The sequence below is a fragment of the Gymnoscopelus braueri genome (genome assembly GCF_963280865.1).
Source record: "Gymnoscopelus braueri genome assembly, chromosome: 18".
Lineage (NCBI taxonomy): Eukaryota > Metazoa > Chordata > Actinopteri > Myctophiformes > Myctophidae > Gymnoscopelus > Gymnoscopelus braueri.
Genome location: NC_137618.1, coordinates 32,658,211 through 32,802,389, shown reverse-complemented (window position 1 = coordinate 32,802,389; position 144,179 = coordinate 32,658,211). Strand labels below are relative to the sequence as shown.

Below are 144,179 nucleotides of genomic sequence, written 5' to 3'. Positions count from 1 at the left end.
TGGTGTTACGTCCTGCCTACAGAGGCTGCTGCAACACTGAATGAATAAACCATCTGTCGGCAAGTGCTACTCAAGGCTTTTTGAATAAAGACGTTTGGCTGCTCGCTTAAGCTATCAGTGCATAATCATCATTATTTTTTAAAGCATAAACTGACGGGGTAATACAACACGAGAGCTTCCCACAATAAAAAAACAAATGAGGCTCTCCATCTAAGGCAATGCCAATACAATTAAATACAGCAGAGCACATAAAAATCCTAGGAGCTTTCCCCATTTCTCTCCACCTTTCACTGATCTCTCAGTTCTCATTATGTTCTCCCCGTCAGAGATCAATGTGTGACGTGCATTAGTGCCTCTCTAGATGTTCCCTTGGAGATTTACACCGTGGCCCAGCCGCCCCGACCCCCCCCCCCATGTGGTTGCCAGCCCATCCCCCATCCAGAGAACCAGAGGACGTGTCCACGGGGGGCTCCACAGCGCCCGCTTATCCCCCTTTGCAGTGGCAGCAAGTGGGCCGTTTGCTGATCAATACTCAGCCTTGCTGTCAGCATCAAGGGGGAGGGAAGGAATGCTGATCCTGGAGATGGAGGAGGACGTACCTAGTCCTATAGTTGCATCCCCCCACCTCCTCCCCCTCCTCCTCTTCGTCTGCCCTTACCCGACTCCTGTCATACTCCTTCCTCGAGGCTGCGAAGAGCTGAGCGTTGGAGATTGCGATGCCACAGAAGGGCAGGTACATCTGCAGCACCTGTAAACACATCAAACCCATGTCAAATTCATAGAATTGCAAAAAAAATAATTTAACTACACAGTAAAATCCTCGGTGTTAACTATTAATTTCAGAAATAATTACTGATATTTGGATTAGTTTTCCATTTCTGTCACTGATTCGAAACACGTTTTACGACATGGCTCTGCAGGAGGCTAGCTGAAAGAGGTTTGTCTATCTCTCTGGAGCTAATCTTGCAAAATACTCGACTGATCAGCGCCAAATGCACACTGCCAGTAGGCCAAAAAGGTGCCTCCACTTTTCTTTCCTACATTATGTTTACGTCTTTAAATAATATTTAATATTTTAATATTTCATTTCAAAATGGAAGTCAATAGAGCTCGGATCAGGCTGAAACCTTGCCCAAATTTGGAGTATACGTCATAGATATGACATAGGGGTGACTGATGTCGATGGCTGGCCACACGAAGTTTGAGATCCACATGGAAGCAATGCCGTTCCCATGTGGATCCCTAGATCCATGTGATTAGATTTTTATCATACTAGAGGTTCGGGCCGCCGTGCAAAACTGATTAGTTAGAAGCTATATTTCTTGTGTAGTCCTCGCCTAACTAAATTTGCACTCTCATTAGTTTAAGTGATTTTTATAGTAGGAGTAAAAAAAAGAATAAAGAAAAGAAAAGTGAAGTTCTATTTTCAACCATCAAAAAAGCTACTGCGGTCATGAACTGAAGCAAATAAAGAACGTCCTTTCATTTGTATCATTACTTGGCAGGACAGGACAAATAAATCAACTGAGCTGACATATTACTATTTGACTGAATACATTGAACCTCTGGCCCTCGGTGCTAACATCAATTAAATTATTATAGCTGCCATTTTCTTTCTTTTTAAATTTTTTCTTCGGAAATAATTACTGATATTTACTAATCACTGATGGTTATAGTTAATTAGCATCCTGTGAAAATGTGTAACTATTGTCTTTTGTCTTTCATAATCTTCTACACAGGCATACTCTACAGTACATGAGCTACTGAGATGCAGATGTACTGTAAGTTATGTACTACAAAAACAGCTGGTAGGGTGAATAAAGCTGACGGGGATGGAGGGGATCAAAAACTATATGATTCTAACAACACCAGGCCATGTTGCCTTATCTGAGAAACACTCAGCCCCATAACAAGGAATCAATTTGCTCCCTCACTCAGCCTCTTTGTTTAGTTATCAATCTTTAGCATCTGGCTGCTGTGTAAACAATAAAATCAGTAAAACAAACCTACAAATATTTACCGGCCTTGTTCTGACCTGAGGGTAGGGACACTCAAACAATACATGAATGGGAAGTTACTCAGCTGTGGCCCCTGATACAGGGCTATCTATTTCAGCATTTTGAAAAAGATATCGGTTACTCATCAGCAATCATGTAATGGGCACACAAAGAATAGAACGCTAAAATAGAATAAAGAACACAGACTGCCAACCCATGAGAGCCTATGGTATTGTGTGCTTACTCAACACATTTTTCTTTGGTTGAATCTTTTTAAGCTCTCAACTTTCTCTGCCAGTGCAACCTTCACCGACTCCTCACTTAGCCATAACGTTGCTTTCTTACATAGGAAGCAGTAGCCTACATGGTTTCCTAATTCACAATGAAATGTCTAACAAAGAAGCAAAGAAGCTACTGTAAATGGTAAAAAAGAGACTCAAGAGTCATATTCGTTTAAAAAATAATGGACTTAAATATTTCAATCATAACGTACATGCTCTGAAACCATTGAAATATGCATTAGGTTGTAAACATTTTAATGTGCTGTAAAGATCTCTAATCACGATGTGATGAGAAATATAATGCTGTCACTGCTAATGAGTAAAGGGACTTTGCATGCGCTCAGTCATCGTGCATAATCAAATGCATTATGCAGTCGTCTTTACATGTGGAAAACAGATGACGCAGACCTACAAGCTCATACATTAAGCCATTTCAGCTGCCCTATGGAATTCTCTAATAATGATCTCCCAGAGAGGTTGTGGCCACCAATAGACCCAGCAGGAGCAGATTCATTAGCGAGCAGGACTTTGGGGACCCAGCTATGGATCTGTCCATGGAAGTAATGGGCAAAACCCAAGAAAAGCGCTGCTCTCTCTAATTACATTCTGTCAGGCAGGCCATTATACAAGGCTGCATTACAAACAAGACATTTTTGCCTAGAGACCTGCGGACTGACCAGTAAAGAGAGGTTTAATAACGCAACTAAGTGTCCAAGTCCATGGGGACATTGCAGCAGTCTGCTCCTCTAATCTCCATTGCATTCTGTTCACAGCTGGAATATCAAATGAAATGCGATGATGCAATGCAAAGCGAGTGCAGACTAGCCAACACCAACTCAGGACTCCTGAATTGCTCCCCTCCATACACTTCTGTCTAGCATCAGGGTCTTGAGCTCTGCAGTGTTGTTAGCTCCGCTGTCACACCACAGTGTGTCTACGTAGGTGGTGCGCCTCTTTCCCCTCCTAGCTGTACCTTGGGTTGGCTCCCACAGTGTCAGTTTGCTTGCCACCAGTTCCGGGTGCCAGACACAGTGCCCAGCCAGCCTCCTTCTTCTCTCTCCGACCTTGTCTGTGACCCGGTAGAGGTCCACATTTCTGATGTGGTCCACCCATGTGACACCAAGTGCCATTTGTAGCATTCTTGTGTAGACTAGACACCATCCATTACCTTTTCCTGCTGTGCTGTGAGTGTCCATGTCTCTGCCCCATACAACAGTACTGACTCCACTACGAACAGCTGCCTCTTGAGGTCTTCTCCCATGTCAGATTTACACACTCTCCTCATCCCAGGACATTCCAGGAAAGTGCCCTCAGGTCCTGTTTCGTTGAAGCAGTCCAGCCACCGAGATATTTGAAGTCCTCGACTACCTCGAGCTCCTGTTGGCAGTAGCAATGGTTTTGTCCACTGTGTTAAATGCCAATACTTTTGTTTTCTTGGCATTAAAATTGAGGCAGATCTTCCTGCACTCCATTTCTACTGCCAGTAGTAGTTCTCTTCCTTTCTCTGCTGTGTCCAACCGAGACTGGGGCGATGTCATGTGCATAGTCGAGGTTGGTAATCGTGATGGGATGTACTCTGTGCCTAGTCTTCCTCAGGACCAGTGTGAACCCCAGTGTCTCCTCCCTGCCGCTGATTGCGAGTCTCAGGGTGTGGTCCATCTCTAAAATAAACAGGAAGGGGGCCAGGTTGTCACCCTGTAGGACGCCCGCACAAGGATGCGGGCGTCCTATTTAGTGTCACCATCGTGGGTCTTAACCTTGGCTCGAGTCAAGCTATAGCTTCAAACTATGGATCATATGAAATGGATCATATGAAATAGGCCAACGGTAATTGACATATAATGTAATTTAATTATTTGTGAGAATGCCCGACTTGCGTCTGGAAGCAGTACAGAGGCCTGGAGTAGGGTTTAACCCAAAGGTGTATTTATTCATAACCAATGACATATATGGGTAAACTGTACAGCACCCTTGGCATGGTGGTGTTTGTCTCTCACTCACAGCTCTCCTATGATGTCAACTGGCAGCACTTTATAGCCAGCTGAGAAAATGAGCTTGGACTGCACCATGTCAAGGGGTGTTTTCTATCTTGCATATATAGCCTACATAAATAACCATACAATAAATATATAACCCACATCAATTATCTTAAAACTTCAATTAACAACAAATACATATACATTCTTCACACTACTACAACATTACATAACCACAATATCCTTAGCAACTACAAATGTATATCACAACCCCCCTCTGACATTCTGACTTTGTCCAGCCCAATTACACTGGCCACAGAACCACTTGGTACATGTTAAGCTTTTCAATCATGACTTAGCATTACCCTCTCTATTGCACTCATACATTTCACATTGCACTTGCCCCTCATGATAATCATTCAATAATAAAATCATGTGCAAAATGCAACTGTGCAAACTTCAGCTCAGAAATAACAAGACAGTTAATGAACCATTTACCATGTATTAACCATTACCATATTAACCATTACCCATATATGCAATGATATTGCATTCAAGTTTGACGGTGTGACTCTGCTCATGTGATATTAAACGATTCCTGTGCAAACATGACACAGATCTTCAATCACAACCCCCAGCGCAGAGCAGAGCATTCAATTCAATTCAATTTAATTAAAGTGTAAAATCACAACAAGTTGTCTCAAGACACTTTACATGTAGAGAAGACACCCGACAATCCCACCCTGAGCAAGCAATTTTGCAACAGTGGCAATGCAAAACTCCCTCTTAACTGGGAGAAACGTCAGGCAGACCCTAGGCTCTAGGGTGGTGGCCTTCTGCCTCGACCGTGTTGGGGGAAAGAAGAGAGAGGGAGAGACAGAGGAGAGACAGAAAGCATAAAAGCATAAATACAGTTTAACATAACATTGAACCTTCAATGCATAATTAAACAACCACAATCGTAGTACAATCCATAGAAGTACAATACACAGAATCATAGAACCACAGTACAAACACAGAATCAACCTAACAATAATAACTAGATGCCACGGGGAGGAGGCCGAGGAGGTGGAGGGAATTTGGAAACAAGCAGCTGTACACACCGCTTAGACAGCGAAGCACGTAGACTGAACAGAGAACATAGGCTGCTTAAATGAACCGCCCGAGTTGCACTGTGGGTATGAGGGCGTGAGTAATTAGCTTGAAGCGAATGAGAATGACAAGAGGTTGAACGTACTGACTTAAAGGAGTACGACTGTATAACTGATAGCGAATGGGGGGGTCCGGGGAGTGTGAATGAAGTATATAAACATACCGCCTTCCGTGTCTACATGAACTATCGTTACACTGGATAAAGTGCCAAACATCAGTAACAGAGGTCCTCTCTGTTACACTCTTACTTTCTCCTTTTGCGATGTCTATGAAATCCACCTTAATAGTTGTGTTGACAAGATGTATTTACCGTGCCTAATGCCTATACATGTGGTATGATATGGTGAAATCACTGTTGTACAACCAAGGTGCAATCTGAGTAAGAAACAGAAGCTCTGCATTTTCTCACATCTCACATGGGACACTGTAACTTACGTCAGCAGTGTGCAAAGCACTTTTGCAAACACATTTAGCAAAGATCGCTGTTTATGGGAGTGACATCAAATATTTATGCAACAGGAATCTACACCACGACAAATTTCACAATGGTGCTGACTCTTTGTTATTCAATTACGCCATGAATAATTCCAGGCACTTCACAGATCAGGTGAAGATGAATGATCCTGTTTCCCCCTAATCTTTAGTCATTGTCTGGTGTCACTCTGAATAGCCTACATTCCTGACTAGCCTACTTTCCCAAAACACTTCAGTGGTACTGGATCCTTTCTGTTTATGTCACTGCTCAATGGATGAAAAAAAACAGTTCATATCCGACCATGTGATGTGAAAGCAAAGCAAGTTATATGAAAATAGAAATTCACATGAACTATGTTATTTAAATATGATATTGTTTCATAAACCCAGTGAACATAAGGTAGCACACTTATACTTGTAGACCTCTGTCAACACATCTACAGTCATTTAAACATAAGTAAATAAATATGCATTAGGTTTGTGATGTATGTGGGTGGGCTTTACCTTCTGTACACTGTGACCTGTCTAGCCTACCACATTGCTTTGACGTTAATTTAACTATTAGTTTAATTTATTTCACAAAACAAATCACAGACATCAGCCTACAGCGTGCAACGTATGTTCACTATTCAACCACTGTTAATAAACATGGCATGATACGCTGTAGGCAGTATGTTTACCTATTATGATTACACCTGAATTATTAAAAAGTTCCACAGAAAAAAGGCCAGAGTGCCTTTGACACAAGATCAATAATGTCAGGATAGATTAAGTCTTTACACATGTATGCTTATTGCTCCACTGATGGTTGCACACCTATGGTCCCTCAGCCCTATGTTCCCTCAATACCATCACTACCCCTTATGTGATGACTTATATGGTTCAATATAGGACAAAACATAAACATGATAGGGCAAAACATAAAGTAGGCTGTTATAGTGTTACCATGAAAATGAATATGCAGGAATTGAGTTCCTTGGCTTACACTGGCAACATACACAAGATAATCGGTCACACACAGGGTCGAAAACATGATCTGTGGCCCTGCCTTCGGCCTGGCAGAGATAACGGCGCGGAGATGACAAACAAATAAAACGAAGTTTCACATATATTCCTAGCACTGTACTCTTTCAGTGTCACTGCATTTTGGAAAGTCAAGGTAACTTCTAAAAAGAGCCGAGCACACTCAGTACCAATAGCTATATTTGAAGGCCATAGCAAACTGAATAACTTCCCACTATCTCCTCCTCGTTTTTACGTCTGGAGACTCCCGTCCAGGACAGGCTTCAGACACATCTCATGCAGGAGTCTCAGCTCAGATCTGAACCCATTTGATTTGGCGTTAGGAACCCTTTGCGACCGCATGGCCTTGTTGACGTCGACTCCAGGCAGGATTTGAACACACGACCATCTGCACAAAGGCGTGTGCTCTAACCGCTACACTAGGGCGGCCCAATAACTTCATACTATAGAAAGTGTGGGGGGGGGGGGGGATTTGTTGAAATGTTACACTCTATAATCATCATGAATTTCAGCCTAAATTGGTACACATTCTTTCTACAAATGCTCTACAAAGGGATCTTTCCATGGCAGTGAGCCACAGTATATAATTAATTTCAGCCCCAGTGCAAGCTCCTGCTCTGTGCATATATACATGTGTGATAGGTATTGATAAACCCTGTGGGGCCCAGCCCAGTAGTTCAGCCTATATGTACAGTATGTAGACAGATACCAGAATCATTGCAAGGTGTTGACATGTTAGCAGTTGGTTAACACAGACGCTGTTACCAATTCTTTATTCAAAATGTACATTGATTGAGGGATACTCATGAGGAGACCTTCGAAGCTTCAATATCTCAGAGACGCTGTCTGCCTCATTAACAGCAGCTAACAGCTTGCAAAAGCTAATCTCTCCTCCCTCAAGTGTGTATCTTTTGTGAGTGAACTGAAATGAAGCAACCTGGGAAAATTAAGACAAAGAGACCTATTAAATTGACTCATTGAGAAATGCATGAGAAAACCAATAGTTTCATTCTAAAGAGCTCTGCAAAAGCAGCGTTTGCCTCGAGGTAATTGACACCGATTTTTCTTCTGCTGCCGAGACCCAGTTAATAATCAGTGATCATGTCTGGTCAACAAAGAGAAAGGCTGCTGGTAATGACAAAGCTTTCACCTGCACATCTGACTTCATCACACAGCCGAATGAAGCTGTTATCCAAACAAGAACTGCTGTTTAGTAATACACATGTGATGATAAGTAATACTCTTGCTCCTCTAACAGTTGATGATATATGTGATGGCCTGACTGTTGACAGTGTGAGGAGCCCGATCATCTAAGTCATATCCTTTGAACAAGATGTCTGCTATCACTGATGGTGAATAGATGTTACCAAAGCATATGTTTCTTTGCTTACCACTACTGCAGCAGGCAAAAAAAACTCTTAACTGGTTAGGACTCAATCTCATGACACAAGCTGTGGCTGGAGAAGAAAATGTGTGCCTTCACAATGTGTGGCAAAACCTCAACATGATATGACCAATATCATGTTGGTGGCACAGTGATGATTACAATGCGACTCACAAACATTTGATCGTCTGATATTGGTGCACTCCTGAAAGTGTTGCCTCATACGGAAATGGCCTGAAAAGAAAAAAGACCTCATTGTACTTGGTGGAAAGTTCCATATTTATATGAACCAGGTCAACGTCATCATCAGCTGCATGAACGGTTTGCAAAGGTCATCTTGGCGAGACTAGGCTGTTGTGGCTTTCCTTCAATGAGCATTCCCACCTCCTGTTCAAAAACTATTCCAAGATGTTCCACAAGAGTATAGGCAGCAGGGCAGATTTGTTATTCGGGCATTACTACAGTATCCCAGCGGGTATAGCATTAATACAGAGCAGGGCCGGCCGCTGGCATAAGCAGTCTATGTGGTTGCTTAGGGCCACAACCACTATGGGGGCCTGGGAGCCCGTCATAGTCACAGAAATTGTTCAGACTAATTGGAAAACCTGTGAACGTTGGCACCTCAGAAGATCACGCTTCTTGAGAAAATGTCTTTCTTTCTTCCTGTGATGTCTGCTCCTATTCAGTCATTTCTGGTGATGGCAGACCAGCTTTATTAATTTCCAATGAAGAACACACCGTCCTAGTGCCAGGACGGTGTGTTCTTCATTGGAAATTGAAGAACAAGTCTAGTGACTAGACAGAGGGAACTAGCCCAAGCAGGGTTGAGGAGATGACTTACAGGGAAGTAAATTGGGCCATCACACTCTGTGATGATTGTGATCGAGGTTTCTATGGTTTCTGCAGGAGCAGGAAGAAAGGCCAAACTCGCAGGCAATCAAAAAGTGTGATCCGATGTTGTATACCTGTCACTGTGACTGTGACAGGTACTTCAAATGACAGGTGAGAATTATAAGCCATGGTCAAATTATTCAAACTTGCAGTTTTGGACAGTCACAGTAAGTACACTTTTGGAGTATCAGCTGATAACAGCTGATACTATATATATATACTACAACGTAATGGAGTAAACGTAGAGTTAAAAGTATAATATTTGTCTTAGAAATGCAGAGGAGTAAAAGAAAAAAGTAAAGTGGGCTTTATGGTATATTTACAGCACAATAATAAATTAATTAATACAATTAATCGAATAATCACTTACTGATAATTACTCTACAATTAGGCATAAATTAGGCATTGGGGCGAAGCACCCCTAAAGGTCTGACCCTAAAAATGCTCCTGATATTTACATTAACAAAAACGCAAGCTTTAACTTTTCTTTTTGCCATCCTTTTTAATTGTATTCTACTAGAGGTCCGGGCGCCCTGCCCCCTAGCCGCGCACGGGGCTCTAGTGAGGGCCCCTCACTAGAGCCCCGTGGGATAAAAAAATTAAAAAAACATTGCAGACCCCTTCGGACCCCCGCGAAACATCGCAGACCCCTTGGGGGTCCCTGGAGACCCAGTGTGGTCTAGCTCTGAGATTATTGGAGTACAAAGGGAGAAAAAACGAAAGGGAAAGATGCAAACGAATTGTGTGTGTGTGCGTGTGCGTGTGCGTGTGCGTGTGTGTGTGTGTGTGTGTGTGTGTGTGTGTGTGTGTGTGTGTGTGTGTGTGTGTGTGTGTGTGTATTGCTTGTTGGTCGCGCGACCTGGAAACCTGGCAACCCTGGGCTGAGGCAGACAACACATGGCGAACATGTTGCTCGCGCACCCAGGCAGACACAGACACTGCGAAGGAAAATGGAAAACTGTAAAGCCACAGCCAAGCATGCAAGAGGTTGCACATGAACTCTGCAGCCGCACTGAGGCACTCCAACACAAACACTCTGACATTAAGCTTCACACAACAAACATCAGCACCACACTGCTGTTTGTCCAAAACACACAATATCTCCTCTCCCACCGACGTCATGTGTTCATTTATCGACAGCCGCACAGACTCCATTTGACACATTTTACCTCATTTATGCAGCTCTCACTGACTCTCCCCTAAGATACGGTGTCTGCTGCATAGTGTGTCTGCCCTATAGCTTGTGGATCTCTCGCACATGACTGGCTTAGCCTGCGTTGCCTGCCCCAGAGTGTAGAAGAGAGAGTAACGTCACGCTTTGATCTCGCCGCAAAGCGGGCTGCTATGGGCTATAGTTCCAAACATTGGAACTATGTCATTGAGAAAGACGGAGCACTTCCGCATTCCATTCTTACAATGGGAGTCAACGCTAGTGTCATGACTCTCTTATACAGCTCTGGCCTGCCCCATAGCTTGTAGATCTCTCGCACATGACTGGCTTAGGCTGCGTTGCCAGGTGTGCTTATTTTTTAAAGCGTTTTTGGCCTTATTTGGTCGCTTCTTGAAGTAGCGTGTAATTGGTTGTTTTTATGCATGCTGTTTGCTTGTGGCCAAAGTGACTTTCGTGTGAGACCCTTGGTTGTTGACCCTGGAGACCTAGTGTGGTCTAGCTCTGAGATTAATGGAGTACAAAGGGAGAAAAAACGAAAGGGAAAGATGCAAACGAATTGTGTGTGTGCATTGCTTGTTGGTCGCGCGACCTGTAAACCTGGCATCCCTGGGCTGAGGCAGACAACACACGGCGAAAGGTGAACATTGCTCGCGCACCGAGGCACACACAGACACGAAAACTGTAAAGCCACACGAAAACTGTAAAGCCATGCATGCGTGGCACTCCCAAATGTATAGATAGATGCCAGAGAGAGACAGTGTATGTGTGTGTGTGTGTGTGTGTGTGTGTGTGTGTGTGTGCGTGTGCGTGTGCGTGTGTGTGTGTGTGTGTGTGTGTGTGTGTGTGTGTGTGTGTGTGCGAGCCCGCACGTGCCCGTGCCCGTGTGCGTGTGTCTGCGCGTGCGTGTGATTGGGAGGTTGTGCTGGGAGTGTTTTGAGGCCACAAATATCTTGCTTAGGGTCACCAAAGTCCTAGGGCCGGCCCTGATACAGAGGGTCTGTCGATTTACAGTAATTAAAGGCTGTCTTTATGTAAGCAGTGTGATGTCTTCATCACTGAGTGTGATGTATTTTACCCTGTTGTATTTACAGTACTTTTATTGCCCTGGAACTGTATCTTACCTGCTGTGCTGCCTTTGGCAACTGAATTTCCCTCACAGGATTAATATATTAAAATCTTATCTCACCTGGATTTGAACCCTGGTCTCTCACATGGGAAGCAATCTATCTCTCAGTCAAAGGAGAATCCCCAATCGGCCAAGGAGCTACATTCATGCCACGTTAATGTCATTCACCATTCAAATGGTTTGGAAAAACACTCTACAGGACTTTGCTTACAAGTGCTGCATTTAAAACTAGAAAGGTGTGCTCCTCGGAGCACAGGTCTCCGCCAGGCCGGGTTGCTGACCCAGGGCCTGCAAACTTTGGTCATAGCTATTTGGAATGTACATACATCTTGATCACATGACTCCAGAGATGTCATGATCCAAGGAATCCAGGGGGGAAAAGATGTTGATTGTACGACCTACGGTTCAATAGTTATATGCCAAAACGTGATGTGGGCTGTTGTAGTGCCACCATGAGGATATTTGAAAAGTTTCACGTCGATCGGTCCAGCGGTGCTTGTAGCATGTCGTGCAAAACGGGCCCTCCAGCAAATTGAAAGCCAATCTTAGTCAATCGGAATAGTATCCGAGAAATCTGACAGATACAGATAATGTGTTGGGTGAGATTTGGACAAAATTGGTAGGAGTAGTAGCAAAGAAAACGCAACATGGTGGGAATGGGTGTGGCTTATTTGGGGAGTTCCGTAATGATCCAAGTTATAGGCCAAAATGTGAATCGGCCGTGGTTTTCCTTGGCCTCTAGGGAGTGTGCGTGCAAAGTGCTGTTCTGTCCAATTATAGGCCAAATTGTGAATCGGCCTGTTATAGCGCCACCATGAGGCCGATTTCAAAGATTTGGGATGGAGGTTCCTCTTTGGCTTAGTGGGAATGTGCGTGCAAAGTTTCCCAGCAATCGGGCGCTTCATTCATGATGTGTGGCATTTTGTGCAAAACGGCAACCCCCACAAACTTTGGAAGCCAATCATAGCCAATCGGAATACCGATTTGTGTGAGGTTTGGACAATATCTGTAGGAGAAGTAACAAAAGATGTGTTATAGCGCCACCATGAGGCTGTTTCACGGCAATCTGATGCTGCATTCATGATTTGAGGTATTTTGTTCGAACCGGACCACTCCTACAAACTTTGAAAGCCAATCTTAGCCAATCAGGATGGAATATGAAAAATCTGACAGATCAGTCTTGATCACAAGACTGTAGAGATAATTTGTAGCGATTTGATGTTTGGACAACATCTGTAGGAGTAATATAAAAAAATTTAGATGTGAAAGATCTGGCCAGGGAGTGTGCATGCACAATTTCACGCTGATTGGTCCAACGGTGCCGGAGATTAGCTGCTCACAGACGGACGGACACATGCACACACATAAGGACGGGGGCGAAAACATAGTCTCGGCCACGGCTTCGGACAACAACTTTTTTTAGCTAAAGAAGGCTGTGAGTTTTGTCTAACTTTGACAAAAATGTTCAGGCATATTCTGTAACATTTATTAAATATGGACAAATGTAAAAAGAATATGCAATTTTGGGAGCTTTATGTAAACTATGTGGCCGATGTTTATAATGGAAAATGACATGTAGTAATACTGAGTCTGGTATGGTCCTTTAAAGCTGACACCAATCAGGCCGGTGCACCTGCCCCTCCTGAAGTTGTATGTTTTTTGTGGGCAGAGGATTAAGGGAAATCTAGTATGAAAACGCTAATAAATTAAAGCAAGATTATTTGACCCAGAAGCTTAAGCTAGATAACATGATGGTCCACAATTAAAACAAATTGTAATAATAAGTCAAGCTCAATTCCACATAGGCAAAGGTAAGCTTGGACTTTCATTTAAAATTGCATTATTACAGAATTTCGGTGCTTTGGAGTTTTACTGTGTAGTAGTGTGTACCACATGGCATTCTTGCCTTTCAACTTATGCTGGCGAAGTCACAGCTGAAAAAGAGAAAAAAAAAAACTTCACTGCGCCAATGCGCCATTCCCTAAGTACTACTCCCAAGAAACAGACCAGCTGATCATATTACAATGAATGCCTTTACTCTCTCTTCATTGGCTCCCTGTATATGCACAGATTTACAAAACCCTATAATAGTTTCATGTAATTACTCCCCAAAAACCCACTGAAAGGCACTTCACACACAGAAAGGAACTCAGTTTAATTCCTCTTATTGTATAACGAAACCAACTAGGAGACAGAACATGGTCCAGCAGCGTTCCATCTCTTTGGAAACGTTTTTTTTTCTATTCTTTTTTCATAAAACTGTTTCCAAAGTGTTCCATTTATTTAGCATAGCTTAAATCTGCCATACCTTATGTCCTTACCAGCCCATAATCCCTTTCCATCCTCCCGTCGTTTGAGGAGCCTTGAAGCCAGCTCTGTCTCTCTGGCCTCAATTCTCTTGGTCCCATGTGTGACCCTGGTGCCAACTTGTGTGTGTCCACTGAAATAAAAGCTTTCTCTATTCTCTTTCTGCATATTTACATTGGGAAATCGCGTGAAATCGTTTATAAATTTAACAACAAATGTGTCTGTAATTGAGAGCATGGAATTGAGAGATTGAGGATGCCACTAGTCTTTCTAAATTATGCACTCAGTATTGAATTGTACTGGCAGTCTTATTAGAAGAAGAAATGTACTACTATTACCAGTGAATAATGAAAGGGGGAAAAAAACAATAATGAAAGGCCATGCAAAATGAAAGACAACAATAATGCAAGGTCTACAGTCTGCATCATGAGGTCAGCTTATTTGCATTTAACAAGTTAAATTGCCATATTCCTCCACTGAAGATAATGAGACAATGCAATTATATATGGGTTGAACCATTATCCCAGCTCCCCAGAGGACTCAAATCCTGCAGGGTATCAACACAACACAATTAAAACGGTGTGGCATTTAGAACCTGCCATATAACGTGTTTAAGTACCCCACGAGGTCTCAGTATGTTGGAGAGCAGGATTTACTTTCATAAAAGCAAAGTGAAATCTCCAGCTGATATGTTATTACAGTATCATCTGATGCTTTGGAAAATGGTGATACATTTTTATATTCCTTTGAGATCTTTCAATAAATGCACTGCTGCAACTTCTGTGCATGAAGCCTACTGTGTTCTCGAATGCTAACATTGCTTTTCATTACTAATTCAGCTGTAGCCATCCCAAGCCATAGTGTGATGCTAATTCAATGTGAAACGTGCACTGAAAAAAAGAAAGAAAAAAACACATGAAAGGAAACTGTGTTTGTCATCTCCATTATTAACAGTGGACGGACTACACTGTGCAATAGTGTATAAAGCAATATATGCAATACAAAAATAAATAAAAACAGTAATTTGCTAAAAGTGATACTAAATACTGATTATTGATTATGCATTGTACTGATGATATTTTTCTCTGTCTCACAGCTCAAAAGCTGCATTAATGTAGTGGCATGGCACACAGTAAAATGTTCAGTGTTCATTTAAAATGGACCTAAATCTATAAGGGATAATCACCTTTAAGGGACTGAGGGTTTTACTGTACATTGACCTGAATATTAGCCTTAGCCTCCATCTTTCTGATACAGTCACATTAAGATCTGAAGCAGTGACGGCTCGTCCATTATGTGCTCGTCCCACCCTGAGCTCTATTCTGATAGTAATCATTGCTATAGAGAGTGTTTGTTCAGTAACAGGGGTTTCTCCAGCTCTCTATTAACCCATTAAGCCCGGGAACGCATCTGTGTAATTATTTTCAAAAATAGCAGATCTACAAGCTCATAGCGCGGCATTTATTTATTTTTTGAAAATTTGTGCAAATCTTTGAATATATATATATCTTAAAAGCAAACATTTGTAACTTAAATCTTTGCTTCTGGGGATTCTACAAATACCTTCTAAATCCTACAGTTTTTTGAAAAACGTATGTTTCTATATCAGTGGTTCTCAAGGACCCGCAACATTATATGGATTTGGCCGTGGACCCCCATCTAAACATGTTTTGTTCCAGGGACCTCAGAAGCAAAGATTTGAGTTAAAAAAAAATCGCTTTAAAAGTATATACAGTATATTAAAAGATTTGACACATTTTCACGATTTTCTTTCAAAAATAGCAGATCTACAAGCTCATACAGCACTCGGTGCCGCGCTATGAGCTTGTATATCTGCTATTTTTTTATAGCCCAGGATATCTTAAAATGACACAGATGCGTTCCCGGTCTTAATGGGTTAAACAGAAAATAGCTCAATTTCAGGTTGGGATACCAATTTTATTGATTCAGAGACACATACTGTATTTGTAGTCTGCACGTAGGTAAATTACATTCGAAAATGCAATATGACAATGTTAAGTTAACCAGCTGATAGTATATACTGTATATATATATACATACATACAGTCGCCCACCCTGAAAGATTTGCCAGCAGCCACCACTGACCTAAAGTGTTTCCTCTGTGCGTGAACTACATTGACTGAGCCAAAATAAGCACTCATTAGGAAGCAGAACATTCCATCAGGATCAATGCTACAGTAGATGTCAGGCCCCCGCCTACTACTTTGCCAGGCTATTTTCATTCACACAGACATCTTTGTCTTGGTTGTAAATGTCAGCGGGGCTCATCTGTTTACAACCACACCTGATTTACAGCGCAGTAACATCCTAAACCTGTTGTCACCCAGGCACGTGCTACAAATCTACAGGTCCGGGAGTCCAGACGTTGGCCATTCTCTGGGCCGGACACTGGATATATTTGGATATAACGGCCATCTTATCTCGACAAATAGGCTACCTCCAAGTGAGATCAAAATGTGATTCTGATGACTGCTGCACTGTTAACAGACAGTTCATTACAACCCCAGATGTGGTTGCAACCAAAGCATCACCAGCTGAAACAATGTCCTATGTTGCTGGTGTTTTAAAGACCATGCAGGGTGCCTTGCGCCCTGCAACACTCTTTGGTGAACGTGATACACCCAATTTGTGTAAAACGTGCACTTCCCAACTTTTTTTTATACCTGGTGTAAACGTGTGACAAACTGAAGACTTGCATTCAGGGTTATTTGTTTCTGTATGTTATGCTTTCCTGTACCATTGTAATTAAAAACTCGATGATGCAAAACTAGTCCTACTATTCTAAATATTGAAAGTAAGGAATAAAGGCAGGTTAATTAAAAAGTTTTGCTTCTGGTGTGCACAGATTTGCAAAACCCTGATATAGTTTCATGTAATTACTCCCCAAAAAACAATTGCCAATTTCACAGAGAAAAAAAAGAATAGTCAATTGCCTGAAGTGGTCTTTCAGTAATACAGCACATTGCATCAGTGTTAATTATGTATTGACTATTAAGAAGATATCAGATTAGGGTTTAAATTAGATCAGACCTGAAAAAGAAGGGATCCATGATTTATTGAACACGTGCCATTCTGACCAAAATATCTGCAATACCTATACACTGCAAAATCCTGAGCTCCAATTTAACTCTCAGTCCAAATCTAAACTCTAGTGTTTTGTGACACTATGACACTAAGGATTCTGCAGTGTAGTTTAATTGTCTTTCGGCTCATAACAACATAATAATAATGTTACCTTCTCATCGTCCTCAGTAAAGAGTGCTCCACTTGAACTTTTGTTGATGGCCTGAGCAACTCCAATGATCTCTCCATCACTGTTGTGAATGGGCATGCACAAGAGTGAATTGGTCTTGTACCCTGTCAGCTTGTCAATTTCATCACTGAAACGTCGGTCCTGCAATCCATGGGGATGTCATGACATGAAAACACAATGTGTGTGGTGTTTCAATTAAATATTTTGACAACAGATCAAGTAATGGCAGCTATCTGCTCAAAGCAGGGGCTATCACAGTCATCCTAATCTGTTCAAGTCTGACTGAAAACATTTATTTCAAATAATTACTGCCGAGCTGGGATGTCAAAATGAGTGTTGAAGATGGCCAGACTTTGTAACACCATGGAACATCATTTTGGTTTGTTAGGCCAATCAACAAGTTTGGCAATAGACTCAATTTCTCCAAAACTATAATTTATACAATATCCCAGTAATGCCAATTACAGTAAACACTGCTAAGATGGGATGGGAATTATCTTTTTTTGTTTAAATAATATTTCTGTAGCTTTACATATTATACAGCACAGGATTTTACCAGCAGACCTGTTGGCTTGTAAACGTTTCCAGGCAGCCCTGTGGTATAGCCTACATTTTACAGCAGGTACACCTCTTGAATGATGATAAATCACTTACTTGACAGCAGACTGAATCTCTCTCTCTCTCTCTCTCTCTCTCTCTCTCTCTCTCTCTCTCTCTCTCTCGTTCTCTCTCTCTCTCTCTCACACACACACACACACACACACACACACACACACACACACACACACACACACACACACACAAACACAAAGTGAAAACGCACAAAGTGGAGCACACACACCTGATAGGCATCAGGAATGTTGACAGTCTCGCCATGTTCCGCAACATATCCAATTATTCCCTTTCCCCACGGGACCTGAACTTCATCCGAATTGCTCATGGAAGGTAAAAACGTGATGCCCGCATGCACGTCAAAGAATTTCGACACCAGTGTCCTCTTGTTGGCCGGTCCCTCCACCATGAACAAGGAACAGCGGTCGGCGTCCACCATAATACACACAAAAACCAGGATCTTGTAACTGAGACTCGTTAGATCCAAGTCGTTCGAGATGTCTTTGACGAGCTCCAGGAAGAACTCTCGCTCGTTGTGCTCCTTGAGGTAATACTTGAAATCGATGGCCGTGGACGGGTACTGGGGGATGTTCACCCGGGACTCCAGGAGCGCGCTCAGGATGTGGGCAGTGGTAGGGGGCAGAGAGCTGGCTTTCCTCAGCAGAGCTCTCCTCCGCATGCTGGTCAGCGGCTCCTGAGCCCTGGAGTTGCACTGCTCGTCGTAGGTCCTGTTCGCGTTCATGGCCTTTGACCTGGCGAAAGTTTTGCGCAGTTCCTTCTGCGTGACCCGCCTCTGGAGACCGTCCCCTCTGCTGGCCCAGCTGTCCGGCTTGCAGACGGTCTTCTCCGGCTCTGCTGCTGCTGCAGGCGCGGCTGATGCTGCTGACGCCGCTGCCGGAGCTTTGCTCGCCTGGCGGTTCTTGAGCCATTTGTCCACCATGCTCTGCTTGCCCTTTCGGTTCAGGTAGTCCTCGAACAACTCGGGATGCGTGTCCAGGAAACTTTCCACGTCAGAGAAGACCATGTTTGACACTGCCATCGCTTTTCTTCAGTTGGTCCTCCTCAGTGATGAACCGCATCCATGAAGTTACGCGGAGTAGCAATCTCATCTATGATGTTTTATTTGAGCATCAAAAATGTAATAATCCGACGGCACATCAACAACTTAAGATCCATATCGCGGGAAACTCCCCCGAAAGCTCAGCTTGGTTTGCATTTACCCGGGGAAAGGGTCTCTCTTCTTGCAGCCTATGTCCCCAAACATTTCTATACGTTGATGGTGGTTCATGAAATTAAAGCAAATAAATCATAATAGGCCTACATCTGTCAAATGAAAGGTGAAAGGGGGAAAAAAGCAAATATCACAAGAATCCACTATCTTGCATAGATGATGAACTATCTATCGCACATCATCACCGTCGTGTGGCTCCTCTTGTGTGCAAATGACGTTGAGCTCAGCTGTGGTTGGCGCGGTGCTGTTGACGCGCGCTCCGTCACACACACGCTCATAGGCTCCCTCAGGAGCAGTGATGGAAAAAGTATTTTTTTACTTAAGTAAAAGTATCAATACTGCAACGTAGAAATATCTGAAGTGGTTATGTATGTTTTGTAATAATAATCAAAATCTACAAAGTAATAGCCTAGTAGTTTTCAAATAATTGTAGTGGAGTAAAAAGTACAATATTTACCTCTGCTCTGAGATGGAGTGCCAGTGGAGTGGAAGTAAAAGTACTGAAATTTGGAAATACTCCATCAGAGTAAAAATACCTCAAAATTGTACTTAAGTACAGTACTTGAGTAAATGTACTTAGTTACTTTCTATCACTGGTAGTTGTTTAACGGGTTTGCTCTCCCTCTGCATGAGAAAACATCTGAAGTTAAACGAATAAATGAACGGACCTTTAAAAACTGAATTTGTTATTATTATTATTAATATCCCATCTTGCTTAATGAGGAGGGCCAGGCATGACACTCATACTTTGCAAATCTATAAGGTCCGCTACCGCTAGAGCAGTGGTTCTCAACCAGTGGTCCTCCTAAGGGGGTTCCAGGTGGTCCCCAGCTATGATGGAGAGTTGGTAACCAAATGGACCCTTATAGATGTTTAACTCCTGAGAGTAAATTGAAACATTTTACATTCTCAAGAGTTATTATTGTTAAACATATGCATTACTTAATTAAAGAATAGTTTTTTGACCAACGTTTCCCTGCTGTCTCTCCTACGGTACCAACATCAATACAGCATGGAATTGAGGACAACATCTTGTCCAGCGATAACAAAATATTTTAAAGGGTCTACACCATGAAAATCACTTTTTTCTTGGTTTTTTGTATTTTTTGGGGTCCCCAGTGTCTCTTATACCCCAAAAAATGTTTTTTTTTTTAATTCAGTCATTCCTTCTCATTTCATGGATTTCCAGAATGGGCGTGTCTGAACAGGCGATCTCAGAATGGAAATGTTTATGATGTCATAAACATTAATGATGGCAAACCCAATGTTAAATGAAAAGTGCCCGAATTGCTCCGAAACTTGCTCCCCCCCTAAGTGGGGGTCTACGAACAAATACTTCGGGCTCGGATTTTGGCTCCGCCCCCCGGAAGTGGGTGAAACAGGCACCTCAAACACTTGGTGGAATTGTTCAAAAATGTTCAAAGTGTTTTTTTTTTCGATTTTGTATTTTTCTTAGATGCTTCTTTTTATGCAGAATTTTTCCATATTTTTTATATTTTTTATATATTTTTTAAATATTTCTTTTTATTAACAGACAGAATTGCTCAGTAGCCCCCCCCTGCACAAGAGGACGTTTTGGTATTGCAGCTGAAAGTGCTGTATAAGCCAGAGACAATTGACTTGGGATGAGTATATCTGAGTGATGATTTAGGCTCAAACCTTTTGAAAAAGGTTTGAGGGACATACACCATATGATATTAAATATCAAATATATTTTTTAAATTCATGGTGTAGCTCCTTTAAGTCTTGGGGCTGAGAGGCTAAACCTCATCAAATGGTGGTTCCGTGGCTCAAATGCCAAATAAATAATGGACCTTGATACGAAAAAGGTTGAAAACCACTGCGCTAGAGGTTTAGGATTCTTAATTTAGGAATGAACAGCTGTGCTGAAGGCTTCTGGTCTCTAGGTGAATGTAAGGGTCGCAAAACTTTTGTTTCTGTTTGGCACTAGCCCTGAAACATGACTGTCATACCATGACAGTCATGGTGCCGAGTCCCCCTGGTCTAAAGTTGTGTTCGATTTTTTCACATTGCCATCTCTCACATAAACATAAACGTTCAGATTTCAAATATAAAGTGCTTACCACCGAGCCACGGATGTTACAAGGCGATGCGGACCGCGATGAGTACCCGTATCTCCCGTATTGTTCAATAAAAAGCATTTTAATCCCATCGCCGGCCATTTTCTTTTTTTGTTTTTTTTTGTTTTGTAATGTATCAGAGTGCAATACACCTCCCAACCATTAGTGTCGCATGGTTGAAAGTATCGGAGACAATTTGGAGAAAATGGCCGGCGATGGGATTAAAATGCTTTTTATTGAACAATACGGGAGATACGGGTACTCATCGTGGTCCGCATCGCCTTGTAACATCCGTGGCTCGGTGGTAAGCACTTTATATTTGAAATCTGAACGTTTATGTTTATGTGAGAGATGGCAATGTGAAAAAATCGAACACAACTTTAGACCAGGGGGACTCGGCACCATGACGCTTGTATACAAGCGTCATGTGAACCATGGCTAGTTTGGCACATGCGTTTTACTTTTGCACGTGTTGTTTCATCAGTGTTGTTGTATAGCCTATTATAATAACGCAGACTTATAAATCTATTACTATGCCCAACGTCAAATGGAGGGCATTTACAGGCATTATGGCCTCAATATTGCCACTACTTTGTAAACGTATCAGTCTTCCAAATGGAGCAATTGGAAATTGGGAAAACTGTAGTTACCCCTACCCCTACTGTAAATTCAACTATTTGCCGCCTACCTATATAACATTTATGTAGCATGTGCTATCAGTCTCTATAAATTGGAGACGTAAGTGCAGTTGCGGCCTTTTGACGCTAGAGGGAGTTAGACTCCACCACATCGAATGAAGAAAGTTCCTTAAAGCTTTTTTAGTCCAACCATTTCAGTTTAAACTCTTCTATTCTGTGTATGTATAGGCCAACAAAGCACCAAGAGCTGCACAAAACATGCTTTACAATAAAGCATAAAACCTGCTCTATTATAGGCCAAGCAAAGCTAGATTTCCTGAGAAAACCATAGTTTGATCCCTAAAGCTAGGAAGGAAAAACAACTCTTTTATAATTCCATATTTACACTACACACATGAACAAACACTATTAGATAACACTGCTTGTGTAATGTGTTTCTTTCAAGGAATTATAATAACTCCACTGTTGTAGAGTGGACTTCAGTACTTTATTGCTGGAATCAAGCGTCAGTTTGCCGGTGTCTACCAAGTGTTTGGCAAATACATCTAAATGAGTCCTTCATTCAATTAATGGTAAATCCTGGTGGTAATTTTTCCAGGATTTATTTCCAGTGTAGTCGTCTCACAAATAACAGAAAACATGACAATCCAAGTGGTAGTCAGCCATAATAAAATCAATTTACATAACAAAACAATAACATACAGTACATTATGTTATTGTGTGATGTTTTGTTATGGATTCTTTGTGTTTTAGTATTGTTTTTGTTGAACATTAAATAAAACAATATTACAACACATGATAAAATGCATAATATTTTCCAACAGCCAAGAATGTGTACAATATTTGAATGTTTTCAAATTAGTAGTTCATTTGATTGATGTATCAACGCCGTTCCATTGAGTAATGTAAGTATGTAAGTGTAAGTAAAATATACATTTCTAACAAGACTTGAATTTCTACAGGCACACATCAGCTACACTGACTCTAGTAAAGAAATAAAATAACATATGGTACTGGGACCTCTCCATAAATTATCTTATGGTCAGCCTGGACAGTTTGACCCTAGATTCCACAGAAGCCAGTTGAGCTCTTTGAAATAGCTCCTACCTACTAACAGCAAGAGCCCAAACCTACGACCCTAGTCTATTCTGATAAGATGGCAGCTTGTCTTTGGGCATTTGGTTAAACTTCTCAAACCAAGAAATGCAGGCAAATCAAAGTGGCATAAAATTGAAGTGAACATAGAAGTGAACATAGTATCACTATCCAAGATCTTAGAAGTTCTAGCTTAAATCTTTCTTGACCTAGGCCAAATTACTCTCAAACATTCAAACCAAGCATTTTACTAATTTTACTTTAAACTATAGGTCTTATTCAGTTTGATTCTGGAACCAAAAAGATATCCTGTTTTACCACGGTGCAAAAACAGCATGTTGTCAATGACCATCACCAATTTAACACACCGTTTGTGTAGAATCATCAGCGTACAAAATAAATACATGAATAAATGACATGATGTCAATCATGTCATTTATGTAAACTAAAACGGGACCTAAAATGCTAACCAGTGGAACATCACATGTTTAGGATCAGACAAATCAATAATATCAACCCTTTGTTCATGTTCACACCATACCAAATAAATTCCCTTTGTCGATCCCTTTACTTAAGGGGTTTTCAACAGGGGGTCCGGGACCCCTAGGGGGTCATCAGAGTTACTACAGGGGGGCCACCAAATCTTTGTGTGATTGAAACTTTTTTTTTTTTTTTTTCACATTAACCACTTGAAACCTAGCATCCCTATTCTGAGGGTAACATTAGCCGTAAATAGAGATCTACAAACCCACAATGCCTCGCGCTGCGAGGCGTTGTGGGCTTGTAGATCGACTATTTTTGGCAAAGAGGTTTGGTGAAGAGGGAAGAAAGAGCAGGCTAAGTACAAGTTTTCTAAGTCTTGAGTGGTTAAAAATACACAATAACATGAAACCAACACAATGATAGTGCTGTCAAACAAGTCTAAGCTATCTATGAAAAATATTGATCTGCAACACAATTTTATACAATATGTAGTGGGGATCTCTAGCTGCTTCATTTCTCTCTCAGCCAAGGGGTCCTTGGCCTGAAAAACGTTGAAGACCCCTGCTTTACTTATCTGGTCATTGTAATGTACACTGTGATTCAGTAACATATCAGATTAGATGCCAGTGCAGGGCTTAGTCTAAATCATGATCCAATATGCAGCTGAATTACATGAGGAAATGTTACTCATCTCCAAAGAACTCCAAGGCAAAGCACAAACCAAAATTAAGACAGAGAGTACATTTATTTTACTCTGCTGGAAAATTCAACAGACAGATAAATTAAGACAGTTGAGGTATGCATGCATAAGACATTAGCCAAATCTGGAGCAGAGACAGAACTTCAAAGGCATAGACATTGAATGATTAATTTTCAAATCTTTTCAATTTTAAATGCTGATAATGAAACCAGTAACCACTGAAGAGGGGGGAAAAAAAATCAGATGACAGACACATTTGCAAATATCTTCCAACACCGCTTTCATTCACTACATTCTGGAATACACAATATATGGTTCAATAATTTAAAGGCACCTGTTAAACCAGGGAATATCATTTACTCCATAAGAATGGAGGAACGTATCAAAAAAAAAAGAAATACAGTTGTGACAAATATGGAAACGTGTCGCATGCCTGCAGTTCTGCCTAGTATTGGAATTGAGACAACAGAATCTCAACATCGCACCAGAAGGCATATAGTGAAACAGCTAAGAGGTATCCTAGCTTCTTAGAAGATTATTGTCATCTGTACAGTTTACCAATAAAACACAAAAATGGTTAAGACATATCCGATTCCGAGTGTTCTATGAAGTTGCAGATTTCAGGTATGCTACAAGGTCAAGTCGCTCATTCTTCTTTTTGATGCCAGCAAAGATCATCTTTGTTCCTGGAATGTATTTCTTGGGGTTCTCCAAGTAAATATTCAGTGTGTCAGTGTCCCAGGTAATGCCTAAAAAACAAGGTGAGGAGAGAGGATTGTTCAGGAAAAGGATAATGAGAAAACCATCATGGCTAAATTATTATGACTCGACTGAACGTCTCTATTATCATTACCTTTGCTTTTGTTGGCGTCGGTGTAAGAATACCCAGCGGCCTGCCCGGTCTTGCGTCCAAACAGACCCCACAGGTTTGGCCCGACCTTGTGTTTCCCACCATCCTCCACAGAATGGCACTGGGCACACTTCTGGACGAATGCTTTCTTTCCTTTATTAATGTCGACAGGCATGGTTCCCTCTGTTGAGAGCAAAGAGACAGCAATTACAGTTAATTGTTAGAGACAAGAATTATGTGTTTAATATCTGTGGATGTTAATTTTGTCGACATTAAGCCAGGCAACAACTGGTACAACGGCTTTGTACGATTGACTACACGCTCCAATTTCAACATTTCGTAATACGGCCTGCTGTTACCTCATTCCACCACTAGAGGGCTTTACTAGTAGATTGCGCAACCAATGCATCTTCCCAAGGACGTGCAGTGTTGCCATGACGGTTTATTATAAGCGACATTGGGCTTCTTTTTCAATTAAGTTGCTTGTAAAAATTGGTGGTTGTGGTTTTTCAGACTTGTTTCTAACGTCACGTGTGGTTGCTTATTTAAGCTTGCTTCCAAATGTTTTGATTATTATTTAAACTAGTGGTTCTCAAATATTTTCATGAAAGAGTTTTGGGCCAGGGAGCATTTGTGTAGTTAGAATGTTTCAAAAAAAGATTCCACATTTTATTGCACGAGTTTTTGAAAATAGCAGATCTATAAGCTCACATGTAGATCGGCTATTTTCAAATAGCCTATGTATATAGGTTTTAAATGCTCAAGTGGACTAGCCCTAGTTGCTTCTTTTGGGCTTGTTTTTCCAGACCTGGTTGCATATTTCTCTCACAAAATATGGCAACACTGGGTTAGTCATATAATAGCAGGCAACAGTGTTCTTCATTATATTTAAAAACGTTCTTTAACACGAATAGGGTAATAAAGTAAATAATAAATACATATACATATATAGTAAGAGATTACAAAATGCCTTTAGAGGACGCTATCATCGTGAGTTCCTTCGGCCACAAAGGGCGTCCATAACGTTAAGTTTTGATTTTTTTTAAAGATTGTAATGAATCGTAAAATTAAGTGAGAAAGATACCCAGAGCATTGGGTACACAATGATAACGTCAATTAAGAACATCCGGATGGAATTTAAGATATAAAACTAAAGTAAATCCATTATATTTCGTTGCCTTTCTTTCCCATGATCTGAACAACTAACTCCTCCGTCCCAAGAAAGACCACGTTTCATGGAGGGAACGGTAAAACACCGGCAAACGTACATCAAATGGAGACATTTTGAAGTAGTTGTCATCCATGAAAACGTCGACACTTGAATTTAAACGACATTAAAACACCACTCTTACCTTTAAAGTGGATATTCCGTCAAGTTAAGTGAGAGTTAGTCCTTTAATTTCTCTCCGCGATCAACCGGCAAATGATTCACAGTCGCACCAAGGGCACTTCCTTTACGTGATACCAAAAATCAGTGTTGCCAGATTCTGCGAGACAAATAAGCAACAGGTCTAGGAAAACGAGCCCAAAAGAAGCGACTAGGTCATGGGTTTTCAGCTGGTGGTCCGTGAAGGTATAAGAATAGTGCAAATTACATTACACCAAAACACACCTCTTATACAAAACAGTAGGTTTACCTCCATTTCTTTAACAATGGACTTAGACACGCCTTTACTTTCTCACAGGCCAATAACTTTGAGGTAAATTGCATCTGGTCTACTGCGACTCCACCTCTTCACATCGGCGGATTTTTCAAAGGAATTAATTAGCACAAGACTTTAAAACAATATCATCAGTTATTTTGCAAAGGTATAACTTTAAAAATAGAAACTCATCATTCAATCATTTCTTCACAGTTTATGTACTTCAAGAAATGTCCAGACAGCATAGAAATATGTTATGTTAACCCAGAATAATAAAATAAAACAGAATAAAAATGATTACAATGAAAATAGACTTTATGCATGATATCCAATTAAATTTCCATGGCTATTTATCACCAAAGCTTTATTCACCTAATTCCTATAAATACTTTTGAAGGGTAAACTAAAGGATATTATTTAGTATGAGAAGTCATGTTTCTTCATCCAGCTTATTTGACCCATTTTACAGTTTTTAAGGGATCTTGCAAACAAATGCTATTTACAGTGACCACCTGTGTTCCCTGTCAAAGTCTTTCAGCCTTTGAAGTAAATGTGAGAACTGACTAGCCCTTTGTTAGGCAAACTCACCCCCTCTTGGCTGGCAGTGAGATTTCAGTGGAAAATTAGTCACTTATCCCTAGTTATTTTAATAAGCCAATGGATTTAACAAAACAACCTGGTATTAATATTTTCGTGTTTAATATCTACTTTAAGTCCTGGATATACCACAGTATTGCATGTGGTGCCTGACCATGCATTTAGTAATGTAGGAAAGTGAAGATTTGTATTATATTTTATTTTATCGACCATTAGTTGAGAAACAGTATGTATGTATATCATATAGCCGATGTATACAGTATTTTATACTGAAAATAGCCGATCTACAAGCTCATTTTGAGCTTATAGATCTGCTATTTTAAAAATATATATATATTCAATATTAATAAGCAACTTTACAGAAAAACAAGCCCAAAGTAGCTTATAATAAGCGGACATGGCAACACTGACCAATAGTGACTCTAGTTGATGACGTCATTCCGTGACAGCCCAGGCACATGACCTGTTTCATCATCCTTTTGTCGAATGCGTCATAAATATCAGACCTACAAGATCAACTCGCGTTGCGTCGGCTACGCGTTGTGAGCTTATAGATCTGCACATTTTCCCGACACGCGACACCGTCGTCCGACGAAGTAAGAATCGGGCCGGCATGTGGTTGTGTAAGGTGATTGCTTTCATTTTCATAACGTCTACTCTAGATCAGTGGTCCTTGAGGCGGTACCAGTGCCGGGGGTCCCCAGCAACATTTGTTACAACCACTTTAACCATATTTTATACTTTGGCTGTTTAAAAAATAGCAGATGAACAAGCTCATAGGCTTGAGCTATGAGCTTGTAGATCTGTTATTTTTGGAAAATCATGAAAATATGTGAGTTTTTTTTACTCAAATCTTTGCTTCTGGAGGTCCCTGGCACAACATATTTTTTAGATGGGGGTCCACAGGCAAATACATATCATTTTGGGGGTTCTTGACATGAAAAAGTTTGAGAAACCCTGCTCTAGATCTCAAAACGACCACCATGTAATTACTAAATATAGCCTAATAATAAGCTGAAGACGCCATCACTTAAAAGACAACTAGTAGGCTATAATAGCCTAATAATAATATTATACCATTTTATTTTATCTTTAAATGTATTTTTGTTTGCCTATTCATTAAGATTTTGAGAAGTTTGGGGTAGAGACCCTATCATTCATAATGATTATCTGTTTGTTTGTTTGTTTGTTTGCTTTCTTGCTTGCTTTTAACATTTGCCTATTTTATATCAAATGTATCTTTCAATATTTTTCATTATTAATTCATAATTACAATTTTAATGAATGCTTATAATAAGGAGCAATTGCTATATGGAAGTTATCTGTTCTGTTTCTGAATAAAATTAATGATGGGTTTAAACAGAGCTAGGGAGGATACCAAAATACTTGCTGTATTAAAGACATTCTCAGAGTGCATAATTCAAATTCTTTCTAGTATGTACGTATGTAGGTCTTAACATAGGCGATAACATTAACTATCAATGTTTGACCCAACCAACCTCTTCACTTATGGTAGGGTTAAGAGAGCATGCATGCTTGAAATAGTTTACAGAGTTGTGTTAAAATGGGACAAGGCTTTCATCTCAACATTTGATATCCTGCTTCCTTTTTTAGATTGACACAGACAAATGAAAAGAGTTAGATCATAATAAGCTTGTCATTTCAGGGCATATAATAAGTTAATAATAAAACTAAAATTAATAAAATTAAGCTGCCACCAGAACATTTAAAATTATGCTGGTATTGGTAATATTCACAGAAATGCTGGACCATATGTTATTTGGCCTTTATGCCCTGCCTGATAGCTTGCTGTTGTTTCACCTGTTTCACCAACAAGCATTTTTAGCTTAAAGGCTGCTTCTGATTGATGTGTTTGTTTATTTACATAATAGTCACTGTTTTTAAGGTCACATGGGGGTTCTTTCTGTGATGCTGGTATTGAGGGTGGGGTGGGGGAGTGGGGCCTTGCCTGTTTTGAGGTGGTAGCCTACATTAGACAATTTAAAAATACGTGCATTCACTGCCTCTGACACCTTCAGAAGTTTTCTGATGGAGGCAGATTGCCGATGAAAATTCCCAGTACAAGTTCTTTGTAGAGTGGTGTGAAAAGAATCACCTCCAGCACAATATGTGAACTTTTGTCAGATGTAAGAAGAGTGGGCTCCAATGATCAGAGGTTGAGAACCACTGCTCTATTTGGTCATTTTACAACAGCAGAATGGTAACTGAATACATGCTTGTCTGCAGGCTTTATATAGCAAACCTCTGTCATGTGACTCACACCGTAGGAGTGACCCATTTTTGTGAATGGGATGTTGAACCTAATAAACTGTCTGATATGTATAAAATGTTATGTTCCAAATTAGGGGGAAAGCAATACAAAGGTCCACTGTACATGTCCATGGATGTTTTGTATAATGCACGTTGTATGCAATCGATTGAAAATAGGCTTATGGAAATTAAGATCACTACAGACAAGAATTTGTGGTAATCCTAATGTGTCATCTGCAGCCATCCAAAGGCTGGAATACCAGTTTTTACATCTCTAGTCTGGAACATTGATCGAGAGAAAAAGAGAAAAAAATGAGTTTGGGGGGTAATCCCAGTTCGGATACGGACTCTGGTAGGCCTGACCTCGATTATTTGAATAGTCGACTAATCAGTCGAGGGGAGTCTGAGTCGACTGCCAATCTCTTAGTCGAATTATGAAATTATCATTTTTTAAATTCATTATTTGACTGAGAGATTGTCCTAATTTATTATATTAATTAACTAATAGTTTGCCAAAAATAGGATATACATCATGATTTATTGGGAGAAACCAAGCAAGTATATGTTAAATCAGACATTAAGCACCCCTACAGCCCAAATGGAATGTTCCTCTATTGCATAACATCTTTGTTGCATGATTAGACTGAGAGATTGGCAATCAAATCAGACTGATTCGACTGCCAATCTCAGTGTAATCATGCCCCAAAAAAAAAGTCGACTATTAGTCGACTATAGGCAACATGTGGCCAATCAGATTCGACTATAGAAATCCTTAGTCGGGGACAGGCCTAGACTCTGGCTTGGGTAGGTTTAGGATATATAAAAGGGTTATATTGGACAGCTTAGAGTACATGCTCATTACAACTATCTGCTGCAGAAACTCAAAGCAAGTGCTTTGAGATAATATTTTATGCCGTCATTATAGGTAGTAACAGTGACTTAGAAATCATGTCTTTCATTGAGAAAACTGAAATCCATGCATGACTTGGTGTGTAATTTATTTTGACGCTCTGATGTGGCCGGTAGTCCAGCCTATTTGGTAATTTACTAATGACAGTGGTGGTAATCAGAGGTGGAAATGTACTCTTGTTACTGTCATTGAGTAGCTTTGAGTACATCCTAAAGTCAGTAATTCTACTTTCACTCAAGTAGGACTGTAATATGAAGTATTGGCTGTGGCTGTGTCCACAAATGATCTGTGTCAGCACCATATCTTACACAGTAAACGCAGAGAGGACTACTGACTCATGGATGGTCCTGTGGTTCTCTCACACTCTTGATCGTGGTTCTGTCCTCATTAGTAGGGGGTACTAAGCACAAAAAATGGCCAAATCGTTACGCGGCGGATAAAAGCATGAAATTTGATACAGATGTCCCTTGGGTCATCCTAAAACATCCTAGAAGGGGTGCCCAAAAAAATCTTAAACAGGAAGTGACTTATGGACAAAATTCAAAATGGCCACCTAAACTGTTGACCGTTGACTCAAAAGACACCAAAAGAATCTCCAAAAAGCATAAAATTTGGCACATATGTCCCTTGGGTCATCCTAAGACATCCTAGAAGGGGTGCCCAAAGGAATCTGAAACAGGAAGTGAGTTCTTGACTAAATTGAAAATGGCCGCCTAGTGTTGTCGATTGACTCAAAAGACAACTAAAGAATCTCATAAAAGCATACAATTTGGCACACATGTCTTTTTGGTCATCCTAAGACATCCTAGAAGGGGTGCCCAAAGAAATCTTAAGCAGGAACTGAGTTATTGACAAAATTGAAAATGGCCGCCTACAGTGTTATCTATTGACTCAAAAGACAACTAAAGAATCTCATAAAAGCATACAATTTGGCATACATGTCCCTTGGGTCATCCCAAGACATCCCAGAAGGGGTGCCCAAAAAAATCTTAAACAGGAAGTGAGTCATTGACAAAATTGAAAATGACCGCCTACAGTGTTGTCGATTGACTCAAAAGACAACTAAAGAATCTCATAATGGCATACATGTCCCTTGGGTCATCCTAAGACATCCTAGAAGGGGTGCCTGAAATTATCTGAAACAGGAAGTGAGTTATTGACTAAATTGAAAATGGCTGTGTACAGTCTTGACAGATGATGCAAAAGACACTCATAAAAAATAATCTCATAAAAGCATGAAATTTGGTACAAATGTCCCTTGGGTGATCTGAATGCATCCTAAGGGGTGCCAAAAAAAGTTTGAATAGTCTCTCAATGGAAAACACTCCTCCCACACGGGCTGCACTGCTACAATATTCAAATCGAGCAGCCAATCTAGCATTTGGTCCAGAAGCCTGAAAGCTATGCAATCTCTACCATCTCCTGACAAATAAATTAAAGTCGCTGATTCGTGGACACCTTTATGGACACTCTTGCCAGAGGCTGCTTAAGTTTGTAGAGAACTCAAGTGTGGCTGCAAAGCTGAGCCCTTCTGTTCGAGAAAGTGTAGATGCCGGGATGCTGGGTTACCTTGCAGAGCATTATGCCAATGTGCTGGTAATTGCGAAATGGCACACATGAATACATGTAGTTACTAAACACTAATCACAAAAAAACAGTAATGATCAAGAAGAAAATACATGAGAAGATAGAGTGTAAAACAAGCAAGAAGATGTAAAGTGCAAAATAAATAAGATGCAGAGAGTAAAATAAGAATATGCAGAGTAAAATAAATGAGAATATGCAGAGAGTTAGATATATAAAGAAGATTCAAAGAGTACAATACAAAAATTATGCAGAAAGTAAAATAAATAAGTGATGTAGAAATGAAAACAGAAGGTAGACTACAAAATACGGCAAGTTATGCACTGCATAACCTGTCGTATTGAGTCTGCATAATATGCAGACTGCCATGGTCAACTGTTTAAACAGCCATTTAGAATTTCTTCAACATGGTCCCTTCCTAAAAAGTTTAATAAACAAGCAAACAAATAAATAACCCCTTCTAGGATATATTAAGAAGCACTCAATGTACGTACCAAATTATACACTTTTATGACGTCCCCTTATGTTTTCTGCTTTTAGGCGGTCACTTCCTGTTTAAAACCTTTTTGGGCACCCCTTGTAGGATGCGTTCAGATCACCCAAGGGACATTTGTACCACATTTCATGCTTTTATGAGATTCTGTAGGTATCTTGCATCATCTTTCAACACTGTAGGCGGACATTTTCAATTTAGTCAATAACTCACTTCCTGTTTCAGATTATTTTTGGCACCCCTTCTAGGATGTGTTAGGATGACCCAAGGGACATATGTGCCAAATTGTATACTTTTTGGAGATTCTATAGGCTTTTTGAGTCAATCGCCAACACTGTAGGCGGCCATTTTCAATTTAGTCAATAACTCACTTCCTGTTGAAGACTTTTTTGGGCACCCCTTCTAGGATGTCTTAGGATGACCCAAGGGACATGTGTGACACATTTTATACTTTTTGGAGATTCTTTAGTTGTCTTTTGAGTCAATCGACTACACTAGGCGGCCATTTTCAATTTGGTCAATAACTCACTTCCTGTTTCAGATTTTTTTGGGCACCCCTTCTAGGATGTTTTAGGATGACCCAAGGGACATCTGTATCAAATTTCATGCTTTTATCCGCCGCGTAACGATTTTTCACTTAGTACCCCCTACTACAGCACCATATTCTATGGCTATTGTCCTTGATAAGGGCCCTTGATAAGATAAGATAAGACAACGGAGCCACTATGTCACAAATAAACTCACACGCACGCACACACAACACAGAATAACACATGCCCTCACCTGACTGTTCTAATCAGACCCAGAACATTTGTTCTAGTTACACACAGGAAAACAAACAAACACACACACACACACACACACACACACACACACACACACACACACACACACACACACACACACACACACACACACACACACACACAGTCACACACACACCTAGGTATTAGGCTAGTAGTTAATAAACTTCACTATCCGTCTTTCCTTCAGTAGCACAACCATGGGTGCAGACTTGGTTTTTATATTTGTCTTTAAAGGATGTTGGTTTGGGGAGGAAGACCAAACCTGAAGACAACCAAGCAGTTGACAACTCAACCCTGTGTCAATCATTCACCTGTCTTCAATCAAACTGAAGACAACTCCTCCCAATGCTGATCAGCGTGGTATTTAAAGTAGTGGTGTGTTCTACCGTGTGACCTGCAGAAAAAATGTGTAGCCAAGCGTAGCCCTCTACCAACCATTTCATCCATTGAAAACACGCTAGCGTATCTCCACGACCACGCACATGTTGTGCATGGTATGGTATATCCAGGACTAAAAGTATCTATTAAACTTGGATTAGGAAATCTAAAGTAATATTTATTATTGGTTAATAACATTGTGGGAATTTTCAGGTCCTCGCCTGAAAATTGTGACCTTTTGGAGTCAAGAGGGTGAGAAGGCAGTCACTAACAGTCAGGCAACAAACCCCCTTAATTTGAATTTGCTATTGATGTGTTGATCAGTCAACCCTTTAAGATCCTGGTCTTTCTTCTTCTTCTTCTTTCGTGTATCATCCTCAAATGTCCAACTCAGTAACGAGTAGCCACGCCCTTGTCTCTGGTCCCAGTTGGAAGAGGCCAGCCTCCGAAGGTGGTCGATACAGGGGGCAGGTGTTAATAATGTGTTCGGCAGACTGCTCAGGCTCGCCACACTCGCATGCTGCACTGTCTGTCAAGCCCCACTTCTTCATAGCTGATTTGAAGCAGCCGACTCCAGTGCGTAGGCGGTTCAGTAGGGTCCATTGCCGGCGTGGTAGGTCCGCTCCTTCAACACCACCTCCCGGGTCCCAGATGTAACTGTGGATACGGGAGGGCCCAGCAGACTCCCACTCCTGCCTCCAGGATGCTGCCATCCATGCATTTGTGGACAAGTCCTCCGGGATGGAGCGGAGCATCTCTTGTGCCGCCTTGTTGTAAGGGTGGCGGGACTTGAGTCTGTTTGGAGGCTCTATTTCCACAGTAGCATTGTGCAGGATGTGCCAGTCATGTATTTGGGCTTTCCTTGCTAGCTTAATGGTTGCAGCCTCTCGTCGGAGGCCGGCCGGAGCAATTCCTGCAAGGACTGGCAGATAGGACACAGGAGTGGGCTTCAGGCAGCCTGTTATGATTCGGAGGGAGGTGTTGATTATTGTGTCTACCTTTTTGACATGTGGACTCCTACACCAGGCTGGGGCACAGTATTCAGCTACCGAGAAGACCAGGGCTTGGGTGGAAATTCTTAGCGTATTGACGGAAGCTCCCCAGGTCGTACCAGCGAGACGTCGGATGAGTGAGACCCTTGATGTTACCTTGGCCCTCACGTCTTCCAGATGTTGATTAAAGGACAGTGTTCTATCCAGACGTACCCCGAGGTATTTTGGGGCTTGTTGGCACTCTAGGCGCTTGTTGTCGACAAACACGTTAATTTCCCTTTTGGCTTCCCTGTTGTTGAGGTGGTATGCCGCCGACACCGTCTTGCCTGTGCTGAGCTGTAGGCGCCACCTGCGGAGGTAGGCAACCAAGATGCCCATGTCCTGGTTGAGACCATCTTCCATTGCCTTCCAGGTTGGTCGTCGTAGCATAATGGCCAGGTCATATGCATACCCATACTTCCCCTATGTTGTCTCCGGTAGGTCGTAGATGTATATGTTAAACAGCATCGGGGAAAGTACAGAGCCCTGAGGGACGCCATTTCTCAACCTTCTGAGCCTGCTTCGCTGACCATCGCTGGTCCGTAGGATGAAGCTGCGGTTTGACAGCATCTCCATAATGAAGTTCACCATATGGCGATCTGGAATTATGAAATCCTGGTCTTTGTCCTGGAGCAGAAGCTCCTAGCTTTAAGTGTGAACCAAAACAAGTCTCTGGGCCAAGTCTTTTGTTACCAAGCGGCTGATTATAATACTATTGTCCTTATGCAAGGTGATGGCTAAGGTGAATGCATATGTTATCTCTCTCTCTATCCCCACAGACCTCTGGTAAAGCCAGATTGAATTCATTCTGTATTATTCTTATTTCACAGTAAAAGCTTATTTCGTAGTAAGTACACAAGAATGAACATTGGTGAAATGTGGTTGGTGGAAGAAACCAGTTAGTTTCATGTAAACTTTTCTTCTTGAATCTAAGGAATAATGTCATGCTATTTAAATCATCTCTTTTTGTCTAAATCATTCATACAAGGTTGAATACATATATGTGTGGTCTTATATTGAAGCTAATAAGATGTTAAACAATGATTTCATAATATGAGCTTGTGTAAAAGTGCAGTTTGATAGATAAATGTTATGTGTTAAAACCAAGACAGATTGTGTGATCCATTGTGCTGACTGAGAAGGACCACCCCAAGAAGCCTTTTGTTTCTAAAAAAAACCTGTTTGTGAGTGGTCAAGAAGGAGAACTGGGAGGAGGTCCTATGTCAAATGTCTGTCTGTATAAAGTGCAATGTTGTTGTGATTTAAGTACACTCTGTGGATTGACAATGCAGGTGTCACGTCTGTGGAAATAAAAGCATTTCTGTGGACAAACCCTCTTTCAAACTGGATCCTTGTTCTTCTTGCACTCAGGGAATAGTTATGGAATAGTGTTTTTCTTGTCTGATCAATACGACAATGGAATGATGATCGTATCCTCCGAAAAAACCTAAAACACACCACTGATTTAAACCCAGCTTTACCAGCAACATGTCAGTATGCATTGTTTTTCATAACCCCTCCTCTTTTGTTTCTTGTTCTATCCTAACAGTTCAAAAACAGAGCTCATTGTGGCTCCCAAGGCACTGCTCCAGAAGGTTGGGCATTTTCTACTCCATGTGGACGGCAGCTCCATCTCTGGAAGTCCGCAACCTGGGCATTATTCTGGACTGAACCCTCTCCTACCAGTCACATATCAAATCCATAACCAAATCGGCCTTCTACCACCTCAAGAACATCTCTATGCTCCGTCCTTCACTCTCCGACTCTGTGGCTCATTCACGCATTTGTTACTTCCCATCTGGACTACTGCAAAGTCCTGTTTGGGCTCCCCAAAACAAGTACCTGGATAGGCTCCATATGTCCAAAATTCAGCTGCCAGAGTTCTCACCTGTGTCAAGCCTTGGCAGCACATCACCCCCCCTGTGAACAGCTGCACTGGCTTCCTGTTAAGTTCTGCATCTATTTCAAACTCATACTCCACAGTACCTCTCATGCCTCCTCCATAAACGTACTCTTTCTCTGAACCAGCGGTCCACAGACTTGGACCTCTTCTCTATCCCCCAAACCTTTGGGGACAGAGCCTTCAGTGTGGCAGCCCCCACCCTGTGGAATTCTCTCCCAATGGAGATTCGCCACACTCCATGTTTGTTTGTTAGTTGTTCAATGTTTTTTATTTAAAGCTTCCTTGGGTTCATGAAAGGTGCTATATAAATTAAAGCATTTTTTTTTCGGAGCGGGGGGTATACCTTTATTTTTTAGAGGGATAGGGAAAGTAGGCTGACAGGAATTGGGGAGAGAGATGGGGGGTGACACGCAGCAAAGGTCATCGGCATTGCAGCTATTATTATCCTCCCCTCCAGGTTCCAGGTGGGCTCTCAAAAACATCCACTGCTCAGCGCTCAGGCTCATGCCTTGGACCCCAAAGCTGTGTTGTCAGACTAGTTTTTATTTTCACATCATTTTTATTGAAGATATGTCAGTTTTACAGGCGGATAAACAATGACAAAGAAAGTACTCTTCAGATTTTCTGTGAAACAAACAGACAAACGCACAAGACAAACACAAACCCCCCCACCCAACCCTCTCAAAATAGTAATTGACAATTAATTAAAAAGTACAGGAAAGAGGGCAAAAAGTGGACAAAGGAGAAAGAAAAAGGACAAAAAGGATTAAAAAATCACACCCTGTGTGAAGTGGGCGGTGTCTTGCTAGCTAATCACAATACTGAATGGAGTCAACCAATCATGTACAAAAAATAAATACATTTATTGAAACACTCTTTATGATGGAAGAAACCATAACTTAAAAAAAACAAATTTATGTTTTTTTTTAAAGTTATGGTTTCTTATATAGGGCTATGCACATGTGTCATGTGACACTGGCCAATCACAGTCCTGAATAGACTGTGATTGGCCAATCACGGTGCAGGGTTAGGCGGGGTACATTTTTGGCCAATCACAGCGCAGGATTTGTTGTACAAATATCCAAACCTCACTTATAGGGGCGGTTTCACTGCCCAAAAAACTGAGAAAAATAAATAATAAAACTCAGCCAAAAGTATATCAAAGTAGATGACATGACAGCGTTATACAATCAAGGGCACAGAGAATGCTTAACCCACACTGTTCTCAAACACTTGAGGGGCCACCTCGAGCACGGGCTCCGTCACAGGAGACCGACCACCTATCCAGGGGTTGCCATATTTTCAGAAAGACGTGTCTTTTTTGATGATTGCATACCGAATTCTCTCCATGTGTACATTGCCCAAGTCTCTAAGCCACTGCTGGAACAGAGGACTAGATTCATATTTCCATTGTTGCAAAATTAAACGTTTGGCCAGCAGTGTGCAGGAGATGGCTTATTGACCCTCAAATGATTTAATTGAGGGATTGAATGCCACTGATCCAAACATAGCCAGTAGTGGATCTGGCTCGATGTTTTTATTCAAAGCCTTTGAAATGTAATCAAAAATAAGTTACCAGAATGTGTTTAGTTTTGAGCAGAACCAGAACTGGTGAGCAAGTGTGCCGGTCTCCTGCTTGCACTTATCACATAAGGGAGAGGTATTGGGATATATGTCGTGAAGCCTTGACTTCGAATAGTGTAGTCTGTGCACAACTTTGAACTGGACCAGGGTGTGTCTGGCATTTATAGAACTGGAATGTATTTTATCCAAAATTGACTCCCAAACATCTTCCGAGATTGCAGTATCCAAATTCCTCTCCCAGTCGCACCTAGCTTTATCGCTGGAAACTACATCAGAAGCCTGTAGAATGTCATAGAAAGAGGAAACTGAACCCATAAAACCAGGTGTAAGCTGAAGAATACTGTCTAGTGTGTTGTGTTTTGGTAAATGTATAAAATTAGGTATATGAGTCCTAAGATAGTTCCTGATCTGAAGGAACCTAAAGAAGTGAGCTGCTGGCAGGTTATGAGACCTTTGTAGTTGTTGAAATGACATGAGGTTACCCTCTGCATACAGATCCTTAATAGTTACAATGTTTTTGTTCTTCCAAGTAGAAAAGACGGGGTCTGTTAAGGCAGCAGGAAAGGCATGGTTATGGCAGATTGGACTATCCAAGTGCACCTTGGGCAGATTAAGAAATGACTGAATTTGTTTCCAAATTTTTTAAGAGTTAAGTATAATAGGGTTGGTTATGTAGGGTGGTAGTTTACGCTTGGCTGGATTATTAAGCAAAGCCGGAAGAGAGGTAACACCAACTGAAGCCATCTCAATCTGAAGCCAAGCTGGTCCATTTACATGCTCTGCTGATAGGCAGTTGCGCCAAAAAGACAGCGCATACAAGTTGGCTGCCCAGTAGTACAATTTAAATTGCGGTAGCCCGAAGCCCCCTGCTGCCTTAGACTTACATAAATGATTTTTAGATATCCTCACAGATTTGTTACACCAAATAAAAGATGAAACAACAGAATCCAACTTTTTGAAATAGTAGAGAGGTATAAACACAGGTAAACAATTGAAGATGTATAAAAATCTAGGCAGAGCGACCATCTTTATGGCATTAATACGACCAACCATGGATATGGGCAAAGTGTTCCAGAATTCAATGTTATTTTTCAATTGCTATCTTGTAATCCCAGTTCTTCTTTAAAAGTTCCCCATGTTTACGAGTGGCTATTATTTGTCAGACTAGTTTAGTTTATTGTTCATGTGTACTTAGGAACTTTTTTGTCTGGTTTGATAGTTTGCAAAAAGTACAGAGGTACAGTTATACAATAATGCTAAAAGGATAACACAAAAAGCCCTGAGGGCTTGTTTCCATAGTGGAAGTCACTCTTCCATGTGCGTGGGAAAATGCTGTTAGAGGGGTTTTATTATTATAGGTATGGCAAGTTGGCAACCCTGTTTCAGAGTCAGTTTGTGTTAGGTAGGTATGGTAACCCTGTGTGTGTCACAGTCTGGTATTTTGTATTTTCTTTTTTGCTTTGGGGGTGGGGAGGCCACGTGGTGCGTGGAGTAGTGGGGATTCTCTCTGGCCTCAATTTTCCAATGTATGGTGTGGGTGATGGCCGATTTAAGAAGTCACACTCCTAGCTTGAGTCCAAACTAATTACACTCTAAGCATCCGCATACACGCAAAGAAAGAGTCCGTTTCTTTGTTGTTCACTTTTACTTACTGCTACTCCCATTTTTTTTTTGGACCAAGAAAATGTTTTGTTTCTGTTCACGATCTCTTTCTTAACAACATAGAACAGCATTTGTCTTTTCATGTTATATATGATGATGTCTGGCAACATATGTGATGTCTACTTGTTTGTCTTTTTTTGTCTTAAATTGTTTCATGACAAACTAGAAAAAGTGCTCCTCGGAGCACAGGTCTCCGCCAGGTCAGGTAGATTATTTTGGCCTCCTGGTGGCGCTATAATAGGCCAATGTGAAAAGGGTGCCATTTCTTATTAGGCCTTGCACGACAATCGGACACTGCATTCATGATTTGAGGCATTTTGTTCCAAAAATGTGGTTTGCTAAATTAGACCTACTGGTGGCGCTATAACAGGCCAATGTGAAAAGGGTGGGATTTCTTCCTGGGCCAAGTGGGAATCTCTGTGGAAAATTTCACGGAAATCGGATGCTGCGTTCATGATTTGAGGCATTTTGTTCAAAATGAACCAATCCTGCAAACTTTGGAAGCCAATCTTAACCAATCAGGATGGAATATGGTAAATCGGACAGATCCGTGATGATCACATGACTATAGAGATACTGTCTACCGATTTGTGTGTTTTTTGGACAAAATCTGTAGGAGTCATATCCAAAAATGAGTTTTGCAAAAGTCGGCCTCATGGTGGCGCTATGACAGCCTGATCTGAAAAAAATGTAATACCACCTCAGGGTTCTTCAGTGGTTCTTTGGGATAAAGATAGGTGAAATAGAAGAACCGCTTTTGGTGCTATATAGCAACATATATTTAATCTACTGATCTGCTGCCTTTCTGTTGGATTTTGGCTGCCCTGTATTTGGGCCATGGAGCGGGTAAATGTTTATCAGGGCAATTTGCTTTCAACCGTAGCTACAGTAGCCTTGTGGTAGGCCATGGGAATAAGCCTTCAGACACCCACTAGAGGGCAGTCGTATTTTTGATAAATGCAGTAACAGGCTGGTGAGGTGAGGCAGCAGTGATAAAACATAACTATATTCAATACACAATTTGTTAACTGCTCACTTGTTTTATGTTAACGCAAAGAAGGGTCCTGGAAAGAGCAACTAGAAGAAGTAATACAAATTGACATTTTCTACCTGACGGATATACAGCTATATCCCCTTTATTTTCTTTAGTTTCAGACTGCACATTTACAGTTGCCTGATCATACAGTACATCTTACATTATTTTAAGTGGGGAAAAGGCACCTTTGTTCTTCTAGAGTTGGCTGTTCCGGGGGGGAAAATGTGCTTGTTTTTATTTTTTACATAATGTTTTTTTTAGTCTTAGAATCAGACTATTTTTTTTTTCTCCAAAAAAAATGCCACGTTTTGCAAATAACCAGGGTCTGGTATTCCTTTGATCCAGTCCGGGGGTTTCTTCTTCCCGCTCCTTGCTGCAGGGAGGAGCGAGCTGAGTGCAGCTGAGCTGAGCATCACACAGCCTGCATTCAAGAAGGAAACGGGCAAACACAGCACTTTTTTTTTTGTGACTTTCCGTAATGTTCTAGCCTTCCTGCTGTAATGTGATGTTACATATCTTGAAATGATATTTGATGTGGACTTCCTGAGAACGTTTTGTCTTTGAATCACCCCAGACACCCACGGACTCTGGGAATCCGTGCCCACTGAAGGGAGACAGACCCCCTCATTCCTACTTCCTGCGCCAAGCATCGTAAAGACATGGTTATTACGCCGAATCTGTGGTAAGAAGGCAAGCTTGTTCTCTATAATAATGCAATCTATGTTTCTGATCTGCGAAAAACACTGAGGCTAAAGTGACGATGGTTTATCTAACGTAGACGTGATGTTGATGCTTGTTTCAGCTTAACCCAAGGGGAGATCAGACCACAGCATCTCTCATCCTAGTGCATTTGCATCCCCTTTGAATCACCGTGGACCAGCGTTGCCATGTCCGCGTATTATAAGCCACTTTGGGCTTGTAAATATTGGTGGTTGCGGGTTTTTGGGCTTGTTTCCAAAGTGTAGTTGCTTATTTGGGCTTGTTTCCTATTGTTGTTTAAACCAGTGGTTCTCAAACATTTTCATGTCAAGGACCCCCAATTTAATATGTATTTGTGCCATTTGTACCCCCCCCGCCCCCCCCATACAAGATTTGTGTTGTTAAAATGCTTTAAAAATATTCCACATTTTCTCTAAGATTTGTTTTGAAAATAGCATATCTACAAGCTCACAATGCGTTGCGATGCGACGCGTTGTGAGCTTGTAGATCGGCTATTTTCAGTTAGCCAATGTATATAGGTTTAAAGGTCTAATTTTGGGCTTGTTTTCATAGACCTGGTCGCGTATTTTCCTCGCAAAACCTGGCAACACTGCCCTGGACCAGTCAGACACGACTGCCTAGCCACCACGGCTAATAGCTCGCTGTTGCTAGTCTGTCTGCCAGAGAAGGATGCTGTGTGACCCAGCACCAAACATCTCGATAAACTGGACCAACCAACAGCACAAAAACCGCACAAATAATTAAACCATGACCACTAAAACTATCATGTTGCGTTTAGTGGAGTATGTTAGCAAGATGAAACCGCCATCTTCAGTATCATTGACAAATGCACTGAGAGAGACCTCATTTATTAATGCGTCACTGAGTCTCTCCTTTTTTTTTACTTGATATTCTTCGTGCACATCTGTCTTGGTCACATAGAGTGTGACACGTGCCTTAACGTTATTGTTATTGGTGAAGCTGTTTGCACGTCATGATGCTCATAATCCATTAGTTAAGGCCATCCTATGCCAAGATCATAATCATAACTACTACCAGAAAGTTAGCCAACTAACCAATGAAGGAATGTTCAATATGCGTAGATTCTTTCTGAGCTGAAGGTCATTCGGTGACTTTGCAGTTGTTTAAAATATACCCTGAACCACATCAATCAAAGACAGCACTACTACTACAAAATTGTTATGCAATTACAATAATGCCCTGGTTCCTTGGTCTTCATTGAGCATGCATGGTCTAGATCTGATGGTCCCTCCTGCTGTTCTTGTTTCATTTAAATGAAATATTTGAGTTTAGATACCTTATCCCTTGACAGAGAGAGAGAGGAATTAGGGCTAGACTCACTTTAAAGCTTCAAAAGTTCAAATGTTGACTAAATGTTTGACCTAATGTGCATATAATATCTTAATGTTAGAACAGGTCATATACTCATTGACTAATGAGCTGAAACATTAAAGGTGTATGCCCAAGGTCTATGACTCACATGTACTTTATTTCTAACTAAGCATTCTGCTTAGGAATCATTTTGACTCAATCTGTCTTTGTCCTTCCTGGAAGAATGTGGTACAGAGAGACCCAATTCCTTTAAAATGGGCCTTGTTGTTATCACAACATGTGCAATCAGCCTGGCTTGTTCATTTAGAGCTGTGAAAAAGAGAGGCTTTGGAGAAATGTGCATCTCAAAGCTTCCAGATGTCACACGATATAGCAATTTAAGCTGCTATTGTGTGTTTAGATGGTTGAAACACTGCTCTGTTAATCAATATGCATTATTAGCTAGGTGTAAGTTCAGACACTTGCCTCGAACAGACACAAAGACCCTGTAATATGATCTGAGTCGGGACATGAGTCTGCTTTTGTCGGCCTACTTTAATTATGCAACAGAAAGGGACGATCAGCAAAGTTGGTGTAGAACACTGTGGTCGATAATGTGATATTGCAGGTGCCGTGTACCTGGGAAGGCATCTGGGGTATACATTGCCAACATGAACATCACTCCTTCCCTGCTAAATAACACTCATGCCTAAATATTTAACATGTTTGAAAGAGGGGAATGAATATTATGCGTATAACACTTTTCAACTGGCTGTGGATGAGATTCAACCTCGAGGTAGATGTGTAGACTAGACTAGAGAAGGCTGATAAGAATGTCCGGCATGAGGCTTGAACCACGTGTTCTCAACACACTCAACAACAATAATAACTATACAGAAGGCATTTGATCTCTCATCCTCTTACATTAATATCAAAGCCGTGGCATGTTTTGGCATTAAGTGTCGACAGCTGCATGTCGTGTTGGGTATCCAGAGAATTTATAGTCTGCTTGTAATCTTCTTTAGTCCTCTAAAATGGCATGGCATGGCACAGTAAATGTGGAATTTCCTAATGCTGGCATTTTTGCAGGCCTGGAACAAGGCTCCTGACCACATATCTGAATGTAATAGCCTTCAGTACAAAGCTTCACTGCTTCAGCTAAGAAGCCTGTTTCTGAAGGTTCTTCCTGGTGGTTTAATGCAAGAAACATGATCCTATGTGATCCACACTCACTATTATTTGTAAGTGTTTAACCTATTTAAAACATTTTTAAGGGCTTTTTGCCAGGACTACCACAAAAGTCCTTCTTACTTAACTTTTCTCTTACTTCATTGTCATATTGCCATGCCATACTGTATGGAACATATTAAATGTGACAGAGCCATACAGAGTTCTATGTACTGTATTAGTATATGCCTGCATGTACAAATGACAACTTGTACCAACCAATCAATATTATAATCAGCAAAATATTGCCAGTACAAAGGCAAACCAGTTGGGTTCATAAACATCTCTAAAATATTTAAATTGATTGATTGAATACTTTATTAACAAGATTATTAACAGTACAGATAGTACAGTCAATAGTTTTGTTATAAGGATAACACAAAAAGCCCCAGGGGCTTGTTTCCCTTGTGGTCCATTGTAACTAAGGATTATCATAGAACCAAATGCATTTTAATTTCATTTGCATGATTTCCTTCCCAGAACCACTTGACTATCACACTGGACCCAACAGGAAATACGCTTTAACGCCTTGATAATACATCAGACTATTCAGCTGTAAAGAGGACAGCATACAGAAATTAGAAATGAGAGCAGAATAATTCACTCACTCAACTCCAGAATCACACATGCCCTGCCTCACCTGCTGTTCTAATCAGAACCAGAACATTTGCTCTAGTTTCTTTCTCACCTACACTCTCTCCTTCTCCACTTTCCTGCAGTCTGTCTCAATAGAGACACACAGGAAAACAAAAACACATGCACGCACGCACACGCACGCACGCACGCACGCGCGCGCGCACACACACACACACACACACACACACACACACACACACACACACACACACACACACACACACACACACACACACACACACACACACACACACACACACACACACACACACACAAGTTATTGCACTTTCCACTCTTTCATAAAATAAGAACTGCAAATTATCGGTAAGTCGTCATCCACTGCTTCTGCCAGGTCATTAGCGCCATTTACTCAGCTGTTTTTAATGGCAAGTTTCTGCAGTTTTCAATTTAAGCCTGATGATGCTTTGAATTGTGCGAGGAACTCCCTACTTTTGATTATGTATCGATTTACTTAATTGCAAAAGGATAAGGCTAGGCTACCACAGTTTCTGGAGGGCAGATACTTAATTATGAGTCTTGCATCATCCATTCTGAATACAGGAAACCCCTAAAAAATGTGGTTGCTTTGTTGAGTTTGCTGGACCGTGAAATGATGTTGAGATGAGGTGGAGCTCATTTTATGTGTGTGATTTGGCTGAGAGGACATTTGGGGTGAACAAAAGAGACATGGACATCCTGCGTAGTAGTCTAGTCATTTCATGGAAGTAGGATTACACAACTTCTTGTTCCCGGCAGCTTTGTGTAAAATTAAACCTTTGCTGTGCGTTCTGTCAACATAGGCTACTTAAAAAAACGTTAAATCAGGAATAGGGTAACCTACTATATATTACTGAAACACAAATTTACTTACAACTAAGATATGGAAATAATATATATATGTCTATATATGTCTGTCCAGCACTTTGATCCCACACAAAATATCTTTATGTATGTATCATTAAAGTGTTTAGTGTAACATATATCCACATCCACACATATATAACCAGGATTTTCATGTAGCTTATCATAAAAATGCACAGGTTAAAGCAGGTCTAAATATTTATCTTAAATATTGCAAATCTTAATTGTGACCCTTTTATAGTATTATATATTTGTTTTACTTTAGTCAGAAAAATCCAATGATGTGGATCTTTGGCCTCATGTGGCTGGCCTGTGACGGCTATAATCTATGACTCGTTGTCTATGACAGTGTTTCACCAAACAAGCTCTAAGGTGGAGGCAGACACGTGTTGTGAGCTTGTAGATCGGATATTTTCACTAGTTTGGGTCCCGGGGAGACATCAACTTGCTCTTTTGGGAACCACTGGTCTATAATATATCTCTGACGTACAGTATGACTCAATTCTTTGGCACGGTTTCAGCCCGATCAGAGCCCCATTGACTTCCATTATTAAATTAAATTAAATCAAAATATAAAAAATAGTACAAAATATATGTGAAAAACCTTTTAGTCCAGCTGATCGTTTCAGTTCCAGATCAAGTGGTTGCCAAGATCAGCTCGGGACACACACACAGACAGGCAGACAGACAGACAAAACGACCCTCTGATAGACAGCTAGCAAATCGCTATACATTATCTCTGTAGTCATAGGATCAAGACGTATCTGTCACATTTCTCGTATTCCATTCCGATTGGCTATGATTGGCTTCCAAAGGTTGTGGGGGTGGCAGTTTTGCTCAAAATGCCACACATCATGAATGCAGCGTCAGGATTGCTGGGAAACTTTGCACGGCACATTCCCATTAAGCCTGGCCAAGGAAGAACCTCCATCCTGAATTTTTCAAATCTCCTCATGGTGGCGCTACAACAGCCCACTTCACATTTTGGCCCATAACTCTTGAACTGTGGGTGACGGTCGTACAATTAATATCTTCTGTTAGATTTCTGCTGAACCTATGACACCATTAAAAGTAATCTATCGTAAGGTATTGGTTCAGTGGTTCTGTTAAGTGGGGAGACGTGAAAACACCCTTAAAAATGAAAGTGCCAGGAGATTAACAATTGTGAGATCAAATCATTTATTATCCTTAAACTAAGTATACAATTATTTATGAGCCTAGAAACTATTAGAATGAATTATCAAACAAACAATAAAGATACTACACCAGATATATATTACACTTCTTTCCCTGGTTCCTTGGATCATGAGGCAACTTATAGGCTCTGTTTGTGCCAGATTACATTTTCTGCCATAGTGTGTTAACACACCTTTTGCTACTACTCCTACAGATTTTGTCCAAAACTCACCCAAATCGGTACACTTAATCCCTAGGGTCATGTGATCAAGAAGTCAGATTTTTCAGATCCCATTCCAGGTGGCTATGACCAAAGTTTTCGGGCCCTGGGTAGGCAAGCTGGCCTGGCGGAGACCTGTGCTCCGAGGAGCACACTTTTCAAGTTCATTATGGAACTATTTAATCTGTCTTTTATGGTAGACACAGTAAACAGTGTACAGTGCAACTTCTTACCAGCTGGTTAAAGTAGCACCTCCACATTTTATCACCTCTCTGCAGACAGAATGAGATGCTTAACACTAATGAGCTTTCATTAAAGGTCTTAATTGTTATGGCACTATGTGGTGAATATAAACTTCACAATATAAACCAATATTCTTTAATTTACCATTCACACTGTGTCCATTTTGCCCCTATTTATCTCATGGCCTTATATTGGGTCATCTAGCCTATTTGAAGAGTGAATGTTGTCAGGTTTGGGTTGAAGACATTTTGTGCTAGTATCATTGTCACTTCAGATTCCTTTTCATGCACTGTACATTTCAGAATATTCTCCATGCATGAATCATATTTTGAAAAAAGAAAACCCGGGTCTGAAGTTTGGTCATCATCATCATCATTTGCACTAGCTGGACTTAAACTCTTTGACAATAGTATTTGAGATATCATTTTAGATAACGACACAATACTTGAGGGAGCACAAGCTGAATCAAAAGGGGTATTTTTCAAACAAGCTTACATAAGCAGAGTGGCCTCAATGAGAATTCTGCATTTTTCACCAATCACTGAGGAAGTGTAGAGATTTTTCACTTCTGTCTTGGTCATGTCACATGTGCATGTGTTCCACACACTGCAGCATAAACGCTATCTTTATTGCTCTGCCCCAGGTTCGCACTTATTTAATGTTGACACGAATGGAACAAACCAAATGTAATGATCACTTATTGACAAGAGAGAGACAAGGACATCTCACCAGTCCTTGGCTCCCAGTGAAGCGTAGAGTTTCAATTTCTCATTCGTCTTCAAAGCCCTGAACCGTTTAAATTGTGTATTGGTATTGTGGGTCTCTTACGTATATGTCACAGGGAAAATGGCATTCCAGGGAAATTGACAGGGGAGCGCTTGTTTTATAGGCACGGGGCGGTGCTGCGAGGCGGGGCTTTGATGCGAGGACGACGACCACAACAACAACATACTAACCAGGAAGCTACGCTAGGGGAACGCTGAAAATAAAATGGATAATATGAGAGAAATACTCAAGTAAAGTACGAATACCTCAAAATTGTACTTGAGTAAATCTACTTTGTTACTTTGCACCACTAGTACAAGCCTCAGTGGCGCACTTCGATAATCATTGGACTCCCCACCCACTACCACTGGGAGCCGGGGTTTGACTCCAGCTTGGGACATTACTTTTTCAAACAACCGCGGACTACTTTTTTTTCGCTGATAAAGTATAGTTTTGGACCATGACGGAAGGCGCTCCGACTTAGCAGACCTTGAGGCCGAGGAGTCGCGCCCGAGCGCCTCCAGGCGCGAGTGCCCGCGACGACCGGCCGATGGTCTGCTAGTCGACTTAAGCGCCGTCCGAGTTATGTACCGATAGGCACAGAATCGTAAATGATGTTGTGTGGGGACTGCGTTTGCCCCAAGTGCCACTCACTGCACTAACATAGCCCGCCAGGCCCGCCCCCTGGAGTGTGTGTGTGTGTGTGTGTGTGTGTGTGTGTGTGTGTATGTGTGTGTACACGCGCGCGTGTGCGCATGCGTGTGTGCGTGCTGGTTTGTGCATGTGTGTGGTGTGGGGCTCATGTCTGGCTTGCATTGCCCTCTAGCGTTGATTCTACAGAATTGCATGAGGGGCATGAAAACAAGCGTACCCCTTTCAATTTCCCTGGAATGCCATTTTCCCTGTAACATATACACCAATGTTCCAGCTCTAGGTCACTCAGATCTGACAATCAGATGTATCTGAGGATTCCACGGTGCAACTCAGTAAGGATGTGTGACCGTGCCTTCTCTGTGTTGGCACCGAAGTTGTGGAACAACAAACCCCCCTTGAGCATCAAGTCTGCCTCCACATTGGGGACAGAGCTCAGATCTATCATGTTTTGTGTTTGACTGGTGTGTTTTTTTCCCATCAATCTGGCAGAAGCTGCCGTTTGTCTCTGTGCTTAGAGGCCTATAATCACAGTGGTTGGATTTAGAAGATTAAGCTGATGAGTAATCCAGGTGGAGATGCTACAACATGCTAACTAGCATGTATAACTGGCTGTATGGAACCCCGTAGCTCTCTCATGTACTGTAGACGGCTCGTCACGTGTCTGTAACTCCCAGAGCTCAAGGAGGAATGCACCCACTGGCACCTTAATGTTTCCCCGCTTGGACTCACAGTTTACTGGAGTCATTGTATATGTAGAGCTGCTATGTTGGAAGGTATAGAGACCACGTTTTATATTATTATGCAAAACCTAGGTTTTGTTTCCACTGGCAGTGATTAGTAAGAGTGCAAAATGAGAGTAGGCTACTGGAATTCATTGTGATGCACTGAGATATAGACTATAGCAGCAGCAGTGTGATGAAACATGATGTCGGTATTAAACTGAGGTATACTGCTGAGCAAGTTGTAGTTGTATTTATCTATTCAGTTCATCTGATCCATTCACCCTACATTTTGTAAAATGCATTTATTGTACTCATCTTAGCCACTCAGGTGCAGTTTCAGGTTACTTAATTTGTACCTAGGGTAGATTTGGTTTGCAGTAGACAAGGCATCCACCTTGATATACATTTTACAAACTAGAAATGGGCGCTTCACAGAGTGCATATCTCTGTCATGTCGGGTGAACTATCCAGGTCTGTTTAAGTAGTGGGTTGCAGGCAGCCATCAGGACCTGAGGAAGCTGTGGGAGGAAATAGAGTTGACATATACGGTTCCACTTTTCAAATTTTTGGCACCCACTATGTGCAGAAGTGAAAGGACTTTTCGAGGAGATTGGATTATGTAATTGGATGTTGCATGATATACAGTATTGTGTTTTTCAACACGTTCTCACAAATAGCAGTCCTGTGATGAATTGGGGAGGGAAAATTACAGAGCTGCAATATCTAATGATTTGGGGTGCAAAAGTAACGCATTGGGAGTAGGCTAGAGCTTCAAATAACACCCAAAATAGTGTCTAGAACAGCAAGCTTGTAGTGAGTCTGACTAAAAGTAGTGAGTTGGCGTGCTTGGTCTGCAATCCCAAGCTCATAGGATCGAATCTCACAGTGTTTCTTTTTCCACTCCAAAGCAGAGTTTTTGTGAGGTTAAGGTTAGGGTTTGGGTAATCTCTCAAGGCAGATTCAGCAATTTCTTTTTGGGTTTGAGACTTTGAGTTAAGGCCAAGTCTTAGTGCTGCTGAAAGAGCTGCAAAATGTGAGAACGGGTTGTTCCTTGTAAGAAATAGACCCCTCCCACACATCCCACACCCCTCCCTTCGAATTTGGGGTCTACGTCTGCTCCCGACAATTTATGTAGATTATAGCCGATTATTACTAATCTTGCAGAGATAACAATCCAGAAAAATAGACAATTCATTTATTTAGACTAAATAAGTCTAATTAAGTTTAAAAAAATAAAAAATAAAGATTGCTTCTATAGGATCTGTGCAATGTTGCTACGTCTTTTTCATCTGAGTCATGGCTGCTGGAACACAGCTATTTTTATGTGCTGCTTTGTTCTACACCTTGTGACTGTAAACCTCCATCCAGAAGGAAGCAGCTGAAATTCACTGTGCAAAGGGTGGGCGTCGTCATTTAAAATCAAGCTGCTTATCCACTGTGAATGTCTGGTGTACAGGGATGCTGTGTTAACCCATTCAATCTGGGAACGCATCTCTGTCATTTTAGAAGCGAACATTTGTAAAATATTTTGTTCCAGGGACCTCCAGAAGCAAAGATTTGAGTTACAAATGTTCGCTTTAAAAAATATACGTTCAAAGATTTGCACACATTTTCAGGATTTTTCAAAAATAGCAAGCTCATAGTGCGACACTTGGTGCCGTGCTATGAGCTTGTATATCTGCTATTGTAATCTAAAATTACAAAGATGCGTTCCCGGTTTTAATGGGTTAAGCTGTGCCCTCTAAACCAGTGCTTCTGAAACATTTTCATGTCAAGGACCCATGGATTAAGGTTCCCAGTCACCACGACTGATTTCAGTCATTTGGATTCCATACTAAGTCAGCATGTCTTCTATGGAAGCATGCCATGCACCGAAAATAGGCTGTCTACGAGCTTACAACACGTCGTCGCACTGCGACAGGTTGTAAACTTGTAGATAGCCTATTTTCGGTTATTTGTTATTTTAAGATTGAAGAGTATTTGAAGTGATCAAACTAGCAACAGAATGCATGTTCAATCTTCCAGAAAATCTTAATGATCTCAGATATTTCATAAAAGGCAAAGGTTAACCCTCTGGCGTCTGGCATTGTGTTTTAATATACAAAATGACTATCATTTGCAGACTTAGAACATCAATCTGCAATTTATTCAACAGGTTGGCTGTATGGCTACCAAAACACCATACTTCTACATATTCTGCTAATTGTTTATGAAACACACCGCTAGTGTGGGGGGGCTCCCTTCACGCTGTTTCACAAATCGCATATTAGGACTTGGCCTAACAAAATTCTTTCAGTCGTAGGCAATGTTAAAAGGGAGGCATTTGTTCCTCAACATGCGAATATGTTTCAGTCAGGAAAAACCTTTGCCCTGCATTTTTCACATCTGCCTTTTATAGCGCCACCAGGAGGCCAACTTATGTAAAACAAGTTTTTTGATATTACTCCTTCAGATTTTATCCAAATTTCACGCAAATCGGTACACATAATCTCTATAGTCATGTGATCAAGACGGATCTGCTTGATTTTTCATATTCCATCCTGATTGGCTAAGATTGACATCTAAAGTTTGCAGGAGTGGCCCATTTTGAACAAAATGCCACAAATCATGAACGCAGAACGCGAATTCCGAACATTGGTGGCCCACAATAACCTACCTGACCTGGCGGAGATCTGCGCCTAGGAGCACTTTTTCTGGTTTTGCTTTAATTCATGAGGACCCCAAAATGTACCTAAAAAGTATTTGGCTGCGGACCCCCATCTGAAAAGAGTTTGTGCCAGGGACCCTCATAAGAGAAGATTTGTGTAAAGAATCTTCTATATTATTTCACATTTTCAAAATGTTTTCAAGATTTTTCAAAATGTTTCAAAAATAGCTGATCTATAAGCTCACACCGTGTCGCTCGCATCACAACGCATTCTGAGCTTGTAGATCGGCAAGTTTTTTATTGGCAAAGTATATCATTGGGTTAAAGTGGTTAAACCGATTGTGATGCTATATTAACACATTTTGGTGGGGATCCCATGGAACCCCTTCAAGGACCCCTGGGGGTCCCCGGATCCCACTATTTATTTATATATATGTCTTTTATTGTTATTATGGTATACCATAGTACAATAATCTTTACTGTTTTTCAAGCGCTTCCTTTAGGTCAAGTAGAGTGGCTCTTTTAAATAGGCTAGTGGAAAGCCAGTATCTGAATGGATTTATGCCTTAAGATGAGATCCTAGTTGGCTTAAGGCAGGGATGATGACGTGGTTAAAGGATCTGAATTATAGATAACAGTGTGTGAGTATGCAGCAAGGTGTATATACTCGCCTGTGTATAGATGCATGCTAGCTCACCCTCAAGGGTGTGTTCTCTAGCTAGTGCATGTATGCGAAAGCTTAGCAGATGCGTCCTGTTGTTGAAACAGGGTACCCCCCATCCTGAATCAGCTGTTCTTAAGAAAACAGACCGGTCAGTAGTCAGTAGTGAATTATGGCGAGGCTACACACAATAAAACAGCATAGTAACACCCCCCCTGGGAGTATGGTGAGAACAAAGCCTACTTTACTCTTTCAGCATGTATGTTGCAATGTAAGGCGCTGTCCACATGTTTAGTTTATTGGTCCAAAAACGTATATGTCCACCATTTTTTGGGTTTCAATAATATGACTTTTCTGGTAGACCTCCACAGAAATTATAGAAAAATAAAAATATGATATCATACAGAAGTCCAGTGATGGTCTCCAATTTCTCATTAGATTGAGGTGAATCAATGCATACAGTATGTGTGTCTCCCCCATTACAGTATCTAGCGGTCTATGTGCGATCAATACTGAGGCCTACTGACAGCTCACACAACAGACACTGCAGTCGAAGGACAGTAGTATTGCAAGTCTTTTGATACACAGTGAATGAATGAATGAATTAACGAATGAATGAATGAATACCTTTACACAGTGCTCTATTAGTTGGCTGATGAAGGGGCCTTCCCTGACGCCGTTTTACATAATATCTTATACCAGAGACTAAAGCCAATGGAGGATTTTTAAACCGAATGGGCTAATACTGTAGTAAGTCATATAATCATTTGTTATTCCATGAACAGTGCCTTCTTGTAATATAGCGAAGCTAATTTATGCTCGCCTCAGTTGTCACTCCTGTAAGTGTACTTACTGTATGCCCAGATGCTACATATATTGATTCGGTATCCTCACATATGGGCCATCATTATCATAATGGTAATTAGATGTTTAAGGATTTTATGCTCTAAATGCAGTGACCTCAGTTTTGTGCAGAGGATACTCTGATTGCACTCATAAATTAACTCATCTAGCACAGTGCCACACGACTGGGCCAGACCATAACTGAGGTTGAATGGATACAAATGTTAATTAGCCGCCCTGTGTCTGGTCCACGTTTGTTCCAGCCTACCATAAAGCTATAGTGTAAACCTAATACTATACCATTTTGACCTGAGGCCGATTTCTGAAAAACTTCAAATCTTTATTAATTTAGTTATTACACACAGAGGTGGCATACCAGTGAGTCAATATACAGTTTATTGACTTCAGGACTAAGATTAGGAGGCGATCGTATTTTAGGCAATCCCTGGTGTCATTGATGAAGGGCTTATTCAGTAATGCCTCCTATAATGAGAGGAGGGTTTCTAAGAGTGCTACCAAAAATAACTTCCTTGCCTCCTGATCCTGTTTCTGCTAGCTAGAGTAGCATACAGTATTTAGATCGGCGAAGATCTTTCTCCATAAGCAAGCTTGCAGGGGCCATAAGTTGCTCACCCCTAGTTTCGTCACTGGTACAAAACAACCATCGTGCCACCATGCAATTGCTGCACAGTCTGATGATGCCAATGATGATGTAATGAAGGTGAGATGGAAGCGATGCCTTAACATGCCGTAACACATTGTGTTTCAGATGAGCGCTGTGTGAGAGTGGAGGAAGTGTGCTACTCAGCTGCCTCAGAGGATGCTCCAAACCTGCTCCTCCTAGTGCTGCTGAGGAGGAAGGACTCCAGGGAGCTGCCATGTCACACCACCACCCCCACTACCAGCGTGGCCCCCACGGCCGCACCATGAGCTCTGAGGAGAGGAGCGCTGCGCCCATCAACAAAGCCTTCACGCCCACACACAAGAGCGCATCATCCTCTTCCTCATCCCCTCATGCCCGTGACAGCCGGCAGGTGAGTGCCAGTGCCACACAGTCCGCTGCACTAGGATCAGTTTACACTAGGGATGGTAGTGCTACCAACCACCGCGGTCAATCGTAACAGCGCTGCAGTGAAAGTGAGGCAACGGAGGACAGGATTTCAGGGCTGCTGCAGTCTCCTGCTAGAATGATTCACACTGTCGGTTCTCCTGAGACTGGTTCTGCAAAAGGAAAACCGACAGACAGATCAACAGACGACACGACGAATGTACAGAACGATATAATGTAGGAATTGTTAAGGAGATAGTGAAAATTACGCTTAAATAAATCATTAATTGAACATTTAATATAAAACTATTGCAGTTAGTGTATGTTTCAACGACAGAGATGTTTATAAAAAAAACTGCTTTTCATTACCTGGCCTTAACATTTGAAATATTTTGGAGTTTGCATTAGTGCATTTATGCAAAAAAACAACAACAAACAAACAGAGGTATTACTTTATGGAATGCAATAAGTCCCCTGCTATTTTGAAGAGGAGCCATTTTTCATCAATCCTGTGTGTGTGCGTGTGTGTGTGTGTGTGTGGCTGAGTTTTGTGCTCAAGTAGATAAAGCCCAGCTAAGCCGTAGTAAACAATGAATTAGTTACACTCCTATTTCAGTACGGCTTACAGGACGGTGGCTTAAAATCTTAACCCCTGCAGCCCACCATTTGAAGCCCACCCGCCCTCACCTCAGTTGGCTGCTGTGTCACCGTAGCCACGAAGTAACAGAAACAGGACACTGCGCTGGAATCTGTGACATCACAGCTTTTCCGTTGCTGCCGGGTGATGAATATTTCATGAGGGACAGGTGCTCTGCTGAGCATGTGGTATGCTCTGGTACGCCGTATGGGAGATGTTGCCAGATTTTGCAAGAGAAACAAGCGGTCAGGTCTACGAAAACAAGCGACTAGGTCGCATGATCACACAGACAGGGGCGTACCCAGCAAAATGAGTTAATATAGCATCAAAATCAGTTTTACCACGTTTACCTATATACATCGGCTATTTAGAAAAAAATCTTGTAATGTTTTATTTTATCTAACATTTTTTAAACACTAATCACAAAATATGTTCATATGGGGTCCACGGACCAATACAAGTTCATTTGGGGATCCTTGACATGAAAATATTTCATGCTTTAAACAACATTAGACCGCGACAACATTAGACCACTACCAATATTTACAAGCAACTTTACAGAAAAATAAACCCAAAGTCGCTTATAATAAGCAGACTTGGCAACATTATATGGGAGCCCAACTGCCGTAACCATGGGAGATGGCTTTCTTAAGAAGAATGGGGGGGGGGGGGGGCTTGATGAGGCAGATTGTTCCAAACCCTCTCCTTCATTGTTGTTACATAACAATTGTTACATAACAATTGCATGCATAACAATTCCTACTAAAGGTCACAAGGGTCACAAGGTGTAATATTTCATTTCCCCCAAACACCTTCTAATCTCAAAGACTGGTAATAGGCTGTTTGTTGATTCTTTCTTCTTTTAATCAGGTTTTTTCATGTGTTTAATTAAGTTGGTTACTAGGCAGGGAGCTAGGTAAGGTAAACAAACATAAATGATAATAATTTGTAAATGCAAAACAGTTTGCCCCGGATTAAGTCATATTGCGAGTTGAATTGGACATTAGCTCCTGAGTGCGGTACAGCTGTTCTGTCTAATGACTGAACCATGTTTGCTGAAAGCCACCATTGTCTGGTGGTAGATATGTTGCTCATTAATGCACAAATATCCTTTGATTTTGTTCAGCTGTGTACAGAGAAATGTAATTAAAGGTGCTCGTGCTGTAAGTTATATTTTTTGGTTAAAACAAAACATTGACATTGAGAGAGACACACACACGCACGCACGCACGCACGCACGCACACACACACACACACACACACACACACACACACACACACACACACACACACACACACACACACACACACACACACATTATACATTATACATACATATACACATTATATTTGCCTGTGTCCATGTTTGTTCCATCATGCAACATGGCTCATACATTTTAGCTTGCCTTTCAAAACAAGTCTAGTAATTATGGCCAGACCGTTACATCGGTCAGGCTGATAAACGATTAGAATGAGATATTTTGCATACAACATTTTGCACTATTTGATAAAATATCGGTCAAAACTCTTTGGGATCAGCATCGGACACAAAAATCTGGCATTGGTCAGGCCCTTACATCACTCAGTAAAATCCTCAACATATGCTGTATCATCTGTGTCGTGCACACTGTGTGTGTGTGTGTGTGTGTGTGTGTGTGTGTGTGTGTGTGTGTGTGTGTGTCTGTCTGTGTGTGTGTGTGTGTGTGTGTGTGTGTGTGTGTGTGTGTGTGTGTGTGTGTGTGTGTGTGTGTGTGTGTGTGTGTGTGTGTGTGTGTGTGTGTGTGCGCGCGCACACGTGTGTGTGTGCGTGGTGACTGTGGGCTCTTAAAGAAAAATGTACATCCTCCCCGGGGATCCCTGAGGAAGCAATACAAGATGTAGAGAAAAGCCGTGGGTGAGCTTGGCTGTGCCTCACTGTTGGAGAAAAAGTGAGTGGAGAGCATTTTGCCGGGGAAAGCCGTAATGAGTCCCAGCCCCCACTCTCAAATCAATACTTGTCACTTTCCCCTCTGCTGACGTCCACTGTATGTACTCTGGAGACCTTCACAAGTGCAATTAGAGGCACCACCTGCAGTAAGCTGACAGACAGACAGACAGACAGACAGACAGACAGACAGACAGACAGACAGACAGACAGACAGACAGACAGACAGACAGACAGACAGACAGACAGACAGACAGACAGACAGACAGACAGACAGACAGACAGACAGACAGACAGACAGACAGACAGACAGACAGACAGACAGACAGACAGACAGAAACACACTGAGATTGAGTAGATTTGCTGCAGGATTCATAGTATAGTCTGTCATAAGACTTTTCATGTTTATTCAGAATGTCGCTACAACATTCCAGTTGTGCATTAACTAGGGTTGAATATCAAGGGAAGATTCCCTTGATAGCACTTGGCTGGATTTATGACAGTGGGGAAATCAATAATCCGATTATCAAGCACCACGATTGTCGGATAATGGCTGTTTTGGTGGTAATGACCACACAACTCATTGATGGCAGATGAAAGAATGATGAAGCACAAGTACTCATTGTGAAATAAATCTGAAGTGTCTTTTATGTGTGAGGAGGTCTTTCCAATAACACGCTTTTATTCTCAGGCCTGGGTGTGTCCCAGTGTGGGACATAATGACACATTTGACACCACAGCAGTTTCCCACAGGGATTGGCCCTTACATAACATTTCTCTGTAGGTTGTTTCTTTGACCTATACGTCCTTCTTCATATTTCTATATACTTTAAACTTCTATGACATTTGGACATCAATTGGTTTCTGTCACAGATGGATCCAAAAGTGAAGTCACCGCCAGTTGTCTGTCACAACTGCTGCATAATACATAACCGTACTGTACAAACTGTACAAATGGATGCTGACTAACGCAGTTGTCTCTTCCGCTGTGCTTCAGCTATTAATGATTTATTGTGATACCTAGCTCTCTGTCATAGAGACTGTTACAATGGTACGTGTTTGTTCATACCAGAAGTCATGTCAGGACTAGATGTGGAACCACTGTCCGCATGGCAAGTGGTTTTACATCTTCAAGACCAAGACCAGTTGTCTCTGAAACAGCTACTTCTCCAGGCAACCAGGTTTATGAACGTTTGGCACTACAGGCCTGTTGCCTTTGTTACTGTATGTTTGCTATTGTTGTTAGTTAGAGTGTTGAGGAATCAAATTGATAATTTTTTTTAGTCGTATTTGAGATGTACTGTAACAAACACATCTTGAAGAGAAAACTTGCCCATAATAACTGTCCATACAGCATCAATATTAATAGTGCTTGCTTATGTAGACTGAAGTGTCCCTAAGGAGGGTTTGTCCTTTCTCCTGTCCACAGAGACCTTACCAGTAATAGTTTGATTCATTGCTGCATTACAGGGTCTACTGTGCCACAGTGAATGGCAGTGCACGTGGTGCATCCCATGAGATGACATTGATTGACACAAACATTTCGGTGCTGTCTGGAAGAAACCTTGTATCTCTATATTTCAACTTTTTATGTTTTTCCGAAAATGAACGCCCTACTTCTTCATACTACAGTGTAACACACATTTTTAAGCTTGTGATTAAAAATCAATACAATAGATCCATTGGAACAAAGGTTCTTTAAAATAATGTCTTAAAAGTAACAGTGTAGGAGATACAAGGTTTCCTAACGATATGATAGATTGTGTGATTGATCCGGTTGACCTTCAGATTACAGTGACCAGATGTCCCGGTTTGGCCGGGATTGTCCCAGTTTCTCAATTAAATGTCAAAAATAGCAACAAATACAAGCTCACAACACATCATGATGCAATGCGTTGAAAGCTTGTAGATCTTACGTGGTTAAAGGTCCCCATTAGATTATATGAAAATATAGTCTCCCTAGTACTTTAGATATAAATCACACTCAATTTACCATTTAGATTGGACTAGCTCTGGTCCAGAGCGTTAGCGAGTTCTCGCTAACGCTCTGTTAGGACTAGGAGCAGTGCTATTCCCATCATGGACTGAAAATTGGTAATTTATATTGACCAGATCTGCAGGTGAGAATTTAAAAGAATTTCTGTCTGGTGGACATATTAATTTTTTTTGCCCAAAAAAGGTATTATACAGAGAAGGTGGGCTCCTGAGATGTTTCCCACCGTGGAGAATAGTCTTTCAACAACACAAATCAGCCTTTGTTTTGACGAGTAGCTAAATTGTTTTCTTTATTTTTACTACAGTTGCAGACGTCGCACGGTAGTGGAATTTTCAGCCCATGGGAGGAGCACAGCGGTAGTCTATTATTTAACTGAACCCAGAGGATGTGATGTGGTGTCTGTAGGTTTCCAAAACTTGGAAATAAGAAGTTAAGTTAAGACTAATCTTTGGATTAGCATCTTTAAAGGATTCTTAGGTCAGAGCACTGGGTTGCCTCTGCTGTAACATAAGTCATCTAGTACCACATTGATTTATCAGTTTTGGACAGATAACTCTCTGCCCATTAAGCTATTAAAACATTCAGGAAGTTTGTCTGGAGGACGCTTATGGGTCCATTTCGTTACATTTGTACACTCTCAGAGTTAAATTAACGCTCAGGATTTGACAGTGTATTAGACTGTGCATACAGTGACGTTATCCCTATCACATAATGAAACCCAGCATGGAGATGGTTAACCTCTGTGTTATTGTGGCTTCGAAAGGGTTAGGGTTTCAAGCAGTGTTGAAAGAAGTACTCAGATTGTTCACTTTAAGAAGTAAAAGTATCAATACCACAATTTTAAAATACTCTGTAACAAGTAAAAGGCCTGTATTCAAAATCTTACTTGAGTAAAACTACAAAGGTATTGGCATCAATCTATACTTAAAGTACCTAAATAAAACTACTGAAACATTTTGAAAACAGCAGATCTACAAGCTCACAATGCGATGCGTTGAGCTTATACAGAACAGCTATTTGTGAATAGCCGAGGTATAAAATAATGCTTAATTGGTTGGTGTGTGTTTTTGCAGTAACAATCTAAATCTGCAAAGTAACTTGGAACCAAATCTGTCAAATAATTATAGTGGAGTAAAAAGTACAATATTAAGTTTAAAGAATAAGCAAATGTACCTCAAATATGTACTTAAGTACAGTACTTGACTAAATGTACTTACCGGTAGTTACTTTCCACCACTGGTTTCAAGTCTGCGTGGCCCATTTTCAGCAAGCGAGTAGGAGGACGGCTGCAGTGGGTGGGTGAGAATGACCTTATTACCAAACAGATTAAACAAGTTTCCTCTATTTTCACTCAGTCTAAAATGTCCTGAAAGCAGTGGGTAATAACAGTTGTAGCCAGGATGCTGGAATTAAAACCATTTAGGTGGCTGATAAGGTTGCGTACTTTAGTGAGTAACTGAACTATCGTTCAGAGCTTCTGTTCTCCACAAGAAACAATCCATATTTGGCTGGTGAATTAATCTGACATTTGGAATCCGGTTGTTTATGCTGGACGTAAGAAGGAGCAGTGTACTGTATCGTTTGCGGGCGGTGTTTTGTAAGGTAATACATTATTGGGCCCACAGATCTGCCACTTCTGATTCAGGTAGGAAGGCTTTGAAGGTGATGAATTGGCAGGCAAGCACACTTTGTTTGAACACACGTACTGTACAAATAGTGGGGAGGTACAACTATAATTGTATAATTGTATAACTATAATAATAACTGTATAACCACTTGAACCCTGGCATCCCTATTCTAGGGCGAACATTCGGCCAAAATAGGCGGCTGAAGAGACTTTGTGTAGAGGGGGAAGAAAAGAGCAGACCAAAAACAGAGCCCTTGAGGGAATCTGGTCAACTAAGTAATGTATATATTCGCCTCTATCCTAGCTGTGGTGTCATGATAACTCCTATGTCATTCCCCCAGGGAGAGGATTGTGTAATATGATGTCATCAATGTCCCCACCTGACTGCCGGCCATACTCTCCTAAAGAAACCCCTGTGTACTAAATTGCGAACCCAACAGAAGTGCAAACAGCCAAGTCAGGAGAAAGCTAATGGTGTGGAAATGCTGAGGGTGCATGGGAGAATCTGAATGGACCCGTTTTTTCTGGGATAAAATGTGGAGTATTTGTCAAAGAATAAAGAATTGTGAGTGTTGTTTCCTCTGTTCATCAGCATATAGGTGTGACTGGACCATGTCTGTTCTATTCTACACTTCTTGAAGAGTGCATCTGAGTAGATTATTTCTGACACACGATTGTCTGTTTTCCTTTTTTTTCTTTTTGGCATTCAATTCTAGGATGTTGACAACTGGGAAATCATTGAGGGGCTAAGAATCGGTCAGAGCAACGTCCAGAGGCCAGATAAACATGAGGGCTTCATGCTGAAGAAGCGGAAATGGCCCTTGAAAGGCTGGCACAAGGTAAGGTATCTGGGCTGAACACTACACTTTTTACTTGCTGGAATCGATGTATGTCGTGGAAAAACACTTTCAAATATAGCCGACTGTACGATGTTAAACAGTCTCCTCTCTCTATCTGCGTGTCTTCTTTCACCGCCGCTTAAATGTTTTTGCTGCCACTGGTGCTCAAGCAACTATGACTAACTTTTTTTAAACTATGGCTCAAAGTGCTTTTCAAGGACATTTCAACACAGTCACACAACAGAATCTGGCCAAGCAGGACAATAGAAACAGATATAGTTTTCAGTTTTGAACACAGCTTCAATCAGAATGTATATGTCATTTAAATCTGATTCAAAGACAGTGTAGTTCAGAGACTGTTATCTGCAATTCCCCAATTTGCTGTTCTTTTCTAACAATTTCTTATGTTCATATCCCTTTTTTTCTGCAGCGATTTTTTGTTCTGGACAATGGGATGCTGAAATACTCAAAGTCTCCCATTGATGTAAGTAACCCTGTTGATGACCTATGGGCTGAGAGACAGATCAGCACGGCCTAGCATCAGCCTGGCACAGCAGTGAGTCAGCAGGAACACTGACGAGGGTCACGACACGTAGCTCGTTGTGATTCAGCTCCCCGTGTCAGTCTGCAGGAAATCTGAAAAGTGGCTGACAAAAATGCTGCGTCCACACTAATTAGACGTGACCGCTCGTGGAGAACAAAACTGAAAATTGTTTTTATGGATCTCTGTGCACACTCATGACGCTTCCTGTAATTTACTGTGTTGCATAAATCCCGTAGTTTAAGTACAAAATGTATAGAAACACACACGCACACACATGCACACACACACATGCACGCACAAGCGCGCACACACGCACACACGCACACACGCACTCACACGCGCACACACACACACACACACACACACACACACACACACACACACACACACACACACACACACACACACACACACACACACACACACACAAACAAGGCAAGCTCTTGGCAATTCAATAATGAAAATATATGAATCCAATGACTTTTACATTTATGAAGAGTATCCACCAGTAATTTGTTGGTTTGCTCACACTGATTATATTTCATAACTTTAGGATTGATGCGCATTGGAACGCATGCCCCTCTGTGTATGCAATACCCATTGTACCCATTTTCAGAGTAGCCGTGGTACCCGTTGTTAGAGTAGTTAGGGCCCTATCTTGCCTTATCCCTTATGCTTATTTGTATTTTGAAAAACATACTAAAATAGTGAAAATAGTGTCCCAATTTAAATGGGACACATAGAGACAGACATACTCATTCCATGTTGACCAAACAAAATTGTTCTTTCTGATGTCTAAAGCCTGATTTATACTTAGTCATGGAGTGTCCCGCTCTGAAAATAGACAGATAGACAGAGACAAATAGTGCATTACATGGTACATACCATATATGCATATGTGTTTTTTCAATTTTAAATGGCATAATGCCCTCTCCGTTTCTGTCCTCAGACCCAGAAGGGTAAGCTGCATGGCTGTATCGATGTTGGTCTCTCAGTCATGTCCATTAAGAAGAGAGCCCGTCGTATTGACTTGGACACGGAGGAACATATTTATCACCTGAAGGTGAGTGTTGGAAGTGTTGTTATTACTAGGTCAATACAGATAGACAGTACACCAGCACCCACATGTCTTCATCGTTTGCGTCCTCCTCCTCCTCCTCCACATAGGTCAAATCCCAAGACATTTTTGATGCCTGGGTGTGCAAGTTGCGCCATCACCGCCTTTACCGGCAGAACGAGATAGTACGATCACCCCGGGATTCCACCATCCGAATGATTCCCCCTCCAGCTGTTACGGAGCCCCCTCAGCCAGCCCCCACTACAGTTCATGAAGCTAAGGTGAGTCCCCTGCCTCAGGTGCTCCAAATTGTTTCTAAAGGTCCTTACACACCGGGGGGCGATTTTTTCATGCGAATAATACGTTTTTTTAAAAACCTTATAAAGTCAATGCAAGCTTCCACATCAGTTTCGCGGAGCGAAAAAGCGTCTTTTATTTATTCTGACCGAGTCCGAATTTTGCGTATATTCGCATAATCGCCGGTGTGTAATGACCTTTAGTGTTCTGGTGAGAATGTCTCATTTGACATTTTGCCAACTCGTTTGTACTAAACTTACTATTGGTTATACATTCTAAGGAGCAGTGTCCTTAGTCCACCAAGATGTTTTTTTCCTAAGTGCAGCGTATGTTTTCAATTGTTTACAATGGGAGTGCCGTGTTTTTGGAAACACCAGCATGGTGGCGTGGTGCTGACAGTTTTTTTCTATTTGTTTTGCCCTGGCACGTTCACATGTGGCGTTTCTATCTGTCAGGGTGAGAGTAGAACAGGATACTGGTGACACAAATGAACCATAATCACAGGGTAGGTGAGACAAGACCAGGCAACAACTGAAGACAGGAAACACAAGACCATTAGTTCAAAATAAGATACAAGAACAACCTTACAGATTTTAATATAAAACAGAAGGAGAATAATGAATATGTTAGCAAGCAAATACTGTATACCGGTATACATAGTGCAAATAGTGGTCACTATTATGTGGTGAACAGTTCTGCCATAAACATTGATATAATTTCAAAATGCAATTTATGGCATGGGGCGGGGGTAGTAATGTCCCAAAAAATACTGTATGTGCCCTGTTGTTGAGTGGGTATTTACAAATTAAAAGACAGTTGACCTGGCAGTTGGTTCATTGACCAGAGGTCTGATAGCCTGAGGGAAAAAGCTCTTTCTGTGTATCTCTGTAGTGGCTTAGTGACTCTTGTCCCTGTAAACTTAATGCATGTTAAATGGTCAGAAATTATTGCAACAGAAAGAAACATTTTACATACCTATATGACAAAGATTGGAAGCAGTGGAAGTAATAAGTCCCATCGTTTGAGCTGAAGTAGTTTTCTAAACATTTGAAACTTCCTGTGAGTAGCCTCCTGCTGTGAGTAAAGTGAAATTGTTCATTCAAGAGGGATATCACATTGAGATTATAGGATTCCATTGGCCTGTTCCTATTGGAAGCTAGTGTTACAAACCAGCCGACATGAAGGAGGAAATTAGATTCAAAGTATAGGAGATGACAGACTTTACATGATCAGGGAGGAGTTTCTCTGTTTATCTCAGCAGGCCGGCAAATGCTACTCATGGCCTGTTCTGTTTCCACAGCATACCTTTTCTATGTCTAAAGTATAGATCAGCCTATTTCTGCCACTGAATAAACATAGAAAAGGCCTGAATTATTTTCTTGCAATTAATAACAAAAGGGTCAATACACCCTTCACAGGGACTGTGAAGTTATACAGTCTGCAATGAAAGGACCTTACTTTGTCTGTAAGCCAACATGGTCCCTGTGTTAATGGGTACTGCACTGTTTCGTAAATGCAGTCTGCACACTAGTTTTGTCCTTTCTTTGTGGAACGTCACTTAGCCTGAATTACGTGGCTAATTACAAGACTTAATGCTCTTCGGTGTGTAATTAGATATCTGTCTAATGCAGGTAACTGTACCCAAGTCATTATGATAAGAGACAGACATGTTTGTCTAGACCAATCACTAGCGCAGTGTGAACCCGGTGCCCCCGCCAATGTGTTTGGCTCACGTGTAAACGTGTGCAGACAGCCGATGTGATGTCTCCTGAGAGAGGAGCTCTCTGCCCGACTCAGGTCATTAAAGGTGTGATCAGAAGGCTCTGGATTCAGAGCAGCTGTTGCTGCAGCCCTATGAGCTCTCCCCGTAGACCAACCTGGGGAAATTAAGAGCTTCAATCCTTTGACTGAGAATTATCTGCACATCAGAGCGCGCAAGAAAAACACAAAACAAGAGGATCTCAACTTGTTTATCACTGCAGCACAGCGTAGCACGATTGTCAGTAAGAACCCACTGAGCCACCATGCAGGTACTGCCCCCACAGCTATTGTTGACTTCACTGCTGTGCCTCTGTCCAAGATAGGAAATGACATTTTTATTGAATTTGAATTGAATACTTTTTAACGGTTGCGTAAGGGGAAATCATTTTTTTGGGGACTGGAAAACATCCAACACATGGAAAATCTAAGAGAACGAGACAACCAGGTGCTCACCGGAGACGTGATAGTCAAAAGAGTTAAAATAGAAAAAAGGTGCTCCTGGATCGTCAGACGGGATAAAATGTCAGATAAAAAATGGGAGATCCTGATGAAGACCGCTTCAGGTCGGAACATGTTTGCGTATTAACTAAAGGCTGTTCCCTCTTTTAACCTTGAGTGCCCGGATCTCCCATTTTTTATCTGACATGGAAAATCAGTCGATACTGAGCACAAGGCCAGGAATAGAAACACTTTGTAAGTAAAAGGATATTTGATATGGCGTGTAAAAAAAATATGTTTGGGGCTTTTCTTAGCCTTTATTTACAGGTACTGTGTAGAGCAGGGGTCTGCAACCTTTTTGACATGAAGTGCCATGTTTTTATTTTCTTGATAGTCAGTGTGCCATATCAACATTATGTTTAATTATGACACCGCAACAGATCCAACCTATATTTTATTTTTCTTCTCCTTTTAGAATAAAAATATTGATTAAATATGGAATCAAACCGGGTACTCACTGTCAGGTATTTAGTAGTCTCGCGTAGCCAGACAACTATTCCACAATCTCCGAATGCTGTATAGAGTCTGGAACTACACCTCCCGAAATCCGAGGCAGGAAGCTCTCATCTGTTTGTCATTTCCGTTCACGAAAATACATTTTAAAATATCTTTAGATACAATTTTTCTAATTCTATTTCTGCTAAGCAGCAAGCTATATATGCTTTGATTGTTTTGATTTATCACATCCGCTTTATCGCTTGATCATCAAAAGAGCTCCCGTGCTCCAGACTGTATGACCGGAAGCATTTTTTGTGGGAGGCAACAGTCTGGCCATGTAAGACTAGGTATTTAGGTAACCTAAATTGTTAAATGTAATTAGAGCCCATGTGGCCCTAACCATTCGTGGTATGGCATATTAGCCTGTGTTTCAAAATCAGTGATATATTTTTCCTTTATGCCATTTTCAGCAAGGGTCTTTTGAATAAGGAAGGAGCAATACCATCATCATACCACCATGCTGTATATGAAACCAGTTCTGTCAGGGCAACTCACACATTTCATTTAAATATTTTAATGAATATAAAATGAAAAACACATTTATTTGGTTTGGCAATGAATGGATCTGCTATTAGGTACTCTGAGGGAGCACACTACTTCACCCCTACCAAATAGGGGCCCTCCGAATCCCCCCATAGTGCATGATAGCAGATCCAAAACAACCGGTGTGTGCTGGGGTGGTGAAGGCTGAACAGCAATTCCTAGAAGGGCAGCAGCATGAGACAATGCAGCAAACTTTCCCTTTTAAACGGGGCGCTCCATTAGGGAAGTGTTTATGTGATTTGTTCAGAATAGAAGCGTGCAGAAAGTTTACTGACTGAACTTTGTCACATTTCATGTGCAATACTCATTAATGAGTCTCCTCATGTATTCTGTCACAGGCCAAACCCAGTAGCCTGCCGTGGCAAACAGTGGGCCCCAGTAGTAGCAGCAGCAGTCTGCCACCCTCCTACAGCAATGGCCAGAGCAAGGTCGCTGCCTGGCTGCAGGAGTCAGAAGAGATGGACAAGTGTGCGGAGGGTAAGGTTCCCTTTATGTCACTTAGTTCTTAGATCTACAAGCTCACAACGCATCACACTGCGACGCATTGTGAGCTTGTTCCAGTAGATATATTTTCAATGTGCGACACGATGCACAACCAAGTACAAATCAGACATCACTTGCCACCACATGAATGCCACCTCTATCAGGCTAATGTGAATAGTATGAATGCAATATCCTCTCACATAATGGCAGTGGTAACGTGATTTTTGAAGGTCGTTTTGTAGAAGCAAACATTGCTCGCTTCTCTAAGTGTTGGGTTGAGAACCATTATATGATGCTGTGTGTGTGTGTGTGTGTGTGTGTGTGTGTGTGTGTGTGTGTGCGTGTGTGCGTGTGTGCGTGTGTGTGTGTGTGTGTGTGTGTGTGTGTGTGTGTGTGTGTGTGTTTTCAGAGCTTGCACGGTGCCAGTCCAACCTGATTGAGCTGAGCAGGTTATTGCAGAGTCTGGAGATACTTCAAAGGACCCAGTCAGCACCAAACTTCACTGATATGCAGGTGACATGCACGCACATGCACTCACATGCACGCACATGCACGCACACACGCATGTACACACACACACACACACAACCCAATCTGTTAAAAAGTCAAATGTCACCTTCATTACTTTGCTTGTATCTCAGGAGCACCTGCCTGCTTTCCTCTAACTGATCACTATCTGTCAAATTAAATTTTCTTTGTATTATTTGATATTATTTATGTATTATTATTATAATTTTTTTTACATCACATATTCCATTGGCATGAAATCACTTTTACATTGCGGTTCTGGGAATGGCGCCTTCCTTCATTCCAGCGCTGTCAATGTGTCTTAACATCTGCTTTATATGTGCCCAATGTTTGTCTTATTAACCACCTTTTGCATGTTTTGATCCATTTGTGCAACGTAGACCAATTGTGTAGAATTGTCAAAGAAAGAAAAACGCTTGAACAGAAGATGGAGAACAAAAAGTGTCGGCAAAGATGCAAAATTCCAACTTCAGGTACCTCTTCTTCTGACTATTTCATTATATTTATGTTACTCGTGGACAAATACTATCAATCTCTATGTCTCTCTCACACAGACACTCACACACTCCTGTGTAGGCTTGTGGATATTTGAAAATCTGTATCGTAAAATAATCTCCAGTCATAGGTGAACTCTTTACTTTATTACTTTATTTATTTATTTAGACAGGACACTGCATATTAATGAACAATACATATCAATACACTGGATTTATCAAAGATGCTAATTTACATCTGCAGTCCCCACAAAAAAACATATAAAAACAAAAACAGGCAGACAGTGGAGTACATTACATTACATAACACAGGGAAAACAGAGCATAGCAGAGGTAGGCCTACGAAACAGGTACAAAATGTGCAAGTATATCTATTTAAGACTAAAACTATTTTTACTTGGCTCATGCAGTATTGCACTAATATAAGAAAATAGCAGCGTTTTAGAGGGCAATATACTATATTTGTATACTCTAAGTGAATTGTGTATAAAGTGCAGTATTGCTTTCAAGTAGTACAGGATACGTTGTCAAACAAAGTGCAGGATTGATTATGAATGGTCGCAAGTTTGTAGTAACATTTTTTTTAGATTGTACTTAAAAGTATGGAAAAGTAGGACAATCTCTTATGGCCAATGGAAGGTTATTCCATGTCGAACAACCCTGTACTGAAGGGACATTTTGTCCGAATGTGGTTCGCCTGTGCTGCACTTCGAAATCCCCTCTAGTGGTTGACCTAGTGCCGATTCCACTATCAGGCTTCCTCTTTATGAATTCCCTCATGGGAGGCGGTCACAGACCATGTACGGTCTTCTGTATCACGCAAACCTGTTTAAAAACCTTAAAATTGTCAAAACTCAAGAAACTGTACTTCTGAAGGATGTTACAGTGGTGATATGAATGAGGTGTCCTGTCAAACACCTTAAAGGAGTAGTTCACTCTTACTTATTTTCTCAATTCATCCATGAATTCAAGGCTTCATGGGGTGTGTAATAGATAGAAAATAAGTATTTATTTTAAGCTGTTCTTGTTTGAGCTGTTCTATGGGTTTAAGAATCATCACACCTGTGAAAGACCAGTTTGTGAAACAGTAATCAATGTGTGATAGGATCATACAGTGAAGATAAGATCTAGCAGCACTAACTGTCAGGAAGGGTCTAATTTGTTTACAATTTTGAAGGTTGAATTTGATTATATTTGTGACTTTCTTCACATGTTTTTTTAAAGTTAGGGTGGAGTCTAAAATGACTCTGAGGTAGAGAGCTTGAACTATGTCACAAGTTCAAGTTCCTCCCTACCGTTCAGTGCCTTTCAGTACACTGTCCTGTTCCAAAACAGTCACTGATTCTGAACGTAGATAACCACAGTGCATTCTTACCTCCCCTGACACTTTCAGGAAAGTCTCTGAAGACCAAAAGGCCCTTTTCTTGACATTTTATTATGCACTTTTTGTTTCACTACTTGTGCAGTCAGTGTGTCTACACCGCTACTGTCATCTCTCACAGGTGTGCTGTGACTTGACCTGAATAATGACTTTCCACCCTTGCTAATTTCCCCATATTCTCCTTGTCATGGTAGGCCGTGCTTTCAGGAAAAGGCTATTCGTACGGTGAATGTGTTACTGTTGCTTTTTAAAACTGCAAGAGGAAAAGTTTAAAACCATTTTCCTTCACTAAATCCTGTTGGTGTAACTGTGAGGTTTTCTGGGGTACATTAACTGTCCAATTCCTCACTACCCCAGGTGACAAATAAAAAGGGGGGGGGGTCTAGTTAACCTTATTTAACATTTATCATTATAGGCGAAATTTCGGAATAGGTTAACACATCCACTGCCAAGGGCTAATCTCATAATGTACTCACCAGTGCCAAGGTGTTTTTGTTGTTTTTTTGTTTTTTTCATGTCGCCATAGATCTTGTTAAAATCCTTTAGATTGAGCGCTACACAGTCTGTTTACATCCGCGAGATCTCCCTGTATCTCCCAGTGAAAACCACGTGTCAAACGGGGCATCCATGTTTGAGTTAGAGCGGATTACGTTAAACAGTGAAATGCGAGGAGAAAAAACTACAGGAAGAGAATTGAGTTTCAGTTTCGTCTGTAGAATGGGAGCGGGCGTGATCGTGAAAACCGGATCCCAAATAATTCTATTTCCTGTCATCAAACCGGAAACGGAAGTGGATCAAAAAAATTCCGAAAGTGCACCCGGACCGCGCATGCGCGAAAAGACCGCAGCCCGTAGGGCTACGGTCTCGGCGCTTAACAGTTGGATTTAACGGCCCGTAGGACTACGGTCTTGGCAGTTAATGAGAGCCTTGTTGGATATTTTCCAGAAAGGTAACATGAAAATACAACTTAGACTTTAGACTTGTCACCATCATGTGATGCTCATCAATCACTTAAAGATGGTGAATGATACAGGATTTTGTTCGAAGAAATAGGACAGTACTAAAAGAACATTGCACATGCATCGACCAGCCAGCAAATTAATCATGACTACTATAGAGCCTATATAGGCATTTTGTCTTTAGAGTTGGTTCTGCCTGCCAGTTACAGATTAGATGTCCTTTAGCAATAATGTGTCCCATACATATATTTGAGGTGGTCCTTTTCTATCTTCTGCTGTCCCTGTAGGTCCCTCTGTCTGCCAGCATGTCTCCTGTCCGCCTACACTCCTCCAACCCCAACCTGTGTGCTGAGCAAGTGGACTTCCAGACACCTGTCTCACGACTGACGGACAGCATTGTGAATGCTAACGACTACATCAAACTGCAGGAGGAATTCTGCACCATTGCCCAGAAAGGTAGGCAGTCAGAGAGGTATTATCAGCCTTATTAGACTGAGATGTACGCAGCGTTTTCACAATCATTCCATCTGGGTGGTTTGCCTCTGTTTTACCAGCTTTCAATGCTGAGTGTGAGAGATAAAATTATAAGGTTTTACTTACAAAATTGAACGTGTTCGCGGGAGGGAACTAGTGTTGCACTAGCGACTCCTACAGCTTGGTTAGGGCGCCTGTTCAATGGGGTGCACAACTGAGTGGAATAGCGTATTGCTCCACATGCATTTATAGTCCTGGCAAAACTCCTCACTGTTAGGTGAAAAGAAGTGGACTGCAAGGACGTATCTTTGACTTCAAAGGTGGGCCGGTGGACACATTTTGTACCGGCCCGGAATCTCAAGGCCCAGGCAATTTTTTTTCAATGGACTGATGAATGGGCATGACAACATTTTAGACACATAACCATAACTACGACGGACTTAAATACTTTATTTAAACCTTACCTGATTTGAAGTGTGCGCTAGAAACACAAGCATTTTTGATGATCCTGATGAGTATATTCCTATTCCTAGCAATATTCCTTTGCATTTTTTTCAGCTGTATTTCTCTGTGTCTGTCTCAGTGTGACCGCCAGTGACTGAGATCTGACTAGGCCAATATATGCTTGGAGCAACACAAGTGTTGAACGACGCGTAGCACTATGTGTGTCACTACATTCTGAGCTTTGAGCATTCATACTGTCTGCGACTTGGTGACGGAATCGCAAGAAAACGTAAACGAGGATGTGAATGTGGTACCTGGTTTCAAGTTTGATCCGGTCTAGATCCCGCCTATACTGTATCCGATAATTTGCACACACACACACACACACACACACACACACACACACACACACACACACACACACACACACACACACACACACACACACACACACACATGCGCCCCCCACCTTTTTCAAAAGTGGGGGGGCCTGCCACCCTAATGAACCAACCTGTAAGGGTCAGCAGTGACAAGGGACTGTAACAGTACAAGAGGGAATTCGGAATTGGCATAACAACTAAAATGGGGGGGAAAAGGGAAGGAATTGTGAAAAAGAAAGGAAGAAAAAAGTTATTGGGTTTTCCCATAGGGATCGCAATTATCTGTGCACTGCTTGCCCTAAAGGGAGGGATCTTGTCTTCTCTCTATGCAGTCCACTCTCTGCTGAAGTCGGCCTTAAACACAGTGGCCATTGAGAAGGAGAAGATCAAACACGTTCTGTCTGACCAGGAGCAGTCCGGCCACTCTGCCCAGATCAACACCCTCAGGAAGTCTCTGTCACAGGTAATAGACCGTCTCCCGTCATTACCCATAATGCCTCTTCTCCTGGCTCCTGCCATTGGTGATGCTTAATAAAACTTAACTGTAATCATATTTAACTATTTAATATTCTACATGTATAGCTTAAAGCTGCACTATGTAACTCTCCTCTTCTACCACGGATTTGAACCCGGTTTCCTGCTGCCATTTTTTACCATTGAGCTAATAGAGCCTGCATGCTTGCTCAGGGGATAAATTGAATCTTGACCTTCAGGTCAAACTTTGTGACACACTCATACAACCACCCCATTGTATAAATTATAGTGTATTAACATACACTACCAGACAGATTAGACAATACATTTTATTCATTAGAGAAATGTTACATAGTGCTGCTTTAAGTTTCATGGTGTGCTTTACATTGGCTGTCCCAAGAAGGACATGGGGAGGATGTGTCATAATTTGATGGTGTTGGAGATGCTTTGAATGATATGCCTCTCTGAACAATTTGTCATGTTGCAAGATGGACTATCATAAGAAAAGGATCTTATTTCACATTTAAAAACTTGACAAAACATGAAGGATTTTTGCACACAATGAAGTTTCTTGGTGGCAGTAGCAAAACCCCCTAAAGAGAAACAGAATCCTGCACACTGTGACAAGCTACATTTATAGGTGCAACATTTTGGTCATAAGACCTTCATCAGGAAAGAATGAGAAGACGTTAGAAATCACAGTATATTTACGGAGCAAGATGGACGGGTACAGACCATTAAGAAACTAAATTACAAAAGAGCTGTAGGCGTTCATCAATCTGGGTCATATGGCTGAACCGGTTCACCAACTAAATAAAATGTCACACACACACACACGCACGCACGCACACGCACGCGCACACACACACACACACACACACACACACACACACACACACACACACACACACACACACACACACACACACACACACACACACACACACACACACACACACACACACACACACACACACTCGACCTATGTTTTGGCTGTTTATGATGAATACTGGAAAATATAATTCCCAACGGACATCCTGACCGTTAAAAAAACAAAACATCAGCTGGGTGAAGCTGACACTGAATTTCCCCCATGGTACTACAAAGGTCTCCCTCCCCTACCGTATACCGGCAACATCATTTCTCCAACACACACATACAGACACACATTTTTAAGGGATTTCACTGACTGATGCAATATATATATATATATACATACATATATATATACATATATATATATATATATATATATATATATATATATATATATATATATATATATATATATACACTGTGTGTGTGTGTGTGTGTGTGTGTGTGTGTGTGTGTGTGCGTGTGTGTGTGTGTGTGTGTGTGTGCGTGTGCGTGCGCGTGAAGCTGGTAATAAGGGCAGATGAGTGGTGAAACCCTACATATTTTTTCTCATGGTAATTGGACAGAAAGAAGTGTGCCATACAGTTCATTAATTCGGCTCCTCAGGGCTGTCACTTTGCCCCAATGATTTAATTGGACTGTGTCTCTGCAAACTGTTGACATCGTTTCTGTGAAATGTGTCAGCTGCTTCATCTCCATTGTGTTCCTAATTGGACGTTTTTGTGATAACGTTTGGCAAAGGCCGGAGGTTAGTCTTTAAAGGGTGCTTGTGACTGTGCTACTACAAAATCGTTGTAGTTGTAATAGCACAGAGGGCCCTGCTGGTGTTGCCACATGTTTAATGCCTGTTAAAGGTGGCAGCTGTCTCTTTTGGTGACATACAAGGTTTACACCCGACAGTGATGATATGTTATAAACTTTCAAATAAGCCTAGCTGAACCAATAATTAATCAAAACTAACGGAATTAATCAAAACTAACGGCTTCACCATCCAGGCCCTCTCCCAGAATACAGACCTTCGAACCCGCCTCAACCGCATCCACTCTGAGTCGGTCCTGTCTGAACAGGTGGTCAGTGTGAACATCATTTCCACGCCTGATGAGGTAGGTCACTGTGGTCAGGTCACAGAGGAATTAGTCACAGACGTGGCCTATATTTGTCACTTATCACCTCTGCTGATACAACATGGTTTTCAAAGTCTGCCCGGCATTCATAGCTAACTGGAACGCATAGTGTAGACATTGCTTACCGCATTCGTCTCTTGCATTATTGATTCCCAATCTCAAAGACTGATGGTCTTTCCAGTATGCCTTAGCAGGTGAGCTTTAAAGATCATTAGATTATATTGACCCTGACATCAAGGTTAATGGAAAAAAATGACTAATCAGAAAAGGATGTGCGTTTGCTCTCTGTGGCAAGGATGCACACAGGACAAAATTAACTCCTTACATTTATTTCCAGTGTTTGTGTGCTTTTTCAAACACTGGTTGTCTTTAAAACCATCATCATATGTCAAGGCAATGAAAGGCTGACGTAGTTGCTGCGTTTGTCCCCAGGCCCGTGAACAGATGGGGATCCCGCTGACTCAACAGGCCTCTAATGAGAGCCGGCTCTCCATGTCGGAGTCTGTCTCCGAGTTCTTTGATGCCCAGGAAGTGCTTCTGTCTGCCAGCTCGTCAGAGAATGAGGTGAGACATGGCACCCATCTGCCAGCCATGGCATTGAGTGTGGAAGGCAGTTAGGACCATGAGGAGCAAACTGCAGAGGAAGTAGATGGGGATGTTAAACTTGTCCTACTGCCGGGAAGCATCGCTGATGGCCGTACTGAGTGGGAGTTAGTCAGCAAATTAATTTGAGCAGTGTGAGAGCCAGAGATAGCACACAACGGAAACTCCCAACAAAACAAGGCACACTGGAGGGCCCCTTTCTAATCTACCCCTGAGTCTAATCCCTCAGTTGGGTCCAGTCATGTCATGGAAGCATAGCATTCCTCCTCTGACAGTCCCCTTCGCGACTTAGAACTTCAGTTTTTCAGCGATAAACCCTTGTTTTATGAGTATAGTTTTATCTGCCGCTCACCAAGGCAATTTATGCCTTTCTCAGAGCCACATAATATTCCCTCTCTTGCTCTTATGATGGGTGACTTATGGTTTTCCAAGCTATCAAGTTTGCTGCTCCCCAGCCATTCACAGAACTGTGTGGTGTGTGGATTACTCACCTAGGAAATGCATCAGTGCCCCCCATCCTCTCTCTCAGGGGCCCGGCCCTTTCAGACTAGTAACACGCTGCTGGCTAAACGTCTACCAGCAGCCAGCATGACTGCAATAGAAGCTATTACAACACACAGCTACAATTTTCTCTATTTTTGGCAATGTCAGTGGCCTCATTTTGTTTGCTAAATAAAGAGCCTGGAAATGCTGCAGTGTCTCATCTCATGATCACTGCAGTGGGACCGATAGCCAGCCTCTGCCTACTGCAGTTTACTAGCCATCGGCAAACTGCAGTGTGTGTGTGTGTGTGTGTGTGTGTGTGTGTGTGTGTGTGTGTGTGTGTGTGTGTGTGTGTGTGTGTGTGTGTGTGTGTGTGTGTGTGTGTGTGTGTGTGTGTGTGTGTGAGTCAGTGCAGCACAGTGCTGCACTGACTCACTCTCCTCTGTCCCTGTTCCTCTCACAGGCCTCAGACGATGAGTCATATGTCAGCGATGTGAGCGATAACATTTCAGAGGACAATGCCAGTGTGACCGCCGATAACGTCTCCAGACACCGTAGGCCCCCCTCCTATGTCCATCTAACCAGCATGCCTTATACATCAGAACTAGGGCTAATGGGATATAGGTGGCTATGCCACATGTGTGTTACCCCCCCCCCCCCCCCCCAACACACACACACACACACACACACACACACACACACACACACACACACACACACACACACACACACACACACACACACACACACACACACACACACACACACACACACACACTCACTCACACACGGTCCCTCTCCTTCATGCACAGTACACAGATTTCACTGCCTGGAACGTTGCTACCTGCTGCATTGTTTTGCATGTGACATTAAAACACCTTGAACACACGCGCACACACACACACACACACACACACACACACACACACACACACACACACACACACACACACACACACACACACACACACACACACACACACACACACACACACACACACACACACACACACACACACACACACACACACATGACCAGCTTGTTCACCTGTCAGTGAGGAACTTGACTTTGCAGGGCTGCTCTGTGCCAAGAGATGCACTCAGGCTTTATGAAAGCTATAAGTGTACAACGTATGCTAGGAGAGGCCCAGGATCTTAGAAGAAGCCCGGGACTTGGTTCCAGTACAAAGTCAAATCCTCAATGTTCCTTTATCTTTTTTGTAACTCAGAGAGTGTACAAATATCACCACAGGTGGAAGAAGTACTCAGATCAGTTGAACGGATACTTTGCCTATTCTGAACCTAAATACCATTATCAAACATGCGGACATTGCCGCAGAGACAATACACACAACAATTATATTGGTATTTTTCTCCCCCACAATACTGTATATGATCTCCCAACCCGATCTCCAGAGATATACGTAACATTGCATGGATCCAGTGCACTTCATTCCGTGGATAGTCGCCTCGAAACCCCGAAATTGTGTGCATATGTACGGCGCTCCCTTTGTGACAAAACCATTTCGGAGGCGCGCAGTCACAGGCGAACTGTCACCCCGTGAAGGACCACCGAGGGAGCTAAGGCGACCGAGTTGCCGTCCTGAACGGTGTGACGTTCGCCTGTGCCTACTCAGCGCCGTTTGAGTTATGTACCGATAGGCACAGAATCGTAAATTTTGTTGTGGGGACTGCTCTGCTTCCGGGTTTTTCCGGGTTGCGACTGGTTACGCCCACCGTGGGACTCGCCGTACATATGCACGCAATTTCGGGGTTTCTAGGCGACTATCCACGGAATGAAGTGCACTGGATCCGTGCAATGTTACGTATATCTCTGGAGATCAGGCTGGATCTCCTTACATCAGAACAATGGCATTTAGGTTAAAAATCGTCAGGGTGTCCCTTTAAGTAAAAGTACCAATACAGGAATGTAAAAATACTCTGAAATATACTGAATACTGAAATGACCCCAACTGTTTTTTAAGACTTCAAAAGTCATATCTTTAACAATATGTTGTGTTTTAAAAGCTTATTGCTATCCATTGTGTCCAATCTTAATCTAAAAAAGTAACTACTAAGTAAGATGTAAATGTAGAAATTGCAATATTTCCCTCTGATATGTAGTGGAGTGGAAGAATAAATTAGCATAAAACAGAAATACTCAAGTAAAGTACCTCAAAATTGTACTGAAGTACAGTACTTGAGTAACCTTTCGCCATTTGGTTACATTTGTACACTCTCAAGAGTAAAATCATTTTACTGCGTAGTGTTGCCAAGTACCATGCATGGACAGTTAGTTAGTCACAAGGCTGGTGTCTCCTTCCATTACAGTGGCCAACGGGGACTTTGCTAGCAGCGCCTTCCGTAATGGGCGGCGCAACTGCATGCCGGCGCCCTCTCCGGACATCAGCAACATCAACCTGTGGAACATTCTGAGGAACAACATTGGCAAGGATCTGTCCAAGGTGTCCATGCCTGTGGAGCTCAACGAGCCCCTCAACACCCTGCAGCACATGTGCGAGGAGCTGGAGTACAGCGAGCTGCTGGACAAGGCGGCGGAGACGGACGACCCCTTTGAGCGCATGGTAAAGACACGAACACTCACGTCGGCTCCGCTCCGTTTAATTATTTAATTTGCCACTTGAATCGTCCCACGCGCCTGCCCGGCTCACATAACTCTGCGGTCGCCGATAAAGAGGTCTCATGTGTTGGATCCCTTCTACTCTGTTACCACAAAGGTGCCGTAGTAGACCAATGTGTACGTCGCTACTAATAGATTCCAATTGATCTCCCCGCAGGAGACATTCTATACAGCTCAACAGGCAATTAACCACTTGAACCCTAACATTCTGAGGCGAATGTTTGGCGAAAGTAGCAGATCTGCAACACTGCTGTTGCAAAACCAAAAGAGATTTGGTGTATATGGAAAAATAGAGCAGACCAAGTACAGAGCCAACCCTGGTCAACTGGATTTTCTTCTGTACAGCCTTTTTTTATGGGTTCGGCCTTATCACCAATACAGGTTTTCGTTTTTATAACCCATGTTGTGATTTTTTATGGGCTTGTCAGGTTTACAAAACAAACAACCTACAGTATCACAAAATACAGTCACATCTCACAAACACAAAGACGAAAAAAGAAAATAAAAAAAGGGGCGGGGGAGTATTAAAGAGAGGTCATCATGGTGTAAATATACAATTGTCAGATAGGTAGATAGGAAGGTCAATACTCAGGTCAAGAGGGAGAAGTTATTTCAGTTAGGAGGGACAATTTTAATTCTACAGTGTCTATATATTCTGTAAAAGGCTGCCAAATGTTGTCGATCTTCATCTTGGGTAGGGAACCTCCTAGGGTATGCTTGGGTATTTTCTCCACCTGCATAAAAGGGATTACATCCCCAATCCAAAGAGAATGCGTAGGAACGTACAGTAGGAACCCTTCCAATTCAGAAGAATGAACCGCCTTGCCAGCAGGGTTAAAGATGCCACAATATCACAGCTGGCAAGACTCCAAACACAGCAACAAGTGGGGATGGTGCAATGGGGACAGGGGTGACATTGGACAAAGTCTCAAACACAGACTCCCAAAATGAAGAGAGAGAGGGACACAACCAAAACATATTGTCATATACAGAGGCCTGACACAAATGTCAGGCTCCTGTAAAAGTATGTGAACTTATGATGATTTTTTTTCAAGGCAATCCAGAATCCACTCAACTCCTATGTTATGACATTGCTGCTGACAAGCCAAAATAAACACGTCTGTAAGTGGAAACCTCGCTCCAATGCAGCTGTCGACCTTGGAGATCCACCTATCCATCATCTTCAGCACTTGATGCATACTAATGTTTGGCTTATTCATTACAAAGTCTATTGTTATAAGCCATGGTAATCTTGATTGTCTCGTTTTGTCCCTTTGACAGGTCATAGTCGCTGCTTTCGCTGTCTCGGGCTACTCATCCACTTACTACAGAGCAGGAAGCAAACCATTCAACCCTTTACTTGGAGAGACGTATGAATGCATCCGGGAAGATAAGGGCCTTTGTTTTTATGCTGAACAGGTGAGTTTTTCCTGTTGAAGGCCTATTAACCAGCAGCGTCTATTAAACAATAGTTTTGGTCATAGGCTACCTTCCTCTTGATCTCTGTGAGAATAGGGGTTAAAAAAGTAATGTGCTTCAGTTTCTCTGCGTAATGGTGACCCTTTTTCCACGGGCATGCTTCTCGCTAGTCTTCTGTGAACAAAGACACATTGGGCCTCATTCACTAACTTGGTCGTACATTTCCTGTATAACCTGGTCGTAAATGTTGTGTACTGTATATTGCATAAGTCAATTCTGAAGTGCAATTCATGAAAGGGGGTGCAGAGCCATGATTTGTGCGGATCACAGGTGTATCTCATTTTTGTTTTTAAGTCACTAGCGCACTCCCATGTAGATCAGTTGCATTGTTCCACACCCCATTTTTAACCATAAAAAGCAACTGGAAATAACCAACGTGGGAAAAAACACAACAGATCTGCAAGCTTGCAACGCGTCGAGTTGCACCACCTTGACAACTGCATCTGTTCTGTCTGGAAGCGAGTCCCTCGATTACACGATGGATCAACTGAACGTTAATAAAGTAATGCTTTCATGTGTAAATTTGAGAATAAGACGTACAAAGTTTAACCCTACCACCAAATAATAGGCTAATAAAACGTTGAAAGGATATTATAGCAGACTTTTCTATTAAAGAATGCTCACTTTTGACTGAGGTAACATTATGACGCTGGAATCCAGGAACGCAGAGATTATGGACCAGATTGCGCTTTATTGATTACTGAGGAAACAGATGGTAAGACTTATTAGGCTATTGTGTGGCGTTCATGTGATCAATACTATAAATTAATAGCGCGGGATCTGAGGGATCTAATAATTCAGCTCTAAATGCACCAACAGAAAATAAATAAAAATCGGTTCGAATTTGCATTATGTCTATAATATGCATCCAAGCAATAGATCATTTGACATCTATTTATTTATTTTTTAGCCTATATGAAAAGAAAAAAAAATGGGGGTTTGGCACTATTGTTATTGATTTTGCATGAAGAATAAGACATTCAATTAACATATATGCAATGTTTGAGGTATATACTGTAAGTCTGCTCCCGAGCAGATGTGATTTTGAGTGTACGGACGCCAAAATTCACGGACAAATTGTTTTGATGAATCAGACTCTGAGCGTGGAAAGTTACGGATTCGCGCATAAGTAAGTGCAGACCCGGGCTTAGTGAATGAGTCCCAATGAATTGCTGGGCAATTTGTCCAAAAGTGATGTCACCCCCACACACACACATACACAGTACACTTACCAATGGGTGCACACAGACATTATTTTGTCCTCCCTTCATTGGTTACTTTTTATATTGCTCCTGAAATTAAGTAAAACTGAAACAGAGCTGTAAAAACATGAACAAAATTTGAATCCAAGTGCACATTTTGTTTACTGTTACTATTAAAAAAGCCTTAAAAAGCAATCAAATATTCGTATCCATAGTTTGCTCAGACGACAATTTGCATCCTATCTTATGAGTTCAAACCGGTATACTCTATGGGTGCTTAATTCAAATCTATAATGGGGTCCTGCCCGGTGACTCAGCCAGTTGGTGCACAGACCGTGATGCTCCTAATGAGCACGAGCACCATAGTCTGTGTTGTTAGGGGATGTGTCCACTGTCCACTGCCGCATTTTTTTCCTGAACGCAGTGTAGCCTATGTTTTGAATGTTTTCAAAGGAAGGCCACAGTGTGCTGGAAACGCCAACTGCACTGTAAATCCTCCCAACACGCGCAAATTACATTACACGTAAGTTAAGCAACAGGCGTGAGAAAACGTTTAAAGAAAAGTTACTGTAATATTATTACTCAAAACGTTATAGTAGTACTAGTCAGTTATATCACTCATTATTGGTAAAAGTAATAATATTACCTTTTCCGTTACTTTACTCTCGTTACTTACCAACACTGGACCCTATGTTAGCTAAACTGCACAGTGTATCACAGTATTAAAGCACTGAAGAGACACAGCACAGGGTTCCATGATGGCAGGTTGTCTCACACACGTAACAGCAGATGTCAGACTGATTATTTGATCTTCTCTCTAAGGTGAGCCACCATCCACCCGTTTCAGCTTGCCACTGTGAGTCCAAGAATTTCACCTTCTGGCAAGGTAGGACGCCTGCCTCCCTTCCTCATTATGGTGTTTATTTTTGGACAACTGGCTTGGCAGCCCATCAAAGAGATTTCTGTTGGCCTATTTTGTATCTAGCTTACAATTCGCATGTGAAAAACATGTTTCTTGTCCTCATGCCAAATATTTTTGAATATGAATGAAATGTCAATCTTATTGTTACATTCAACATTTTTCCCCCCCTCAGATATTAGGTGGAAAAACAAATTCTGGGGTAAATCAATGGAGATTGTACCGATTGGGACAGTCCACGTTATGTTGCCCAGGTAATTCTCTGCCCATGTTTTGTCTTTGGCTGATGTGTACTGTTTGGTTAACCACTTACAATGTTATACTTAGGCTGTTTCAAAGTAGCCTATCTACAAGCTCACAACGCATCACATTTTGAAAATCTTTGAACATTATTGGGTAAAACTAATTTGAACAATTTGGACATTTTTGAGAATTTCTGAAAATCTTTAAAAAAGAAATTGGGTCCACCAGGGTGAAAGTATAACCGAGACTATAGCATGAGGTTAGCATTAGGATGGCTTCAACACAGTGTGGTCTTACGTTCACAGTGATCAGGTCTATAGTTTTCCTCTGGGTTACTCTGAGGTTAGAGAGACTGATGACCAGTGAATCCATTAACAGCCTCGTGTTCCGTCCAAATGTCCTTGAACAAGATGCTGATATCCCCGTCTGTTGTTCACAAACCTTTTCATGTCAAGGAACCCCATATTAATATGTTTTGGCCGCGGAACCCCATCTTAAATGATTTTGCGCCAGGAACCCTGATAAGAGAAGATATGTGTTTAAAAAAAAGAAAACTAAATTATTCCAAATCTTTCCACAGTTTTTCAAGATTTTCAAAAATAGCACAATAGAGATTGTGGATTGGCTATTTTTGAATAGACAAACTATAAAATAGGGATAAAGTGATTGTTCCCTATTTAGCTGGGGACTCCCTGGAACCCCCTCAAGGAACCCTGGGGGTCCCCGGACCCCACTTTGAGAACCACTGACCTAAACCTTCCACGTAGAGCTGCTCTGCTCTCTGCTGGGCTATGGGAACCTATAAGGAGTTCCATCCTGTAAAAAGGTCCTTGACCAGGTTGGATGGATGAACTCAACTGTATTGAGCTGCTGATTTATTTTCGCCCCCTCTCAGGTTGGATATTGTTGGGTGTTTTGGGGACTGCTGAATATGCAACGAGATTATGTGGGACAGTGGTTGTCAATATTTGTGTATTTTATGTGATGACTTGTCTCAGTGTACTTTTGAAAGATTTTTTAAAACCCATCATCAACTATACTTTATGTTATATGAGCAACAATTCAGAGCTAATTAACTGTTATTGTGTCTTTGTGTTAGCTATGGTGATCACTATGAATGGAACAAAGTCACCACCTGCGTCCACAACATCCTCAGTGGGAGACGGTGGATTGAGCATTACGGCGAGATCACCATTAGAAACACCAAGGGGAGCGTCTGCCTCTGTAAACTCACATTTGTCAAGGTATGAACCTCTCATGTAGCGGCAATAAGTATTAGCTGAAACCATAATCTCTACCATCATTTACGCACTTGTCTTTTTGTGTCATTGACTCTTTAATGTAATGGAATAATTATCAATGACAATTCCTAAAGATGTCAGCGGTTGTCTCTTCTAGGGAAACTACTGGAGTTCTAGTGTGAATGAGCTTCAAGGGTTTGTCATGGATCAAGAGGGAAAAGTTGTCCATAGGCTTTTCGGTAAATGGCACGAGGGCCTTTACTGTGGTGTCCCACCTTCTGCTAAGTGCGTCTGGAGGCCAGGTAAGCATTAGCTTCTTATCTAGAGTCACACTCAATACAGATTGGTGACAAATTAAAGGGAATAAATGAGTGGAGAAACATGGAATACAGATGGAACAGGTGTATTTGCAATTCAGTGTAGTGGTTTCGCCGGCAGACGCACACAGACAGCAAAAATATAATCTCCCTGTGTGTCTTCGGCTTGACCCCATTGGTGTAGCAGCCAGTAACAGCTGAGCCTTGTAGTTAGCTGTGATTGGTCTGACCTCAGTGTTGCCCAATATGGAGAGGGGGACATACATGGGCCAATGACAATGAATGCTCATTTCTTTGTGTCCATATGGTTTAGTAAAATCTAAAAGGGATAAAAGTAAGATATGGTGCACACACTGTGATGCTAGTGAGCATGAAATACAGTCGATCTATAAGGGCTTGTACATCTGATATTTTCAGTGCACGCCAATGAAGTATAAATCAGGCTAATGGCCATGGAGGCTTATGGCTCTGATATCTCCAACTCAGACACGCTTGCTATAGGGTTTAGTCCTGTCAGAACGCAGCTCCTTTGTTAACAGGCTCTCAGAGATCAAAAACCATGAAGTGATATGGTCAGATGAGTCATCCTTCACAATATTCTCCACAAGTGGGAAAGTGAATACACCAAGAGAATGGTACAGGCCTGAATGTTTGACCCCTTCTGTGATTATCTATTTAGCTGTGAGGGGCATTTCCCTGGCATATTTTGGGTCAATTTGTCTCCTAAAAGGCAAGTGTCACTGCAAATCAATACAATTCTGAGTGATTACTTTAATCCTATGATGAAATATTTCTATCCTGATGGGAGTGGTCTCTTCCAGGATGAAAATTATATGAATCTTATGCCATGATCTTTGCTGTCACCAAATCTCAATCCAACTGAACAGCTAATGGAGATATTGGACCAACATGTTAGACTGCGCTCTCCAATACCATCAGCACCAGATGAGGAAATGTCTTTTATTAGAATGGTTTTCCACTACTCCACTAGAGTTCCAGAGACTTGTACAATCTATGCTGAGGCACATTGAAGCTACTAAGAAAATGTATTTTTTCTTTAATTTGTCACCCGTCTGTATCTGCCAGGCCATGCTGTTTTGCTGTTGCGTTCCCGTTACCCTCTGCTACAGCTGGATTAGATTTGGGCTTTACATAAGAACATACATTTGATTAATTTTCTCATATACGTACATGTAGGCATAAGAAATACATTAGTGCATTCAAGGTAAAAAAGACAATTTGTCAAGAGAATAAAAATGTGAAATTGATGTGATGCGTTCGCAATTTATTTTCTTGTTCCTTCCTTTGTATTTCTTTGTCAGGGTCCATGCCTACAGACTATGAAATGTACTACGGCTTCACCAGGTTTGCCGTTGAGCTCAATGAGCTTTGCCCTGAGATGAAAGATTCACTGCCGCTTACAGATGCCCGATTCCGACCTGATCAAAGGTACAAACTTGAATCCACACTTCATCAGACTCTGCAGCCAATGGGGAGGTTGGGAATTTGTGTAAAAGCAATCATGATATGGCTTGAGGCCGTATTTTGCTGCCATCTGCTGAGAGAACATGGAATTGGTAGTGACCCGGTGACAAATTAAACTGCAGTACAAGTGAATTAACATTACGCTGTTAATCCTGGTTATGGCTGATAAGATCCATAATCAAACCAATAGATGAACTGGCGCTCAAACAGTTTAACAGTTAAACTGTTTGAGCGCCAGTTCATCTATTGGTTTGATTGCTTGATATAAATTTAAATGAGACACTAAATCTTTAGTTAAACTTTAACTAAAGATTTAGTGTCTCATTTAAATTTATTTCCAGATTAGTTGATAAGCGCTCTGCCGCTCACTAATGCTGTCTTGGTCCTACAGGTGTCTGGAGGAGGGGAACTTGGAGATGGCGTCATCTGAGAAGCAGCGTATCGAGGATCTACAGCGGGTCAGGAGGAAGATGAATGAGGAGAACAACATCAAACACCAGCCCCGCTTCTTCAAGTAATTACATCACATTACATTACAGTCATTTGGCAGACGCTTTTATCCAAAGCGACTTACAATAAGTGCATTCAACATAGGTAGGCAAGAAAACTACTAATCACCAGAAGTTTTAAGTGCATTCTCTTCTAAAACAAGCAACTAAGAGTATACCTATAGCGCAAAGGTAAAAGTGCAATATATCAGCTACCTACTTTCTTAAACAGATGAGACAAATAGGAAAGTCAAATGAGCAAGAGCTAAAACAAGTAAGTGTATCGAATAAACAAGATCCAATCAAACAAGAGCTCGTACAAGTAATTGACCACAAGTAGGCAAGGCTAAGAGGAAGGGGGTAGTGTTTCCTGAAGAGGTGGGTTTTCAGCCTGCGGTGAAAGATGGGCAGTGACTCTGCTGTCCTGACATCACCAGTAATGAGCACATTACCACACTGGATAAGACTACCCATTTCCCTTAGGGCAGTGGTTCTCAAACCTCAAAAGGGATAGTTCACAAAAAAAACAACTCTTTTTCTATCGATTAGTCACCCCATGGAGACTTGAATTCATGGATATTTTTTAGTTTTTGTCGCATTCCTAAGCCAATAATTTGATGACCAGCGGACCGGTAGGCAACGGTTCCGGTAGGAGACACAAAGGAGACCTTTTGTGTCTCCTACCGGAACCGCTGCCGGTCATCAAATTATTGTCTTAGGAATGCGACAAATACAAAAAAATGGGGTGACTAATCGATAGAAAAAAAATGTGGGCGTGAACTATCCCTTTAACTCTGTAAGGGTCCCCCCCCCCCAAGGACCTCTGAGAGTCCTTGGAACCCACTTTGAGAGAACCGCTGCCTCAGGGAAATACAAGCGACCATATCTCACAGTTTTATTAGTTATTAACAATTTTTCTGTTTTGTTTCTTTTCTCCCAGGAAAGTGGTTGATGCCAATCAGAGGGAGAGGTGGCTCACCAACAACACGTACTGGGAGCTTCGTAAAAACCCAGGCTTCATCAATATGGAACAAACGATAACCCTGTGGTAGCACCTGGGACCGCTACGTACTCCATATCATCATCATCATCCTCATCATCATCGTAGAAAAGACAGCTGTTACCTATGCACAATAAGGTGTTATGAGAAAACATGTTAATGACAAAGACGTGTGTGCATGGACATAAGCGACTGCAGAACTGAGAGATGACCCGAATGAACCATGGTGGCACAGCGGTCATCGCTCCATTGGGGCATCCTCTAGGATCACCTTCATTGTGCTTGCAGAAGCTGGTTTGACCAGGCAACAATCTTACCAATCTCACGTAGATCTATCCTAAGCCGTTTTGACTTCTCAGTATGTCCTTGCCTTAATAAAGTCGCCTATCCACATCACACATTTGAAAGGTTTTCAGTACAAGTCATTTAATTTCGGGAAAGAGGTTTGGTTTAGATTAGTCTATGAATTTGACTTTTTGATGACCTACTGTATGTATCATGCATGATTAGTGCGCAGCTTTTCATCGGCATATGCCATAGTTACTATATCAACATTATTTGTTGTAGAAAAAAAAGAGGTATTTTTGTAAAATATCTTGGACTTGTAGACTTTACCAAAAGGGTATTGTGTGATATAGTTTTGGCAAATTTTATTTATTAATGCCTTTTACTATTGTTGAATCTGTTTAATCATAACAGTATTCTCTCCTGGGTAAAAACACATATTAATGTAATTAATTTTGATTGGTATTACTGATAACTATAAATATTTCATTGTATGATTCAATTCCAAAGACCAGCCATTAACTAAAGTCATCGGTTTGGAAGGAAGTACTGTACTGTAGGACATTATGGCTATTACCCTGCCGCAGCAATGCATGACGGGGTATTGTAATTAGTGCTGTTCATTTGTCTGTCTGTCTGTCTGTCTGTCTGTCTGTCTGTCTGTCTGTCTGTTCGCAAAATAACTCAAATGGCTGGATTTTATTGAAACTAGGTGGGAATCAGAAATGGGCTGCCCCGAAGAGATGATTGACCTTTGGGTCAAAAAGGTCGAGTTCAGGATCGAGGTCAAAATGACAAAATCAGTACTATCTCAGGAACGGACATAAAAGAACAAACATTGGTGTGGCCAGGGTTTGTACCCCAAGGTAATGGTTATAATTATTACATAAGCAGTGTTGATAGATCCCCCGATGCTGGACAGCCACCACTTTTGTTGGTATTGTGCTACCCCTACGCAGGTCTTGTGTCAAGACATATACTATATTGCAGTAACAGCATTAATTGTGTACACGTGTCCTGCAAGACTACTTGAAAGCCAGTGTCTCCCCATAATGGAATTTCACCCCCTCTGGTGTAAATATAGGGACAACTGTTCACCCCAGACTGCCTCATGAGCATCGTTAGCCCTGTGCCCTATCCAGCTCCCAAAGTCTAATTTTAAATATTGACACGTGACACCTGTTTAACACAGTTCAGCTCCTCCACATCACTTTAATTCAGTCCATATATAGTCGGCCAGACAGTCTGTACTCCTATAGAACTCATGCGACACAGTAAACTATCTTGGCTGTAATACAGCAGTTCGTGACCCTGGAAGATCCACTCTCTGAAACGTTAGCTGTAATGAAACAGGAGTGAACCAGCCCCATTTTTCGTGTACAGCGAGAGCTAAAATATCCTTTATGTGTAGCCACATGACTGCTGTGGGTAAACCGTCTGCTTCTCTTATATAACTGGCCAACTATGGAGAAGCTTACAACTGCATCCAAGAAAATACATTGCTTTTTATTTGCGGTGAAGACAGCACATGATACAAAAGGCACAAGGTGTTTTAGCTATTTTTGGCAAGCTGTGGTAGGCCTAGTTTAAAACATGCTTTTAATGTTTCCCCAAATCATCATGTAGAAGTTCAAGCCAAAGGCAAGATTTTTTGTGTGTGTACAAAAACGTGTACAAATATGGTATTTTGATATTTTTAATGTGTTTAATTTCCCAGAGAATTTACTGTTATGATATGGGTTGCTGTTATTTAATTTTCTTAAGTGGATTAATTGCAAAGCTGACCAGCTTTAACCAACCCCTTTGTGTCACAATATAGGGAAAGACACAGTGGGGTCCAGTGATTGAAATCACCCCAAAACAAGCAAAAACATTAATATATTTTGTGCATCTGGAGTGCATTGAAATTAGTGTCCAATTGTGTCCATGACTGTGGGATTATGACTTGCTATGGCAAAAATGGAAAATTGTTTTATGAGTGAACAATGAAAAATATGTTGAACAAAAACTATGTGAAGCGAAATTCATCTTGTGTGCACTGTTCAAGTAGTACCGTAGATTACAAACCAAAAAGATAGAAATGCTTTTCCATCCATAGACTTTTTTTTTGTCATTCAGTGAAGTCTCTTTCTTTGGATCACATACTCAGTGCTACAACTTGTCAGCATCAAGTCCACTTGCCGTGCCTTAAAGCATTTATTCATGCCTCACATACTGTACAAAGAAACCCCCACAATGCCAAGAAGGTAAACCATTACAGTCTACTAAAGCCTGATTTATACTTCGTCATATGATGGAGTGTAAATTAAGCATAACCCAAAACATTCTTCAAAAGATTCTGCCTGTGTATAAAATACATATACATACATGTTACAGGATTCAGACATTAAATGAGGGATTATATAATAAAATGCATGGTCACTTAAGTGCTTGTAAGGGAAATGTGGGTAAGACAAGCAAGGGACTGTTTTTTTCTGACTGTACTATGTGTAATCTGACTGTAATATGAGTACTTAAGATGATCCTCATTCTTCTGTTAGACTCTGTAACCAATGTCATTATTGGTGATCACTGTAAATACAATCATTTACAAGATGAGTCACTATTACAATAGCATATTCCTGTTTCCCCCTACTTCAGTGGATAGAGAATAGGAATTTGTATATTATTTTTGCTTTTCTTTATCAATTTACTCCCGATTTCTGTCTGGAAGATAGGGTCTTGCTTCGTTTAGTCTGTGGTGTTGTAGATTCAGACTCTGAACTTTGTTCCATAGAGGAAAAAAGAAAATACATGAGATTTCATGTCGCTTTCATGTTCCAATAGGTCAGACACCTCATAACGCTCCTAAAGAAGTTCATCAGTTCTCGTACTTGCATGTTTAAACGACATAGCCTGCCAATGAATGTTGCAAATGCCTTACAAAAGGTTTTTGTTTTTCCTCAATTGGACTTTTATGTTTTTTTGTGTTTCCAAACTGACACACATCACTACTCACTGTGTCAGTTGTGTTCTTAAAATCCATTTCCAAATGGTACCTTCAAAAGTGCAATTTGAGTACATATAGTATATTTCCATGAACACTGTACACTGCTGCTACATAGTGCTTGTTCTAATAAAACTGTAAAAACCCAACGGAGATTGATTAACTAGGCTACCTACTGTATAGCTTTAAATTAACTTCAAATGTATGTGTGTGTCTTATTTGTTTTATATGATCTAGACAGATCAATATGTACCAAAACAATACTGTGTATCTCGGTAGAATCAGCCTCATCAGATAAAATCTGGGGCCACTCCAAACGTTCGTCAAAAATGAGCAGATCTGATCTATTTTTGGCGAAGTATAGAGGGTCTATGTGAGTTAAATGAGAACACCACATTGTTGCCCTCTAGACTACACAGGATCACTGTAGCAGTGGTGCAGTGCAGTAAGAGTAGCTCTCACCTTTTTGATAAAAATGGCAGTCAAGACAAGCGCCTAAAATGTTTAGGATCAAGAGGGTCCAGACTGGGATTCAGAAGGGTAACTATAGCATGGGGGAGGGAAGATAACCTGTACTGGGCAGTGAGCCGTTGACAATGGAGAAATTATGTGGACTGGCCGTTGGAAACACTTCTTTCAGGAGCCTGGTGAGGAATTAATTAATTTAAGTAGCCAAAATGTTTTACCCCCTCACCCCGTTCAGTTCTAACCACAACTGCATCTAACAGGTCAGAAAAATAAGTGGAAGGCCCAGATGCGCAACTGCTCAAGAGGTTAAGAACATCATGCCTTAAGCTGGGCTCACACTATAGGATTTGTAAAATCTATCTTCTTATAGGATACTCCTATAAGAAGTCAGAGCTACTCTTTTTCAGAGCCCTTGTCATTACATTGATGACATCAGATATTTAAAAAAGTGACGACACACGTGTTTCAACCAGTCAACAAAGCCGATAGAGACCCATCATCTGTAAACTTCGAAGCCGGTTCTATGACGTCACCAATTCACCAGCTTGAGAGTATTCGGGGATCTCCATAGATGGGCAAGTATTTCAACAATCAGCTTGGGAGAGTTCGGAATCTCCATCTATGGGCATAAAGGACTACAGACACAGGAATAAAGGGACACAGAACACTCACACATGTGCACGTACGTGCATGCACACACACAGATTACTGGAATAGCCACAGGCTATATCAAAGGGTTTGAAGACCTGAATATCTGTTGAATATCCAGTATTAAACTATCTTTAACCATCTTTACCACCCTACCCAGCTGTACAAAGCTTGTTTTAATTGGTTTGAGTCCAGGAAACATTTGAGAATCGTGTCCACAATTAATTAGATAAATTAAGAATTTTCATTGTTTGTTATACTGGGTTGCATAGCTACTTGTATGCATATTCACATTTGCACTGGTCAGCAGCTTGGGAGTTCTATAAAGACGCTGGCCCAGAACAGACAGGAGTGGAGATCCTTTGTTGCTGCCCTACATGCCAGCCGGCATAAAGGGCATATAATGTATAAGTACTGGTCAGCAGCATAAGGTCACAGGTTTGATCTCTGGCTCAGTTGTGCATTGCATAATTATTCAACTGCGACAGCAGTGAACGCCAACATGTGGGCTGACATTCCAGATGTGATGCTATTGTAGACTCAAATGAATCCAGCCGGGATCTACTTTTATAGTGGGCTTACACTTTAATGAGTTTAATCTCTAGTTGTATGGTCCTATTGTAGGTCACATGAATACACACGTTCTGGCAGTATTCTCTGCCAGAGCCTAATTAAAAGACAGCACAGACAGTTCAGTACATTTATTAAATATATCACACATACACAGTTTGCGTTAAGCACTACAGGCACACAGCAAATAATGAGATGAGACCAGTCAAACAGGAGTGCAGCTGCAGTAATATCTAGTCTCACAGAAAACAAGTACAGTATGTGGAAGCTGCCATACCCAAGTTGGAACTCAAACTTCACGTCACAGATGCCATACTCACAGATGGAGTTATGAGCAGAAATCAGTCCAGTCAGTACTACAGACAACAGGCCTAGGAATTTAAAAAAAACAAGCACATACTTTGCCATAAACAGCCCTATCTGACCAGCTCGGTTTGCGCTTGACAATGTTGGATAGACAGAGGCTTATAAAGTAGCTGCTTCGTAGTGGCAGCCAAAACCTTAACAATTACTCCAGGATGCATTTGTGAATGAAAAAGGGCAGAAAGCTCAGAAGCAAAACTTTAAAATAACTAAATATCAGGCAACATTATTTTTCTAATGTACAGTTTAACACATTGCACAAGAATCATGAAGCCTCAAATATACACTGAAAACTATTGCTGGGATATTAGACTTAAAAGTGACATTACAATGTGTCATAGACAAAAATCAATATTTAATGCACACTTTTAATTCTTAGTCACATTTCCTCTAAATAAGTTTAGTTACACAAGTCGTGGTGCTATCATGTTGTATATTAATTCATTCACAGAAATCAGACTACTAAATAACCTTTACAGAATATAACAAATGATCAACAGTCTCTGATTGACTCAACAGAATAAAAACCATAAATAAAGATAAATTCATAATATAATCAGTTACATTCTGATGAAGTTATAGTCAATGTGATTCCGCCAAATTAGTTTCCCTTTCCATCTAAAAGAAGCAGAAACCGACTTAAAATTGTAATTTAAAAAACAAATCAACCTACAATATCTTATCAAAGACAAGAGGCACATAAGTAACGAAAACTAAAGACCTTCATTGCTGACCAACATACTAAGATAGGCTAAACAGAATTCAAAACCTTTTCACCTAGGCAATGCAATGAACTACAGAGTGTAAATGATATAAATATTACATTATAGAAGGTATTACTGCAGCACCCATTCCGCAATAAGAGAAGTGCTTCATACTGTTCATATTTTTTACTTTTCTACGTGACTTACAGTAGACAAATACATTTACAAATGATAGCACACAAAAAGTATGATGAAAAAAATTAATCTGGGAACTAATGCTTATTTTTGAGGTGTGGGCAATTTAAATTTTGTTTCCTCTCCTTGCAGATGCTAAAATATTGTACAACTCAGGTCGACGTCCCTCCGATAGCTGTGGCCCCATAATGTGCCTACGCGCAGTAAAAATTCTCAATGTTCATTGAACCGAGTGTCAAATTGAGTCTCTGTGTTAAATGAACACTGACAATTTTACTGTCTGATAAACGCATGTACAAACAAAATGATAATAGGGAGACAAATGAAAAATTTAGCATTGTAAGAGATCTTCCTTTTTTTTCACAATGTGGCCGCGAGGACTGCGTGGGTTTATTTGATGGAAGCCATGATTTTGATATACTGAAGTGCACTGTGTGCTGCATCATTGTGTGCATTGCTACAGGAAATTCCTGTGCCATGGCACACAGTAACAGGAGAGGTGGACAGCTCTGCCAGGCACTGGTACTGGCCATTCACTGTCAGCTCATCTGTAAAAGCACAGTCACACATTTTACAGTGCAACAGGTACAACGATGGCTGATATTTATTTTTAACCAATTAAAAGCGCAATGACACTTGGTAGAGGTTGGGGTTGCTGCCATGAAGTGACTCCAAATATTGGCGAGATATCTTGCTCCGTTACTCTGTTCATTAGAAAAGTGATGATAGTCTCCTCATTGACTTACAATTCACGGTGAAACATGTCTCAAAGCCACTCATTTGGTACATAAACGAACACAAACAAAGCAGAGTCTGCCAAAATTATATACATAAACATATACATCACAAAACCCAGTGCAGCATTTTTCCAACTTCATTATGCTTTAAGACGTGATCTTCAAAGAACCAATGAAGATGACATTTTTCTTAAATAAATAAATGCCATACAGGGTTTTGCGATATATATTGGCAGAATCTACTTTGTGTTTGATTATGTGCCAAAAGAGTGACTTTGAGAGCTGTTTCACTGTGAAATGTAAGTCAATGAGGTGGCTATTTTTGGAAAATCTATTTCAACAGAACAACGGAGCAAGATATCATGGCAGGTTACAGTAACTACACAACTGAAACCTCTACCAAAGTGTCATTGCGCTTTAAGCCATATATACTTCACTGTACGACAAATGCCGAAAATAGCCGATCTACAAGCTCATAATTTTTCTATTTTTGAGAATTCTTAAATGATTTTACATTTGTTTAACATTTCTTTTTAATTCATGAAAATCTTTGAAAATGTTCGCCTATAATAATATGCCCATAATAACTTACCTATGTTGAAGTACGCCACTTCAAAGCCCTGCTCTTTCGATAGCTCCGACATCATCTGAATGTAGTCCGTGTTGGGAATGCTCAGCGGGTTTCTCCTCAATAATGATATCTTCTCAGCAGAGGAATTCCGCAAGTTCTCAAATCGAACACTGGGCTTGGGTGTCTAAAGAAAATGTAAAAAACATTACACTAAACATTACAGTTGTCCACAACAGTGAGTGATCCCTCTTGAAATGCACAGAATACTGGACATATACCCATGTGATTTCTGAACATCCTGATAAGCTTTGAAGCTTTGCCACCATCTTGTCTGCTGCTGCCCTTTTTGCGACCTTTTTCGAATTGCCCACAGCTGTTGAAAATATTTCAAAATTAAAATTGTGAATAACTAAACATCTGCTTAAGAAAGACAATAATCATTATCCATACCAGTCTCTGACAGGGATTCCATCCGACATGTAACCGTAAATTCTCTTTTGTGTGGTGGGCCAGCTTCCATTAGAACCGAGTACTCCGGAAGTCGCCATCCCCTCTGCAATGCTAGCTCCTACAATGAATGGTGGTAAGAATGTGCAGGGTCATAACAAGCAGTCGTTTCCAAGCATTATGTTTGTAAAATCAACACAACCGCACATGCAGACTCACACACAAACACTATTACTGATTTGTGTTTTTTGTTGTTTAAATAATTTCTATGAATGAGCGCATGTCCCATTGACAGTACAAACATGCAGAACAAACATGTTCCAAGTAGGATCAAAACATACACAATCAAATAATTCCCCTACTTATTTTTTTAATTTCATATATGAACACACACACATACAGAAATAGCACAGTCAAGGCAAAGAGTCAAGCACCTGCAGTATCCCCACTGAGTTGGGCTGGTCACTGGGCTCTGCTGGGACACCATTAGTCTCATTCTTTATGTGAACGTTCCTGCTGGTAATGACATACACAGTAGGTTAGTGATGACTAGTTCAAAAGCTGCACATCATGACTTACTTTTGAGCATCAGGTCTTAAGGTAGCTCTCCACCAAACAGAATACTACAGATTACTACCAACTGGCAGTCGAATGAAGTCGGGAGATCAGTCGGTTGGAAGGTGTGAAAAGAAAGTTGCTGAATGCACCTGAGAGTCGACACCGACAGACGGTTACAATGGAGCTAAAATAGCCTATGGCTTGATGTGTTTTTCAACAACATACACATGAACATGTACATGCTTAGATCATTTGAGAAATTATAAAGATAACTAATGCACTGCAGGCTGCTTAGGGCATTGGCACAATAATGTCTGTATTTAGACTATTTTGGTGCATCATATCTTTCATATTTAATGTTAATTAAAATAATAAACACTGCAGCAAGCGGCAGCACAATTGCACACACTCAAGTGTTGCATTGCTGATTTGGTATGTGGTTGCACTCCATTTTAATGACGTAACGTGCACGTCGCTTAACACTTACACTACAGGTCACACAATGGACAATTGATATGCACCTAGGCTCAATCCTATGTTAATCCTATGTTAATTCATGCTGGTGTGACAACCGGCGGTCGGCAGCCTTTGTTAACTTTGTTGAGGTGTGAATTTAAAGTCGTTTTAAATCTACGCATGTGCGTGCACGTGCTCCCGTTCAAATAGGTTCCTGCACGGCGTGCAACCCGTCCCATGAGCAATGCAACCATGCACACACAGCCATATAGTTTTGCTAACTAACTCTTAGTTTCGTTTCAGAGAAAATATGACAACTGGCTGGTGTTTGAATGAGACGAGCCTCACGTGCACGCAGTCCCACGCTTTCTGTCTGCATTTTGAGCACACATGCAGCTGTAGTAATACCATGGATATGCGCTGTATTCAGACAAAATAAATGTCCCGCATTTTAGAAAGGGTCCCTAGCAGCCAACCAGAGAGCTCTTTCTCCTCTCTGCCAGCTCCGCTGCTACCCGGCGGTCGGAAGCCAATTCAACAGCAGGTTTTCGGCAACAGGCGCTTTCCAACACTTACCGCGGCCGATGTCGGTGCGGTGGAGAGCTACCTTTAGGTGGGAATTGCACACATAAGTTCAAGTAAAATGATTTAGCAGACATGGTTCAAGTTGACTTACATTGTCCCAACATCTATCTGCAGAATGCTCAGGGCAGCCTCCGCAGCCTGATGTTTAGCAGCTTTTTTACTGGGTCCTTGACCTGAAGGCACAACAAATATATATAGTGCATTATATATATATATATAACAGAACTGCTATTTTCACTGAACGTTCGCCCCAGAATAGGGACGCTAAGGTTGCCCCAAAAATGTACTTGTGATGTAAACAGGAAAGCAATGACGGCCCACAGGTTGAGAATCGCTGTATTAAGCTATATCAATACAGCCAAAAGGTCGACTTGTGTATTTTTCACAGACACAGACTGAGCCACATCATTCCTGGGACCATTATGCATCTAAATGCAATCCCATATTAAAAACAAATAAAGTATACTCCGGAATTGTCACTGGAACGTTAATCTCTCAAGACAGATTCAGCTGCAATTCTTCCCCAATTTCTTTGGCCGATGGGTTCCCAGATTGCTGCAACGGAAAGGTGTTTTCCTCTTGTGTAAGGTTGCCTAAATGGGAGAAACCCCCATTCTAATCATCCACTGCAAATTTGGATTATTAGGTTTAATACACCAGAAGTATTTAGGCTATATTGGGTGACTATTTGGTAATTGAAATGTTTGTTTTTGTAATCTGACTGGCAGTTGAATGTTATGGCATTTTGTTTAAGGGACATAAAATGTCTTGCTGGTAATGACAACTTGTAATGGAAATGATGTATGTCTTGTCAGGGACATTTTCTATTGTCATGAAGTTGGTTTATGGTATTATATGCTCTTCTCTACTACCCTACTACTATTATCTTCGAATGTTCCTCGTCCTCTTGAACTACTGTACGAGTTGCTCAATTTGTTGTTGTTCCAATTAGCCAAGTTATGCCTTGCATGAAATGCCCCCCCCCCCCCCCCTAGTAAAACAGGATATATAATATCAATAGCAGAGAACATTTTACACCAGCCAACCACACAACGTCAGAAGGTAAGACACTAAATACCTGAGCAGCAAACATCTCCTATTGTAACTTTGAAGATGAAACTGGGCTGGTGAGCCTCCCCTTCAGCCTTCTCCATCACATACACGGGAAGGTTGCCAGTTTTCGTGCCATATTCATGCAGGATCTGTATAGGTGTTTTAGCAGGGCTCTGCTTCTGGGGTTGATGAGTATTCACATTCAGGCTATGACCAAACATAGATAAATAGAAGATTAACATTATATAGCTGGTGGGTGTAAATCCATACTCAAACCCAGAGATAATGTAAAAAGAATGTTGAAGTGGTGGGGAAGAATTAGTGTACTAGTGATTGATGTTATGCTCTTCAACACTTCTGTGTGTGTGTGTGTGTGTGTGTGTGTGTGTGTGTGTGTGTGTGTGTGTGTGTGTGTGTGTGTGTGTGTGTGTGTGTGTGTGTGTGTTATATACACACACACATTAAGACATACAGTATAGATCAAGATGATGCAAATAATAATATTAAATAATAACCATAAGAACAGCAATTGCTTCCACGAGGATGAAATGAGAATACGAATATAGTAAGCTCAAGCCAGATGAAGTATCTACCGTGGATACAGGACTACTGGGCGTGGGCATACTGGGAACTACAGGAAATCTGTAATCTACTGATTTTCTCAGTGGACACTCTGTTTTGGTGCCCAGATTTCTCTTGAGTCCAACTGCCCACTCTTCCGAGGTTCCCAGGGCATGGTATTCGATCCCTAGTGCCCACCCTTCTGGTTACCAGTCTAACATACACAGATCAGTAATCAAGATAAAAACCAAAGCTTAATTTATCCATGTGTCCTCAATTTAATTCACACAAAGTGATGCCCCTGTTTATAAGGCAGTGAGATTGTACTTTCATGGCATGATGATGATGCACCTGCAAACACAGTAGATGTGGCTACAAAGTTAACCTCATTACACTTGGGTTGCTAACAATATCCATCTGTCTTGTAGTGTTATTCTAGTAGAACAGTGGTTCTCAACCAGTGTCCAGGGACCATCAGTGGACCTTGAAGGGGTTCCAGGTGGTCCGCAGCTAAATGATGGAGAGTTAACAAATGAACCCATATAGATCTTTAACTCTTGAGAGTGTAAAATGAAACCAAATGAACCCTTACGGGTTCATTTGGTTTCATTTTACGCTCTCAAGAGTTAACATCTGAATAATTTAATAAAGGAATTGTTATTTTGATCAACGTTTGCCTGTTATCTCACAGCATGCATAGAATTGTGGACAAAATCTTGTCCAACGATAACAAAATATTCTAAGTCTTGGGTCTGAGAGGCTCAACCTCATCAAACGGTGGTTCCGTGGCTCAAATGCCGAATAGATAATGGACGCCGATGTGAAAAGGGTTGAAAACCACTGATCTAGTAGAACAAGTAATACAAACAAGTATACGGAGGAATAACAATGAAAACAGTGGGAATATATTCTCAGTAGACAATCTAGACATAATGATCACAGATCATTCAATGACTGACCTCGTGCTGAGTGCGGTTCTAATGGCCGTGGACTGGTATCCTTCTTGGGACATGTTCTCCATCATCTGGCTGGTCGAGCTGCAGATTTACCGGTACTAACAACTAAATTATATATTTCTACCTGTCTGAATGCGGGAATAGTAGGGTTAACGGTGAGTGAACTAGGTTAATATAGTGATGGCGCTACGGAGAGGAGCGGCTGGAAGTTGCCAAGATATTTTGACAACTTATCAACATCCGGTTCACGGGGTCGAGCTCTTCCGTCAAGTAAACAGGTTTGGACCAGCCTACACTGTCACCTAGTGGCTGCCAATGGAATAGGCCCTATGCACAGCAGGCATATGGGAAAGAAATTGGGCCTCTTCCTTATTTCCTTCACAGGTCAGGTCTTACTAATTATACTAATTAAGCCTGTTCCATTCTGGTCAAACAGAGTCAGTTTGCTGCTATTGTGCATGTTGGCTCACTGGAAACACTTTGCTTCATGGTTCCTTGAGGGGGTTCCAAATGGCCCGCTTACGGGTGTGTAACTCTGAGAGTGTACACATGGAACCAAATGGACCCGTAAGGGTTCATTTGGCTCCATTTGTACACTGTCAGAGTTATGGGGGTCCTTGAAATTAAAACGTTTGAGAACCACTGAGCTACACTAAATGGAACATATCCTTAATTAGTATAACTGGTAAGACCTGTGAAGGAAGTAAGGAAGAGGCCCAATTTCTTTCCAATTTGACTGCTGTGTATAGAGCCTATTAAAATAATGTGAACTACAGTATTACTTTGATCGGTTTCCCTCTGTGAAACCCTTTGTGAAAAATCTAATTACTCGATTAATGTGAACATGACATGCACGCACGCACACACATGCCCGACAATTGAATATTCCTATAAGGTTGACACAGGATAGCCATAAAACTACTAAAACAAATTAAGGGTAGTGTAAGTGATTTTATGGTTAAATCTATGGTTAAAACAAAAAGTGTTTTGTGAAAAGGTTAAAGCTCTGTGTTCAGTAATTATTGCTATACACTAGAGTGGGGACTCCCCGTATTTCAGCTAGTAAAAAAGAAAATACATTTTCAGGTGGGTTGTCAATTTCATTCAATCAGGAGAGAGTACCTGCTAATTTCTTTGTGATAACTTCCAATTACACTTGTTTATCCTGTATCCTGTAGCCTATGAGTTCTCTCTCAAAAAATAAACAAATAGCATAATAATAATACTTTTTTTTAATTATCCCAAACAAAAACAAAAAAATCTGTTTATTAAAGAGCAGGAGAAACAGGGAGACTCCTGTTTTTTTAGTCTATAGCAATTATTACTATCAGAATATAGAGCTATCTAACAAACAAAAAAATATGATAAACTATTGTTATCCAAGAAGATCACTGCCCAGCCTGTGCCTTGCTATTACTTTTTAAAATTATTATTATGAGTATATTTTCATGATTTCCTTCCCCAAGAACTTTAATTTTATATAAGAAGCAATCAAACACAGTTAAAATCATTAGAATGCTATTTATGTTTGCATATAACAACATGATTGGGATTGCACATTTCATTAAAAACATTCAATGTAGCCTATACTGCTACAGTATCCAATCCATGCGTACAAGTGGTCCAAAGAACATAAATGATGGGATCAACTGAAGGGCAGGTGGTGTAGATATGTGCTTGTAAAGTCTCTAAGACAGGTTAGGTGGATGGGCTTCGGGGATAGGAAAAACCACCCTCTTCCTGAGTGAGAAAGATGGTTGAGGCATCTGTTTTTTTGTACCACTGGAATCGGTCTTCTTGCTGACATCGTCATTGACTTTTGTCAGGATAGATACTAGATCACATGACCTGTTAAAAATTAAAGAGACATTACCGTATGTCAACTGGTTGCACATATTTTTCAATACAAATATAATTCATGTCACAGTGATAACTGGAAGTCATAATTATACCATTACTAACCTAGGCACCAACGTCACCAGGTTTTGGCACAATGACTGGATGAACCAAGTGCCCTGCTTTCTGTCTCTGAAAGAGGCAAAATGAGGAACAGTGGCCATGCCCATCAAGCAATCAGCACCAGAAGGAATCGAAGGCACCACAGCATCTGCATAGACTGAGTTGGATCCAGGACTATCAGCCTCGATGGGAACTGCCCGCTGTTCATCGTTACCCTGGCAGGCCTGGATGAAGAACAGCTTGGGTTTCTCGATCAGAGAGGTGCACTTTAATCCACTGAAAGCCTCAGTGATGTCCCTGAGCTGGACGAGCTGTCCATCCACACCATAGACGCTCCCCATCAGGCCGTGAGTCAGAACACAGCACACTAGACAGTCCATCTGACTGTGGTCCGTCCTGCCGAGGTCCTCTACCACAGATAGTATTCTATCCCTGGTACAGTCCTGCTCTATACGCATCTCAAAGCCCAGCCACTCAAACACACTCACCAGGCTTTCTGTGTGAACATAATGAGACACATACATTAGTGTGTTTATTTATTTGCATTCAATATGTAATTAACTCAATAAATAATTGAAATGAACCTTACTTTCGTCAATATCGGTCCCCTCCCGATTGTTGAGTCTTGTAGTCGAGTTTTCAAAGTTACAATTGTTTATCACCAAGCAGATACTTCTTTGTGCTCCTATCATAGGATAAGTACCAAGTACCTACAGACACAAAGTGAAGAACAAAGTGAAGACACAAAGTGAAGAACAAAGTGAAGAACACACATGGGCAAGATAGCAAGAACACTATGATGCAAGCAGTGGTGCAAAATAACTACTAAGTACTGTACTTAACTTTGAGGTACTTTTACTTTACTTAAATGATGACTTCACCCATTTTCAACCTATCTTCATATAATTGGTACTCACCAATACTCATTATAATATAACATTTTTGTCTACTCGGTCTGTGTCTCAGAGGAGGGCTGTGGACAGTTCAGAAACCCGCCTACCAGTTACATCATCAATGGGGAATCCAAGCTAATAGAAACTGCAGGCTTTCTATCCCTGGAAAGTTAACATGCTATAATGGAAGCCTTTGTTCTTGCATTTGTAAAAATCTAAAAAATAAACTGCCTAACGATGATGTCACTGGTTGGCGGTATTCTGAACTGTCCACAGCACTCCTATGAGACAGAGACCGAGTAGAAAAAAATAGTACCATTTTATCATGAGCATTAGTGAGGAGGACCAATTATATGACGATAGGTAAGTACATTGTGTTATTGCTACTTTTACTTGAGAAACAAATTGGAGTACTTCTTCCACCACTGGATAACCTGCACTCACTCGTAGGTTTTACGACAACACGACATGAGTCAGCCAAGAGTGACAATGAGTGAGTCACATACCTCATCCTTTGTATTTGTGGTTTGAGAGACAGAGAGACCTTTCTCTATGGGAGGGTTGATCACGAGGTGCAGATTAATGGGCAGAGAAGGAAAGATCCTGATCACAATTACATTCTTTTTCGTATCTAAGTTTTAGATGTCTAAAAGTTGCCATGTGGCATCTTTTTACTGACCGGTGGCAGTAGTGGTAGCACAGTTGCTTGTGTTTGTACTTAGGAGACCCAGTCTATGTGAGAGATCCGTATCACTAGGATTATGTGAGACCCTTGTATCTATGGGAGAAATTTAAATCAAATCATACAGAGTATATACTATATTCTTAGACTGTACTCAAATGAGGGATACGGTTGTGAAACTGACCAACAAAGTGTACAACTCACCCAGAGAAGTGTTGGAAAAGATAATGGAAGAGAACTGCTAGGAATATAATATGGAGTTAAAACTCAGAACTAAGACAAGACAGAGTGTTATTGCTTAGAGCTATTTCTTATATATTTGTGATATGGTTGAATATGACATAACATGGCTATTGAGAGCATATTCTGACCTGAGTTGATTGCTGCGATCTTTCAGAATAGTAGGAAGATGGCTGAAGCTGATCAGAATTAGAATACCCACACAAAGCTGGCAAAAGAGGCAACATAATAAATAGATTTGTAGAAAGAAAGATATTCATACACATCTCAATATTACTTATTGCTATAAATACTTTTGAATGAATAATGAGGAGAAGGAACATCACAGCACATAAGATATAAAATAGCACAAGACACAGACAAAATGTGATTAGGATGAGGACATTAACTGTTTCAACGCATGCGTTCAAAACGTACTTAAAACCTCAATTCAGTGCACAGAGTATTCTTTTTTTTGTCATATCCCCAAAATTAGCTTGCTTCCAGAATACAAATTTTAATAGAATGTAATTCACTTTACCTGGTATTTCACAGGACGTAGGCCTTTTAGGATGCAAAGCTGCATCCTGATATAACATGAAGTAAAAAGTAAAACAAAAATTAGACTGCAAACAAAGCAATATATAAATGATATAAAAAGTGGCAATAGACAATAGAGAGATAATATGATATACACAGACACCAAGGGAGGCAAGGGAGGCAAACTACTATAAACAATTTTACCTGTGTTTTTGAACAATAATCAGATTTAGACCTTGATCGGAAGTCACCAGCACATGTCTCTTGGGCCAATGGATCTTTGTAACTTCCTGTAAATGAATTAATGGCTAAACTGCACTTTAATTCATCAATGTGTCTAGTCATAACTATAAGCTTTTAGAATTTTACTGTATACTGTGAATACTGTTAATTATTATATGACAATGTATTTACCTCTCCCAGCTTCAAATTGCTTAATCCTTTTTATCAACAGGGGGCACACACTTTGAAGAATGTTCTCCAGGATTGTTAGATTGTTGTCACTGATCAGATCCTTATGCTCCATCTCCCATAATAGTTCCAGCGTAGTCTGAGAAATTGATTTATTTTAGGCATTCATAATCTTCACAGCATATCTGCACTACTAGTGCATACACTATTAGATGTATAATGTTTGCAGTTGTAATAGAGTTAAATTGCAACAGACATTACATGAAGGGTAAACTGAAAAATGTTGAGTTTACCCCATTTTAATTTGTGAAATATACTATAGCAAAAAAGCTAGTGTTAAATAACTCTATATTCCCATAGCAATCATTGCTATAGACTAGAGTGTATTGATAGAGTGTATATAACAGGGAGACCCCTGTTACTGAACAAATACTGTATAGCAATTTCTTTAACAATAAACTTTTGGTACAACTTATAGCACATTTAATTCTGAATTAAATATAATATACATATAATTATATTATTATTATTCATGATGATGGTTGTTTGTCTTATTGACTGAGTTAACTAATTTTGATTCTTACCACTAATCATGTCAATGTTTACAACCGCTAAAAATAAAACTATGGCCGTGGGATTAACCATGTGAATGCTAAAGTAGCATCCCCTTTCTGGGCATGTCATAAAAGGCAAACATTCAGCAAAAATAGCAGATCAGAAGCTCACAGCACGTTGCGCTGTGAAGCGTTATGAGGTTGTAGAATGTCTGTTTACGACAAACATTTAGGATACACTCACCACATTATCCATTAGCTTTTTACGCGAGAGGTGTTGACTCAACAATAATTTGATCTGTCTCAAGTTGTCATCAGTAATATCCTCAGACAGGTCATATAGCAGTTTCCTAAAATGAAATAAATGAATAGTAATGGTTAATTTCAAATTTATTGTATGACAGTGTTGTGCTATTATATATATATATATATATATATATATATATATATATATATATATATATTTTTTTTGCAATTAGGCTTTAATCTGGGAGAGCAGCATTTATTCCAGGATACAGACCCTAGACTGCCCACACAAATTACATTTATCAAAAGACAAATTAGTTTCACGGCAAAATTATACACTGGTTCTTAGAAAGAACAGCTCTGTATGATGTTGTATAAGACTAGTCTTGCATTCATATTGTTTTGTTTTTAATGCTTATTACATTTGTAATGTATGGGGGCTGTTGTACGTTAAGTCAATATTTTAGGTTAGCTCAATCTCTTTGTAATTAAGTGTATTTGTATTGTAGGCCTTCCTTGTGTTATGGAAATTAAAAACAGTGCATGATATGTAAAGGTATAACCTGTAAAGAGAAATTAGACTTCTAGATGTAGATATCTGGTTATTGAGATCAAGTTCACGGATCAAACGGTTGCGCTGGATGGAATTGAGAAGATCAGCAAGTAGGTATGGTTGCTCAGGAGATAAGAGGTCTTGATCCATCAGAAGGGTGAAGAGGGTACTGGCAGAGTCCACTGAGCTCAGCTCTCTGTCCAGGAGATCTTTGCATAGGAATACTAAAGCTTTGGTCTCATCCTTGTCCAGGGCCTGCTCCACTTGTAATAACTTCTTCTGGAAGTCCATTTCCTGGAACGTTCACATGATGCAGTGTTTTTATTGGCATTGCAGGGTGGAGTCAGGTGTTTCACTGAAACCCTGTGAGATCATAGATTAAAAAGCCACGAATCCCAAAGCTCACTAAAACACTTGCTATGCAATGCATTGTATACTTATACTTATACTATACTATAAGGCATTATAATCTGCTTATAACACTGTATAATTATAGTTATACAAAATAATAAATACTCTGCTTTATATGCTTTATAACAACAATCATAACACACAATTAAGCATTTTGTAATGACTTACATGTATAAGGTTATAAGGTGTATACGGTTAAGTATTATAATATTCAATAATTGCTGTACACTCAAACCTTTTATTTGCAAGGAGCATAGTGTATTACAATTGCCATAGTTGTTTTACTGTATGGATTCATTATACTTATATAATACTTAATGCATGCAATCATTATTATAATTTATTACAACTATGAGAATTATAATAAAACTATGATCCTGTCCAAAAGAAAAGGTCTGTGAGTGATCAGTAATTATGAAGTAGCCTATTACGATACTTGACCTTATAAGCAATTATAGAATACTTTATGATGTGTTATGATTGCATTATGAGTATGTATGAGTGCTTATAACTGTAATTATACAGCGTTATAAGCCAATTACAATGCTTTTATACTTGACCTTATAAGTCATTACAAAATGCTTTATAATGTGTTATGATTGTTAATATTAAAGCATTATGAGTATTTATGGGTTCTAATACCTATAATTATCTACATTGTTAAGTAGGTTATAATGCATTATAAATATACTGATAAAGCACAAGTGTTACCCAAATAACATTTGACACGTTTGCTACTGATTTGAATGAATAGACCAAAACATTATTTCAACAGGCTAGCCGACTGCTGAAGACGTTCTGATTCTGAACCCTCTGGTACCCAATTACTGCAATATAGGCTACTGTAGCCTTTCTTGAACCAAGACCATGATTTTTGTAATCGATTCTGATATTTGTGTAAACTGTCAGTCTTTGAGAGGATGTAACCAGACGAGTCACTTTTTCAGGAGAAGACTGGGTACTTGAGAGGTGGGTGAGGGGAGAAGACTGGGCACAGGCCAGGGCACTGCTCTGATTTACAAGTTGTAAGACTGACTGACCAAGCCAAACAGTGATACGCAAAATGTCAGAATCGACACATAATATTGGCAAAATAATATACAATAAAATAAAATAGAAAATGCAGTCTTGGTCCTAGGCTGCGATCTAGCCCCTGCCCAAGTTTGATAACGTTTGACATGTTCTGATTAGGAACTGCAGTCAGTGAATGCTAAAATATAGGCTACTTTACCATGGTGAATTAGAAGAATGCTGAGTCCACTCCACTCTGAAATCTTCAACTCGCGCTAAAAGTCACATTACCCACCAATGTAGTGTGAACTTATTTAGTGTTTTATAAAGAACACGGATATTTAATAGCCTAAAAAGTGTTGTTTTGGACCGGCTGCGTTTCGGCACGTCCGTCATGAAGGAAGTTACAAAGCGAAAGTAAATGATATCCTACCTACCTACCCTACAGCTCTTGCATCATAGGGCATAGGGCTACTCAACTTCGAAAAGTTATTATATTGCACGACGTTTAAGAGGTTCAATTACCAACCACTTAGCTATATCTACCAGCAACAATTAACAGAAAGGACAGATTCAAATGTATTTTTTATTGTAATTTAATTAACCAAATCCAAAGCCATTTATAAAGAAGGGAAAAAAACGAGTACACTTTGTTGTTATTGTCATTGTCCTGAATGAATCTTGACTTTCTTCTCTTCAGTGTGTTGATGTTGTGACCAATAGAGAACCTTGATACTGAGCCATGCTGCTTGAGAAACCTGCTTCAGCTTGGAGAACCACAACCTGCCTTTTAAGTTCTGAATTCTGAAGCTCCCTATGAGGGGGTACACACGCACACGAATATGATGATTATTATGAGTAATTATGGCAGGGTAGCCCTAGCCTACTATTTGTAATAACATTTTTTTTTTAAAGAGACAAATATAAGGATACAGGATAGGTGGGCACTAGGGACATCTGGACACCTCGATGTTTGATTGATTGATGTACTTTTATTTAGTAAGACATGAGAATCACAGTACATGGAAGTACAAATTCACAATACAAGGTCTACTAAACTGGAAGACTCATTAAGCACGTAGCTTTTTTAATATGAGAACCCCATGCACACAAATCATGATGACATATAAGAGACAGACAGATATACACACTAGCTAGCTACTATACAGAATGTCATACAATCAGCTTTCAGGTTACTGGTATGAAGAGAGAAAAAAAAATGTAAAATTTGCTATTTTGTCCAAAATGTGTGTGTGTGTGTGTGTGTGTGTGTGTGTGTGTGTGTGTGTGTGTGTGTGTGTGTGTGTGTGTGTGTGTGTGCGCGCGCGCGCGTGTGTGTGTGTGTGTGTGTGTGTGGGGCAATTTGTAGCAATATTAGACCTTAATTGTCAAATGTATGTTCTACTTCTAATCATGTATAGCCTAATTTACTTAAGACTGTTTTTCAAACATTTTATTTTTTAACATTTTGGACAAAATAGCCAATTTTACATCGAGGTGCCCAGATGTCCCTATAGTTCCCACCTATCCTACTACCTAGCCTATATTCTCCAGTTTTCTCCGCACTTACTGTCAGTGATGACGAGGGAGTGCATCGCAGCGATGAGCCCATGATATCTGGTCCTCTTCAGTTGCCGCCTCCCCAGTCCGTGGGTCCTGGAGAGGACGCAGTCCATGTACGTGTCCCAGAAGACCTGGGCCAGGCTCCAGAACAGCGCCGTGTGTCTGCTGTCGTGCGACGACCTGAGGAACAGCATCGTGTCCCAGAAGGCGGACACGGTGTCCGCCAGCCTCGGGGAGCGCATCTCCAGCAGCATCGCGGAGGAGGAGTCCCAGCACTGAGGGTGGGCCCTGTACGAGGCCAGAGGGTCGACCTGACCTGGTGTCTGACCCCGGAGCGACACCACGCACACACAGCTCAGCAGTAGTATTCTGGTCATTATCATAACACCTGCACCAGAAAAAAAAAAAAAAAAGTTCACTATTAGACAATAGACCGCATTCACTATACTATAGGCCACCAATACAATTCTGTTTACATAAAACAAAAGATATGATAGCCTATACATTCTGTCTAAGAAGAATGAATGTTCACTTAAATTCACTGTAAATAGATCCACTTTCAAATTACTTGTCTGTCGACTGAATTGCAGAATCTATTTGCACACAGGATTTCTTGGGTTTATCATTTTAGCCTCCTTTTGTATGGATGTACCTCTGTGCTTTTTTTCACAAACTGTAAATAAAGTATTTAATCAATCAATCAATCAAAAAGTAATTTAACACATAGGCCTAGTAGCCTATATAGCCTAAAGAAGAAAATCCAGTAATTGGCACAATTAAAAAAATCTAAATTTTGATTTAATTTGCCTTATTAGACAGGTACGTAACACATTAACATTTTCCAGAAAAATGAGTATACTTACTGGAAAAGCTTCTAGATGCAACAGGTTAGAAAGAGGACTTGTCTTGTTGAGAGTTTGTCGTCACTCTGTGCTGTCTACTGTGCTGTCTAAGGGGGCGTGCAATTCATTCATACTGATGGAATAGGCTACTGCTTCTCAATCTGCACCCCCCCCCCCCCCCCCCCCCATCACCTTCATACCAAACCGTACACGTTTGACAGGGGAAAAAAGCAATATCTTCCAATTAAACCCCACTTTCTCACTACAAAAAATCTTTCAGATAGTCAAGGTAACCATCATCTTTTTTTAGTTATAGGCCTAATCATTATCCGTCTCTGTAGACCTAGGCCTATTGTACATTTTTATAACAAGGTGTAACTTATTTCTTTGTTAAAATAAGTTTTAAATTATATTATGTTTCAGATTATTCAGTCTCAAAGTCTCTCACCAGCTCTTTAGTAAACAGATAGGCTGCATTTTCAGGTAGGGAGATGGCAAGACCCCTGTTTATGAACAAACACTATAGCAATTATTACTTTCGGAATAGGGAGCTTTAACTCTTTAACAAAACCTTTTCTTTTCTTTTTACTTAAAAAAATATATAGCCTACTACTTTTATACCCCTTTAATGATTTCTCTGATAATCTCGTATTTTCTCAATTAGGCCTAATTACTCAAATTCTTATGTTTTATTAATTATTTTTTCCGAAGCATTAGTATGACTAATATTAATAATGCACATTTTAATATTACAATTTAATGCTGAGAACTGGACTTCCGCATTCCTGGAGTGCAGAAGTCCCGAAAAGTCAATATGTGCCTTATTTGCCCCCCCCCCTTCAAATCACATGTTGACGTTTCACACGTTTCACACAATATGACTTTTGGGGGTGAGACAGTGTTGGTCAAATGGATGCTGCATGGTAAAATCCTGTCCCAAGTCATTGTCGCCCATGTACGCAACAGGAGTGAGAATGCGTATAGGAGAATATGTTGCCACTATACGTACTCACTGTACCATGTATTGTATGCAGCCATTTATTGTAAGTATATGAGTATTGTGTTCAGCTTTTCTTGTCCCAATGAACACCCTGCCTGCAGCATTTTGAATGAGCGTTCCCACAGTCTTTTTGGGAAGTCCAGTTCTTGTGAACCTTTTTTCTCTCCATGTTTTAGAGTTATCCCATGCATTATTGGTCAAGTTTCTTTCCATGCCATATTTTTCCAGGCCATGCTGTATCTACCACATACAGCAGTTGTGTATGAGGATGATACTTGATTTAGAGGTGAATCTGATATATCTACATATATAGTCGACCACTGGTATGACATATACAGTATTGTACTATACTGTATATTCTAAGAGTGGAAGCCATGCAGGAGAGACGGTTTAACCCTTAAGTCCATCTTTGTAATTTATGCTGATATCATCAAGCTTTTAGTGAAATGTCACATGAATGCCTGATCTGAGATGTACAGTAATTGCTTCCCTGGGGAGAGGCCACCTATAAAATACATGTGTAGTTTGGCCTGTCATTCTTCTGATGACGCAGAAAGGCAGGTTTTATGGCGGAAGTTCCTTTCCCAGTCCAAAATACGTACTTTCAATTACAGAGCAGCATTTTCTTATTTTAATGAAAGTTCAAAATGTAATGTCAGGGTGATTGTAGACAGGAAGTTCTTGATAAATTGGCATTAGATGTTACAAATAAAACGTTGCTTTAGTGAAGACATTTCTGAACTGTATCAAGCTTACTTTTACTGTTCAGTAATTAGTCTGCCAATCAGTCATGCTGACTGTGACAGCATTACATCAGACCCAAACAAACCATGTCATCATCATGACATCAGACCTAAACAAATCGTATAAGGATCAGGAGCTTCACGTCAACCGTACATATATGAGATTTTCCACATGCACTGATGTCAGACGCAACAGAAACTGTCTACCGTGTCAAATATGTGCATGTGTCCCCTGGGTGCCTCTGATACGCCCATATATGGGCATATCGGTTGGATCGGTGGCGTGATGTTAGTGTGAGGCCCACGTAGTGGCCCAAACCTCTAGCTGCTCCAAAATCTCTTTACTGTCTTTAAGTTTCTTTCCATGTCGTAGTTTTCCAGGCGCTGTTTTATCGACCACATATTTGTGTATGAGGATGAGACATACGTACAACTACTACGACATAGTATTATGTTGACATTCTAACAGAAAAAGCCATGGCAGGAGAGTCGTTTTGACCCCAAAGCCATCTTTGGCAGTTCTGATATCAGCAGAAAATAAGCAGAATGATGAGTAATGCACCAGGGAGTGATGTGAGCTTTTAGTGAAATGTCACATGAATTCCTGTAATTGCTTACCTAGGAAGAGGCCATCAATTAATGTGCTGGGTTGGTCTGTCACTCAATCACTCGTTCTTCTGATGACGCAGAAAGGCATGGTTTTACTGCAGAAGTTCCATTCCCAGTCCAGACTTTCAGAGCATCATTACTTTCAAGTTCAAAATATAATGTCATGTTAGTGATTGTTGAAGGTCTTGACAAAAATTGTTTATTAGATGTTACAAATAAAATGTTGCTTTAGTTAGGACATTTCCAAAGTGTATATATAAGTTTCTTACTGCTAGGCTCAGGGCTGTACTGGGACATACATTCGGCCCTTACATTTTGGCCCAGACCGGCCCACCACAACCGGCACACAGATACTCTACCGCCTGCTCCGTCGAGGCATATACTAAAGCATGACCTTAATACCACCACTTTTACTGAAAAGCATCCCTCCATGTTCTGGAGCCTTGAGTAAAATAAATGATAACTACACAGCCCATACATACACAACTACACAACCTATAAATAAATATGATAGTTAACCTAAGGTACTCACTATCATACACAACTACACAACCTATAAACATGATAGTTGGCCTACAGTACTCACTATCACACACAACTACACAACCTATAAATATGATAGTTGGCCTACAATACTCACTATCATACACAGTTACACAACCTATAAATATGATAGTTGGCCTACAGTACTCACTATCATATGCATATACAACTACAACCCATAAATATGATAGCCTACAGTACTCACAAACAAGCAGAGTGTGTTGCTCTCAAGAAGGATCCTGGCTAAAGCACATCATGGCACTGGCAGCAAGTTACCCTACTCTGGGGAGATCAACTCCTCTGGAGATGATGTATTGGACCTATTACAAACCTGGACATAAGAAGTAGAGGACTATTATGAAACGGTGAAGAATGTGTATGTAAAGTATGTAATTTGTCGGCATGCAATCAGAACTTTAGTTTGCTAAAGTATAGAAAACAAGGGTAGCGTAGGCTATAATGATCTGTTATAGGCTAGATCTAAAGGATGTATGAGGATGGCATAACAGGATATGCCTAACTTATACATACAGTAGCAAAGGCTGTAATTTCTGTTTCTGTTTGTATTCAAATAAGTTGTTTTATTGTAACAGCAAAGTCATTCAGTGGTTTTAATAACAGCTATGTATGACCCTGTGAACATTTGGACTGAACACTGTGAATGAAACAATATGTTTGATTAATGCCCAGGAACGATGCATGACACGTCATGTAATTATTGGCAGACATTTTTATTAATTGCAAAAAATAGCAGATCTGCAAGGACACACCACATCACAATGATAGTGACTTGTGAGCTTGTAGATAGTTATTTTTGTGTGACATAATCGTAAGACTTAAGTATAAAATATGGCTAAGTGGTTAAAATAAGCATCTAATAAATCAATTAGAATAGTATAGGATTATTATTGTTTGCCATACTTAGATATCTAGACCGCGCAACTCGGAAATTTAAATATTCTTTATTATCATCTGCGGACCACATTGATGGTCAGCCCACCGGGCATATGCCCGGTATGTATGCCAGATGCCCAGTCCACCCCTGGCTAGGCTGTTAATGAGCCCGGGCAATAAGGCTAACCCTTGATCATTTTGGCAGGTAGAAACTTAAAGAACCATACCGGTCTAAAGACATCATTGTCATGCTTTATCAAGAGGTCGTTGTCAATTTGTGTTTCATTTTGGCAAAATAAAATGTTGTGTATATCTCAAGTAAGTTTCCTGTCTCTGCAAGTTGATTTTCATACTGTAATGAAATTAATGGAAAACACTGGCTTCCATGAAGACACTAAACTTGCTAAACCAACGGGCCTTTAAATATCCAATAAATTAAACCACAGTTGTCTGTATAACTTTTGGTTGCAGTTAACCGGAGAGAACATTCTAGTATTGGGTCAATATTATGTTCAACCCATTATGTAACAGGGCCACACTTAACTATGATGTACAAACTGCTATTTGGCTACAACAGGGACTGGACTAGGTTACAATACTATCTGCACAACATTCTTGTCCAAATGTCCACTGGAAGGTTGTTAGCATTTTGGGCTTTCATTTAGAAAGGTATCAGCAATCCAGTAACACAAATAGATACATCATCATAAAGGTAGCTGATTCCATTGCTATTTTTGGGGAGCATTTCTTACGTCGTCGTAGGTATCAGGCTTAAGTCAACTGTCTGCAATACCTTTCCTACTGCAACACCATTTCTTCATAGAGATCGGCTGAGAGGCCACAAAAAGACAGACAACTTTAGATAAAATACATCCGTAGTTTATTTGTCGGTCCAACTGTACATAATGCAGTGAGAGAGGGACACGTAATGATGATTAAAGCGAAATTTATACTTTGTCATACGACCGTGTCGCTCGTACGGCAAAGTATAAATTAGGCTTAACATGGTTTACACAATGCCAGTGCTATGGCAGCACCTGGAATACACCAACCATCAGCTGGACTGGAAACGAGAGTCCTGCACAAGGAAAGCCTAATTTATGCTCCATTGCGCGATGGTGTTGCGCGCCGAGAACAGCCGAGAATAGCAGATCTACAAGCATTGTGAGCTTGCAGGTCGGTTATTCTCAGCGAGCGACACCGTCCAAGTATGAATCAAGCTTAACCTGTTGAGGCCTCAATGTGTACAGGCACTGAACAGCGCGTGTCTGATTAAAAGTGTCCGATTGGATGAAAAAGACACAAAAATGATTTTCAATTCCACAAATGTAAAAGGATGCTCTCTCAGTTCTTTGTTGGAATTATGAATTTAATTCTGTTTCATTTTTTCCTTTCCTATTTTGAGTATTTTGAAGCTATTAAATGAAAGGTGTGGGAGTGGCCAAATACAAAAGTTTAGCTCATTAGCAGAGGTTTTTGTATTTCCATGTTTATGTTGATATCATTATTAACCCATACGTTTGTGCAATATCTTTCTTTGCATAGTAAATAAAAGTTAAATGTTTTGTTGTTGACATGCACCTATCTTTTGTAGCGTATTTTTCTTGCGGATTTTTGGAACTCCCGTATAGAATTATAAGCCCACTATAGTGAATGCATGCAGCGTACCAGTAGAGCTGAACTTGATTTCTACAGCAGTAGTTCATGAGAGCACAAGGCCAAGCCAGTATAGTGGGTGTTAATGAGGACTGTTAGTGAGACCTGATTGGACAGGTGAGAGCCCGCATGGGCAGACTGTGTGCCTACAGCACAGGGAGAGGCACCACTGGATGCAGACAGAGGGGAAAGTGCTCCGTGTGCATCAACATCCATTATGTTCAGGGGATTGGTTCTTTGGCTTTTGAGTCACTATTGGAAGTACTTATGAGGACCTGGCAACATTGAAATACCTGACTTCTGTCTATGTAATAATCACTGTGCCTGGACCTCCAGAACTGACATCCTGCCCCTCAATGCAACCTCTGCTTTCTCTGTCGCTCCGAGTCGGTCCCTTGACCTCTAACCGGACAGTATTGCAACGTGTGTGACTACTTTAATGAACGCTAAACTGAATATTAGTTAGATTAATTTGTTATTTTGACTCAAATTATAATTATAACTGTTTTGTTGTGTTTTTCAGTAACATTGCCAAAAACACCCGCTATACAACATGCTAAGATAAAAGAAAAGCAATTTATGTCAGTGTAAAATTATATGTTGTAATTCGGAATCTGAATTCCCCCCCTTTTATGTACAGTTTTGCCACGCGTGTGTGTATATTCGATGTCTAGGTGGTCTGCATGGCCCGTACGGGTCCTTACATGCAGACATCCTCCTCACCTTATCATCTACAGCACCTATAAGTGAAGTAAGGAAGAGGAGCCTTTTATAGGCTTCCCCGGGGTTCGTTTTTTAAAGAGGCTATCTCCTCCGTTGGATGATTCAGTGTTTTCTGTCTTTAGCTTTTTTTTATATTTTTTAATATTTTTTTTGCTGTATATTTGTAGCTTTTCGTAGCCATGCAGAGTCCTGCAGAGAGGGCTCTTCATGCCAGGGCCGGCGAGCAGAACGCTTTGTGCGGATAGTCATGCCAGGTGTGAGAGTGGTGGTGTGGATTCCGCCTGAACGCCTGTGCACTGGCACTAAAGGATGGAAGAGGAGCTCTGTCACGCTTAGAGATCAGGGTGGGGGTACTTAGGTGGGTGAGGTGGGGGTTGAAGAGGCTGCGTTTCTATGCCACTACGATGGAATTTGTTAAAATCGTCCACTATGTCTTTTTCAAGTAAATCTAATGCCAAAGGTCAGCAGCAGATAAGTGCAGTCCAGCTGTCAAAGTAGCCAAATAAGGAAGCCATGGAGGAGTCCCTCTCTGATCGCCATCCATCCTCGGTTAGATAGCTGAGGCGTTGGGGTCGTACCGCCGCTTCTTAACATTTCTTATCAGTCGTGCAATGGGGAGAGAAGAAACAAGCGTCAGCGTCTGTAACAGTGACATCTGTAACACAATCAATGCAGGCTGGACATGCAACCACACTCATCTCTTCAGCTGGCTTTAGTCGACTTACGGATGATCAGGGAACAGAAACCCTGATGGTTCAAAGCGGTACTTGAGTCACTATGTTTGTGCTACCTGCTGATGTGCAGTAGGGTTCATCGTTATTGTGTTTAAAGGTATTAAGAAGGAAATTGTGCTTACCATCCAATTTATAAGCACTTTCCCACACCCTATAATGAAGTATATGCTGAAGACAGTGAGATGAGGAAAGACAGGTCCTTAATGGCCGGCATAGCCTAGTCTGAATATACTAGACAGTGGGCGGTGTCTGCATTCACAAAACATTTACATCCAGATATTTAGATATACAGTACTATATATATTTGACAGGTTTGTTATTCTAACTGGCTCCCAAGGCCGGGAAATATATATTTTAATTGCCTTTATACATATTTGAAACTTTTGCCTTCGCCAAAGTCCTTGAACATCACATTATTCAATCAGTCGAATTAAGTTTCTGAAACTTTGTTGGTGACAAAGCAGGACACATCCAAGATGCACAGCACTAAGTCAAGGAAATGGATGGATGTGATCTCAGTGATAACAGACCTGTAGTTACAAATTACAGTATGACTGTGTTCAATCACGCAGATGATATCTGGACTTCCAATGTTGGTGAATATAAATACCCTCACCGCCCACACGTGAACAGTCACCTACCAGCTAGTACGTGCGACATCTTATTACAAGGTGAAGTGTAGTGGACACTTTTCATCACCATTTTTGATGGGAAAGACATTAGCTCCATTCAAAACATAACCATCTGGGAGAAAAGAGCCAACATACAATGTATTCTATAGAGGAAGGAAAGAGGAGACAACCACATAAACAAGAACCACAGGAGCAGCAGCAGCAACAACTAGTACTACTACTACTACAACAACGGTTACGAGACAATAACACGAACGGTACAACAACAGGAGCGATGCATAACCTCCCCGTACTGTGGCTTGTTGTGGGGCTTCTACAGTATCAGTCTGTCATGCACCTGTTTCAATAGTAGGCCAGGTGAAGGTGGCACTATTGTTGTGCGTGGTTCATGCAGTGCAATGCGCCGTGTCTGTACCAGGTCTGTGAAGCAGGCAGCAATGGCAGCTGGTGTAGGCGGGTCCGAGAGTCCTGCTCTGCTCTATGGGCGGAGCCTGGCCATCCAGGTGGGTGTGGCCAGCCATGGCACAAAGGCTGCGGCCAACAAAATGGTCCTGGCTTCTCTCTCCCTCTCTCACCACTCCACTTAACTCACCCTCGAACAGTACCGGATTGAGAAAAGAATGATGGTAGTGATGAGAGCATGGTAACCCAGGACCAAAATCATCCTGGGTTGGGCTCAGCCTTTGTGCAATGAACTGACCTCCTCCAAGTCAACCAAGTAAACATGCAGAATTTTCTTTTTCTTTGGTGACAATCATGATGCTTTGCTAAGTGGCATGCTTTGGTGGCTGCAGTATTGTACTTCTTAGTTCCTCCTTAGGCCTATTTAGATAATAGCTGTGTTAACACCCCTGTTGCTCAAGACAGCAGGCTAATCAGTGGTTGATTGGAACTTATTCATTAATTCAGTTTTAATTTAGTGTTTCACACTGTGCAATTCCTTCCTGAGTTAATTGAAGAGACAAAGGGTCTACCTACAACATCACATTTGAATAAAAAAATGAAAATCTACCTGTATATACACAATAGCTCATAATCTTTCTTTCTCCTCTGTTGTAGAAAGACCTCTGTTGTGGTCCTGTCCTGAGCATGCATGTCAAGCTATGAGCTTCACCCGTCCAATCAGTTTGAGATTCTGCTACAGATTCAAAGACCAGCACCACCCCCCTACTCTTCCTGTCCTATGGTAAAAGACATATCAATGTATATATATAACACAAAGAAAAGGCCAGCCATAACATCATGCATGGGTCCATGGTGGATGAGTTCTTTGTATGTATAGCGTGTGACAGGCACATGCTCTCCGTATGCATTTTAAGACACAATGTGTGTAAGAAGATTGACCCATGTTATAGTACACTGGTTCTCAACGTGGGGTCCGGGGACCCCCAGTGGTCCTTGAGGGGGTTTCCGGGGGGTACCCAGCTAAATTATCGACAGTTAGGAACCAATGGACCAAATGTAGTACATGTTCTACTCTCTTGGAGTTAAATTAACACTGAGGATTTTTATATCGTAGATTGGGGTCCCAGAGATAAACAATCGTATCAAATGAGGGGTCCGTGCATGCATGTCAAAACTGGGGGTCCTTGTAATTGAAAAAGGTTGAGAATCACTGGTGTACAGCATGTGTGTCCATCCCAGGTCTGTATTCTGCAGCAGGAGCTCAAACCCCCAGTGTCTAGAAGCAGCAGGGATGCTAGAGTTACGGCAGGAGAGACATGCAGCGTTGTTGCTTACTTAAAGCCCCATCCAGTCCCACCCAGCACTATGGCAGCCACAAGGATGGCTCCGGCGATGGAGCCTATTATTAGATTGGTGGCACTAGGACCTGTAAAGGGTTATGGGGGGAAAAAGACATAAGTTCCTACAGTACACGTACTGTATAAGTAACATGTAACTCTAAATACATTGACGATCTCACAAAGAACAGACAACATGTCATAAGAAAGGTATTACAGTTGCGTGATTCAGTCTACAGATATATATATATATATTTTGCATGCTTTTTCAGGCCCCGAAATCTGTAAGTCTTACTACTGAGCTTCCCTTTATGGGATGACTGTCAGCTGAGGTAGTGGTTATTGATTATCAAGGACCGTGTGAGGCAGTCTGTCTCGTTAGGTTGTGCAAGAAGACTAAGAGCCCAACAGTGAGGACACTAAACCATACGGGTCGAGTTAAACAGAGATTGACAGGTGATCAATGTAGCCTGTGTGTGTGGAGAGCTGTGGAAATGGTCATGTGGGAGTCCCAGTCAGTCACCACACAGCTTGTACCACTGACTGACAAGACGGGGTCACTATCTGGACTCTTCACTGGACTGGCTTCTATCTTTACGCCCCACATGCCCCAGAAAGGAGAGGATTACAGGAGCAACCACATGACATCTAAGAGGAAGAGAAAGGAGGGGGAATAGAGGAGGTGGGGGTGGGGGGGGGGGTAAGGAGGAGGGGGTAAGGAAAGAGGCTCATAGTAATGGGGAACACCGGGTCGCGGCAGAAGAAAGGGGGGGATCCACCAATCAATCACACAACACCGAACACATCCAATCACATGACATTTATATGGGTCACCACCGAACACACGAGAAACACAAAGCCACCGGGACGCACACGCGGGCTCAGGCCGGCTCACGAGACCGCCCGCACACTGAGGCACCACTATGAGAGGAAGAGCCGTGAAAGGGTTAAGGAATGCTTACTCTATTCCCCACCCTGTGCCTCCAAAAATCACCCCCAGGGCCAGAATGGTCCCTGCTACTGCCCCTATCAGCCTGTTAGTGGCCACGCTCACTGCACAGAGGAAGAAGGAGCATTATTACCACCCAGTCAAAAAACAAACTGCAGGCTTCTGCATCATGGATGTAAAGTGACGCTGTTTCCCTTGGTGGGGTGACAAACCCCCACCCTCCCCTAACTGTATGGTCAACCGACCCCGTACTGCCCTATGAGAAATCTAATGATGTGTAGGTTAAGCTGCTCATTACATGAATATATGAAGCATGTAATAGACACAGCATTAACGTATACAGCATACTATATCTGTGTTTGTGTTAATAAAATATGAGATGCCTGAAGGTCTATTGACCGAAACGTTGCCTAAGTAAAGTTGTCCTTATTGTGCACGTGTAGACGGTGTGTTGGTTATTTTATTTATTTCTTCATAAAATATAAAAGCGTTGCAGAATGTGAGATTGCTTATATAACAGTCAGACATATAATCTATCTATTAATCTCAGACAAAAGAGAGTGTGAAGGAGACATTGCCATATTGCAGTATAATATTAAAAATAATTTTCATGTGAATCTTGACTGCTCTACTAAAGACTGCATTTAAAGCAGTGCGCTATTCAGGCTTTCATGATAAGCTGAGAGGCCTGATGTTTAGATTGGTGAAAACCGACCCTTGGGTCCTTCGTCCTCGGGTTCCTCAGGCTCCTTGGGTGGGTCAGGCATGCTACAGTCTGTCCCCGCCCACGTGGTGTCACAGGTACATGTAGCTTCATTATTGCACACCTGCATACATCAGAGAGCAACAGACCAAATGATGGAGGGAATGCACAGTGAAATCCTTAATTTAATTTGGCAATTGCAGCTAAATCTGAAAGAATGCGATAACTAATAAATAAATCAACAATCTGAGATGAGATTTTGCTGCACAGAAGTCTCAAAGTGTACTCAGAAAGACGTACCAGAGTGATGAAAACAATCATGTTTATCAGCTCCGGTAACAACTTTGCACGGCAGAATTGGGCCCCCAAAAATTGCATTGGTACTAAGCGATAATTAATAATAATAGGTAATAGGTAATAAGACATATTTACAACCCCCTGTGGTAAAACTATTGCGCATCAGGACTCACCCCATGGGTAGAGCACACTTGTCCATTGGGCCCACTGGGGCAAGTGCTCATGTTGAGAGACTGGATGGGCAGACACTTGCGGTCAAGGCACATCATAGACGGCCCACAGGGAGTGCCATCCTCCATGTAGCCTAAATCAGTCTCATCATCCAAAAGAACATGGCCACCGCTGTGTTGGGAGGGGAAAATAGGACGTTATTAAGAAATAAAGACAGGCCAGACAGTCAGAAAGACAGGCCAAAATAGGTGAGGAAAGAGTATATATATCAGATAATAGCTGTATTCTTTCTGGAATATTCCTGTACATGGAGATGGAATATGCCAAAATGGTGTTTACCTGCAGTCTACCAGCCTGCCTTGGTGGTTGAATGAGGTGGGTGTGACTTCTCCCTTCAACTGCCCGATGCGTGGGATGGAGCGTCCAATGTTGGAACACAGTAGGTACCCACAAAACACATCACTGCAAAAGCATGCAGAGACAATTTTGCACAGATGCCACAGTAACACGCTTTATCGTTTCCATTGCTATAACAGTACACAAACAAATCCCCTAAAAACTATTTTATAATGGCCTGTTCATCCAAATAATATCTTTTATTTTATTTTTTATATACTGTGCATATATATATATGTGTGTGTGTGTGTGTGTGTGTGTGTGTGTGTGTGTGTGTGTGTGTGTGTGTGTGTGTGTGTGTGTGTGTGTGTGTGTGTGTGTGTGTGTGTGTGTGTGTGTGTGTGTGTGTGTGTGTGTGTGGGGTGTGTGTGTGTGTGTGTGTGTGTGTGTGTGTGTGTGTGTGTGTGTGTGTGTGTGTGTGTGTGTGTGTGTGTGTGTGTGTGTGTGTGTGTGTAGGCTATATATGTATATAGTATGTATGGATGATAACTACAAAACAGATAAGACCAGTCGTAGAGGAAAAAGCTGCTGAAGCATGTTTCTTAAAGGAAATCGGCTATAATGTTTAGCTCACTGTTTGCTACACTGAATCCACTTCTCTCCATCCTTTCCACAGTTACCCTTCTCTGTACCCTCCGTATTGAGCTTCTCATAGCAGAACTTCTCTGAGCCTCCTGCCTCTGCAAATAGAAGACAATAGAAGATGAAGGAGGGGGGTTTACAGAACACATGTCTAAAACTGGCTGTATATATACTGTAGTATTTTACTGACTTCACATGTCTCGTTTCTCTCTCTGGCAGTGTGATGATGCTGTGTCTTTCTATTATAACCACTTAAACCCCAGTGCCCCTATTCTGGGGTGAACATTCGGCGAAAATAGCTGATGTACAAGCGCACAACGCAACGCAGTGCAACGTGTTGTGAGCTTTTTTCGAAGAAAGAGATTTAGTGTAGAGGGAAATACTAGCGGACCCAGTACAGAGCCTTGGGGGACCCTGGTTAGCTAAGTACATAGGGTTTAAGAGGATGATTACAGTGGTACCTGAACATGTGGCATTTTAAACTTACTTGGCCCCCAAATATATTTGCACTGATTCTCTCTGGTCTTGCACTCTCCACTATAGCAGCGTCCCTGCAGAGAAAGAGAGACATTAAAAATCATTCTTCCTACACTGTTCCCAACAACACAAAGATGCAATGAACATATGCTATGGAACAGCTGTGCCGGAGTAATAAATCTCTATACCTGGTTTAGATGGCAGAAGTAGCCATCTTGTTTATGGAGATTCGGTGGGCACTGTAAATGATGAAACATTTCTTAGTAATAACGAGGCACAGTGTATTAAATATGCAATTACTGTATATTGGTGAATAGTGTAAACCAACAACTTGAAATCCAAACCAAAACACCTGTCCAGAGTCCCCAGTGCAAGTCTCCGAGATGTCACAGTCATTCACAGCGTAGCGGCAACTGTAACCTCGCCGGTAAAACTGACAAGAGAAGACGAGAAGAAAACGGTTACATTATAATGAGGTATTATTTTGAGATTGTTGTTGTTTTTTTGTACAGAAATAATTAATTATTCCTACCAGACAGGTGTTATTGCAGCAGGGGCCATCGCTGCAATGGGCACCATTGGCTAGGGAACACTTCTTACAGCATTCCTTGTAGCACTCCTGAAAATAAACAAGCAAGGGGCATAATCCATCAGACTAACCCCGATGAATCTATTTCTTTTCCCCGGAATAACAGAAACAATCTCTTGATGAGAAACTCACTGCTCTTGCTCCGCAGTCACACTCTTCTCCTACTTCTACGAATCCATTCCCACATTCCGTTTGCTCAAACAGCTGCCAAAAGAAGCAACGAGAGTGAGTGGGATTGACATGGCCTGTCAATTATGTGTTCTAATGTGTATTGTTCAATGTATTCAGGCTCTAACCTTGGTTGGCCTATTAAACAGACAGGACCCTCCGCCTTTCAAGAGGAACTCCTTGTAGTCTGAGATGCTGCACTTGGAGAACTTCCGAGGATGCTGGACCCTGGGGAAGCAGTGAACACCTATTGATCATTAGGCTTCAGTATTCTAGTGAGAATGACAATTAGAGCCCGCCCGAGGCAGATTTTTGGGTCTGATGGCAATCCTGATTTTTGTAGAGTCCTAGACCAGATATTGCACTGTTTTGACCGATATAAAAAGTGCAAAATCTTTCATTTAATTTGATTGAGGTTTCTATTTGAGAATATCTAAAGACCAGCTGAAATGAAAAAAATATATATATATATTTATATTACAGTATATCTGTGGTCATAATGGAGGCATAGTTAACAATAGATACCAAAACAATTAAACAAATTAAAACTTTGTGTCAAAAAAATCCAATCTTAATGACTTATTATGAAACAATAACGTAATGTGTGATTACATGAGCAGACTAATAGTTAATAGTGTTATTATGCCACGTGGGGCAAGGTTATTTGACATTTGCCAAACAAATCTTGGGCTGTTATTATCTGCAATCTACACATGTCCTTCAGTTTGCAGGAGAGCAACAAGAAATGAATAATATTGAGGAGGAGGAGGCAAATTAATCATTTGGCCCATACATACATACTTATATCATGATATTGTATGAAAACGGGAACATTAAGAGAACATTCTTCAGCTAAGCTTGTTGCATTACAATGTTGCATTAAGATTGCATCTTAATGAAGAGATTATCTTAAGTTAATATATTAATTACATTGTATGTAAATGTAGTCTGTGACCATGCTATTAAGGCATCAGCTCAGTGTCATTCTAATAGCATCCTTCTCTAATCTTTTGTACAATATGTGAGTGTGTGGGGGCAATGGAGAGGGGATGATGGGAATTTACCCAGTATCCTCCATTATGCAGCCCACCCAGGAGTCTGCACAACCACATTCTTCTGCAAGTGAAGAACAGAGAGAGGCAGGGAGAGACAGAGAGAAAGAGGGAGAGCGATAAGAGGAGAGAAGGAAATGAAGCAGTGCTTGAAGGCATACGTTTGGTTATATTGTATGAAAGCCACAAAAAGCCAAGTGGTTATGTGTCGTAAGTTCCAGTACATCAATCATCCCTCCTAAACAACACATGCAGAATAGTAAAATCTTCTGTGTTGAATGTGCTCTCCCTACTCTGCTACTGAGAAATGTAGACCCTGGTGTCGGGGAGGACACCTACTGGCCGACAACTGGTACTTCTTGAACATATCACCATCGTGCCTGATCAAGCGGGGGGATTCCTTATCGGAAGAGCGGTTGAAATTTGGTCTCTCGTGCGGCAGACTCACTCTCACAGGCAGAACATGAAATTCATGCATTGCAGCTTTAAATTAACACTCAGGATTTTACAGTGTAGCCAGGAAGTAAAGGCAACAAATGTGCGCCAAGGTGTGTATACTTCTCTTCGACGCTGGATCCCACTGGATGCCGAGGTTCTGCGCCAGGCTCTGGGAGAGAGACGATGCCATGGACCAGGTGCTGCCGTACTGTTGGCACAGCAGAGATCAGACATCACACACCTGCAGGGTAGGCTACACACTGTGATAATGACAAACAGCATGATACCGGGACATGAGGCACACCATCTGACCTCATTGACCCCTACTCCGCGGCTCTCAGAACACATGCCTCCAAAGTAGGCGATACTGCTCTTGCGGTAGTGGAAGGTCACATTGCTGCAAAAAAAAGAAATTAGTAACAATAATAAATTAGTGATAACCTCAAAATGTACACGATAACATCGGTCCAAATTCTGGCCAGAGCTAATGCACAGTGGAAATGTAAATTAGGTCAGCTGTGAAGGCCTACTAACTTATTTAATGAATATAAATATTACATGAATGCAGCGTGAATGTAATGAGCTTGAAAGCCAGGCACTGTGTCCGATCGGAAGTCCTGTCTATTGCACTTATGTATGGCCGCTGCCAAGTCGTTGCCCCAAGGGACCCCCGTGCACTTACGAGAAGAGGTGCACGGTGTCTGCGTGGTGCTTGATGCTCTGCTGCCGGTACTTGGAGAAATCGCGAAGCATTTCCAGTGGCTTCACACTGATGGGGATGTGATCCTTGTCCGTCCAGATCTCCACGGCAACAAGCACCACACGTGTATGCAGATGCTCTTTGAAGATCTGTCATTGAAGCATGTAATGAATGGGGGGGAACAAAAAAAGACACACAGAGAGCGAGAGAGACGTACACGGAGAGCAAAACAACAGTCGGAGAGTAACACTGGGTGTGAATTAAAATCTGAACTGTCTCATTAGGAAGACAAAGGAGGGGATATAGCACACTAGGAGCAGAGAGAAACAAGGGAACTGTTATCAACACCAGCACAGTAATGACTCTCAGACAGACCCAGAACAGCATGGACACAAGCATGGTTCCAGTTTGGGGCAATGTACTGCAATGGGTCACATTAGGAGGTGTTACATTATGCTTCATTCATATATAGTGAGTATAACAAACATTATCCCATATACAGCAAAAGATGATATTTTGTATTTCATTAGAGAGAGGGAGAGAGAGAGAGAGAGAGAGAGAGAGAGAGAGAGAGAGAGAGAGAGAGAGAGAGAGAGTGTGTGTGTGTGTGTGTGTGAACAACACTAATCATGTAAATTGATAAAAAATTGTAAATTGTGGAAGGGGTTCGAATGACATCTCTGAAAAGTTAACTGAATCCTATACTCACAGCATCCACGAGGTTAACCACCGACTTTGCATAATTCTTCGTGTGCAGCTTGCTCTTGTATCTTTTATGCTGCAGAAAGAAAAGAAAATGTGTTATTTTGATGGTGCATAGTGCATACACTTTACAGCCTATACACAACAGTCTATGATGTTGCTCCCTCTTGTGGGCAAAAGTGACAAAAAAAAAGGAATACAGTGCTCTGATTGTGAAATGTTATTTAAACTGCCAGGATGGCACATCATACACAGCATGAGATGATTCATATTTAAAGGAACGGCCTCAGATATTTCCTGTTGTTGCTGCTCTTGGCCAGGAAACATACCATACTGTGGTCACTGACTATCATGAGCTCCAGATACTTCATTTCCTCAAAGACGTTCCGAGGCATCTGGAAAACAAAGGAGAAAGATTCAACAATGAGATGGGCTTTCTTTTAGAGGTTTCCCTTCTCTGTTGTGGAGAGCGGGCGAGTGTTGCACAGCAGTAGCTTCTTAAGTTGTTTTCATTCTTTTGTGACAGGGGTATATTTTGTCGCCCTGACTTAGATGACCACAATAGATTACTCTCTAGGCCAGAATTGTGCAATTCACTTACTTCGAGGCACAAAGTAACATGTGAGGGTAGAATGAACTTTACCTTGTTTAAAAACGGTGATTAGGTCATAGACTTACAGCTCGCTTTTTCCTGCGTCTGAGCCAAGACAAGTCATCCAGCTCCGACACCAGCTCCTCCTCTGCTGTAGACAGGCAAAGAGGAAAACACTTCAACAGAAATATTTACCATAGCCCTATCATGACTTGTGTGTGTGAGTTGTATCTGACATCGTGTGAGTGTTTTCATTTTGTTTCGTGTGTGATATTTGGGTCACTGTTTAGTTCTCTTTTTTGTGAATTATCTTTGATGTTTGCAGTGGCAAGTCTACTCTCTATTAGTAGGGGGAAGATTTGATGTGGTCCTTTGGTTTGTCTTATTTTTCAAGACTGATCTATCTTTTTTTAATACTATGCACCTGTGTGTAAAATAAAACTTAAATAAAATATAAGCAACAAAAAAACATAAAATTACTTGCCTGTCTGGTGACACTAAGACATAACTATTATCACTATACCAGATGGATGTCTCTATCACTTTGACACTTTGTCATCAATTGTCATCAAACCTGTGGTTTTAATAGTACTGTATGATTGTTTAATTTTGAAAGCTTTAGCTGTGGGGTCCATGAATCCCCAAGTTAACCTTCATAATAGGTATTTTCGCGCATAGCCCTAAGGGCGCAGTCACACCGAACTTTAATTCTGCCTATGAGGGTGGATTCTGCCAATGCTTTTCAATGGGAACGGAGCGTTTTTTGGCAACAAACCGCTTCAGGAACCGAGTCAGGAAACAACAGCTGGGACATGTCAGTCCCTGGGTGTGGTGATGATGACCAGAGTCTTCTTTATAGACGGAAAGACGGAAAGATAAGGTCATATGGTACTCTCATTCTCTCTTACCCTGTTCCTCTAAATCATTGTCCCACTGAAGGGTGGGCGTCCGGCGGAGCGTGTGAGGCCTTGCAGCGATATCCTGTATGGGGCGAGACCACCATGTGTCAAAATGAGAATGGGTTTGGAAGACGACTCATGCTATAGGGAAAAGTGTGTTCTAATGGGGCAGGGACTGAATGCTGCGGAACACTGTAAAATGCTTACTGTGAGTGTGAATGTTGCTTTAAAAGTATAGAAAAGGCTACTTAATTTTGATACATTGATTTCTTTCCAGATACTAATAAGGGCCCAAAACAACACATAATGTAGCTTAATGAACCGAGGAACAATTCAAACCTAGCTCTATAGTGCACATTTGATGAAGCAGAAAACAAATAGTAAATCCCTGTAAAAGTGTTCCCGCTGTTGTGTCTGGAATCTAATATATGTACCCCTGCTGATCTAGGATTGAAACCCGCTAGACTGTGCCTAAACCGTCTCCCTGTCAGAATTCTAACTCTGTATATCAAACAGGACAAAACATATTCAAAAGGCAGTGGAGTGTCTACTCTCAATTAGCAGTGGACATATTACTTCAACATTGAGTAAAACTAATTGCCTAATGTGATTTAAAAGATCAATAATTGAGTTTAAAGACAGATTGCTGACTAATCATTATTTTAATGTATACAAAATGTCATACCCTTGCTAATGTTCTTTTACTGGCAGTGCTCACTGAGCCCTATACTCAGCATCAAGCAGTTTTGTTTTTCCTTGTAAAACTGCAACAAAACCTTTAAAAATAACAAAAAAAGCAGATCTACACGCTCACAATGCATCCGGATGTGACATATTGTGAGTGTGTAGATCTGCCATTTTCATTGTGCAACACTGTCATACGGAGCCTAAATTAGGCATTACTCAGGCAACACATTCTTCAAATGTGAATTATGGGATATCTTTAAAAACAGGAATGACCTTGAACTCTACAGGACATCATCCATCATTCTAGTAACAGTGGTGGGCAAATAACAATACTGTAAATCTACACTGAAATTGTCATAAGTGTGTGTGGCAGCAGGAGTAGTGGAGTGGAAATTTTGTGCAACACACATTTTAGTGGTCGTTGAAAGAAATAACTTACAATTGAGTGAGTCTGTTTTAGGGGCTCAATTACATACACATAGGCTCCATCATCAAACATTCCGCTGTCAGGCAGAGAGAGAGAGGGAGAGAGAAGAAGAGGGAGAGAGACCAGTCAATAGTGAGTCAATAAGAACTGAGGAGAGATGATTGTACCCACAGATATTCTGAGCACGGCGAGGATTATGCAGAGCTCCAGAATTCACTTACTGCAGCCCGTTGCAGGTAGACATGGCTACGCGGGACATGTCGTTCCCCCTCACCTGGCCATGATAGTAACAATGTTCTCCACCCTGATGGGAAGACAGGCACAAAGCTCACATCATCATCACAGCAAACCATTTTTACCCTCTCATAGATAAATGAACACTGAGTATTTTACTGTGTACTGTGAATACCGTATACCGTATTCAGTTTGTGAAAATACAGCAATAAATGATAGTTAAGTGTTTTGCTCCACATATTTAATAGTTATTAGTTCAGAGCAACTGAATCTGTTCTTATATTGCAATAGTTTTCTGTGGATTGCTGTTTTGCACAGATGAGGCGAGCAAGGTATTTCTCTTTTCCTGCAGGGAATGATGATCTAGGCTTAGAAAGAGTTAACGCATCACACAGCTGATCCTGGCTCCATCTGTGACTCAGCTGTCAGACCCTGGGTGAGCAGAGGACATTCTCTCCCTCTCTCTCTCCCTCTCTCTTTCTTTCACTCCAGCCATCCCACGCTGCATTGCTACTGCAGAGTGCTATCTCTCCCCTGTCACGTGACCTGGGTTCCAGCAGGAGGCTGCAGGAGAGCGAAACCCTGCTGACTCAGCTCCAGTATGCCCAGCCCAGCCCTCTGTCTGAATCAGCAGCAACAGCAGGCACAGCAGCAGGAGCCAGCATTGACTCCCAACCTCTTTTCTGCCATCTCTAGCATCTCTCTCCCCTTTTCTCTCAGTCCTTTAATTGTGTTTATCTCTCTCCCCTTTTCTCTCAGTCCTTTAATTGTGTTTCTGTATTTCCCCCTTTTTGCTTTTTAAATATACTTATTAAATTATTGAGCAGAGATTACAAAATAATATACATTTAAATACAATATAGATTTAAATACAAAGCCACCTACCTGTACCTACCTACCTACCTACCTACTTACTTACCTCCTCCTACTACCCTACCACCCTACCACCCTACCTACCTACCTACCTACCTACCTACCTACCTACCTACCTACCTACCTACCTACCTACCCACCTGCCTACACCTACCCACCCATCCATCCAGCCATCTATCAATCTCTTTCTTTCTTATGGTCTTCTTCATTTTGTCCTGTCTACAAAAAAGTATTTTAATGTAACCGATTATCCTGATTGATATTTTGCCAAAATGGTATTACAATGAAAAACACAATGTGCAATACCAAAATCAACATTCACACATGACTCATGTCCTCAATGTGTGTATTCCCATTGGTCCAAACTGTTGGTCTAGGTGAACAAACACGACATCCTCTGTACTGACTGGAAGCTACAGAGCTTCCATGGGGAACCAATTAGAGCTAACCAAAAACAAAAAGAGAGGTACAAGATTTATACTTCTTCGTATGACCGTGCCTCTTGCCGAAAACAACAGATTTTCAACGAAGAAATGCAACGCATTTAGTGTAAAAAATAAGTTGCATGACCAAGGAAAAATCAAGCTTTTGACAAAATTAAGCAACATGTTACCTTTGTTTGAACAGGTTTACCCTCTTCATAGTGGATCTCAACATAATCTGAGGACAGCAGTTCACTGGAATAGAAAGAGATTCAAGGTGGTTAGTTGGTAGTTTTTGCGGCATCATGGTGGTCTATCCATTATGACCTGTCTGGTCTTTTCTCTGGTGGAGTGAGTCAGGCGTCCTGTCACAGTGTACATTGTGGCTTCGCGTGGTGCTGAGTAGTGCTTGGTTAACATTTAATTAAAAACATCCTTCCTCATGGTTGCTGGTTAAGCCTTCCCAGAAACCACGCACATAAATTAAACTCCCAACCCAAGATCTCACATTTTCAAGGGAGATATGGAATGGTGCCTGGGGCCGCTGAACATTGTATTAACTAGAAAGGAGCACATTATCTTCACCAGGCTGGGCTGTGTGAGTTGTGGGTTGCAGCCATCAGGACCCAAGGGAGTGCTTTTGGAGGTGTGCTCTATATAATAAAGAGGCCCCTCAACATGTGATTCTAATTTGAGGTTTATTGGATGTTGTATTCATGATATATTACCTTTTTTGAAAGAAATACTGTAGGCCCTTACCATAAAATTTGTAACAAACAAAATAGTGACATTTGTAGCGTTTTGTACCCCTATGTTCTAAAGGTGCATTCAGACTGGAGGCAAAAATATTTTGGTGCAGCGGGTGGCACGAATGAGGTGAATGGGGCGAGGCAGGCCAGGCGCCAGGATGAAATGACTGAGGGGGCAGTTGAAAATTGTGGGGGGAAAAAAAATTATAAAATAATTATTATTATTTTTATTTTTTTTCCAAAATAAACTGAGGGGGCACAATTTGAAACTGGGTCAGGCCCCCCCGTGGCGCCGGGCCTGGGGCAAGGTGAATGAATGAATGTTTGCCTCTTCCTCCTATTCACTCAAGTTGAAACATCGCAACTTGAGCAACACACACACACACACACACACACACACACACACACACACACACACACACACACACACACACACACACACACACACACACACACACACACACACACACACACACACACACACACACACACAAACACACACAAACACACACAAACACGATCAATATATTTTAGTCATGAAATAGAACAATCTTTCTTATTTTCACACCTAACTGCTAAATTAAAACGTAACTTTGTTATTAGAATTCTGTATATCACTGTACATACTATAGTATGTGTACACTGATTTACAGCATGCGCCATTTTCCAAAAAGGAAAATAGGTGAAAACACAAATTTTGTCCCAGCAACCAAAGGCCTACTATAAATGCACAAAATCTCTGTCCGTGTGTGCGTCTGTAGTCGTCGTGCACAGTGTGGAGATGGTTGGATTGGTGGTTGAGGTGGAGAAGGAAATTCTTAAATTTAGTCTGAAGTGTCTGATAATCCCATGTGGGATGGGTCAACCAATTATCCTGAAACAAAAATAAAACATTCATTCATTCTTTCATTCAACATGTGCAAATGGAAGTCATGACACAAAGAAATGAGCCAACAACATTTAAATTGATAAATGATTACTTTCTCCTGATTGGCTGAAATTAGCGACCCACCTGAAAATGTGTTTTATGTTTATTAAAAGAGCTGGAGAGACGGGGATACCCCTGTTACTGAACAAAAGCTCTATAGCAATAATTACTATCAGAATATAGAGCTTTATACTTTTGTTTTATACAAAAATATTTTGGTTTTAACCCAAAAATATCACTTATCCTGTCTTTTATACATACAATGGCAAAATAAATAATAATAATTAGCCAATGTGCTCCTCTGAGGCCAGTCTCCGAGGAGCACTCTGCCAGGCCAGGTAGTAGAAGTCAATCTTAGCCAATCGGGATGAAATATGAATCGGACAGTTCCGTCTTGATGACATGACTATAGAGATAATGTGTACCGATTTGCGTGATGTTTGGAGTAATAGCAAAAAATGTGTTTTGCAAAAATCGTCTTCCTGTTGGCGCTATAACAGGCCAATCAGGATGGAATATGAAAAATCGGACAGATAAAATCTGTAGGAGTAATATATTTTTAAAACGTTTAGCAAAAATCAACCCGCTGGTGGCGCTATAATAGGCCAATGTGAAAAGGGTGGCATTTCTTCCTCAGCCTAGCGGGAAAGTTTCACGGCAATCAGACACTGCATTCATGATTTGTTTTGTTCAAAACGAGCCAATCCTGCAAACTTTAGATGCCAATCTTAGCCAATCAGGATAGCTCCGTCTTGATCACATGACTATAGAGATAATATCCAAGTAATATCCAAAAAGGTGTTTTGCAAAAATTGGCCTCCTGGTGGCGCTATAAAAGACAGATCTGAAAAATTGCAGGGTAGAGGTTTTGGCCTCTAAGGAGTGTGCGTGCAAAGTTTCACTCCGATCGATCCAGTTATAGGTAAAAACGTGAATCAGCCTTTTATAGTGCCACGATGAGGCCGATTTGAAAAATGTAGGGTGGCATTTCATCCTTGGCTTAGTGGGAATGTTCGCACACGGCAAGTTTCACAGCAATCAAACGCTGTGTTCATGATTTGAGGCATTTTGTTCAAAACGGGCCCCTCCTGCAAACTTTGAAAAACAATCTTAGCCAATCAGGGTGGAATATGAAAAATCAGACAGATCTGTCTTGATCACATGACTATAGAGATAATGTATACCGATTTGCGGACAAAATCTGTAGGAGTACCGTAATAGCCAAAAAAATGTTTTGCAAAAATCTGCCTTGTGGTGGCGCTATATCAGGTCGATGTGAAAAATGTGGGCAACTGGCTGTGGCCTCCAGGGAGTGTGCGTGCACAGTTTCATGCCGATCGGTCCAACGGTGCCGGAGATTAGCTAGCCACAGACGGACGGAAGGATGGACGACCACGCACACAAGCACGCACGGACGGACAGGGGAGAATACATAGTCTCGGCCACACCTTCGGCCTGGCGGAGACAATAACCATAAATTCACAAAAAGCATGTTTCTGAATGATGCCACAGAGCTTGTCAATCAATACAATCAAATCAAATTAAATCTCAAATCGAATCCATGCAAACACATTTTGGAAAATACTTTTCAGAGTAGTATCAATTTTAGAAGAGGTGTATCTAAAATGATTTACTTTTTTGCAGGACCTCCACAAATAGTTCCTACATTCCCCTAAGTGAGATCATTGACCGAACAAAGAAGGAGCACACATAACAGGCATTGACAAAAGCAACCCCGTCAACCCAGTTGTCAATGAAACCTAATGTGATAAATGATTGTGAGGCCGCGGCTTCACCTTGAACACAGCTGTCCTCCAGGCAGTCCCCACCATCTGAGTCAGCAGGCCTCACCATTACGCCATACACACATGCACGCGTGCACGCACACACACACACACACACACACACTCAATCTGTTAGCTGACGACTGACTTCAAGAGACCGCAAATTTTGCTACAAAGGCGCTTTTCCGAGTAACCTTGTAATTCAAAAACATCCACCTGCCCATGGACATGGAGCAGCCCCTCTGCAGCAGAAACCGTGTATAAAAAAGAAAGAAAAAAAGACAGTATCTGTCTTGTGATAAACAGCAATGTGTGACATTTTTGAGTGATACTCAGCAAGTGAGCAGGAAGTGCTGTGCACGGAGTCAAAGCACGCTCTAGCAGAGTGTCTATGAGAGATTCCTAAGTGAGGAGCTATTTTTAGCCTGAGAGATGAAGCAGGGAGAGGAGAGTGGTCCACAGGCCTGAGAGTTTATGGATGTTCTTATGTGAGTGTGTGTGTGTGTGTGTGTGTGTGTGTGTGTGTGTGTGTGTGTGCGTGCATGCGTGCGTGCGTGCGTGCGTGCGTGCGTGCGTGCGTGCGTGCGTGCGTGCGTGCGTGCGTGCGTGCGTGCGTGCGTGCGTGCGTGCGTGCGTGCGTGCGTGGAATGGCATTGCAGCATGAGGAGGGCTAAAGCGGTGGAACGTGAGACAGTGTATGTACAGTAAGTGTGTGTCTTTAATGGGAGGCGTGTGTGTGTGTGTCTGTGTGTGTGTGTGTGTGGATGTGGTTGTGTGCTGTGGAGGCAAAGAGAAGGGAGTCTGACACTGAGGTCTGTGAGTCCAAATGAGACAGTGAGAGTTACAATGCAGTGCTGATGGAGAGGAATCGGAGAAAGAAAGTCATCTGGCGCCAGATCAAATGCAGCTGCAAATCCCCCACTGACAAGGAACGCTGCCATTACCCTCCATAATTCTTCACACATGGAAGTGATTACCTCTGACCTTTTCTTCATTCGAGCATGCAGTCCCTCTGACCCTATGTACAGGGATGCTCTACACACATGACAACAACATAAGAGATAGCCAAGTGATGCAATAAGCCTGGGTATGGCTGGGCAATTAACCTAAAATCTATCAAATCTGACATTTAGAACAAATAACCGACTTAATCTTGTTTAAGATTAAGATTAGGTTAAAGGTAGGGTAAGTGATTTTCTTTGGTTAAAGTCTTAAATAGCTCTATATTCTGATAGTACTCATTGCTAGAGTGTTTGTTGTAGGAGTCTCCATCTCTCTCCAGCTCTTTATTAAACAGAAAATGCACTTTCAGGTCGGGATACCAATTTTACCCAATCAGGATAGAGAATTCAGCCAGGATACAGATTAAACAAGTGGAATTGGAAGTGATGACACAAAGAAATGAGCAGACAAAATTGGAACTGGAACACTATAAAAATGATGCTGATAAATGGGTACTCTCTCCTGAAATGTTGTCACCTCCCTGAAAATGTATTTTCTGTTTATTAAAGAGCTGGAGAGACAGGAAGATCCCTGTGACTCTATAGCAATGATAATTATCAGAATATAGTGCTTTAACCTTCTGACAAAAACCTTTTTGTTGCAACCAAAAAATATCACTTACCCTACCTTTAATCGAACTATTGAGAAGCAATTTTATTGTATTTTCTATTTTTTATATATCAATAAATCAACACGGAAAACTTCTAATCGATTTGTTATCATCGGCTAAATCAATTAGTCTCACTAACCCTGTATTATACCTCCTTGTACAACAGTGGCGTGCAAACATGGCTAAAATAGCCAATCTACAAGCTCACAATCGCATTGTGATGCGTTGTGAGCTTGTAAATCTACCATTTTCACTTTATTTTATGATCGCTCATTAATCGTAATCGAGAAAAAAAAATGTGATACTGATATGAAGTAATTATGGCCCAGCCCTACCTGTGATGGCCTAAACCAAGAGAACTGTATCAAACGGGATCGTCTCAAAACATGTATCGTGTATGTTTTGTCAGAGATGCGAGTAGCAAATTAACCCTGGCAATAGAAATACCTAAGTCCACTTGATTTAAGCTTGTCATCCCAGGTAAAGCAAGGAAAGGGAAAAATGAATAGCAAAAATAGTGCCCATTGGCAGGTTGCAGACCTATCTATATTTAGATCAGCACTGTCGCAGCTGCAACACCGAGGAGAATTCAAACCTATACACTCGAACGAAAATAAGCGTGCACCGGAGTGTTCCCACTGATGTAACTCAGTGAGGTAACAGAACACACAAACAGCATGAAATCAGGGTCACAGCTTAGAACTTCTCCACACTTCTTATGCTGGTTATGAGATGGCTTCTGTGCAGAAGCAGCAGTGTACATTCATCAGTCATTCATGTTTATAAAAAATGGTCTGTTCTTCTACTTAATGTTGTATTTGTATGAACTGTACAATATGTATGTACTACTGTATGTTAGAGAAGTGAGGGGTGGGTGAGAGAGAGAACGCAAGAAAGAAAGAGAGTAGATTGATAAAGAGAGAAAAGCAAGATGGAGAGAGTAGCCACTTATGCTAAGGTAGCATACAAATACACAACACACATTCTCTCTCTCATTCCATGTACACGTGCACACACACGCGCGCGCGCGCACAAACGTGATCGACACAGATACAATGATCCTGATTATTTAAAGTATAAATTCAAATCAATATTAAAAAGGTAGAGCAGACTGTTGTTTGTGTGATGACATAAAAAGATTGGAGACCAGTGTGTGTGTGCGCGTGTGCGTCTGCATGTGCGTGCGTGCGTGCGTGTGTTAGTTTGTGCGTCTGTGTGTGTGTGCATGTGTGTTGCTCTGCTCTCACCAAAGGCAAAGCACTAATAACTTGCCATTTAATAGATACCAAAATATGCCCCCTCCAAATCATGAATTAACCATGACACACCATCAATCATGGTAAAGGATAATGCAATTTTTCCACTAGTCTTTCGTAGTATATCACCATCAGCCATTTCCTACCAAAAGCATTGGTCTCTCAGCTGTGATAAGTCATTTTCCAGTCTCAAGCGTTTTCCAAGACATACAGAGGAAAGTAAAGTAACTGCCACAGGGTATGTGAGGCCTTTCCCACACGTGGTGACGCTCTACAGAACATGACAAAGCATTTACTGTGTATAGGTAATTCTCTGAAAGGCACATCACGTCATCATGACCTTTGACGCAATCAGCATTTTGAAGGCTTCATGCATACATTTTGCTGTCCTTTAACATGCACAAGTCCTCACACATGTAGGATGGAGACTGTGTGGCCAGAAAATCTAAATATTGATTTGCAGAGGGTTACATACTGTACATATCTCTGTATGGGATACAACAATCACAGAGACAGTTTGTCTGCCTACTCCTGATAATATATGGGCCAGGTTTGTCCAATGGCTTTAAATGGAACTTATCTCAAGTAAGATTCTAACCTTGGACCTCCTCTGTCACCATGTTATTGACTATATTATCTTATAGTGGCGCCACAATATTCACATTCAATACATATACAATAGATATAATTTCCAGTCAACAACGTAATCTATTCTAAAACACACTGGAGGACTACAAGTAGTGCCACTTTTGACTCAAAGATGGCATAGTTACTGCTTGCTGGGAATGGGATGGGTCTGTAGCTGCTGACATGACCTTGACAACTGTTACGGTTGTGGGAGGTAAACATCTCACTACAAGTGATTTGAAAGTAAGCCACACATTAGAATATTGCACCTCAAACTGTTTCCGAAGGCACCAGTACACTGCAATCATATGAAGGCACCATCAGAATTGCTATTAGCTAATGCTGTGGCTGGCATTTGAAAGATCATAAAATCAATCTGACTGACAAAAACGAATCATTTAGATGAGTTGAGGAACACTTACTTGTTTAACGTGAGGTCCAGGACAAATCTGGAACCAAAGGCCTCTAATTGAAAACTGGCTTGGGCAAGGTGGACTGCCTGCGGGAAAGACAAAATGAAGTTGCTCTTTAAATGACTGTTTTAGCTTCAACTCGATATAATTCTAGGTAATGTGGAGGCCATAAACTTGTTGATTTATAGAAAAAGAACAACGGTTTTCACACTAATCAGCTGCTAAGATAAGACCCTAATTTCATCACACAGAACATCAACAGTGTAGTACAATTGAGAACAACATCCAAAAGTGATAAAGCGGCGTTGACGTGTGGCATAGGCCTTGAGCCAGGTCCAAACGTATGACGCCTCGAATACACAGCATGCACTTTATCCTACAAAGCCAATGGGCACACAACTTCCCCTGCTGTTGATAAGGACCACATTTCCAACAAATACATTTCTTATCAAAGCTCCAGTGGCCGTTCTATCCACTGTTCAGCATTGTTCAGCTGCCGCATCCATCACACATTTCTGATGCCTTACCTCGCCCTGTGTGGCTTGGTTCTTAGCCCGCGTGTCTAAGTCATGGAAGGTGCTCTCCGAATCTTCGTTAAGGTAGTAAATGAGTCGAGAGGGGTAGGTGATCACATGCTCTACTGCATGGTGTGTTGTGTTGTCAGTGGCAGGTGCTGCAGTTGCCTGTTGCTCCGACAGTGCTGGCACTGCGTCCCTCTCAACCTTGTTCTCTACTTCTGGAGATACTGCAAGAGAACCACCACCACCACATAAAACGGACATTGTGCCAAGTATACATATATACCGTACTATGCACATCCTACAAAATCCTAAAATCTTAAGTGTTCATTTATCTCTGAAAGTGTACAAATGAACCTAAATGGACCTGTAAGGGTAAGGATGAGTAAGGGTACAGCACATCTTTACTCCGTTAAATGAACACTGACGATTATGTGTATAGGAAGTATATAGTACGGTATGTACACTTGGCAGAATGTCAGTTTTGCAATGACGAGAATGAATTGGTGGGTTATATGGCTTCCTTCCAATTCATGAGGATGCATTTCAGTATGGTTCAGTTGTTGGTAACATGTTGTACTCTGTCATATTGATCATAATAGGGTATTGCACTGCTAAGCTTTGTTAAATGCTAGATCTAGAAACAGATCTATTACCTGCCATGTGTGAAGCATAGAAAATGTAATGTTACATAAACAGCCCCATCAACACAGGTTTCCCAATCTATGTATCACTAACAAGCAAAATCAGATAGGTGATGTCAGTATCAAAGATACATTGTTATCAAATGTGTATTGACAAAGAGTAACCCTGCACTATGCAGTAATACATAGCATGATCATTAGGTCATTTCTGTATAACAACCCAAATAACCTTAAGGCAATAACAGCATATTAATATAATGCCCATCACTAAGGAACATCCCATTGACTCAAGGTTCATCTTTAAGTAGTCATGTAATTAGAACTATTGCAAATGCAAATAATTTCGTATAAGCTGCAGGAAAGATGCTGAGGTACTGTAGTCTGCCCCCATGCACCATTACTTTAAGGACTCAGCATATTAAATACTGTATCCTCTACAGAAACCGTTCCCCTGCAGAAAATAATGCGACGCTATCCTCGCATGTCCCCCGATCGTCATCTCATCTGTCATACGTGGGTGAAACAAATAAAGTTTAAACAAGGCAGTCATCAAATTCAAATTAAATTGCATGGCTATAAGGACAAGCCATGTCATACATACCAGATGACGCTATCGATGGATGAAGAAGCCAAGGCGAAAGGATGCTCACGAGCAAATTTGCCAGAAATATCAAATGCATGATTCATATTTGATATCTAAAATATTGTTTTTATATCAACACATCAACGCAGTGAATCGCTCTCCGCCCATTATTATTGCGGGGGAGGTGCCGTGGTGCACGGGGAGATCTTCATGGATGGATCCAGGCACCCAGGATTCTGCAGCAGCGGGTGGGGGACGAATAGAAGGCGGTGGCCAGTTACCACCAGTGTGTTGCCAGATCTAGTGAGAGAAAAAAGCAACCCGGTCTATGAAGACAAGCCCAAAAGAAGCGACCGTGGGGTCACAATCACATGACAGAGCACATGACATGACTCTTTAACCCTATATTATACATCGGCGTTATAATAGCCGATCTACAAGCTCACAGCGCGTTGCACCGCGATTCTGCTATTTTCAAAATAATCTTGGGGAAAATGTGGAACATTTTGGAATATTTTAACAACACAAATCTGGTGTGGATCCCTGGCACAAAATACATATTAATTTGGGGAGGTCCTTGACATGAAAATGATTGAGAACCACTGGTTTAAACAACATTAGGGAACAAGCCCAAATAAGCAACAACACTTTAGAAACAAGCCCAAAAAACGCAATTCCAATATTTACAAGCAACTTTACAGAAAAAGAAGCCCACCAACGTAGCTTATAATAAGCCGACATGGCAACTCTGCCAGTTACTGGAAACGAGCAGACTCCTCCTTGACGCGCACAAAGATGTCCTCCTCCCTCCCAGCGATGCGCTCAGCAGAGGCGCGTGCACAGGAAGTACATGATGCAGGTGACACCATATATCTATCTATGGGTGGAGGATGACACTAGCTTTTGGCAACGAGAAAATATTTTAACACAAACATAATTTAATATTAACACAATCTATTCTTATAATGGAGGGAAAAAAAGTATCTTTAGTTATTATTATTATCCATCCATCCATTCATCCATCTTCAACCGCTTATCCAGGTCGTGGGGGGAACAGCTCCAGCAGAGAGCTCCAGCCTTCCCTCTCCTGAGCAACATTAGCCACTTCCTCCTGGGGATCCAGAGGCGTTCCCATGCAGGCCAGAGTGGAGATCCCCCCATCTGGTCCTTGGTCTGCCCCGGGGTCTCTTCCCAGTGGGACATGCAGCGAGAACCTCCCTAGGGAGACACTTGGGAGGTATCCATACTAGATGCCCGAACCACCTAAGCTGGCTCTTTTCCAAGCGAAGGAGTAGCGGCTCTACTCCAAGTCTCTCTTGGGTGACTGAACTTCTCACCCTATCTCTAAGGGAGATGCCAGCCACCCGTCTGAGAATCATTTTGGCCGCTTGTATCCGCGACCTTAATCATGGTCATGACCCACACTTCATGACCATAGGTGAGAGTACTAGGAACAAAGATTGCTCGGTAGACCGAGAGCTTTCCCTTCTGGCTCACCTCTCTTTTCGTCAGAACAGTGTGGTACAGCGACTACCGCTCTTGCTACTCCGATTCTCCAGCTGATCTCCTGCTCCGTCCTCCCCTCACTCGTGAACAAGTTCCCGAGATACTCCTTCACCTGGGGCAAAGTCTCAGTCCCTACTTGGACTGCACAATCATATCGGTTTCCTTCTGAGAACCATGGCCTCAGATTTGGAGATGCTGATCCTCATCCCAGCTTCCGCACACTCGACTGCGAACCGATCCAGTGAGAGCTACAGGTCTCGGACCGATGGTGCCATCAGGACCACATCATCTGAAAAAAGCAGTGTAGCAACCCTTAGCTCACCGAACCGTATACCCTCTCCACCACGACTTCGCCTCGAGATCCTGTCCATGAATATCACAAACAGGATAGGTGACACGGTACCGCCTTGGCGGAGGCCAACCCTCACCGGAAAAGAATCCGACTTACTACCGAGCACACCAACACAGCTCTCGATTTGGTCGTACAGAGATTGGATGGACCTTTAGAAGGTCCACCTCACCCCACAAGCTTGTAAATAACTGTTCTAACTTCCAATTCTGTATTTGAACTTGAATTCTTGTTAGAATGGACATTAGACAGCATTCTCTACAGCTCCTGTAGTACTCCTATTTAGCTTTTGATTAGATCAACGTTGCTGCAGCAGTTCCTCTGATCATTTTCTTTCAAAATAACTGCCTCCCTGACCACAATGTTTAATAATATTAGGCTCAATGCACAGCAGCCATATTCTCACTTCCTTTTCTCACTTCCACTTCCCTATTCTCACAGGTGTTACCAATGATATTAATGAAGGCTCTGTTCCATTTAGTGTAGCACAGTGCTTCTCAGACTTTTTATTTATTTCAAGGACCCCCATAACTCTGAGTGTACAAATGGAACCAAATGCATTCGGTTCCATTTGTACACTCTCAGAGTTACACACCCATAAGGGTCCATCTGGAATCCCCTCCAGGAACCATGAGGGTCCCTGGACAAGATTTTAAAACACGTATCGTATATTATGGACCCTAAATTGCATATATTAATCTAAACCAGATGGAACTGTGAAATGTAACCTTGCTAAAGTCAGAAGAATAATGTGTTGTTGACTCAGACCCAGCCTGACGTCTGCTACTCAGGGACTGTGCTAGGTGTGAAGTGTGGTTTACATCTCCATTGATAATCTGAGAGACAACAGGCCTGGCCTTTGTCCTGTCTTCCTGGACATACCTCGACGGCAGGATGACACTGATCAAAGCCTAGGACTTCAGAGCTTGATCTTCTCGGTGGGGGGGATCTCTGACCCCCACCCCTAATGTGAGCGACAATGTATAAGAGTGACTGTAAGTGACTAGTTGTCTCCGCCGAAGGTGGAGAATATGTTTTCGCTTTGTGTGAGCAAACATTGTTAGCCAAGCTAACATTGGGCAAGCTCCACGTGACACGTGTCAAGTTGTTGACACCAATGCCACTGATTGGCTAGAGGGACGCGTGACGAAATAAAATTCTATAAATAGGTGTGTCACTTCAAAAAGTGACACACCTATTTACCTCACTTTTTGAAGTGAGGTAAAACAGGATCAATCAGACTTGATTGGAACAGTACCTTCAGTAAGTCCAAGTCACCCGTCTGTGCGTGTGTGTTTCCCTCTGAGAACACCTAACATTGGTCAAGCAAAGGCGCAGAAGGCCAAAGCTAAGAAAGCATACTCATCTACAATTGTAACGTAGAAGAGGACTAGAGTTGAAATGATCCCACAACAAAGCCGAACTCTTAATACGTGTCAATATGTTGACATTAATGTCTCTGATTGGCTAGAGGGACGCATGACGAAATACAATCCTATAATAAAAAGGTGTGTCACTTCAAAAAGCCGTTTACGTTTTTGAAGCGAGGTAAGACAGGATCAATCAGTCATGATTGGAACAGTATCTTCTAGTCCAAATCACCCGTCCGTGCGTGTGTGTGTGTCCCTTTGAGAACACCTGACATTGGTCAAGCAAAGGCGCAGAAGGCCAAAGCTAAGAAAGCATACTCATCTACAACAGTAACACAGAAGAGGACTAGAGTTGAATTGATCCCACAACAAGACCGAAATCTTAATACGTATTAATATGTTGACACCAATGCCTTTGATTGGCTAGAGGAATGCATGACGAAATACAATTCTATAAATAGGTGTGTCACTTCAAAAAACCATTTACGTTTTTGAAGCGAGGTAAGACAGGATCAATCAGTCTTGATTGGAACAGTATCTTCCAGTCCAAATCACCCGTCCGTGCGTGTGTGTGTCCCTCTGAGAACACCTAACATTGGTCAAACAAAGGCGCAGAAGGCCAAAGCTGATCAAACACACCAATCAACTGCTGAAACTGTTCAAGACAATGAAGATGAAGAAGACAGACAAGTATTTGAACAAACCAGTCAATTATGACGACTCCCATATGATAGATACCATTAGAAGACAAAATATGATTTTTAAATCATTTTTTTTTTAATAAATATTTCTTTAACATACACCTTTTTATTTAACTACAGTATATATCTTTTACTCTACTGTATCTCATTAGTTATTGCTATGATAATATAATTGCTATAATCTGCTGGCGGAGACTTGTGCTCCGAGGAGCACATTTTCTAGTTAGTACTGTTGTCACACGTCGTGAAAGCTAGTGCAGTCCTGAGGCCGAAGGGCTGAGGCGGGAAGGGGCTCTGCCCCTGGATGTTGCTATGATGCTGTTTGTTTGTTGCTGAATAAACCACTGAATGATTTGGAACATGGAAACTTGACGACTCTTCTACACTTCTTTTAACCAACCAGCCTGGTAACCCGCAGTTTACTGCCTCAAATACACGACACACACATTTGAACACTGCATGCCTGGCAGTCACAATGTGGGACAGCGGGAGTGGGAGAGTCACATGCCTTCTCCAAATCCACAAAACAGATGTAGACCATATATGCATACCTCCAGGCCCTCTCCAGGATCCCTGCCAGAGTAAAGATCTAGTCAGTAGTTCCACGACCAGGACGGAATCCACATTGCTCCTCTTGAATCTGAGGTTCGACTATCGGCCGGACCCTCCTTTCCAGTACGTTGGCGTAAACTTTCCCAGGGAGGCTGAGTAATGTGATACCTCTGCAATTGGCACACACCCTCTGGTCCCCCATTTTGAAAAGCGGGTCTGCCACTCCCTCGGCACTGTCCCAGACTTCCACGCAATGTTGAAAAGACGTATCAACCAAGACAGCCCCTCAACATCCAGAGCCTTCAGCATTTCTGGACGAATTTCATCAACCCCCGGGGCTTTGCCACTGTGGAGTTGCTTAACTACCTCAGTGATTTCCATTCGGGAGATTGACGTAGATCCCCCATCATCCTCAGGCTCTGCTCCTGTCATGGAGGGTGGGTCTGATGTCATTGGGTTTAGGAGTTCCTCAAAGTGTTCCTTCCACCGCCCTACGACTTCCTCACATGACGTCAGCAGAGTCCCGTCCTTGCTGTACACAGCTTGGATGGTTCCTCGCTTTCCCCTACTGAGGTGTCGTATGGTCTTCCAGAACAACTTTGGTGCCGCCCGCAACTATCTCCGGAGTCTCCTGGGATAACTTACCCCGATAGTTCTCCTTCTTCAGTTGGAAGGCTTCCCTGACCACCGCTGTCCACTAGGGTATTCGAGGGTTACCGCCCCTTGAGGCACCTAAGACCTTCTGACCACAGCTCACAGCCGCAGCTTCAGCAATGGAGGCTTTTGAACATTCCTGTTCAATGTTTTCCAGAGGCTTCCCCCGTCATCTGAATAAGCCTATAAGTTATTTATTTGATAAAACCTGTCTATATGACGGGACGGGGGGCGGGGGGGTGGGCACGGGGGGGCGTTGAGAAATTAATATCAGCATCATGGAGTGCATCTATGTGATAGAAACTGGCTTCCCAGCATGCCTCAGAGCGCACACCTCCACTTATTGTTTATTGTTGTGTTATTGCATTGTGTTCTTCGGGTTCATTGTGATGGGTGTTTGTGAGAATGCCCGACTTTCAGCTGGAAGCAGTACAGAGGCCTTGCGTAGGGTTTAACCCAAAGATGTATTTATTCACCAACACATAACAAAACATAACAAAGACATGAGCTGAAGCACCCAATCATAGTGGTGTCCAGCTTCTCACCGTTAGCTCTAAATGAGATGCTCAGACTTTTTTTTATTTCAAGGACCCCCATAACTCTGAGTGTACAAATGGAACCAAATGCATTTGGTTCCATTTGTACACTCTCAGAGTTACACACCCATAAGGGTCCATTTGGAATCCCCTCCAGGAACCATGAGGGTCCCTGGACTAAATGTATTCTAAATGAGAGCTTACCATAAATACATAAATAAACATACAATAAATACATAAATATATTTAACCCACACAACTATGTTTAAAAGTCTCCATGAACTACCAAATATAATAACTTCAAACTACAACATAAATTAGCAACTACAAAAGCACATCATAACCCCCCTCTGACATCCTGACTATGGTCCAGCCCAACCATGCAGGCCACAGAACAGCTCAACTTACACACTTAGCAT

General features: G+C 41.4%; 7 protein-coding genes across 18 annotated transcripts in view; 1 reads left to right on the top strand and 6 right to left on the bottom strand.

Annotated features, from left to right (window-relative positions):
• The window catches only part of pde11a (phosphodiesterase 11a), a gene marked incomplete at its 5' end in the record, with an annotated part of 46,170 nt that extends 27,463 nt beyond the window's left edge, over positions 1-18,707 (bottom strand). For 2 of the 3 annotated variants that reach the window (XM_080412409.1, XM_080412410.1), the window contains 3 exons: positions 659-748; positions 17,039-17,197; positions 17,898-18,707. In XM_080412409.1, the coding sequence (XP_080268535.1) occupies positions 659-748; positions 17,039-17,197; positions 17,898-18,707 (1,059 nt within the window). Of the gene's footprint in view, positions 1-658; positions 749-17,038; positions 17,198-17,828 lie in introns of all 3 variants that reach the window. The other variant, XM_080412408.1, reaches the window with a different exon arrangement.
• Positions 18,708-23,917: 5,210 nt separating this feature from the next.
• LOC308106125 (cytochrome c-like) lies at positions 23,918-26,211 on the bottom strand. The gene is made up of 3 exons (XM_080457163.1): positions 26,099-26,211; positions 24,750-24,929; positions 23,918-24,645 (listed from the first exon to the last, which is right to left on the bottom strand). The coding sequence occupies exons 2-3, from the start codon at positions 24,919-24,921 to the stop codon at positions 24,500-24,502; spliced, it is 318 nt and encodes a 105-aa protein (XP_080313289.1). The 5' UTR covers positions 24,922-24,929; positions 26,099-26,211; the 3' UTR covers positions 23,918-24,499.
• Positions 26,212-41,044: 14,833 nt separating this feature from the next.
• Positions 41,045-87,243, top strand: osbpl6 (oxysterol binding protein-like 6). Of its 4 annotated transcripts, none has more exons than XM_080456856.1 (23): positions 41,045-41,326; positions 54,100-54,364; positions 61,279-61,401; positions 61,832-61,885; positions 62,895-63,008; positions 63,113-63,283; positions 66,938-67,076; positions 67,492-67,595; positions 67,991-68,083; positions 70,732-70,900; positions 72,075-72,205; positions 74,088-74,195; positions 74,661-74,780; positions 75,766-75,856; positions 77,634-77,887; positions 79,225-79,362; positions 81,447-81,510; positions 81,719-81,797; positions 82,886-83,030; positions 83,185-83,329; positions 84,667-84,793; positions 85,221-85,343; positions 86,258-87,243. In XM_080456856.1, the coding sequence occupies exons 2-23, from the start codon at positions 54,209-54,211 to the stop codon at positions 86,367-86,369; spliced, it is 2,760 nt and encodes a 919-aa protein (XP_080312982.1). In that variant the 5' UTR covers positions 41,045-41,326; positions 54,100-54,208; the 3' UTR covers positions 86,370-87,243. The 4 variants fall into 4 exon arrangements, with proteins under 4 accessions (XP_080312982.1, XP_080312981.1, XP_080312983.1 ...); XM_080456855.1 differs by having other exon boundaries at positions 74,649-74,780; XM_080456857.1 differs by lacking the exon at positions 67,991-68,083 and having other exon boundaries at positions 74,649-74,780.
• A 4,147-nt stretch (positions 87,244-91,390) lies between these two features.
• prkra (protein kinase, interferon-inducible double stranded RNA dependent activator) lies at positions 91,391-98,688 on the bottom strand. Of its 3 annotated transcripts, none has more exons than XM_080412386.1 (8): positions 98,464-98,688; positions 96,969-97,150; positions 95,982-96,063; positions 94,726-94,807; positions 94,295-94,412; positions 94,123-94,217; positions 93,866-94,028; positions 91,391-93,084 (listed from the first exon to the last, which is right to left on the bottom strand). In XM_080412386.1, exons 1-8 carry the CDS (start codon positions 98,526-98,528, stop codon positions 92,927-92,929), a joined length of 945 nt encoding a protein of 314 aa, XP_080268512.1. In that variant the 5' UTR covers positions 98,529-98,688; the 3' UTR covers positions 91,391-92,926. The 3 variants fall into 3 exon arrangements, with proteins under 3 accessions (XP_080268512.1, XP_080268513.1, XP_080268514.1); XM_080412387.1 differs by having other exon boundaries at positions 94,726-94,804; XM_080412388.1 differs by having other exon boundaries at positions 94,726-94,746; positions 95,999-96,063.
• Positions 98,689-99,966: 1,278 nt separating this feature from the next.
• casp10 (caspase 10, apoptosis-related cysteine peptidase) lies at positions 99,967-106,352 on the bottom strand. Of its 4 annotated transcripts, none has more exons than XM_080457116.1 (13): positions 106,160-106,352; positions 104,528-104,880; positions 103,963-104,068; positions 103,168-103,303; positions 102,958-103,043; positions 102,755-102,800; positions 102,366-102,442; positions 102,199-102,232; positions 101,992-102,090; positions 101,819-101,862; positions 101,009-101,129; positions 100,423-100,915; positions 99,967-100,308 (listed from the first exon to the last, which is right to left on the bottom strand). In XM_080457116.1, exons 2-13 carry the CDS (start codon positions 104,806-104,808, stop codon positions 100,149-100,151), a joined length of 1,683 nt encoding a protein of 560 aa, XP_080313242.1. In that variant the 5' UTR covers positions 104,809-104,880; positions 106,160-106,352; the 3' UTR covers positions 99,967-100,148. The 4 variants fall into 4 exon arrangements, with proteins under 4 accessions (XP_080313242.1, XP_080313243.1, XP_080313241.1 ...); XM_080457117.1 differs by having other exon boundaries at positions 104,528-104,872; XM_080457115.1 differs by having other exon boundaries at positions 104,528-104,811.
• Positions 106,353-106,445: 93 nt separating this feature from the next.
• Positions 106,446-107,879, bottom strand: LOC308073326 (uncharacterized protein; the record flags this gene model as incomplete). The annotated part of the gene is made up of 2 exons (XM_080412201.1): positions 106,446-106,753; positions 107,510-107,879. The coding sequence occupies 2 exons, from the start codon at positions 107,877-107,879 to the stop codon at positions 106,602-106,604; spliced, it is 522 nt and encodes a 173-aa protein (XP_080268327.1). The 3' UTR covers positions 106,446-106,601.
• Positions 107,880-113,013: 5,134 nt separating this feature from the next.
• Positions 113,014-139,799, bottom strand: adam23b (ADAM metallopeptidase domain 23b). Of its 2 annotated transcripts, XM_080457113.1 has the most exons (27): positions 139,590-139,799; positions 138,111-138,392; positions 136,875-137,092; positions 136,357-136,433; positions 129,170-129,233; positions 127,671-127,753; positions 127,462-127,525; positions 126,345-126,417; positions 125,523-125,587; positions 125,174-125,239; positions 124,852-124,920; positions 124,125-124,291; positions 123,755-123,839; positions 123,563-123,650; positions 123,017-123,068; positions 122,081-122,180; positions 121,917-121,988; positions 121,728-121,814; positions 121,548-121,628; positions 121,384-121,434; positions 121,206-121,269; positions 120,711-120,816; positions 120,080-120,202; positions 119,743-119,911; positions 119,285-119,396; positions 117,619-117,709; positions 113,014-115,108 (listed from the first exon to the last, which is right to left on the bottom strand). In XM_080457113.1, the coding sequence occupies exons 2-27, from the start codon at positions 138,187-138,189 to the stop codon at positions 115,063-115,065; spliced, it is 2,352 nt and encodes a 783-aa protein (XP_080313239.1). In that variant the 5' UTR covers positions 138,190-138,392; positions 139,590-139,799; the 3' UTR covers positions 113,014-115,062. The 2 variants fall into 2 exon arrangements, with proteins under 2 accessions (XP_080313239.1, XP_080313240.1); XM_080457114.1 differs by lacking the exon at positions 117,619-117,709.
• Between the last annotated feature and the right edge of the window lie 4,380 nt (positions 139,800-144,179).

Excerpts from the sequence above, each read along its gene's own strand:
- LOC308106125 (XM_080457163.1), bottom strand. The coding sequence starts at position 24,921 with ATGCCTGTCGACATTAATAAAGGAAAGAAAGCATTCGTCCAGAAGTGT. Across the intron at positions 24,646-24,749 it reads CGACGCCAACAAAAGCAAAG|GCATTACCTGGGACACTGAC; the intron begins GTAATGATAATA and ends CTTGTTTTTTAG.
- osbpl6 (XM_080456855.1), top strand. The coding sequence starts at position 54,209 with ATGTCACACCACCACCCCCACTACCAGCGTGGCCCCCACGGCCGCACC. Across the intron at positions 74,781-75,765 it reads CCAGCTCGTCAGAGAATGAG|GCCTCAGACGATGAGTCATA; the intron begins GTGAGACATGGC and ends TTCCTCTCACAG. Across the intron at positions 79,363-81,446 it reads TTTGTTTTTATGCTGAACAG|GTGAGCCACCATCCACCCGT; the intron begins GTGAGTTTTTCC and ends CTTCTCTCTAAG.
- prkra (XM_080412386.1), bottom strand. The coding sequence starts at position 98,528 with ATGATGGAGAACATGTCCCAAGAAGGATACCAGTCCACGGCCATTAGA. Across the intron at positions 96,064-96,968 it reads AGGAGATGTTTGCTGCTCAG|GTCAAGGACCCAGTAAAAAA; the intron begins GTATTTAGTGTC and ends TTGTGCCTTCAG. Across the intron at positions 94,029-94,122 it reads GATGTTCAGAAATCACATGG|ACACCCAAGCCCAGTGTTCG; the intron begins GTATATGTCCAG and ends CATTTTCTTTAG.
- casp10 (XM_080457115.1), bottom strand. Across the intron at positions 103,044-103,167 it reads GCAATTTGAAGCTGGGAGAG|GAAGTTACAAAGATCCATTG; the intron begins GTAAATACATTG and ends ATTCATTTACAG. Across the intron at positions 101,130-101,818 it reads CCACAAATACAAAGGATGAG|GTACTTGGTACTTATCCTAT; the intron begins GTATGTGACTCA and ends TTGTGTCTGTAG.
- adam23b (XM_080457113.1), bottom strand. The coding sequence starts at position 138,189 with ATGCATTTGATATTTCTGGCAAATTTGCTCGTGAGCATCCTTTCGCCT. Across the intron at positions 123,069-123,562 it reads GGATCCAGCGTCGAAGAGAA|AAGAATGTGGTTGTGCAGAC; the intron begins GTATACACACCT and ends CTTCACTTGCAG. Across the intron at positions 117,710-119,284 it reads CGAGGACGAAGGACCCAAGG|GTCCTAGTGCCACCAATCTA; the intron begins GTCGGTTTTCAC and ends AACCCTTTACAG.